The sequence below is a fragment of the Peromyscus leucopus genome, chromosome 5 (assembly GCF_004664715.2).
Source record: "Peromyscus leucopus breed LL Stock chromosome 5, UCI_PerLeu_2.1, whole genome shotgun sequence".
Taxonomy (NCBI): domain Eukaryota; kingdom Metazoa; phylum Chordata; class Mammalia; order Rodentia; family Cricetidae; genus Peromyscus; species Peromyscus leucopus.
The window spans coordinates 39,476,119-39,607,835 of NC_051067.1; the positions used below are offsets into that span (position 1 = coordinate 39,476,119).

At 43.4% G+C, this 131,717-nt stretch overlaps 8 protein-coding genes, 1 long non-coding RNA gene and 1 other non-coding gene across 22 annotated transcripts in view; 3 read left to right on the forward strand and 7 right to left on the reverse strand.

Moving 5' to 3' along the window:
* Window positions 1-12,274: 12,274 nt before the first annotated feature.
* Slc17a3 (solute carrier family 17 member 3) lies at window positions 12,275-40,797 on the reverse strand. 3 transcript variants are annotated; one of them, XM_037205888.1, is made up of 14 exons: window positions 40,732-40,797; window positions 35,922-36,016; window positions 30,279-30,389; window positions 25,693-25,904; window positions 24,681-24,914; window positions 24,453-24,540; window positions 17,771-17,857; window positions 14,969-15,087; window positions 14,687-14,848; window positions 14,279-14,408; window positions 14,037-14,184; window positions 13,660-13,750; window positions 12,515-12,651; window positions 12,275-12,431 (listed from the first exon to the last, which is right to left on the reverse strand). In XM_037205888.1, exons 3-13 carry the CDS (start codon window positions 30,364-30,366, stop codon window positions 12,517-12,519), a joined length of 1,494 nt encoding a protein of 497 aa, XP_037061783.1. In that variant the 5' UTR covers window positions 30,367-30,389; window positions 35,922-36,016; window positions 40,732-40,797; the 3' UTR covers window positions 12,275-12,431; window positions 12,515-12,516. The 3 variants fall into 3 exon arrangements, with proteins under 3 accessions (XP_037061783.1, XP_037061782.1, XP_037061784.1); XM_037205887.1 differs by lacking the exons at window positions 35,922-36,016; window positions 40,732-40,797 and adding an exon at window positions 34,431-34,468; XM_037205889.1 differs by lacking the exons at window positions 14,687-14,848; window positions 35,922-36,016; window positions 40,732-40,797 and adding an exon at window positions 34,431-34,468.
* LOC119088036 lies at window positions 35,709-60,821 on the forward strand. 3 transcript variants are annotated; one of them, XR_005091596.1, is made up of 4 exons: window positions 35,709-35,908; window positions 44,544-44,941; window positions 54,352-54,513; window positions 60,734-60,821. It is a non-coding gene; the product is annotated as an uncharacterized LOC119088036 (long non-coding RNA). The 3 variants fall into 3 exon arrangements; XR_005091595.1 differs by lacking the exon at window positions 35,709-35,908 and adding an exon at window positions 43,338-43,689; XR_005091594.1 differs by lacking the exon at window positions 35,709-35,908 and having other exon boundaries at window positions 43,718-44,941.
* On the reverse strand, window positions 58,925-75,024 carry Slc17a2 (solute carrier family 17 member 2). 6 transcript variants are annotated; one of them, XM_037205890.1, is made up of 13 exons: window positions 74,891-75,024; window positions 74,645-74,793; window positions 70,053-70,162; window positions 67,952-68,163; window positions 65,667-65,900; window positions 65,493-65,580; window positions 64,119-64,205; window positions 62,694-62,812; window positions 62,426-62,587; window positions 61,836-61,968; window positions 61,603-61,750; window positions 60,755-60,845; window positions 58,925-59,590 (listed from the first exon to the last, which is right to left on the reverse strand). In XM_037205890.1, exons 3-13 carry the CDS (start codon window positions 70,078-70,080, stop codon window positions 59,456-59,458), a joined length of 1,437 nt encoding a protein of 478 aa, XP_037061785.1. In that variant the 5' UTR covers window positions 70,081-70,162; window positions 74,645-74,793; window positions 74,891-75,024; the 3' UTR covers window positions 58,925-59,455. The 6 variants fall into 6 exon arrangements, with proteins under 6 accessions (XP_037061785.1, XP_037061786.1, XP_037061787.1 ...); XM_037205891.1 differs by lacking the exons at window positions 74,645-74,793; window positions 74,891-75,024 and adding exons at window positions 70,845-70,928; window positions 71,737-71,979; XM_037205892.1 differs by lacking the exon at window positions 74,645-74,793.
* Window positions 75,025-80,403: 5,379 nt separating this feature from the next.
* On the reverse strand, window positions 80,404-96,339 carry LOC114700751 (E3 ubiquitin-protein ligase TRIM38). Of its 4 annotated transcripts, XM_037205896.1 has the most exons (8): window positions 95,600-96,339; window positions 95,076-95,260; window positions 90,586-91,135; window positions 87,073-87,168; window positions 85,589-85,819; window positions 84,255-84,277; window positions 84,045-84,157; window positions 80,404-81,197 (listed from the first exon to the last, which is right to left on the reverse strand). In XM_037205896.1, exons 3-8 carry the CDS (start codon window positions 91,003-91,005, stop codon window positions 80,674-80,676), a joined length of 1,407 nt encoding a protein of 468 aa, XP_037061791.1. In that variant the 5' UTR covers window positions 91,006-91,135; window positions 95,076-95,260; window positions 95,600-96,339; the 3' UTR covers window positions 80,404-80,673. The 4 variants fall into 4 exon arrangements, with proteins under 4 accessions (XP_037061791.1, XP_037061790.1, XP_028736317.1 ...); XM_037205895.1 differs by having other exon boundaries at window positions 95,076-96,339; XM_028880484.2 differs by lacking the exons at window positions 95,076-95,260; window positions 95,600-96,339 and adding an exon at window positions 94,909-95,043.
* Window positions 94,802-99,476, forward strand: LOC119088110 (E3 ubiquitin-protein ligase TRIM38-like). The gene is made up of 2 exons (XM_037206451.1): window positions 94,802-94,958; window positions 98,355-99,476. Exons 1-2 carry the CDS (start codon window positions 94,802-94,804, stop codon window positions 98,858-98,860), a joined length of 663 nt encoding a protein of 220 aa, XP_037062346.1. The 3' UTR covers window positions 98,861-99,476.
* An 8,602-nt stretch (window positions 99,477-108,078) lies between these two features.
* On the reverse strand, window positions 108,079-116,143 carry H1-1 (H1.1 linker histone, cluster member). Its single transcript, XM_028881818.2, has 3 exons — window positions 114,905-116,143; window positions 109,825-109,886; window positions 108,079-108,325 (listed from the first exon to the last, which is right to left on the reverse strand). The coding sequence occupies exon 1, from the start codon at window positions 116,099-116,101 to the stop codon at window positions 115,460-115,462; it is 642 nt and encodes a 213-aa protein (XP_028737651.1). The 5' UTR covers window positions 116,102-116,143; the 3' UTR covers window positions 108,079-108,325; window positions 109,825-109,886; window positions 114,905-115,459.
* Window positions 116,144-118,747: 2,604 nt separating this feature from the next.
* LOC114700689 (histone H4) lies at window positions 118,748-119,127 on the forward strand. Its single transcript, XM_028880376.2, has one exon. The coding sequence runs from the start codon at window positions 118,769-118,771 to the stop codon at window positions 119,078-119,080; it is 312 nt and encodes a 103-aa protein (XP_028736209.1). The 5' UTR covers window positions 118,748-118,768; the 3' UTR covers window positions 119,081-119,127.
* Window positions 119,128-119,826: 699 nt separating this feature from the next.
* LOC114702273 lies at window positions 119,827-119,984 on the reverse strand. Its single transcript, XR_003735950.1, has one exon. It is a non-coding gene; the product is annotated as a U1 spliceosomal RNA (small nuclear RNA).
* A 3,975-nt stretch (window positions 119,985-123,959) lies between these two features.
* LOC114700745 (histone H3-like) lies at window positions 123,960-130,469 on the reverse strand. Its single transcript, XM_028880453.2, has 3 exons — window positions 130,107-130,469; window positions 125,244-125,253; window positions 123,960-124,320 (listed from the first exon to the last, which is right to left on the reverse strand). Exons 1-3 carry the CDS (start codon window positions 130,433-130,435, stop codon window positions 124,003-124,005), a joined length of 657 nt encoding a protein of 218 aa, XP_028736286.1. The 5' UTR covers window positions 130,436-130,469; the 3' UTR covers window positions 123,960-124,002.
* A 718-nt stretch (window positions 130,470-131,187) lies between these two features.
* Window positions 131,188-131,717, reverse strand: part of LOC114700545 (histone H2A type 1-B) — a 553-nt gene continuing 23 nt past the window's right edge. The window contains exon 1 of the mRNA XM_028880208.2: window positions 131,188-131,717. This exon is cut by the window's right edge and continues 23 nt beyond it. Coding sequence (XP_028736041.1) covers window positions 131,303-131,695 — 393 coding nt within the window. The 5' untranslated portion in view covers window positions 131,696-131,717 and the 3' untranslated portion in view covers window positions 131,188-131,302.

Consider the following 131,717-nt stretch of genomic DNA (forward strand, 5'->3'; position numbering starts at 1 on the left):
GGGGACCTTTAATGATTGAAAGGCCTGAGTTAGCAGTTGTTCAATGTCCACATGTGGAATAAACAGCACTCCCACATGGCATCAATGTCCCAAGGTCTAGGTACAGATTACCTAAGAAGGACTGTCTTTCTGTTGGCTGCCTCCACTTTCCATTGCACCATGAGGCTCTGAAGTTGCTTCATCCGGATTCCTTGTTTTGCTTATTAAATTTTTACTTTAGCGCTTTATCATGGAAAATTTCAAATACACAGAAGAAATAGAACAGTCCAATGAAACCATGGACCTATTAATTAGCTTCAACTATTATTAGCATTTGAATTTCTCTGTCCAATAGTTGTTTCTGTAGTGTTCTAAGGCAATTATCAGACATCATGTAATTTCTTCTACAAAAAAACACCAAAAAACAAAATAAAAACCTCAGTAAAAAAAACTTAATTCATCAGAAAAATTATACCATGAATTTATAACATAGCTCACCCTTAAACAATTCACTCCCAGTACCACATGTCTTCTGTCTGTAAGAAGTTCATATTAAGTCAGGAATGTTGTCACAGGCTTATAAATCTGAGCACTTGAGAAACTGAGGCAGGGGAATCATGAACTTGAGGCCAACTTAGGCTACATGTGGAGTTCCAGGCTAACTTGTCTTGAATATTGAGATCTTATCTGAATAAATAAATAATAAATAGATGAATCATGTAATAAAAATAGCTATATAGAATCCGGAGCGGTGGAACATGTTTGTATCCCAGCTCTCAGGAGACTGAGGCTCAAGGTCATGAGCTTGAGGTGGACTAGGACTACACAGAAAGTTCAAAGGCCCAAAGTTCAGCCCGAGATCCATATTAAGATCCAGTATTCTAAAAAATAGTTCTATTAAAGCTGAGGACATACCTGGTAATGAAATCATCTGGCACAGCTAGTCAAGGGAAAGAGATCATAGTCTACACAGGCCAGGGGTGTCCTACACTTTGGCTTTCCTAGGCTATATAGGATGAAAAATTTCCACACAGTAAATACGAGTAAACAAAAGTGTCTGTGTCTATCTGCCACTACAGTTAAGCAAAATCCTTACACAGTAGCCCCAATTATATAGTGCCCCACTAGGAGAGTCTTTCAAAGTTGATGAGAAGGCTCCAAGTTTGTGATCAATAATAAAGGAAGTAAATACATCTAACTAATAAAACTCCATTGACTTAAAAATTCATTATAAAAGTCAAAGAAAAAGCCAGGCGATGGTAGTGCATGCCTTTGATCCTAGCACTCGGAAGGCAGAGGCAGATGGATCTCTGTGAATTTGAGGACAGCCTGGTCTACAGAGTTAGTTCTAGGACAGCCAGGGCTACATAAAAAGACCCTGTCTCTATACCCCCCTCAAAAAAAAAAGTAAAAGAAAAGAGGGCAACGTGGAACTACTGGACCATTTGATGTTGTATTTGAGAAGCTCTTGCCTCAACATCTGGATTAATGGAAACAGCTGCTTTCTCACTGAGTTCTAACAGTGTTCATCAGATATTTTCCTTCTAATTCTGCTTGGACTGTGCTTCATTCTTGAAAACAGGTTCTCACAAATATAGGCCTGGGCAAGAAGTTATGACACAAATAAAAGGTGTGATTGAAAAGTGAAGGATATTCATCTTTGGGGAGAAGGCACCTATAGAAGTCTAATAAAAGAGGCATGTGGTGGTTTGGATGAGAATGGCCTCCATAGGCTCCTATATTTGAATGATTAGTCACCAGGGAGTAGAACCATTTAAGGATTAGAAGGATTAGGAGATGAGACCTGCTTGGAGGAAGTATGGCCTTGTTGGAGGAAGTATGTCACTGGGGGTAGGCACTGAAAATTCAAAAGCCCACACCAGGCCCAGTCTCTCTCTCTCTCTCTCTCTCTCTCTCTCTCTCTCTCTCTCTCTCTCTCTCTCTCTCTCTCTCTCTCTCTCTCTCTCTCTCTCCTGCTCTAGCACCTTGCCTGCCTGCTTGCTGCCACACTTCCTGCTGTGACGATGGTGGATTAACTCCCTGAACCTGTAAGGGAGCCCCCAATTAATGTTTTCTTTTACAACAGTTATCTTGGCCATGGTGTCTCTTCACAGCAAGAGAACAGCGACTAAGACAAGGAACAAAGATTTCTTTAAATGGAAGGTCAGGTTGCAGCTCAGATTGGAATAGACGATGTTCCATTTAAAAACTGCCAGGCAACATACTTGTGTCAACTAAAAATGGAGTTGCAAGTATACCAAAATACTGATTATTTTACCAAGAATTATGAAATCTGTTTTAGTTTAAATGAACCAATGAGGCTTCTAAAAATGCTAAATATATAAGCCTGTTTTCATGAGCAAATTTTGGTACAAACATCTGTTTTGATGCCATAAATGACTAGATAACATATAGCAAATGATAATCTCTCAACATCTGTCCTTGACTTACTCATCTTATATCCAAATGCAAATGATGCATTGTCATAGTCAGCACACCAACACTTTTAAGAAATTCTTGGGTTTGATGATTTGGCCCTTAGGAAAGTCAGTTTTGATGATCATTTGCCTGGTGTTATCCATTTCTAATGCCTTTGTGCATATAATATCTTGATAACATTTCATGAAGCATGAGCTTGGGGCACCAATTTCTTCTATTAATTTGAAAATCCCCCCTCTTTTACCTATCATTGCTAAAGCCTGGTACATGCCTTTAATCCCACACTCAGGATGCAGAGGTAAATGGATCTCTGTGAGTTCATGTCAGCCTGGTCTACAAAGGGACTTCTAGGCTATACAGGCTATTCCAGGGCTATACAGTGAGCTACTCAAAAAAAAAAAAAAATAAAATAAAATAGAAAAAAACTACACCAGATATATTGATAGGGAACAAAGAATATCAATTTTAACATATCCTGTGATTGCTTCATATAAATCCCTTGATTTATATGTGTGTTTCCTTGGTGACGTTATAGTTCTCATTGACACCTTTAATAAACATTGCTAGTTGAGCTGTTTTTGTGTCATTAGCACTGCCACCTATGGCCACAGTGTAAGATTTAAAATAAAAAGTTATATCTCTAAACTTCATTTAATAGATTTTCCAGTGTCTTTAATTCACCAGACGAGAAAACTGATCTGAGTAATCCTCCCTCCTTCTCAGCATGGTTTATGTCTGCCACACTATCCCCTACATTGTTTCATAACTTCACCATCAGTAACTGATTTTGGTATTTTTGCTATTAAATATTCTACCATATAATTAGCTGTCATAAGAGAATCTGTTTACATTGCAACTTTAAAAAAAAAAGCTTTTTATTGAGAAGACAGACTCTTGTTCCACTCCGCTCATTTTCCTTACAACACAGTCCTTGATATGAACCAGACTTGGCAGCATGTTTTTGTGCATAGTGCCTTTTCAAATTACCATCACTGAAAGCTTGCACATGAAGCAGAGCAGTTATTTGCTTCAACAGGTTAATTAGAGTGGTTATTTGCCTCAACAGAAATGCAGTCATCTGTTCACTTTCATTGAATAATCTTCCTTCATTTGACAATGCTTCTTTTGAGGAGGAGTACAGTTTTCTTTTGAGACTTTGGAGAAGCCATGTTGAGATCGAAGAATAATAGTACATATGTGCCTATATGTACTTTTATTATGGAAATTAATTGGCAGGAAATGAGAAAGCAAGGATTGGCCCCCTGGACACGCCTCAATTGCTGATGCAGTGTGAAGTAGAGGGTGGCTTGTGAAGGATGGCAGATAGTACATAAGGTACTGGATGAGGTCTGGACGTAGTCTCAGGAAGTGACTAGGAATCCTTACCAGTCTTCTAAACGATGCTGAGCTCCACCACATTCAGGTAGTGAGTATTATCTAGATGACTCAGTCCTTTGGGAAAGACACATAGACTCAAACGATAGAATTTGGAACGTGTCAAAGGTAAATTCATATGAAGACCAGAGAGACTGGCACCCTTGGTTATACCCATCCTCAGGGGAGAGGGGTATTTGAGAGGACTATCCTGTGAAACTTGGTTGGATTTTGATAGCTCACCTACCCATGTGATGTCTTCTCTCTATGGTTCTCAACTCCCATGGTGAACTAGAAGCTACTGTGTGTGCCAGAGAGACAGCTAGCTGGTGGGTCTTTGGCCTGTTATAGATCTTATGCTAATGAGGTAAACTTTCACTTATGGAGACCCAGCAGCATAAGACAACACATTGTTTAGTGCAGTCATGCAACTTCTTTGGAGTTTAATAAAAATATTAGCCAAGATTCATAGTATATTTATTTTGTGCTATGAAATTTTAGCCATGATTAATTTCTTGCCTCTAATGTAATACTTTGAGGAAGCCATTTAACCTCATGGTCATAAGGAAATTGAAATAATAAATGCCAGTCTGTGGAGTTGTCATAAAGATTTAATAAATGAACAGATGTAGTTTGTTGACTCCTAGCAAGTGTTCCTGATCCAAGTAGAACACATCTTCACGGGTGGTGTGAGGCAGAAACTTCAAGCACAGTTTTTTGGGTTAGACTGCTCAGGATTGAACCTCAGTCTTGCTGCTCATGGTTGGACCTTGGCCAAGATACTAAGTCATTCTTGGAGCATTAGTAATGTTCACTATTGTTATTACTCAAGAACAATCACTTCTGTCCATTTGAAAATAAGTATCTATGCCCAGAGAGGCTGATGCAAATCTGAAACATTACAGAGAGGAAAAAACATTCGCCTTACACACCTGAATTTACCATGAAGCAGGAAAGGGAAAAAATTGAGACAAATTCTACAGTGAACATAGTAAGTCATTGTCATTTTTGTGTGCTGTTGTATACACAGATTCATGAGTAAATTTGTTAACATACAAATTTCTCCCAATGGACTATCATATATGAGGCAACCCTGATTGAGTTGTCATCTAGACCTACAAACCATCTGGAAGTTTCCCTTTGGCTCTGCTCATCCCCACTGTCAGAACCACACTAACCCATGATGCTAGTCTAGTATTTTACACATATGGCACCCTGAGCAACTTACCATCTGGACAAGCTCACCAACATTTTCAAATTCAGAAAAGCAAACCAACGTCTCAAATACATTCAGCTTCTTACCACACTAATTTTTACCCCTTTCCTTCATTGACAGGCTCTGTAGTTACATCTCTATGTAGGAAAGACTTCTTTGGAGATTAATAGAAATACTAACCAAGATTCATAGTGTGTTTATTTTGTGCTATGAAATTTTAGCCATGATTAACTTCTTGCCTCTAATGTAATACTTTGAGGAAGCCATTTAACCTCGTGGTCGTAAGGAAATTGAAATAATAAATGCCAGTCTGTGGAGTTGTCATAAAGATTTAATAAATGAACAGATATAGTTTGTTGACTCCTAGAAAATGTTCCTGATCCAAGTAGAACACATCTTCACAGGTGGTGCTCATAAAGCTAAAGAAAACAAGGGGGGAACTATGATGTGTTTTGAATTCTGAAGGCAACCAAAATCACTTTTAAAGACATCATTGCGAGACAAGCATGGAGGTGCCCTCTTTTAATCCCAGCACTCTGGAGATGGAGTCTGGTGGATCAGAAATCCAGTTATCCAGTTATATAGCAAATTCAAGGTTATGCCGGTTTACATGAGACCCTACCTCAACAAAACAAAGCAAACTATATTATTTGCAACAGCGTTTCAGGTTTTCTGGTCTTGGTCCTTGTCTTGTGACCACAGAGAACAAGGGCCATGAAGCAGAAGCAATGTGAAGAAACTAAACAAACAAACAAAAAGTTCCCAGTAATTAAGAGGAGACCCCCAAATGTCTTGCCAAGAAGGAGACCTTGTCTGGGGTTTGTGTTTTGTTTTGTTTTGACAGTGTCTCTCTATGTAGTCCTGTAGAACTCATAATGTAGACCAGGCAGACCTCAAACTCACAGGGATCTGCCTGCCTTGGCTACCCAAGTCAGGGGTTAAAGATATATATGCCACCACACCTGGCTCTTTGTCTCAGGTTTTTAAATGTTGATGAATAAAGAAAGGGTTTTTGATTGATCACCAAAAAGCCTACCAGTCTGGACAGGGCACCCGAGAAGTACAAGTTCATTTCCTCCCCACAGTCCCATCTTTCAGACATCATGTCTAATGGGCAAAGTGAATAAGCTTGTTGCTTGAAATAATGTGTATTCCTGACTTTTCTTATCAGGGACATGGTTCTGGAGTCTTCACTGTAGAATGTTCCCTTAGATATTCCTTGCCATAGCCTGTGTTATCTTTTTTTTTCTTTCACAGTTGCCTTTTATTTGACACCCAATATGTTTAAGGCACAAGATATAGCTTTTAATGCTTAAAGGAACATATCAAGTATAAATATCCATACAAGAGTTGGGTCCTGAGTGTCCTTGTGTCATCTCGAGAGTACATTCCTATAGGACATAGAGAGGTCTTTGTGCTAACAGTTAAGTACTAGGGGAACCTGGAATGTTAAACACACAAGGTTGTTCCTTCAAAAGAAAAGATGTATAACCTGTTATCTTCTCAGAAGGCTGGGAGCAGACATGGTTAATAGCCTGGTGACCTTTTGCTATCTTTATGATGGAGACCACACCAGATATTCCCCCAGATCTTTATCATGAGCTTGTTTTTCTTACTCTGCACAATCCATCTTTATGGAAGTTGTCATATGTATTTACAAAAGTTTTGATGTGGCCATGTCTGATCTTTGTTAGGGTCCTGGAGAAGTCTCACAAAAGACAACCATTCATGTATGCAATCAACAAGAGCATTTATTATTCCGGCATTCTGGGGATGACCATTCTACACAAAGGCAAAATGGCAATGACCCTGAGAGGGATGTGTGGGCTCCTTTTAAGCACAGTTAAGGGGAGTTCCTAGGGCAGTTAGGTCATTTCTGATATGATTGACTTAAGCAAGTGGCAATCATATTAGTATGTTCTATTTGGCTAAGGCTAGTCAAGGGCTGGTTAAGGCTACAGTTTTTCCATTTTTGGACAGGCCTGGACAAGTCCCAGGCTCTGACCTTATTTGGTTATGATCTTGAGCTGTTGTTGGCTGGCTGGCCTAGCATGCACTGGTATGCACTATCTCCCTCTTCTCTGCTGTTAGGGGCATTGAAGATTGATTGTCCTTTGTTAGTGGCTTCCTCAGAAACTGCTTGCTCGGTCTCAGGAAACTGAAATTGAGGCCTGTGTAGCTAGAGTTTTCCTGCCTCGTCCACAATCAGGACAAATATTTGTCACCCGCCAGTCCCACAGCCACTCAGACCCAGCCAAGTAAACACAGAGACTTATATTGCTTACAAACTGTATGGCCATGGCAGGCTTCTTGCTAACTGTTCTTATAGCTTAAATTAACCCATTTCCATAAATCTATACCTTGCCATGTGGCTCAAGGCTTACCGGAGTCTTCACATGCTGCTTGTCATGGTGGAGGCTGGCAGTGACTCCCTCTGTCTTCCTGTTCCCTCCTTTCTCCTCTCTGTTAGTCCCGCCTATACTTCCTGCCTGACCACTGGCCAATCAGTGTTTTATTTATTGACCAATCGGAGCATTTGACATACAAACCATCCCACAGCAGGCCTGATCCCTGACAGAAGACCAAGCAGCTTATTATAGTGTCTGCTTGGTCCTCTCAATCTTTATTTAGCTTACCTTTGTGCTTGAACACATGGGATCGAGTTAATTATCACCAGGAAAGTTTTCACCAAATTGTAATGTGCTTAAGCAAGCCTAAAATAAACTTCTCAGGGTCAGACTCCTGAAGTTTGAGCCAACACTGGCTACTTAGTCATGTTGAACCAAAATACCTTCTGGTCTCCCATAGTAGTAGTCACAAGGCTCCCCTGCGCATTCCAATGATTAGTCAGGATTGCTAGTCCCTATCTGTCTTATTTAAGGGTCCGTCTGTCCGCTGTCTAAGCAGGGTAAAATTGTTGTCTTAAACTTCAAAGAGTTCATTGCATAATCCATTTCTTTTTTTTTTTAAAGCACCTAAGGTAGTGTCATTTTCATCAACTGGTTCAGTTTTAACCATTTTTTATTTCCACAGAGACACTTATTTAACAGTCACGACTTTATAATGGCAGCAAGTGTAACAGGCAATGATGCTGAAGGGAACATTCACAGGCTGCCCCTGTAAGTCAGCACTAGCCGTTGTGATCAAAGGGAACAAGGAGACTCGATCAAGAAAATGTGCGTCTACTTTTCAATACCCAATTTAGTTTAGCGATTGTTGTGAGAGGCCTTTTACAAAAAAGGAAAAAAAAAGACATCTTCTGTTTTTGAAAGTTTATATATTTGAAAAATTTTTATACTTATATGAAGGCAATCTCCTGCCTCAGAGCCTTTGCTGTGTCCTACTAGCCTTTGAATCATCTCTTCCATACATTCTACCACTGTTTCTTCCTTCAAAGTCTCTTTAAGGACTGTTTCCTTCTTTCTTAGGTCAGACCTTTACCCAACAACCCCTCTACTATATTTCCATATCCTTATTTTAATTAAACTTTGTAAAAATATTTCTATTGCTTGATCTAACTCCCTTTTTGTGGCGAGCCACAGGAATATGAACTAGAAGTCCAGTTGTATATTATAAGCTATACCTTGACAAGGCCAAGGGCCAGTCAAGTGGGAAGCCAATCAGCAAGGTCTATTGATGTTATGCAGCTTAATATACAGTTGTGCCTTGCTATGAATTCCTTGTGCTCATAATTCTCCTAAAATGTGTGTGTGTGTGTGTGTGTGTGTGTGTGTGTGTGTGTGTGTGTGTGTGAATCTCTGTTTCAGAGCACCCAGCGAGTCATATAGACAGAACCCTCTGCCTCTGAGCTCCAGGCCCCCTTCTTTAGCATTGGTTTTGGGTATCTGCCATTTGCAAATACCCTCCTTGAGCTACTTCCTAAGACAGAGTCAACCCCCAACAAAGCCTTAAAGACAAACAAGGAACAGATAGCTACCAGGCCATCTGTTAGATGCCTGAAAACCCCCCAGAACTAAGATAAAATGTCCTTTCTGAGACTACATGTCTCACAGGCCAAATGCCTGCCAACTAGACCAACAAGCTTTGTTTCTTGTACAAATCAAGGCCTCCCCCCCCCCTCACCCCAGAGAACCGCTTAGATCAAAAACGACTTTCCTCTTACCAAGCTATGATGCAGATTGACTAGCTATCAGTACTCTTCCCCTGCCCTGTCAGGAAACTGATGGCAGAGGAAAAAAGTGACAGTTTTAACTTTTAGTGACCTACACAGACTTTCCCTACCCTATCACCTGTAAGTTTATAGTTAACAGATTCGTAGTGCCTTCACTTAACCACAATAAGAATATATTTCCAGCACTTAAATTCCTTTTCTGATTTATTTCAACTGCTAACTGACTCCACTCTTATCTCTCCCCTTTTGGGTTGCAAATAAAATTGTCAGGAAGCCTCTAGAGAGGATCCCTGCAATCTTGTGCTGTATATAAAACATAAGGTGTTACTGTTTAGGATAGGGTGTAGACCAACCCCGGGAGAAGTGGGGAGGAATGGAGGGAACTAAGGATTGAGGGAACTAGGATTTAGGGAAACTAAGAGAACTGGAACTAAGGGAACTAAGAGAAGAGGGAAAAAGGAACCAAGGAAAGGAGAGATTGGAGAATTGAACTGGTGACTGAAGGATGAGGACTGAGGAATAGACAAATTGAACTAAAGAGCTCTGAGCAACTGGATTCATTCCCAAGCCAATGGTAGTGTCTCTCCTGGGCCCCTGGAATCATATAAATTTAAGTCTGGACCCTTAAATATTATACAAAACCTTTTAGTGTTCACTTTCTTGATACAAAAATCACAACACTAACCTCAAAGAGGATAAGAGACATTTTATTCTGGATCCAGATATGAGTGACCATGGCCTGGAAACATAGATTTAAGTTACTCCAAGTTCTATGTTCTAATGTGAAAGCAGTTTCATTAAGTCATTGCAGAAACAGAACAAAGGAAGTCATAGATCCAGATACTCCATATACATTGGTGGAAACAGTAGGTAGGCTGGTTAAAGAAAAGTAGGGATAGCTGAGTATGGTGGTATTTTATTTGTACTGAAATGTGATTTTCATTGTATGTTAATACATAAAGTTGCCCGGGGGTCAGAGCTATTAGAGCCATAGCAAGAGCGTGGTGGTGGTGGCGGCGGCAGCAGCGGCAGTGCATGCCTTTAATCCCAGCACTTGGTAGAAGAGCTAGGTAGATCTCTGTGTGTTCAGGAATACAGCCAGCATTGGAGACATACGCCTTTAATACCTGGAGGGCGTTACTTATAGGCAGTGACGAGGCAGTCATGTGTTTGTGTTTATAACCAATGAGAAGGCAGAACAGAAAGACTATTTAAAGACAGACACACAGAAAGTAGCTCTCTTTCGGGAAGCTAGGAGCACTGCAGGAGGTAAGATTTTAGCTCTGAGCTCTGACCTCTTGGCTTTCTCTTTTACATTGGTTCTGTGTTTTTTATTTTAATAAGACGGTTGGTTACATCTACAGCTGAGAGCCTCAAGTGTGTTTTTATCCAGCACAAAGGCCCAGGATCTTTGCAAATAATAATTAAAATGAGACTATTAGAGTGGAATGGGATCCCATAGGACCAGCACCCTCATGAAAACAGGAAATACAGACAGACACACACACAGAGGGAGCATGATGTGAAGTCTGGGAGTGAAGGAGAGGGCCAGTCACAGCCTGACTAACAGACTTTGCCTCTTTAATTATTTGTCTCCTTAGTCATTATCCTGGTTGGTTTGTTTTGTCAACATGATGCAAGCTAGAGGTATCTGGGAAGAGGGACTTCAAATGAAGAAATGCTTCCATAAGATCGGCCCATAGGCAAGTCTTGTATGGTATTTTCTTGATTAATAATTGATGTCAGAAGACCCAGACCACTGGGGGTGGTGCCACTCTTGGGCAGGTGGTCCTGAGTTGTACGAGAGAGCTGCATGAGCGAACCTACAGAGAGCAAGGCAGTAAAGGAGCAATCTTCCATGGCTTCTGCTTCAGTTTCTGCCTTGAGTTTCTGTGCTGGTACTATCCTCATTTAGGAGAGGTGATCTGTCCTACAAGGTGTAATTTGGGATTTTTGTCATAAAGACGTTTATCTTTAATGCTGTAATCCTGGAGTTCAAAGTAACTGCAGAAGAGAATGGAAGTCAATAGTTAGGTTACTAGTGCTATGCTAAAACGCCATGACCAAAAGCAACCTGGGGAGAAAAGGATTTATCTCATCTTGCAACTTCTCAGGTGACACTCCATCACCAAGAGTTGTAAGATGAGATAAATCCAGTTACTCAGGTGGTGAGGCTGCACCCTGGAACAGGTGTCATCATTCCATGGGACTCAAATTCTCCCCTCAAGCGGTAACAGCAGGGACAACTTCTCCAGAGGTGGAGACAAGGACCAGAACTGAGACAACAACCAATAGACCACTGGCACCTTGAAGACAGACTTAACGATACTGTTTCCCTGGTGCGGCCATGTCAAGTTAATCTCCTCTCTTTGTTGTTTACCTCCACTCTATAATTTCTTTGATTGGCATGTGGAAGAAAGGGTGGAGTCTAGTCCTCTGAGAGTCCTGGAAAGTAGAGCTTTTATCCTAAAACTCCTGTAACCTGAAAAGGCAATATCGAAGCCAAAGGATTCCTGAAGCTGCAAAGAAACTAAAATAAAAGCAGAGAACAGGTCCTCTTTCACAGTCCTCATAGAGAACCCACCTTGTCAACACTTTAATTTCTGAACTGAGGTAACAGTTGCTATTGTTTAAGTTGCCTGGCTGATGGCAGCTTGCCAAGGCAGGAAACAGGCACACATGGCTACTGGACCATCTCACCATCACTGCTGACTCAGCATCCCCCAGCCAGCTTGTTATCTCTCTTCCAAACAGAGCTCATCTTCCTGCACTCTCTGTGCAGTGCTCTATCTGGTCTCACTTTCCTCTGTCTTCTCTAGCAGCTACCTCACCCCCCCCCCACACACACACATTTTTCCACCTCTCTTCTCTCCATCTCGGCTTGCCCTGCCTTATTCTGGTCCCTAACACTGCCGTAAAGGGTGGTATACAGATGATGACTTGGCTAGAATTCTGAAATTTTAGGAGAATGTTCCATGTAGCAAGATCTGCCCATGTGACTCTTGCTATGAGCCCTACTTCCCTGCTTCTAAGATATACTCAAACTCTCTCCCATGACACATGAGCACTGCATTTCTCTTCTGTGAAACTACAATGTCCGTACACACATTCTCAATTAAAAGATGACAACCTGGTTCTTTGCTATATTTTACTTTATTTTTTATTCATCTTATATTTTCTCCACAAGAAATCTGAATGAAAGGGACCGGGGGACCTGATGTCATTTTTGATGGCAGTCTTCCCACATAGGAACCAGCATGTGTAATGATTTCTTTACTGGAGGCGGGACAGCTAAGGAAGAAAAATGACAGGAAATTAACAATTTGAAGTCCTGCCTCTGTGACTGCACTTCTACTGAAATCATTGTCTGTTACCTTCACAACCGAGTGAGCGTCCTCTCCTTAGCCCATTCTTGGACATCTGCTTTCCCAAACACGAGGTAGATGATTAAGCCAAATTGGTTAACAGCAAGTAATAAGAAAAATAAATTCCTCCACCCGAATTCAGAGTCCTGGGAACACAAGACCCAAAGTACATATTACTTCTTTCACCTCTTTTTCTATGAAACTGAATCACTAATTCAGACGACAGTCTCCAGGGGTTTTCCATGTTGAGAATCATTGCCTAGAAGTATCTTGATAGTTAGAGAAAGGAAATCCAAAATATACTCAAAATGTTCTACATTAGAGAGATTTGCAGACCCTCATGATTGCCCTATAGAGCTATGTTTGTCATCAACATTATCAAACATTATCGAAGTGTCACACACACATTCTCTGTTGCCCAACCTTCCCTACAGATGCTATGCTAAAACTGGTTCTAAGATTCTTCCATCAATGTCACAATGTGTTGAAAAGATACTGGGCGTCAGAGCTATTTCCTCGGATCAGAACGACTCATTTTACCAGATTTTCAGTTTAAGCATTAGGAGATGAAGGTGATGGTATTAATTTTCATACTGATATGAGAATGAAACGTTAAACAAGACTGTGATGTATAAAATGCTTGTCATAGTCAGGCAGTGGTGGTGCATGCCACACCTTTAATCTCAGCACTCAGGAGGCAGAGGCAGGTGGATCTCTGTGAGTTCAAAACGGTTTGCAAACGGTGGTTTATAAGACAAGTTCCAGAACAGCCAGGGAAACGCTGTCTGGGGAAAAAGATGCTTGTCATGATACCAGCATGCATCAGGCTCTCACCTGTGCTGCTTCTCCTCTCCCTTCCCTGTGTGTGATTATTTACACAAATGAAAATTCGGCTTGGCAGGCCAGCATGGAAACATTATCCTGAGTCACCTATGGGGTTGTTTGCTTCCCATTTCAAATGGAGATTATGAGTGGAGCTGTGGTTACTTCTTTGACTCTAGAATGACCTCAACTCTGGTTCATTCTGCTCTCTACTTCATGGTCACCCCTAATTCCACACTATTTCCCAACCTTTGAATATACTCTAGCTATCATCACTTTTATAAATGCATGTGGGAGAGTATTTTAAACGTCTGTCTTGGCATGGAAACTACCTGATTGAGGAAAAAGCCACCAACAATGGGTACCAGCACAGCAGATGAATGTGCTAATCCTCTAGATGTTCCCAGAAGAAGGCTGGCATACCTGTGGATAATAGAAATGTCCCAAGCTAAATCCAGACATCTTTCAGCCCCGTTTTATGTGTGAATCCACCATGTAATTACATCCAAAAGGATTTGGACAATGTATATTCAATGTGAGGTGATATGTCAAGTCAACACTCCTCCACCCAACACGCCCTAGGCCCATCTACGGTCCATGCTGTTTTACAAACTTTGAGACCCTAGAACATGATAGATCATTCCCACCCCCCAACCCCCACTCCCCACCCCGGAAAATGTGAAGCTAAGAGTAGACACAAGAGTCCTACCTTGGGGCAATATCTAAAGCATTGATATAGACTCCGGACTGACACAGAGGACTCAATCCACAGGAAAGCGTCAGAAATGCAATTGTTGTGATATAGCTGGACTGGACATAGGGCAGAGCCACAATGAGGGCTACTGGGGGTACATTTCCTAGGGAATGTGGAACAGACAAATCCAAGAGTGAGATGCATTCACCGACGGTTGAATACTTACAAGTCATTCAACTCTCATGCCCTGTTCTTACCTAAAATTGTGATGATTTTCCTCACAGTTACAAGCCTAAAATTCTTGCTCAGAAGAAAATCTGCGAGCTGGCCTCCCAGGATACCAACGACCCAGGCAACGATAAAAGGAAGAGAAGACAGGAACCCATTCTGGGGTAAAAAGACTGAGTGAATGACCATAATTAAGGCAGTGAAAAAGCCTGTTGGTAATTCCCTCATAATTATCCCGACACTTGGAAACCATTCTTTCTTGGGAATCTTGGCAAGCTTCTAAGTCATACCCCCAGCATAGTTACTGTTACAGGTTTGAAAGATGAGATTATCTTGGGAAATGAGAGTTAATGCCCTGCAGATAGAATGATTTGTGCCAGCTGAGGAACTGAGGAATCACGCAAACATGAGGGAGGAATGGAGTGAAATTTACTCACGTCTCTGATGTTAATTTTGAACACAGAACTGATGTAGGTTGGGGTGTATATTATAAAGGTGTTAACAAGCCACTGGTGGGTCATAGTGCAAAGACATATGGACCAGAGTGGCAGAGATCTGAGCATGGCTTTGATGGGAAGCGGCTGATCTTCTGAGCTGACCTGAAAACAAATGCATTGATCCAAGCAGTAAGATCAACACGAGGCTCAGAGTCTCGGCCACATTTAGGAACCCAGATGTGGATTCAAGGTTTCTGCAGAGGCTGGAGTTTTTATGAGTACCTGTTGGTGCAGGGAGGATATGATGTATTCCTTTTCTGGACCACTTATCCACCGGTGAGAGGCAGGGTCATCATAAACCAGAATGAACCAGAGAAGGCAGCAGATACAGCCGATACCTCCTGCAAGTGAGGGGAGTGTTCATCAGAGAGCTCATTTTTGTCTTTTTTTGAAAAGTGGACTTTAAATTATGGAACAATGATAGGCCTGTTTAAATGTTGCAAAGATAGCCTAGAGTTGCCACACACCTCTTGTCCTGCATCTTCAGTGTTGGCATCGTAGAACATCTGTCAACACTTTGACTCCTTACTCCTAAATCCTGAACTTTACATGGATTTTACATTTTTCTTTTTTAATTGGTGTAACAGTCATTGCACATAATGTTGGTTTTTGATAATTCCTTTTAAATGTATCACATGTTTGGAGCACGCCAGCTTCTTCCCATCCCCTCCCTAGTTACTCCTCTCCCTCTCTCCCTTCCAGTTACTAATCTCCTTCCTTAGCTGCCTGCCTGCTTTCATGTGTGTATATGTATGTTATGAGTCATCTATGTGTGTATGTATGTATGTGTATGCATGTTATGACCATATATGCATGTATGTATATGTACATTATGACCCATGTATGTATGTATGTATGTATGCATATAGATAGGTAGACAGATTGCTTTATAAAGAATTTTGGTTTCCACAAATGAGAGAAGAATACATGGATTGTTTTCTGCATCTAAATTTTGGTTTCCACAAATGAGAGAAAAATACGTGGATTGTTTTCTGCATCTAAATTTTGGTTTCCACAAATGAGAGAAAAATACGTGGATTGTTTTCTGCATCTAACTTATTTCTCTTACTATGATGATCTCTAGTTCCATCCATTTTCCAGAAAATGACATAATTTCATTCTTTGTTCCGGCTGAATCAAATTCCACTGTGGCTCTGTGCCACATTTCCTTTATCTGTTCCCTGTTGCTGGACATCTAGGCTGGTTCCGTGCCTGGGATGCTGTGAATAGTGCAGCAATAATTATGGATGTATAGATCTCGGTGCTGGGCTGCCTAGAGCCCTGTGGGTATATTGAAGGGCTTGTTCTTATGCTGGGACATTTTCTAGGAAAAGCTATTGCCAAAGCTCATTCTGAGTCCTTTCCAGTTCTCAAACAAGTGGTCTCATACATTTCTTTACATTTCTTGTTTATTTGTGTATGGGAAGAGGGTCACAGACTTAGGGAGAGCGTAACACTTAATAGCCATTTTAATAGGTTATATGGAGGTATAATTTTGATTTTCATGCCTCCATGACTAAAGGTCCTTGGTTAAGTGTCTGGTTGTAGATCTGTGATCTCTCTGTGTGGATTTGGTGAAATATTTCTGCTCATTTTTCAACTGAGGTTTTTGTATTCTCATTGAGTTTTGAAAATTATTTACAAATTTTAGAGAAACATATAATTGTTTTGTAGATATTTTCTCCTTGAACCAGTTTGTCCTTTTATTATTTTAGTAATGTTTTTTGAAGAGGATATATATTGTTTAACTCTGTTGATATCCAATTCATCAATTTCATCTATGGCTCATATTTTTGGTGTCATATTTAGGAATTCTTTAGTTAATTAAAGAACAAAGAATTTACCCCATTTTCTTCTAGAATAATTTTTCCAGATTTCATATGTAGGTCTGGTATTCATGTGTGTGTATGGGGGGGGGTTGTCTTCCTTGATTTTTTTGAGACAGGAATCTAACTGACTCTGGAGCTCATCTAGTCGCCTAGGCTGCCTAGCTAATATTTCTTTATGTTTTTTTGTTTTCTCAACCTACTGCTGCTCCACAGGACTCTATTTTGAGTAGCCCAGACTGGTCTCAAACTCTCCGTGTCATCAAGAATGACCTTGAACCTCTAGTCTTCCTGTCTCTGCTCTCTGAGAACTGGGATTAGAGGCATGTGGCACTGTGCCCAGTTTTCTGCGGTACTGGGGACCCATCCCATGGCTTCATCCTAGGCAAGAACTTTATCAACTAGCCTACATCCCAACCTTGTTCCATCAGTTTTTGCACGGTGCATTTGGGAGCTCTGCTGCTGGGTACATGTGCATTTCAGATTCTTGTGTGTTCTTGTTGAGTTGGTAATACTCCTTGTTGTGAAGATCTTATCTGGTATTAATATATCCACCCAATTATCTCTTAAGTAATGTTTTCATGTTTCTTGAGCTCTGCACCGTCTCAAGAACTGACAATAACCCACCTCTGGCCTCAAGACACTCACTGACTGGAAGAGGAGCAGGTGTGTAAACAAAACAAGCTAATGGGAAGTTTGAAAACAGAATGCAAAGCCACTCCAGGGGAAGCTGTAGGTGAAGCAGTACTTTCTTGGTTTCTAACTCAACCGCAGTCTGGGGGCCAATCGTGAAGTTACCATGAATTACTCTCAGTGTTTGATATGTTCTTTTCTTTGGGAAACTTGAGGCTTGCCCAGGACCCCGCTCCCTTGCTATGTTTAACCCCCGACAAACCCACAGCTACACTTACCTCCCAGGATTGCTTTCTGTCTCTGAGAAAGCACTGCTCTGCTGGCCTTCCCCTCCTGCCTGCAAGGCACAGTGGAACCATGATAGTTGAGCCTCATGGAGGAAGAGGAGTACTTTATATGAGGCCAGAGGATTTCCACATCTTGGCTAACAAAGGTTATCTCCTTATATTAAGATATTTTGCTTCCCTAACATTTTGATATGTTGACCCTCTTTCTTCAGAAAAGTACACACAGATGCACAACCTCAGAAGAACATCACCGAATCTCTCAGAAGCCAGCTGCTTACCGAAGATATAGAAGACAAAGGGCCAGCCAAGGGCTTCACTAATGACGCCACCCACAAGGAGGACAGCAAAGGTTCCCAACACCATTCCTGTAGAGAGACAGAAAGAAGGTGGTGGGACTCCTGCCTTCTGCCAGACAAATAATGTAGGCTGGCATGTGAACGTCAAGAACTGCCACCAAACTATAGAATAAGCATGTGCAAATGCAAAACCTTCAGCCTTCTCATTTAATTCATATACTTCCCGAGAGTCATTCTCCCCCAAAATTACCATTGCAGGTGACTGTCATGCCACCCTTCAGGTTGTCTTAATTTTCAGTTATATACACTTATTATTGAATAAAGCACATGAAGAGTCAATGTTGTTGTGCATCCTCCAATTCTATCCCCTCATCCTTCTGAAGGCAAATATCACATCAATTTATTGTACAAGAAACAGTCATTCACCGTATTTTCTGTGCACTTATATGCTATTTATAGAGATCCATATATTCATTCTCTTTATAAATGCATTTACAGGGAGCTCATTTCTCCATAAATATGCTAATGATGCTGTTTTAATTTCTATAACTTCATAGAGCATTCTAATATATGTTAGTCATATTCCTATTTCACTGTTTTTCAAATATTTGCAAGCTATCTCACTTTTTATGTTTAGTCAACTTGTCAAATTCCATGTGTGTGGAGTCGTTATTTTAAAAGAAGTGCTATCATAATGGCCCAAGGGTTTTAGTCATCTTTAAATTTTTTTTATTTTTTAATTATTGTCTGTGTGTGTGTGCAGTGCGTGTGTGTGTGTGTGTGTGTGTGTGTGTGTGTGTGTGTGTGTGTGTACATGAATGAAATGCTCATGGAAGATAGAAGAGGATGTCAGGTCCCCTAGAGCTGCAGTTACAGGTATGAGTGCTGGGAACAGAACTTAGGTCCTCTGCAAGAACAGTACATGCTCTTAACTGTGGAGCCATCTCTCCAGCCCCAACACTCATCTTCATTGAGCAATTGTTCTTACAAATATCTCCATTGCATTGTAGATTCTTATAGCATGAGTCCTAATTGGTCTTATTAATAAAAACCCGGCACCAAATATAGGGGGAAAATGATGAAAAATCAGAGAAGCAGAACAGCCAGCCACTAGTTCTTACCATTATGAAATCCTCAGATGAAAGGGACCTGAGTTCCTGTCTCCTCCTGCTTTATATTCCTCTCTCCACCCAGCCATATTTTTCCTGTCTCCACCTCCCTAGTACTGGGAATGAAGTCGTGAGATCCCAAGTGCTGGGATCAAAGGTGTGTGCCACCACGACCTGGCTCTGTTTATCTTTTAGACTGGATCAATCTGTGTATCCCAGAGTGGCCTTGAACTCACAGAGATCCATCTGCCTCTGCCTCCCAAGTTCTGGGATTAAAGGTGTGTGCCACCACTACCTGGCCTCTATGACTAACTAGTGGCTGGCTTTGTCCTTTGATATTCAGGCAAGCTTCATTTATTAGAACATATACAAATACCACAACAGATTCTAATTCTAAACAGGCATTATTACTCATTTCTGAATATAAACATAATTTTTTTCGTGAAGAGAATATCAGAGGTAAACTTACTAGATCAAAGGCTATGTATATTTTAAATTTTGGTAAATACTGCAAACATTCTTTGTGGAAAGCTGTAGCAACTTAAATTGCCAACATACTTCTTTCTCATCTCCTTGATAACATCTAATATCCTAAAAAAAATTTTTAAACTTTATTTTATGTGCATTGGTATAAAGGTGTCAGATCCCCTGGAACTGGAGTTAGAGACAGTTGTGAGCTGCCATGTGGGTGCTGGGAATTGAACCTGAGTCCTCTGGGAGAGCAGTCAGTGCTCTTAACCGCTGAGCCATCTCTCCAGCCCCTAAAAAATTTTAAGCACTTGTCTTCCATATAAATAATAAAAACAACCTCAGTTTAAATTTTGTTCTTTATAGTAAAGTTGAATCTTCCTGTTTACCAACTTTATTGTTTGTTGTGGAATATCAGTTCAAAATGTGTTACATTTGTTTTTGCTGTGGAATATTTGTTTGATGATGCAAAGATGTATTACATTCTTTTATATTGCATTCATTTAACTCTGTAAAGCTGTGTTACTTTGTCTGTCTGAAACACTTGATTGGTCTAATAAAGAGCTGGATGGCCAATAGCCAGGCAGGAGGGAGAGGACAGGTGGGACTGGCAGGCAGACAGAATAAATAGGAGAAGAGAGAAGAGAAAGGAGCAGAAAAAGGAGGCGAGGAGGATGCCAGGGGCCAGCCACCCAGCCAGCCACAGAGTAAGAAGTAAAGAAAGGTATATAGAATAGAGAAAGGTAAAAGCCCAGAGGATAAAAGGTAAGTGAGATAATTTAAGAAAAGCTGGCTAGAAATAAGCCAAGCTAAGGCCGGGTATTCACAAGTAAGAATAAGTCTCCATTTGATTATTTGGGAACAGGTGGCAGGTCCTCAAAGAGTAAGAGGAGAAAAATCAGCTACAATTGTGTACTGTCTTTTTTCTGTTTTTTTTTTTTTTTCCAGTTCTTTCTCTTTGTCTGAAGTTACAGACTCTTTGTGCATTGTGAACAATCCCTGTGTGGCATACTGGCAGCAGTTCTTCCATCTTTAACTTTGTTTATATCATTGTATTTCACAGTCAGCAGTTACAGACATCTGTGGAGTCACCCTCTAGATTTACTCTTTGGCCCAGACTTCTTTTTAACCTACACTGCAAGGTACAAATAATTGTTTACATATGCTTTTTCTTTTATTCATGTTTATTGTAGCATATTGTCTATGCTATCTCATTTAAATACTAGCAATCAAACTTGCCTGTGGTCAAGTACAGCCAGCTACAGTTAAATGAACTGCCCCAGGCTGGCCTTTTAATAACAGGAAAGGAGCATTTGAAAGAGAATATCAAGTTCCAGGGTGCATGTATAGAAAGCTGGAAGTGGGTACCTATTCTACCACCAGGTCCATCCAATCCGTGCCTTTCCCCTAAATGTCTGCCTCTACCTTGGTTATGATGGGGGGACAGACTCCTCTATCCATCCAAGGTCAAGTCCTTTCTGTTCTCTTGATTTCCCCTGTCTCAGTCTACTTCAAGCCTGGGCTTCTAAGTGTGTATCTTCTCACTTCTTCACCTTCACTTTCCTCTTCATTCCTGACTCTTTCCCAACCACATGCAATGCCAATAGCATAGGATCCATATTGGAAATAAAGGGCAAGTTCTGGTGTTCTGTTGCGTAGTAGCAGGCAGAGTGTAAATAATGATAGCATACTACATTTCAAAAAAATCTGAAAAGGAAAATTTTGAATAATTTCACTACAAAGAAATGATCAATGTTAGAGAGATAGATATGCCTGGATTTGAACATCAGTAAGTGTCCACATGTACTCAAATATCTCATGGCACTAGGCCATTAACATTTATGATTTTTAAGTCAATTAAAAACAGATTTAAAAGTTAAAATATTTTTCAATATTCTAAAAAAAATAAAGAGGAGTGCAAACAAAACAAATATTGGCCTCTTTGGAGTCCCCTCTGTACATTTTGGTGTTTCTTTGTCCATCTGCAAGGGAAAACTCCCAAAAGGCTGTAGCCCTGAACATTCAAGAGGCATATGAGCCACCAATCCCTAGAGTGCTGGGGTCTGCGACATTTGAATGTACCCATCTCTTCCTTGTTCCATATCTTAAGACTGATATCTCAGGAGTTTCTTTAGCATTTAGAGCTTGATAAATGCTTTACCTTGGTTTGCTCCCCACCCTTTAAAGGGACCACACACATATCAACACAGCACTACTGATTCAATACATACAAAGGCCTGGGACAGCCATCCATCCTATGGTGCTGCCCATTCTGCCCCAGTTATTCAAGAAACAAAACACAGCAATGATCAGGATCTTCAGTTGACCTCCTCTACTCTTTCCTGGGTCTCTTCCATAGAGCTAGTAGATGTCTTTGGTCCAGGATGTCTTTCCTCTGGGGACAGTTTTGCTTGAACTCTAACTTTGTTTTTCATAACCACCCCCTTGGTGAGAGGGCTGATGAAGTAGAAAGACAGAGAAGGGATATTTAGTCATCTGAGCACATATGGTCCTTCCATGTGTTTGCCTCCTATCTCTCATGAGATAACTATACCATTCCCTTGTCTCTCTCTCTCTCCTTCTCGCTCTTTCACTGTGTTTTAAATTAACTCAGAAAGTTGCGCAATGATGGCATCCAATTTGGTTTGAGAGCCTGTCTGTTTCCTGAGCTCTGGGCTAAGCTAATAAGACATTTTCTTCTTCCCATCTAGCCTTCAGAATGAGCTATGAGCCCTGTTTGACCTGTACTGTTCCAAAGTTCTGTGAGTGATTGCAAACTTCCCTACTTCCATGTATCTTTTGTAGCCCCTGAAAGCATGTCCAACCGATGATCCACAGACCACCTATACTCCAGGATAGCTAAGAATACAGCCCATCATTAAATCTTAAACTTACTTAAACGTTATGAACTATTCTATGATTGTTTTTTTTTCTCATTTTTATTAGCTCTTTGAGAATATCATGCAATCTATTTTGATCATATCTACCCCTCCCCAATTCTTTCTAAATGCATCCATCCTTTCCAACCCACCCAACTGTGCCCTATTATTTATAAACCATGAAGTCCAGTTTGTGCTGCCTGTACACTTTTGGATGAGAGGCCTTCACTAGAGGTGGTCAGCACACCGGGACCACATTCCTAAAGAAAACTCAACTCAGTTCTGAAGTTTGGGATGAGACTTCACAACGTTTTAATTTCTCGACTTTGTTCTCAAGTGTGAACTCTGTAGATGACAATGTCAAAGGTTTGAAACACCTACATGCTGTGGGACAGTCTGTATGTCAAATTGCTCTGATTCGTCAATAAATAAATAAAACACTGATTGGCCAGTGGCCAGGCAGGAAGTAGGTGGGACAAGGAGAGAGGAGAATTGTGGGAAGCAGAAGGCTGAGGCGGAAAGACACTGCAGCCGCCGCCATGACCAGCAGCATGTGGCAAGGTATAGATTTATGGAAATGGTTAATTTAAGATAAAAGAACAGTTAACAAGAAGCCTGCCACGGCCATACAGTTTGTGAGCAATATAAGTCTCTGTGTTTACTTGGTTGGGTCTGAGCGGCTGTGGGACTGATGGGTGACAAAGATTTGTCCTGACTGTGGGCAAGGCAGGAAAACTCCAGCTACTCCTACAAAAAATATGATGTACGTTCTGCACTGAAGGCCGGCAGTAGGCTCTTTGGGCCCTAGGCAGGTGCTTTTCTGGAGAGGGTGTTTTTCTCTAGCTTTCTGGGTAGAGCAATCCTGTCTTCTAACCCAGGCATCACTGTAAGTGATATCAGTCTTACCGAGGCAGGAATGTGAGCTCAACTGGCTTTGTTTGGATGGAATTTTTCCATCTGCTCTCTCTGTGCCACCCTCAGGAAGCCCGGGGGTTCCCTATGAGGAAGCCAGGAGGTTTCCTGTGTTTTCTGAAGTCAGAAAAAATTTCTTCCTGCAGTTCCTCCACACCAAAGACAAAGTAGCCTGTGCTGGGATTGCCTGCATTAGCTATCACATCCCTTTTCATTCATGCATTTTATGCCCTGTTGTCTGAGTGAATGTCTACAGCTTCAATGTTCACATTCTCATGCTCCTTTTTCCCTGGGTTCTCTGGTGTTCTGGGGTCATCTCACAATTGGGTAACTGAGGTGAATTTCGTTTGTCTAAATTGGATGCTCCCTTTCTGTCAGCTAACATAAACTCCCATGCCCCACACCGGATACCATTATCCTGGGTTTCTGAAGGAGTTTTAGAGGCTCCCTTTAAAATATGTGGCAATTTTGGACTTGAAGAGCTCTTGACTATCTTTGAACACATCCATTGCCTGCATCCTACCCTTTTCTTACCCAGGGCTGGCCTTGACAGTGACTGTTGTTCATTTGGACCAGCTATTCTCCCTATTTTATGTTAAATAGGCTTCTGCCTGTAGAGTGGGTGCATTTCACCGACAGGTCATTTTCAGAAGAGTCCTCAGGAACAGGTAAGATGGTTCAGCGAGTCAAGGTGATCGCTGAAGCTTGACTGTGACATGAGTTTGATTCCCAGAACCCACATGGTAAAAGGGGAAAAAATTGGCTCCTGGTAGCTGTTCTTTGACTTCCAATATGCGCTGTGGCATGCATGTATATTAAGTAAATAAATGTAATAAAAACTTTTTAAAATAAGATGTTCTCAGGACAATTTAGTGCAATTACAAAAACCATTAATTTGAATCTATATGTCACACTGAATGCAAATATAAAGCTTCATATGATGGCCAGGAATTAATATATAAAAATTAAGCTGTATAAATTTGTAAAAAAACATTGGTAATTACTTTTACAACCTCTCTGCCAGTGAGTTGAAATTAAATTCCACAAAATAAAAGTGGTCAATTTGAAGACATAAAAAATATATTTAAATGTCAGAAATCATATCATAAGCAAAGTTATGCCACAAATCACAACACGGGCAAAATAAGTCATGGCACGAACGAAGAGCTGGCTTTCTTAATTTGTATGAACACTTCATTAACATCAAGCAGAAGATAAAGAACTGTTCGACGGGGAAACTGTCCAGGAGCCGAGTGGGAAGTGCGGGGTTGCCAGCTCCCATCTGTACACGTTTACCTGACAGAGCGATGCTGCAGAGTCGGCTGCGTTCGTTCGGAGGAGCCCATCTCTGCCAGAGTGCAAACTGACCCCCGAATCCAGTGCCCTGAAATCAGAATGGCCAGAGATATGGATATGATGTCATCTGGAAAGTCATACCCAGCTCAGATGGTGGAGCTCTCTGGGTTTGAGGCCAGCCTGGTCTACATTAAAAAAAAAAAAGGAAATACTCAAAACACCAGGTACCTGGGTTAAGCCCTGGATTGCTCGCGTTGCCAGGAGAACGGCCAGTCCGAGATTGGCAGCCAATGGGATGAAGAGAGTGAGCAGTGAGGACCCGAGCAGAGCAACTCCGACCACTTTCTTAGTTCCTAATTTCCCAGCCAAGAATCCACCAGGGCCCTGCATCAGCATCATGCCGTACTGGACAGAGCTGAAGATGAATCCTTGGGTTTGAGGACTCCAGTTATACACGGGGGCCTTTGGAAAGCACAAAATGCTCTTGTGAGTCACATACCAGAAGGCACTTACCGAGTCAAAGAAGCCTCATTAGATTTGAATTTTCTCAATTAAGATTTTTGAACACAGGTGGACCTGGTTGCACAGGTCTGTAATACCAGCTACTTAAGAGGCTCAGGCAGGAGAGACACAAGTTCAAGGCTGGCCTGGACTACAAATGGAGCTCAAGGTCTGCCTGGGCAACTTAATGAGACCCTTTCTGAAAACAGAATCAATATAAGAGAAAAGGGAGAGGGGGTTGGCAAGTAGCTCAGCTGCAGAGCAATTGATCTAGGGTGTGCAAGGCTCTGGCTTCTCCTCCCAGAACTGCAAAACGGGGTTTCGAACACATAAACTCTAGAAAAATAAATATAAAATGAATAGAAAAATGTGAGCATAGGGGCTGGAGAGATGGCTCAGTTGGTATAATGCCTGCTGTACAAGGATGACAAGCTCATTTCAATGCCCAGAACCCACAGAAAAATCCCAGCATTGTGGCTCGGAACCTCATCACTGGGGAGGCGGCAACACGAAAATCCCTGGGACACTCTGGGCAGTCATCACGGCATGGAGGGCAAGTCTCGGGTCCCAGGGAGAGATCCTGCCTCCTGAGAAAAAGTGTCACACTTCTGAGGTATGACACCCAAATTTGACCTTTGGCTTTCACATACATGTGCACACGTGTGCAACACACACACACACACACACACACACACACACACACACACACGGGAGCACAAACAAATTCTGCATCACCTACCTTTACAGAAAGATCCTTCGAGGCTTCGTGTTGGTCACCATTTAAATTGGTGGGAAGCCCTTCTGTGGAGCTGTTGAGGTGAGGTTGGTTGTCTGTGCTGTTGACCATGGCTACCATAGTGATGCTTATGATGGAATTCTGTGCTATGAATGTGAAGTTGCTTAAGTGTGCGAGGAAGGCCATTCCGTAGCGCACGGAACACAAACTCGGGACTGGAAGGAGGACACGACATCATGGCTGGCTTTACTGAGCTAGCATTGATTTTTCACAAGGTATATAATGGAAAGCATGGCTTGGTGGTGTAAGCCTGTAATCCCAGCACTTGAGGGGTGGAGGCAGGAGGATTAGGAGTTTGGTCATCATTGGCTGCTGTTTGGGGCCAGCTGAATGTGGCCTTGTCTGAAAGTCACCACTGATCATCTGATGACTTAAATGACCATTTGAGTTTTGCTGGAGTCAGGAAAGGGAGATTCAAAAGCAGCTGATAGGTGAACTGAGTCAAGGAACATTTTATGCTACAGATTTGCAGAACCTGGCTGCCTTCCGGGCTTTCTGTCCTTGCTATAATTTTGTCTCTCCCATTCCTAAATAATTCAGTTTTAGAGCTGATGAAATGATTCACAGTAAGTAAATATAAAACTTATATTAAAAGTTAAATATATATAATCATACAATTTGTAATAAATTATATGTAAATTACATGCACATGTGCATGTATAGCATGTCTAACTAGTGACATACCATATATCATGTTTATCTTACATATCAAACATATAATATATATAATATATCATGCCTAATGTATACAAATAAAATTTAAAGTTTGAAGAAGCTGAGGATAAACTTTCACTTAAAATGTCACATAAAAAAAATGAATCAAGTTTAAGTCCTAGAGAGGTTTCCTCATTAGAGAAATTGACACCCTCAAATGCCGAAAACCTGTAGGGAAGCTATCCTGGAAAAAGACGTGAGCGCAGTGTTGATGCCACTCGTGTGTGCGGCTCCAAGGCACCCCTCCCCCTCTCCCTGAGCCTGGTTGCCTTGTCCAAAGTACTGAAAACACAGGTGCCGCGCATGCGCATGTGAGAATGCTTCAGACATGGGCCTCTGAGGGGTGTTGGCTAGAGAGTGGATTGCTTCCCAAGCTCTTAAGGCAGCTTTCCATTGCTTCTGAGACAGCCCTGCAGCCTGGCACTGTGTCGGTGCCCTGGCAGTGCACTTTAGACAGACCCGACATGATAAGATCACCGCAGGCATCTGTGTTCACTAGCCCACAGGCATCCTTTACAGCCGCACTTCAACGAAGGGCACTGCAGAGGGAGCACTCTCCACTTTCTTTCTTTCCCAGGAGAAGAAGAGCTCAGGTAACCACTGTGGTAAATCAGCTGAGCATGCAGAGCTCAGCATCTTCTCAGGGGGTGTCCTGCATGGGTACGTTAGCAGACGAGTTGTCTGTCTCTTGGGGAAGCCTATCTGCCCAGCTCATTCTGTGGCAGAACAAGCCAGTTGGTTCACTTCAGGGAGCTGGATAGGAGCTTGACAGAGACCCTCCTAAGCCATGCTCTGCAATCTAGCTTGTATCTTCAGTTCTTATGGAACACACGCCTATTGATCACATCCCAGAGATGAGAACAACACACACGGCCAGGCAGTCCGTCTGTCTTAGAGGATGTCAGTGCTGTGCAGAAAATAAAGCAGGACTCCAGCGGAGTCCCCGGAGAGCGCCTGAGAGTTGGCCATGCAGGCATCTGAGGGGAAGGCATACTCCATGCCCTGCAGTGAGTGTTCAAAGAGCCAGCACCAGGTGAGTGGGACAGAGGAGAGGGCCAGAGCAGAATCCAGTCTTAACGGTCTCACGGACTGTTGGAGGTGCTCTGACTTTTATTTTGAGCGGGGTGGGAAGCACTGGAGGGCCTTGTGAAGGAGTGACTCAGGGTGAGACCCAGAAAAGAAGTTAAGCCGAGCTGCCTAGAGCTCTGCCCCGCAACTCTTTGCATAGACTAGTGAGAGAGCAAATGCATGTTGTTTCTGGCTATTGACTTTAAGACAGTATGTCTGCAGGGACCACTGGGTGACATCAATATAGATTACTTGAGTGTACTATTTGACTACATAATATTTTTTTTCCAAAGGCTGTCCTTAGTTAGTTTTAACTGTCAACTTGATACAGCCTGGAGTCACCAGAGAAGGAAGGGAGTCTCAATTGAGAAATTGCCTAGAGCAGATTAGCTATTGGGCATGTCTTGATTATCAGTTGATGTAGGAGGGTCCAGCTCACTATGGGTGGCGCCATTCCCTGGGCAGGTGCTCCCGGACTGTGTAGGAAAGCATGAGCCAGAGTGAGTCAGCAAGCAACATTTTCCCATGGTTCCTGCTGTACTCCTTGACTGAGTTCCTTCACTAGAGCTAGTGCTGGGTAGAATAGCAGGCAGACTTGCCTTTGAGTTCCTGACTTGATGTCCTCAATGGTGGACGATAACCTGCAAGCTAAAATAAACCTTTCCCCCTCCCCTAAGTTGCTTTGGATTAGAGTATTTTGTTGTCAAAGCAGATATAAAACTACAACCAAGCAGGGTGGTAAGCATTAACTAACATTTGCATTTTAAAGCACTAAAATTCGACTGAGAACAATATAAAACAGCAGGAAAATCTATGGAATGATACCAGTACACCCCAAGAATGATGTGTGTGTGTGTGTGTGTGTGTGTGTGTGTGTGTGTGTGTGTGTAGGATATGGCAGGGAATGAAAGAGCACTAAATTACTATGTTGTAGAGAAAAATAATGTTGGAGTCATTGCACACTTAAATAAAAGAAAAAACCAGGGGACCAGTATGGCAACACTACATTTCTTGACACTGAAGCTCTATTTAAGCATTCTTCATTTTGTCTTGTTTGGTTTTGTTTATTGTGATGGGGTCTTGCTGGGTAGGCCAGGCAAATGGTCCTCCTGCCTCTGCCTCTACAGTGCTCAGATACCAGGTATTCACTGCCACATCTAGCACCATTTTTCTGGTTTTGTTTACTAAAAATCAATTGGTCAACTGATGAGCAAATCAAATTTAAGCTGATTAACAAATAAAAAGTAAATCCTTGAGCTCTGACAACCCCCAACATTTTCCAAAGGCTTTTTCAGCTTGATAGTAATTCCATTTTCCAAAATACTGTGGTTTTCTTGCTTTACTTAATATTATTTTGGAGGGTGATGCTGGTTCAAACCCAGGACCTTGCACATGCTGGACAATTGCCCTGCCATTGAGATATATACCCTATCTGTAGTTTTCTTTATTTTTTTAAATCCGCTTATCCAGTCTACCTGGAACAGACTGCTGTCTTTTCACTTAAGATACACAAGCCTCAGCCAATCATCCCTCGTCTCTCTTTTGGTTTGAGGCTGTTCTACACAGCTGTGTCCTATGTCTGGATGTTTGCCTTAGTCTCCATCTACAATGGCTCCCTGCTGCCATCTTAATTTGGTGGAGCCATTTGAGGGTTACCATCACGCCGCAAGACAAGTAATTTCGCTCACAATCCACCACATATTTTCATCTGTATTGAGACTGAAAACCAAAGCCTCTGTTTCACTGGAAGCAAAATAATCATAAATTTTGTCTCAAAATTATCATTTTCATTTCAAAAGCTAAGGAAATAATCCAAATGTGATTATCCAAGTGCTATGTGATTTTACCATAAGACATACAACTTAATAGTTCTTACGTATAGTCCAAATACATATAATAGCCAAGTCACATATACATTTCACATGTAGATTATAACAAAGTATCAAAACCAAAGGGCACAGTTAAATATCAGCCACAGGAGGGCTTCTCAGGTGAATAAATGTGAAGGTGAACCTGTTGGAATCATCAGGCATGCATTCTGCTGCCTTCCTTCCTCCAGACAGTGGTCCTTTCTGCTTTCACATCATCTGTACTCCATCTGAAGGAAGGAAGGGACAGAGCCAGAGGTGGACAGGGAACTCAGGGGAGGGTAGAGAAGAGGAAGAAGAACAAAATATAGTGTCACGTGGATGAAGATGCCATAATGAGACCCATTCCATGGTGTGCTACATTTAAAGAATTAAAAAAGTTAAAAAGAATAAGACTTTGTTATTCTCATAAAGCAATACTGAAAAATATGTTAGCAAGTTAAAATACAGAACGGAGTTAAATAAAAATCATATAGAACAAATGCAGTAAAAATTATATTGGGTGAATTAAGCTTGCAAAAATGTTACATTTCTTAATTTTGGATATTTATATAATTTGTTACTTTAATCAAGTAGAGTGATTATGTTTGCAGTATTCCGTGTAGATATTAAAGGAATGGGATGTGGAGCTGTGTGCTGACAGCTTTGTTAACAATTATGAAGAGTAAACTCATGGATAACGATGAGAAAGTAACTGTGAAAAACTATTTTAGAAGAGTGTGTTTCCTTCTTTTACATAACTGTGAGATGTGCATTAATGTTACTGTGTTTCAAAACGAATCAAAAACTTAAAAGTGATGAGTTTACTATTACACATGACTATGTTACCGAAGAGAATGCACCTTGAAGTCAGTGGACAAGCAGCTATCCACAGCTTACCTTTCTGGGGACGGGTCTTGTCCACTTGCATGCCTAGGACATACTCACTCTGTTCACTTACAGGTTTCAATTCTACCTCTGTGGCCATGGTGGTTTTTTCTTTCTGGATGACTAGTTTTTGTCAGAAAAAAAAAGGAAGAAAATAAAAGAAAGCAGGTTCATAGAAAAGAACTGATATGATGTTACCCTTCAGTTGAAATTTATGAAGAGAGGGAGAGCTTCATGGGCCACAATAATGGGACCCTGATATGAGAAACAGTGGGGGTGGGACTTGAAATGGGACTTTAGTTCCAAACAATAAAGGGGGTTTCTGACTTTTATAGGTTTTCAGGTTGGTGAGCAAGTTCCATGCCACAAGATCTAGTTTGTCTTAGCTTATGTACCAGAAGCCAGGAAGGCACTGATAAGATTAGTATAATTAAAGGTTATTAGTTTAGGGATGGGTTGGAGGGGTATGTGGGGAGAAGGGGTGGTGAGGAGTGAGGGGGGCGGGTTTCACAGCTTAATTAATATGAGACAGAGACTGAAAGTCACAGCAAATTTTATTATCAACTCTTAGAGAGCTACAGAGGTATGTGTGATGATTTCTGAGGGGAAGAGGGGAGAGAGGGAGAGAGAGCTAGAGGATCTGTGGCCTAACAGTGTCCAGGCAATATGTAACCCATAGATGTGAGTTAAAAGGAGATGCCTTTGGGACATTTGAAGATGGGGACCAAGCAGTCAAAACCGGGCCCATTCCATCTAACTGGGGCACGGTGTTCGGTGGAGCTGGTCACCATCTCCTACTTCAACACACTAAGCATCCTGCAACTAAGGCCCAGAACTGCTTATCATAGGATTTAGCAGACTCACTGTAGAATGCCTGAAGAACTCTGGCTTGGGAACCAGGCTCACCTCAGTTCAAATACAGGTTCACAGTCTACCCACTTTACCAGCATGACATAGGAACAAATCTGAATGCCCATTTCTCTGTCTGCTACTAACGACTAAGTCCTGAGAGAAGTTGTTGCTTTGACACACAAAGCTTGTCCCAAGCAGAGTACTAGGAAGAGCGTGTGTTAGAATATGTAATCAGAGCAAACACAGAGCTGGTCACCTCAGGGCTGTGCTCCCCTGGCATCTTCTACCTGTATCAGATACACTGGTTTCTTCTATTTTACTGCCCTGGAGGATTCCCATGCTGATACGCCATATGACCCACCAAGAGTGTCAAGGATAACTAAGGAGCAAGTCTACATCAACAGGTGATATAATTCAAATCCTATATTGGTACTGTCCATGAGTTGATGCTATGTCTGTAGAGTTTATTGAATAACCAACAGACCTCATCTTTTTCACAGGAGAAAGGTCATTGCTGTGGTATAATATTAGGGTCTCTATGCCAAAGGATATTGCTATGTCGTATGTGGTATAGAACTGCAAAGTGTGTTCAGTGCTCAATTTTACTTAAGGATTAGGTCGAGAAAGACATTTCATTCATGCCACTAGTAAACTGATTTATTGGTATATTGTTCCAAAATCTTCTTGTAGCATCACTGAGCAGCCCTGCTATTGTCCTGCTCTCCCTCTCCTGCTCTTGGTGACCTGCTTTTGATGACAAGTAGTAACTGATACCCTCTAGACATGCGATGGAAACAACAATGCAGGACACCCTTCCTTCTTCTTTCACTAGGCATAATTATTTTGAAGTTTATGCGTATTGTATATATTGATGGCTTGGCTCTTTGTTGTCACTGAAGAGTTTTATTAAAATATATTTAATCCCTCACCTTCAATGAACAACTGTACTGTTTATAGATTTTGAGAATTACAATGGGCCCCTATGGACACCTGTGTCCAGGTCTCTGTGTAGCCATGTCCCTTTACTTCTTTTAGATAAATACCTAGGACTTGAAGTCTGTTTTATGTAACAAGTACATATCTATCTTCATAGAAAGATAGCAAACTGCTTTTCAGTACAATTGTGCTATTATCGCCAACAGTATTTGAGGCATCCATAAAATCAGTTTGTATGGTCAGCCTTTGAAATCTGAAGCGTTCTAGAAGGCAGGTAATTTGCTTTATCTTGGTTTTAGTTACCCTTCTCTAGAGAAGCTGGGCATCTTTTCATGGCATTATTTGCTATCAACGTATTTTCCGTAAGTTTCCCAACACTGGACATCCTAATTCCATAGTGTACCATGCAATTTTAAAATTCAGCTTTTTTTTTCTTTTCTGAGACAGAGTTTCTCTGTGTAGTTTTGGAGCCTGTCCTGGAACTCGCTCTATAGACCAGACTGGCCTCAAACTCATAGAGATCTGCCTGCCTCTGCCTCTCGAGTGCTGGGACTACTAAAGGCGTGCCCCTCGCCACCACCACCTGGTACCACCACCTGGCAAAATTCAGCTTTTGGTGGGCTGACAAGACAGTTCAGTAGGCATAGGTGTTTGCCACCAAGACTGAAGACCTGAGTTTGATCGCCAGGACCCACAGGAGATAATGAGAAAGATGACTCCCCCAACTAGTAACATGAACTCCACATACATTCTGGGCACAAGCATACCCCACAATGCGCGCGCACACACACACACACACACACACAATTAATGTGGTAAAATGTTTAAAAACTAGCCTTTGGCTTCTAGAGAAAGTGCATTGTTTCTCCACTCAAAAACACCACTTAATTTTAGTAAGGTGTATCACCGCACCTAGTGGTGATACAGCGTCATTGTCTCGGGCCAAACAAGGTCTATCTACCCTGTTTTCATGAGCGAGCAGTGTTCTCCACTGAGTAATAGCTACACCTAGTGCTGTGATCTTTTGTGATGTCAGTCTCCGTGAATGCAGCTTGGAGACTTGCTTTCAGTTTTAGGACTCTGTGATTGCCTCTTCCCGCTGCCCTCAGGCCGCTAACCATCTTCTCACGCCCCTGCCCACCCTGACAGCTCCCTCTTCATTGCTTCCTCTATCCTAAGCCATTTTGTTCATTTTCTTTTTGCTGATGTTGTGGGTCAAGCCCAGGGCCTCATGTATGTTGTGGAAGCTTCTACCTCATCACTGTACCCCAGATGTTTTTTTTTTTTAGTGTATGTGCATGTAGCTGTGCATATTTACAGGAGGATGGATATGTGCAGTCATGCATGTGAAGGCAATGTCTTCCTCGGTCATGCTCTACCTTATTTTTTGTGACCAGATCTCTCATTGAGCCTGGAGTTCCAGGATGCAGGTAGACTGTCTGGGCAGGGAGCTCCAGCGATCCATATGCCTCCCTAGAGCTGAGATTACAGACACATGCCACAGCACCCAGCTTTTTTTTTTTTTTTTGGTTTTTTTTTGAGACAGGGTTTCCCTGTGTAGCTTTGCGCCTTTTCCTGGAACTCACTTGGTAGCCCAGGCTGGCCTCGAACTCACAGAGATCCACCTGGCTCTGCCTCCCGAGTGCTGGGATTAAAGGCGTGCGCCACCACCGCCCGGCACAGCACCCAGCTTTTTACATGGTGCTGGGGAAAATCTAAGGTCTTCATCCTTACACAGCAAGCACTGTTTACCGAACCCCCCTCTGCGGTCCCCTCTCAGACATTCGCTTGTTTAAAGCTCATACCATCTCAGTGGTTTCCTTAATCCAGTATTCTTGCACAAGACCAACCCTACTCCTGCTTGTGCTATACCTGTGCCCCCTAATTAATCTGGATGGGAATCTAAGACAATGAACTTGACTGTCAGAGGCTGCTCCCCTTCAGAACACATAGTTGTCTGCAAAAAAAGACCAATGTAATCTGGGGAGCAGGGTATACATCTTCATGTTGTCAATGAGAATTCCTGGAAGGAACCCGCATCTACAAAGACTGACTGACTGATTAGAACTGCAATGATAATTGGGTTAGGAACCAATCTGGCCACAGGAGATGGCCAGCTCAGGTTATATATAGGCTATTGTTAGGAGTCTTGGCTGTGGTCATCCTTGTGGATTCCCTTGTGCCAGGTTTTTACCTGACCCCAAAATGACCCCTCTTTTCAGTAGTCTCTTTCAGTGTTCTTTCCCTATGACCCTCCCCAACCTGATCGATCACTCATGTTCCCATCCCATCTACCCTCAGTCCACTCACAAAATCTCTTCTATTTCCCTTCCCAGGGAGATCCATACATTCCCTCCCACAAACCCTCCTTGTTACCCAGTCTCTCTGAGTCTGTGGATTGTAGCATAGTTATCCTTTACAGATCAGAGGTGCATCATCCAGCAACTGATGGAAACAGATGCAGACCCACAGCCAAACATTAGGCAGAGTTCAGGGAATCCTGCAGAAGAGGGGAGAAAGGATTGTAGGAGCCAGAGGGGTCAAGGATCTAGAGGCTGATTATTTTAACTTGGGATAGATTTAGCCACTTCAACAGCCATTCCTTGCCCACCTCTGTTATAACTAACCTTCCATGGCCAATAAATAAAAACCTTTTGAAATCTATTGACTTAATAGACTACTTACTAGCTTCCACCAACTCAAAGTCTCTGAATATTATCAGGTAGCATCTGAGGCCTACAGAAAAACTCCCTCCATCTCTCTATACCTGCCTCTCTAGTGTACCCTCCAGTGTATTTTAAATTTGCCTTGATTTATGACTTTCTTTGTTCTGTAAAACTACAGAATTCATGAAATGGCTTCCATGTTGAGACATTAATTTTGGGGGCAATCTAAATTTGTGTTCCTAGACTGTGGTCACTCAAATATGGCTCTAGCATAATCTTGTATTCCTTATAAGGTAAGAGCTGTATGCTTTTTCATTGATAATGTAACAGGCTAGTGCTGTTTTATCTAGAATGGTTTTCATAAATGCTAGAACCCTCTTCCATGTCTCCAGCAGCTGCCAGGCTAGCAAAAGTAATTATAGTCAGCTGCTGCTGTGAACTCAGGACCCTGACAGGGTGAGTGACCTCTAAGAACTCACTGACTCTCTTCTAGTTCACCCAGTTTATGAACAGAAGAATTGATGTTTGTTCATGAGCCATTTTGTCTACCTCCTACCATTCTTTCTCTCTCTCTCTCTAATTCTTTTTTAAATTAAAAGAGTTCTGGTGGGCATGGTGGACCTACCATATTTCTGTAGACAATTCACTTCTGCACACATACATGATTTTATGTGACTATAGAAAAGTTTTGAAATCACTCTTCATAGTGTCTGTTTGTTGGATTCGCCCTCCACAGCTGCCATTGTCTCCACCAGCTAGCATCAAAGTTTCCAGTTTCCGGTGATCTGGCACAAAATCTTAGCTTCCAAGCGTCTTCTCTCCCTCTCTTTCTCCTCCTCCCTCTCCATTCCCTTCTGTCTCTCTATGCTCCTCCCTTCCCTCTTGGACACTCTCCCTCCCTCCTCCCATCTCCTCCCCCCCTTCTCCTCTTCATCCCACCCCTCTTCCTTCCCCTTCCCCTTCTCTCCCTCCCCCTTTCTATTTCCCTAACCCTCCCCTTCTCCCTTTCCATCTCTTTCCCCCTCTCCCCATTTTCCATCTTCCTCACCCCCCCTCCGTTATCTTTGTGGATGGAGATTTTTACCTTCTGTCACACACTTTTTATTTTGTCAACAGGAGAACATTGAGGTACAGAAACTGTCAGCTGTCATCAGGAAGGACCGGGAGCCCTTTGGCTGCACAGTGAAGGTAAGTGACTTACCGGCTTAGTGCCCGAGGTACAGCTTCCTGCCTTTCCCCTGAGCAGGCGTCTCTTACCTCGTGCCAGGGCTCCGGGGTTTTCTGCCACTCCAGGGCCTGAATTGTTAAACATTAATGAGAGGCATCAAACCGGAAGCTCAAGAAGGGTTCCTTTCCAAATGGCTTGAAAAATGTAAAGACACTGGTGTCTTTGGACTGTAGACTTCTCCCCGCCTCTGCAGCCCCTCCCGCCCTAGGCAGCTGCAGGCTCCTTCCTTTCAGGCATCGCCCCAGCACCCGGAGACATGCTGTCTCTGACACCCGCCTATGCTGGGCTGCTTTGCTTTACGGTGGTGTTTCTAACCACTTTTGCTCTGTTTTGAAAAGGTTAAAAGGTTAAAAAAAAGAGATAAATGACAATCAAATTCATCTGCACTTCCCCTCTTTCTTGTTTTTGCGCTTTTTTAGTTTTCTTCTGCTTTGAACTATGTGAGCCTAATTTCACAGATGAACTTGAACTTCTATCACGCTGTTGCTTCACCTTTTTTTTGGTCTCTGTAGTTCTTTATTAACCAAATTAAACAGACAAAAAAACCACAAGCCTTTCTCATAAATTCGGTATGAATTTCCATGTTTTTTCCCCATTTTAACTGCTTCTATATTGACAAACTACATAAAAATAATATTTTGATTTATTTCTCAATTTGCATGCATGCTATCATGTACAATGGGAGATTCTCTAACTCACTTAATTGCTTTAAAAATTCATACATGCACATAATGCATTTTGATCAAATCGCCCTCATTTTCTCCTTCTAGTTCCCTCTCTATCTACCACTATCACCAGCCATCTACTAGAGCATGGATAGCATTTCAGAGTCCGAATCCCTGACGAAAACTGACCTTTCCATATGCCAGCAGCCATCAATTGCCAATAGCTCATAGGCCATGATGGGACTTTATGAGCTCCTTCCCTGACCATGGTGGGACTTCATGAGCTCCTTCCCTGACCATGGTGGGACTTCATGAGCTCCTTCCCTGACCATGGTGGGACTTCATGAGCTCCTTCCCTGACCATGGTGGGACTTCATGAGCACCTTCCCTGACCATGGTGGGACTTCATGAGCACCTTCCCTGACCATGGTGGGACTTCATGAGCTCCTTCCCTGACCATGGTGGGACTTCACAAGCACCTGCCCTGACCACGGTGGGGTTTTGACTGGCTTGGTCTTGGTCAGGTCTGTGTTTGCAGTCACAGATGCTGTAAGCTCATGTGTACAATGGCACTGTGTGTCTGACAAATACAGTTTCGGGGCAGATGTCTGCTATTTCCGGCTCTTGCAGTCTTTCTGTCCCTTCTACAATGCTCCCTGAGCCTCATGATCAAGGGAGTGAGATGCCTTTTAAGGCTGATCATACCAGTCTCTTATTCCCTACATGTCACCCAGTTGGGGGTCTCTGTATTAATCACCTTATATTGTAAAAAGGAGCTTTTCTGATGAGGGTTGAGAAATGCACGAATCTGCTAATTTCACAGTTGTATTTTTCTTTATGGTTGGAAAACTGGCATAGACCTTTGCTGCTTGACCAAGTTCCAGCATTTCAACTTTTTCAAGTTTTCGGATCACAATTCTCCAGCACCTTTTTTCTTTCATTTTTAATGATTCTCAGCATATGTTATGAGAGTTCTCTTATGCCTTTTCCTTTGGGAAATTTTGTGCAGACTTTGAAGGCTGAAAATATATAAAACGACAGCCTCTTTAAACAAAATAATTCTTAGGAAAAAATCTCTACCACCATTGAACCATATAGCATGATAAGTCTGCACACAAGAATCCCATTGTGCCCCTTGATTTCACCAAGAACTGGAAGTAAGAGATTTACTAACTGGCACACTTGACTCCAAGGATGAAAAGTGTACAATCTAGATCCAGAGCCTGAGGCCATTAGGGACAAGAGTTCAGTTAATAAGTATAGAGTAATCAGAATGGTACCGTATAGTGGGAAAGAGTAAGACATCAGGACCTTCTCTTGGGGAGTGCAGGAGGGCAACAGGCCCATACAGAAGACACAAAGGAACACAGTTAGGGAACAGCTCAGCGCTATGCTGTATCGTGCCCCTGGAGGAATGAAAATTGCTCTTAGATTGTAGTGGACAGTCTGGTCCCCAGAAGTCCTTTTCCCAAGGTCAGGCATTTGGATAAGGGCCTCCATTCCCTCAGGGCCTTGAGGAAAGTTCCTGCTTGCTAAAAGCAGCCATTCTCCTTATCTCTGGCAGGAGGAACTGTGGACCTTCCATTGATGTAAGAGGGCTCCTGGTAGTTACTGAACCTTTGAGAGCAATAGGCATTTAGATACTTGCTGATCTTATCAATGTTGTCTCAGGAAAAATAGTATAATGAAGTTAATGGCCACTTTCTGTCCCTGAATCATTGAATCTGCTTTCAACCTAGCCTGTGGCTAACCTGTTGAGTATGTAAAGGTATAGCCTTTTTTCAACAAACTCCTGGGCAACCATCCTGATTCACCCTCAGATTCTGTATGTCATCCCCTCTCCCCAAACCCCAGCCCTCAGACTTCACACATCCTCACTGGGACCTGAGCCTCGCTGGAGTGGGTCTTTAGCAAATAATATTCTATTGGGTCGATGCGTCATATCGTTATTATACTTTCATTAGTTGATGGACATCTAGGCTGTTTTCATTTCTTGGCTGTTGTGAACAGAGGAGCAATGAACACGGATGAGCAAGTAAATCTATAGTAGGATATAGAGTCCCTTGAGAGTATTCTCAGAAAGTGTTCAAGCTGGATCATATGGCAGATCCATGTCTAGCTTTTTGAGGGGTCTCAACACTGACTTCTAACCCAGGATGAGTTTGGAACAGCCACAGCAGCCCATCAGAAGCCAAGCTTGCTCATTTCTCTGATTGACTTCTGCCAATACCGTGGAAGTATAAAACATCCTCACTGTCTTCCAAGCTGGTGAAGCATGAGTTTGTCCTTGTCTCATGAGTGAGCTAATGCTTCAAACCCACTTTACTCTGTAGGTAGATAATGTTCAGCTTTCCAGAGGGCCCTAGGTTTATGACTCAGATTGAATGCTGATATCAGGCTCATCCACACAAAATAATAATAATAGTAGTAATAATAGTAATAATCTGCAGGCATTAAGCTGCCCTGGCAGTTCATCTTCATTGTGACTTTAAGTCCTGTCCTACTTTATGATCTAGAAAGATCTCCTCTGATTTTGTGTTTGATTATAAGTATCGTAAGAGGACAAACCACTTCTCAATAGTGGGAAGCACTGACTGAGAACTTGGAGGTACTGGATCTGTCACTGAGATAAATAATTCAAGAGGTCTATATCTTGGGGGATAAGAGTTTTCCTGAGAGTTTGTTTTCTTTATAAGAGAAAGAAGTACAGACACATTCTATGTACATGTCTAAAATTTAAGTATAGAAAAATATTGAAGAGCCCAGGAATATGAAAAAAAAGTATGCCTATAGCCTGATAATGGCCTTAAAACAAGCTACCTGACCCTTTGTTCTACATTCTCCCACATAGGAGAAAGCAGTTAGAACACACCCAGGCTATATAAGCATCTTGTACTAATACCCTGTAATCAGAGGCCATAAAAACCCTAGACGCCAAGACACCAAGATGCCCAAAATGCAGTAAATCCCAATATATCCTCTCTGCCCTGCATATAACCTTTCACTCTAAAAAGACACTGTAGTCCCTTCTCAGGGTCACAGAGCCAGATAACTCTCTGTGGCCCCTAACTAGTTGGAAGTTGTTTTTTTTTTTTGTTTTTGGTCCCCCTCCTCCCACAGTGCTTTTAATAAAGTTGCTTCTGGTTTACAGACTTTGGTGGTCTGTTCCCTGTTATCTGCGCAGTTCCAGGACCCAACAGTCTAAGTTCATTGTGGAATCTTACAAGTTTTACCTCCTGTGTAAAATATTTTTCCCAAGTCATTTTTAAAGAACTCTGTACTGTGGGGTAATCAACAACTTTAGAATGTAAGTATTTCTAACTCTAAATTAGCCAAGTTGGAATATGTGACTTAGTTTCACAATTTAATATTTAACTTTACTTTAAAATGTTCATGTATTTTAACCCCATGAACTTAACATTCTACTTGGTTTGACTTCACAAATAGACCCAAGACATTTCCTCACTACAATTAGTTTTTAGATACTTGAATACATATTGAGATATTTTCTTGATTTAGATTGTTATACTCACCTTTTAAAAATTACATATTTTCCTCTTGGGTGAGCTTGAAATTGCTTTGTGGTGGTACGGGCACTCTCAGAGCAAGTAGAGTGCATATTCCCCCTCCACCTTTAGTTTGAATATCCGAGGAGTGCTTTGTGAACAATTTGTGAACATTTGTCCTTACTAATTATCCATATGACAACTCATCAGGATGCTGGTTCTGATTCTGGCCAATGTTTCAGAGGACGTTAGTGCACAGTTAAGGCAACCACAAAAGCCAGTTGTCTCCAGCCTAGAGGGCTAGGCCAAGCCCTGACAGAGGAAGGACAGTTCCTGAGTACTCACAAAGTTCAGCCATGCGCAGATGACTCATCCATACCGAGAAAGCTGACACTTGACACAGAGGCTTGGCTCAATGGCAGTGGACATCCCCTGGAACTTTAGAATCTAAGCCACAAATCCAAATGCTGTGTCATCTCTACTCAGCACCCAAGTCCTCATTAGGATTTCTGGCAGATGCTTTGGCCTCCATGATCAAGTTAAACTGTGATTTTGCCCCTTGTCCACCATGACGAACTGGGTCACGGACACGGGTCACAGATCGAATATTACCTGGTCATTCACTGGTTGCCACACTGCTCGTAGCGGGAGGCCATCTCTGCTGCTTTGCTTCGCTGTTTGCCTTTTCTGTCCTGCACACGTGGTCACGCTTGGGCTGGCTTCCGGGCTGCAAACACTCCTCCCCGCGCCTCCGTAAACTTGCTCTCTTCTGGTGCACCTCACAGTGTCTGTGTGCAGTGTGCTGGCCATCGAGGAACACTCAGCTTGAGCTGGCAAACTTCCAGTGTGGGAGAAGAGAAAAACAGCTGGGACAAACCCACTCTTCGGAGAAGATGCAGACAAAATTGAGGATGCACTTACAGCTGGAGGGGCTCAGTGTTTCCACATAGAATAGTAAACACAACCAAGTTGGTATGTGGAATGTAGAAAGATTTCATGACTGTCAAATAAGACTTCCTTTCTCTTCCTTTCCTCCACCCCTCCTTGGAGAACTTCATTCACATATACAGTGTACCACAATCATAGTCATCAACCATTTCCCACTTCCGGCTCCCCCGAACCCTCCTTCTCAACATGTCCCCCCCTCTCCCAATATCATGTCTTTTTTTTTCTTTCTTTATATCCTCATGAATCCAATTAGTGTTGCCTATATACATGTATGTAGGGAACCTACTTGTTTTATTTATTTATTTACTTATTTTTATTTATTTATTTTTTTGGTTTTTCGAGACAGGGTTTCTTTGTGTAGTTTTGGTGCCTTTCCCGGAACTCACTCTGTAGCCCAGGCTGGCCTCGAACTCACAGAGATCTGCCTGTCTCTGCCTCCTGAGTGCTGGAATTAAAGGCGTGCGCCACCACCGCCTGGCTGAGAACCTACTTGTTTTAAACATATCAATAAATATTTTTGATGGAATTCATAGGTTTAATTATTTATTTATTTTGAGATAGGGTCTCACTATGTGGCACCAGCTATCCTGGAGTTTACTATGTAGACCAGGCTGACCTCAAACTCACAGAGGTCTGCCTGCCTCTGCTACCCAAGTGCTGGATTAAAGGTGTGTATCACCTCTCTCAGCAGGATCCATAAATTTAAGTATTTATATTATTGCTCTTCCATTTGAGGGCATACCTTTTCTGTTGATTTTGGCAGTCTATTCTTGAGGCTATTGAGTTGGCCTTGTTAATTGATTTGGGAAGCCTGAGTTGCTAAATAGATGCATATATTCCATAACTGAAATGTCAGTTATTACTTAGGTGTGAATTAGTGACTTTCTTTGCACTTAAGGCATGCTTTGAGAGAAGAGGGAGGGTAAAGGTGGGCTGTGCTGCTGGATGAAGTGAAAAAGATGTTAGCATGTTGAATCTGGGTACTCTGCTCTTCTTTCGAACACATGCATGCGTGTGTGTGTGTGTGTGTGTGTGTGTGTGTGTGTGTGTGTGTGTAGGCCAGAGGTCATTCTATTCCTCAAGCATTGTGTCTTAGTTAGGGTTTCTATTGCTATGATAAAATACCATTACCAAAAGTAACCTGGAGAGGAAAGGGTTAATTTTGCTATACTTCTAAGTAACAGTCTATCTCTGAGGGAAGTCGGGGCAGGAACTCAGGCCTGGCAGGAACCTGGAGGCAGGAACTGAAGCAGAGGCCTTGGAGGAACACGGTTTACTGTGTTGTTCCCCATGGTGCTTGCCCAGCTTGCTTTCTTATAGTGTCCTGAAACTACCTGCCTAAGGGTGGCACTGCCCAAGGGTGGCACTGCCCATTCAGTGAGGTGGGTCCTCCTGAATCAATCAGTAATTTAAAAAATGCACTACAGACTTACAGCCAAATCTTAGGGAGGCACCTTTTCTTCCTTTGAAAATTGATTTATTTATCTTTATTTGATGTAACTGATTGCCTGCATGTGTGTCTATGCAGCATGTGGAGCATGTGCAGTGCCTGCAGAGTCCAGATCCCCTGGAATGGAATGACAGGCAGTTACTGTGCTGGGAATTGAACCAGGGTCCTCTGGAAGAACAACCAGTGCTCTTAACCACTAAGCCATCTCTCCAGCCTAGAGGTACTTTTTCAACTGGGAGTCTTTCTTCCTAAGTGACTCTAGCTTGTGTCAAGTTGACACAAAACTATCCAGGATACACCGTCTACCTTATTTTTGAGACAAAGTCTCTCTTTGTTCTGGAATTTGCTCAATGGGCTAAGTTGGTTGACAGCAAGCTTCAGGGATTCATTCATCTCATCCTTTCCAGTGTGGGAATTATAAGCACAGAACACTTGTTGTGCCTTATTGTAGCGGTAACACCCGCATTACCAATACCCGTTCACCATGTCCGAGCGAAGGGCTGCGGATTTAAAAATAGAGACAAGAGACAGCGAGTCATTCGCCATGGCTGAATGCCGAATGCCGTTTATTGAAAGAGGGAAGAAACCTTAAATACAGGCTTACAGCACAAATGGAGGAACCCCCGGAGGGCAGAAGTTCGCTACCAATGGTCTACATTCCAGACCCAATGTTCTACATTCTTGCATCTAAGTTGTTAACGCCCAATATGCAGGATACACAAACAAGGAACTTCCCTTAAGCATTCAGAAGGGTGGATACCGGTAGGGAATCTGAATAGGGAGGACATCTGATCAAGGTCAGCAAGCAAGGTCACAGTCACTCACAGTCGGGGGCCAGGGCCCATGGTGCCCACACCTTATATTTTCACATAAGTTTTAGGAATGAAACTCAGGTTCTTATGCTTGCACAGCAGGATTGTACCTATTGAGCCATCTCCTCAGACCACAAAACAATTTTATTATTCCCAGTGTTAATCCCGTAAAATATAGGTCGATTTTAGTTCAGGACTTAAGAAATATGCAAAGGATAACTCATCTCTTCCACCTCCAGCCCACTCCCTTCTCCTCTAAATTTTTTGGGGAGACAGGACAGAAAGACTCTTCGCAGTTGAGGCTGGCCTCGAACCCACACAGATCTGACTGCCTCTTCTTCCCTAGCACTGAGATTAAAGGTATGTAACACCACATACTCCTTCCTCCTCCACTTTTTCCTCCCTCTCTACCCCTCCCCATCATCCTCCTTTCCCTCTCCCCTCCCTCTCCTACTTTCTGTCTTCACTTTGGCTCTGTGCTATTTTTATGAAGATGAGAAGTTTGCCTCAGGATTGATTTTCTTCTTTCAAGTTCCAGTATTTATATTAAAGCTCTCGATTTGGATCAGTATGTGTTGATACTTGTCTTGCCTTACCTATCCAGATTGTTTTTTTTTTTCCCCCTTCCTTATTGCTAAATTAGGACAATGGGTATCACTGACCTCTTTTGTGGCCAGCCAGTAAAAAGGATTAGGATTTACAGGCCTCTACACAACAAGGTTAAGTTTTTATTGTGCTTATTGGGTGTGGCTTCTTTTCAGAATGTGTTTATAAATGATCAGAGTCCAGATGAAATGTTTGGGGAAGTGAGTATACTCATATATGAATGAGCATTCATGACATGAGCTTGGCCATGTCAAGGACCCCATTGTCTCAGACACATGTGAATGGCAAGGCCTTATCTATCCGGGGAATGGTAAGCCCTTCTCTATTTCAGGTCCTGATGTTGATAACCAGCAGATCTTTAGCTCTAAAACAATGTATGTAGAAAGTAACCACCACAGCTTCCCCCTCACTGATGACTGCAGCCCGGGATAGCTCCCCAGAGACCCTCCCAAGATTAGCTCCCACTTCCTCCCCAGCCGTTTGTGATAAACATGTCGAGTTTCATTGCTGCTGGTGTATCTCCATCAGAGACCCCAGCCTCTCGGTATGTGTGCCTGTCATTTCTTGGTTTCTCCTTGCCCTAACAGATCAACCCTAATGTCATACAGGTCGGGGCAAACATCTTTGGAAGAGAAAAGGTGAAGATGGGGGTGTGTGAAAGGGCACAGAAGGACAGACAACACAGACAAACATGGCCCTGGAAGCCAAGAGATGAGAACTAAATCTCCTTTTGCAGCGCAGTATCAAGCCGCCGGACTCAGATTTTTACCATCTGCTTTTACTTCCCTTCATCCTTAAGAGAGCATGAACAGATCTGCTGCCACTACTGAAACCTCATGTTTCACCGAGGGGGAGCAGCTGTGCTCCAGTTCTAAGTCTGAGAAATCCCAGGACAGGCTCCTATTGGCTCGGCTCAGCAGTTCTTCACATCTTGAATCAATGGCTGGGCTATGGGGCAGTCAAGTCTTCTGACCGACCGGCTACTCTCCTCCTCACAGTACATTCTGTAAGTTACCACTCTCATAAAGAATGTTATAAATAAATTAACAGGCCAGGCATGGTGTCCCATGCATTTAATCTAGCACTTAAGAGGGAGGCAGAGGCAGGCAGGGATTCATTTATCTCATCCTTTCCAGTGCGGGGGAATTATAAGCACAGAACTCAGGTTCTCATGTCATTTTTGAGACCAGTGAACTACATTGTGAGTTCCAGGCCAGAGTTATATGTTGAGATGTTATCAAAGAAAAAAAGGGAATAAATAATTAAGTAAATAAATCACAAATGGTTTAAGCTAAAGTAGAACGGAATAGATTACTATTGTTCATCCCACACAATAAGAATTGTTTTGCAAACTTTTTTTTTTTTTTAATTCTAGAAAGCATACCTTTTTATTCACCTGGGCAAAGCCTTGGCAGGAACTGACAGCTAATTGGTACACAGCACCAACTTACATGAAAGTATTTAAATGCCAAGTAATGTCTCAACACATTGAATACAAAATATTAGACACATCTTTTAGAATTGGAGAAAGAAATATATTAACATTTTTTAAAAAATTCTTTGTAACTTGACTTCCAATAAAGAGTCTAAGCCTTAAAGTGCTTTATAGGAAACCACACCAAACTGTCTTGCACAAAACCCCAGCATGCATGAAAATACAATGCTAAAATTTTAGGAAACTACCTGTAGGTAACGCTGCAGAAAACAGACCAAAGAGGCTGTCATGGTAACTACTGAAAGGAATGGAGAGAGGTTGTGGGGTGTGAAGTCCTGAGACACAGTGTTTGTGAACCCCTGCTTGGCTCCCAGCTGGGTCTTGGGAACCTTTCTTTCTAAAAAGTATGTCCACAGTGGGGCTTTACTATCTGGCGGTGGCGCTCGGTCTCCTTGGGCATCAGCACCGCCTGGATGTTGGGCAGGACGCTGTACTGCCGCATGGCCGCTGTCAATTACACTGGGGCACAGCCGCCCACAGTAGTTGCCCTTGAAGAGGAGCGGGCGCAAGCAGTTTACCAGGAATTGCAGACTTGGAGCAGATCAAGGTCTTGGTCTTGTCAGCATAGCATTCTCTAAAGTAAACTTGGTGAGTCTGTCTGCATAGCACCCTCTAATGTTGAAGCTGAAACTTGCAATTAGTTGTTTTTTTTTTAAATTGGCTGCATCCCAGCAAAACACACACACACACACACACACACACACACACACACACACAACCCCAAACCAACCAAATGAACAAAACCCTGCCTGACACCTAGCTTTTTCTGTATGTTCAAGTAGGATGTTAGCATTATTTTTGAGACTCCATTTGAATACAAGGATCTACAGTAAGTACCCTCCTTGCTAACTATGCCCTCATGTAGACATTCTCGGCCAGAGCTTTCCTTTCTTCAGGATTCAAATACACACCAAGATGTTTTTTTCTTTTTCTTTTCTTTTCTTTTTTCTTTTTTTTTTTTTTCTAGAGACATCTTCTTGGATGTAGTGCAGGCTGACCTTGAACTCAAGATCTTTCTGCTCTCTACCATCAGAGGTTACAAGCTTGGGCCACAATGTCTGGCTCCCACCTTAGCTTTTAAAAGTAGAGTCCTAATCAATGTGCCTTTCTGCTTGCACTTTATTGGTGGCAAATCTTCCAATTAATTCTTTTCTTTGTTGTCTCAGGGCCTCATGTTTTTCAACCCTTCATGTAGCTGGGGTGACTTTGGAGTCCTGATCCTCCTGCCTCTCCCTCCCACATGCTGGGACTGCAGGCATGCAGTACCTACCTGGTTTATGCAGTGCTGAGACTCAAACCTGGAGGAACTGAAGCATGCTAGACAAGCAATCTAGCACATCCCGGACCACTCATGACTTTTGATAAGCCCAAGATTCGTATTCTCATAGGCTCTGCACTCATGGCTTAAATGTCTCCCAAAGGTCAGGTTCCTGTTACTATCGTTTTGGGGACTGGGATTATAGCATTGATGTTTTGGGGGAACCAGAACCATGGCATGAATATTTGGGGGTTAGGAATGTTACAGGGATGTTTTCTGGGTTAGGAATGTACCATGGATGTTTTAGGGATTTGGACTTTAGCATGGCTGTTTAGGGGGTTAGGATTATGGCATGAATATTTGGGGGATTAAAACTGGCACAGATGTTTTGAGTTTAGGACTGTACTATGTATTTGGGTGATTAGAACTGTAGACAGATGTTTTGGGTTCCCAGATTGTAGCATGGATGTGTAAGGAGAACACAAACATTCAGCTCATAGAATATTCCACTGCTTTTTATAGAAAATAAATCAAATCAAGATCAGTTTAATGTTGCATCCCGTTTGGTTTGTTTCATAGGAGGAACTGAGATTTCCTATGATAAAGGACATGATGTAGGTAGGTTCACGAGTCACTGAGAAGCCAAATCTAAACCAGAGTGAAGCAAGAGAGTCATCTCTTTCCCTGAAGCCATAGGCAGTGGGGACACACTTCCTGTCAGAGCCTTCCACAGTACAGATCCTTTTGTCTGCATGTCAGACTGATGGTGCATGTTCTTGGAAAGTTCCTCACAAGCCTGCCCCTTCTGCTCCAGGGAAGACTACAGGGCATCCTACTGTTGGGGAGCACAAAGTAGGTGTGGTTTGTTCATGTGCAGAGCTGGGCAGTTGCTTGGGTGCTGTGACAGAGCCAATCTGCTACATAAAACATATGAGTATTTCTCTGTGCTCTTTTCCTTAGTTAAGTCATATCAACATGCATTAATAGTCAAGCTATTTAAAAAAGGAACCCATAATGATTACTGTAGGTTTTATTTTACCATGTATAATAGCTCTATTTTGTATACATTGCTCCCATGTTACCAACAGGCTCTAATTACAAATAAATACTTTTTATTTATTTGTAATTAATTATTACCACACATGCATTTAGAAACTGCTAAGATGCATGTGGTTATTTCTCTTTCAATGTGTACCATGAATTACCTTTGTGATTCTCACCTTCAGCAACAAAAGAAGCCAGAACCATATAATAATATCTCAAACATGAGAATGCGAAACACTTTGCAATCTAGAATTCTCTGCACAATTAAGTGACTTCAAGGGTAAGGGTGAAATAAACACATAAATACATGATTAAAGAGAGACTCAGAAAATCTGCCACTCAGAAGTATATTTAATTTAATGTATAGTAAGAGAAAATAGCAAGCTCATTTTCACCGTCATGATTTCAGACATTTCAAAGCTTTGTAGCAATGCTATGAATGTCCACAACAGGGCTGGCTGATGGCTCAGCAGTTCAGCTTGCTGCTCTTGCAGAGGACTGTAGTTTGGTTCCCAGTGCCCAATGCTGATGACCTATAGATACCTGTAACTCCAACTCCAGGGAATAGAATACCCTCTTCTGGCTTCTGTGGGCACCTTGATGTACACGAGTTCATGCTCACATGTACACATGTGCGTGCGTGCGTGCGTGCGTGCGTGTGTGCACACACTGACAACTACAAACAACAACAAAAAATAAAATCTTTTAAAAAGAATGTAGGCAAATAAGCAGTGAAACAAAAGCATTATTGATGTATATGCAAGTTTTTTTTTATCATTCTTAGTGGACAGCAGTTTGGCAGAAGTTCAAACCTTTAATTTTTCACTTGAAGTATCACGTGTACAAATGTATGCTGAAATACGTGCAAGGATGCTTACAATGCATTTTAACAGCAAAGAGAGAAATCAATGTAACATTGCATCAAAACAGTGAACATCCAATTCATGGTACTGTCCATATATAGGTTCACTCATCCATTATGTCTTCTAACGTCTCCGTCTGATGTGACAGACGAAAAAACTGAGGAACAGAGGTGACTTTCAGGCAGCATTCTTAAGGTGTTATTGATTGTAGAATAGCTTTCGATGGTTCTTGTCATGAAAATGAATTTTAGCTTTTTTAAAAGAAGTCCTTTCTAAATAGAGAAGCATTACCTTTCAAACATGTAAGTATAAAGATCCCCAAGTTGGCCGTTATTCACTGGTTTCTCGTAGTCTTGTCGTCATCGTCGAGGCCTAACCAGTAGCATCGAAAGCACCCTGTCAGGGCTGGTGGCACGCCTTAGGACCAGAGCACTTGCTTAGCATGGAGAGGCCTTGGCTTTGAACTTTGGTACCACACAAACAAAGGGAGCTCAAAATAGACTGAGGAATTAAATGTCAAATACAAAGCTAAATTTGAAATTGGGCGTGGCAACACATGCCTGCAAGTTCCTTATTCTGAAGGCAGACACATTAGGATAATAGGTTAAAGGTCAGCCTGGGATACAAAGCAAGACCTTCAAAAAAAAAAAAAAAAAAAAAAGCAAGAAAGAGGCTCAGCCCAACATATTAATCCCAACCACTTCATCAAAATGAAGACACTCATAAGAACGAGTATAAAATATATACAAATGAAAATGTCATACGGAACTCGTTATTTTGTATGCTTAAAAGAAAAGATTCTCATAAGGTTTATTTCCTCTTTCCAAGGTGCTCTGCACACTGACTGACCCTGAATATGACTCATCTAAGTTTGTACACTCACGTTTGTCCTAGGGTAGGACTTCTCATAGTATTCATGCAGATTATACAACAATGAGAAAAACAACCTACAGAAATGAGGGCCTCACAAGTATCCATTTCATGGACTATGACCAAGGGTCAGCGGCTGCTTCCTTTCCACCTTATCTTTGTGCTGGACGCTGGGTAATGCGGCACTTCCTGTCTAGAAGGCATCAAGCCTTACGAAAGTGGGAGAAGAGAACACACGGGAAGCTTCTGACTGAAAACATCGCCCCATGTCATCTTTTACTGTGACAGTGAATGTGTGATGTGCCCCCGCCAACCTCCCGAGTTTGAGCACTCCGTCCCCAGATGGTGGTGATGTTTTGGGAGGCTATGGGACTTTCAGAAGGTGGGGTTCAGTGCAAGAAGTGAAGAATGGAGGGACTGACTGCCCTTGAGGTTTACAGCTCGGCTCTGCTTCCTACCTGACTCATGTATTAAGACTTTTGCAATTTTTATTTATTAGTAGTGTGCAATATGGGGTGTGGTGTGTACCTGCCACAGCATGCACGTGTAGGTCTGAGGGTAACTCTGTGCAGTCGATATTCTTCTCCCCCCTTCGCATGGGTCCTGGGGGTAGAACTCAGGCCATCAAGCTTTACCCACAGAGCCATTTCTCTGGCCTGTGGTGTGCTTGCTAACAGCCGCTCCAGTTAGCTAGCTTCTATTCACTCCTTATGCGATGCTGCTGGGTCTGTTGCTGGTTTTACTTCGATTGGTATGCTCATGTCAGCTATTTCCTTATTCTACTACTTTCAGAGCGATTATACACAGGTAGAACAAAGAAAGGTCCAGGGCTTTAAGATAAAAAGTGAAAATAGGATAGTGGGTGAGTGATTCTGCCTGGGAACATTGCAAAGGATTTTCAACGGGACCAAAGGTTTTCTTCACGGTTTTCCAGGTAGAAAAACGAGTATGACAGAAAGTATATATACTAGAGTGTTGACTTGGTGATGGGATTATACACTCTGACTAGAGGGAAAGGTCCTCTGGTTCGATGCCTACAAAGCATTTGAGTTTGCAGATTCTTCTGGACATATGGGAAAGCACAAGTAGTCCACATATAGGAGTTAGAGGGACATCTACAGGACATGACGAGAGAAAGCCACAATGACTGAGAGGAAGAATATCGATATCCAAGTCTAAAGGAGGAGGGAGGACAGCAGGCATGATGACATCCTACCCATGAGGCAACAGGGCAATGACCCTGGATTGCTGAGTTAGCAGTCATGTCAGAATCAGTGCCGGGTCCCAAAGAGAAAACAAACCAGGTGGTAGTGGAGAAAGTCCAGTGTGGAGCATTCAACAGTAAAGAAGCCAGTCAGATCCGCAGGGCTTTCTAAAGGTGTGAGGCTCCCTCCCAGGCAGCCGTAACCTGGAAACCAAAAGAACCGTGCTTAGTGGATGGAGGTACAGAGTGTAATTAAGAACAGCTCTTTCCAAATGCCCTTACTGTGTTTACAGAAATCTTGTGACAGTTCTGCTGGCGTTTTCTTAATTCTAGGAAAGAAATGGGGCTACCAGAAAGAGAAGCAGAGGTTGACCTCATGCTGGCTCTTCTGCTCAGCACGCATGTGCACTAGGACATGGTGGGCCTGTGCACCATGCACGCACACTGAGGCAGGGCAGTTCTGATCAAAGGGAAGTCAGTGCAAAACTTGGTAACAACTTCAGAAAAATATGTTCATAATGATCACATCTGCTCAAGAGGAAAATGTTCCTCGATTTCATTGTACCAGAGTTATAAGTAGTATTCTGCACCAGCATCCTGAGCCTCTTGGATGTGTTTTAATTCATTTCTCTGAATGTGAGGCCAACGAACTCACTGACATGCAAAATCCATGTGCCAAGCTCTGTGTATGCCACTGTCTACATTGTCTAAACAGTTATTCGCAAATAACAATTTTCACACGCCAGAGTTCTAGGTGATGATGTCGTTCATTGATTTTTGTGGCGTTTGGCCTCTTTACTCCTCTGTGTCTTTCTCCCTACATTTATGGCATGTTGGTTTTGTTTTTTTTTGTTTGTTTGTTTATTTGTTTTTTCTGATAGTCCCCAAGGTGATATAGGGTTACATGTGGGTGCATAAAGCTGGACCATTGGAGGTGATTCACTGTTAAGACTAGAGGTGCTGGCCGGGCGTTGGTGGCGCACGCCTTTAATCCCAGCACTCGGGAGGCAGAGGCAGGCGGATCTCTGTGAGTTCGAGGCCAGCTTGGGCTACCAAGTGAGCTCCAGGAAAGGCACAAAGCTGCACAGAGAAACCCTGTCTCGAAAAACCAAAAAAAAAAAAAAAAAAAAAAAAAAAGAAAAAAGACTAGAGGTGCTTTCTGGAGCTGGAGTCACATATCAAAAGAGGCAGGGAAGCCAGGCGGTGGTGGCACATGCCTTTAATCCCAGCACTCGGGAGGCAGAGCCAGGCGGATCTCTGTGAGTTCGAGGCCAGCCTGGGCTACAGAGTGAGTTCCAGGAAAGTCACAAAGCTATACAGAGAAACCCTGTCTCGAAAAACAAAAAACAAAACAAAAAACAAACAAACAAACAAAGAGGCGGGGCTGCTGGAGAGATAGTAAAGTACTTGCTAGACAAGCATTGGAACTTAGATTCCCTAGAAGCCACGTAAAAATTGCTAAATGCTGAGCATGATGGCATGTGCTTGTAACCCCAGTGCTGGGGAGGAAGAAGCTTGCAAATCTCTGGAACTCATTGGCTAACCAGGCTGTTCTACTTTGTGACTGCTAGAACAGTGAGAGATTCTGTCTCAAACAAAAACAAAAGCGGTGGATCGTTCCCGAGGAGCAACAGCTGAGTTGTACTCCGACCTCCACTTTCCCTGGTTTCCAGAAAGCAACTGAGCAGCCAGGCCTGAGAGCACACATGGCCATCTTGGCACTCAGGAGAGTGAGGAGTCAGGACCAGGTGTTGGATAGCTTGGGCTACAGAGGGAGACTTTGTGTCTTAACCTCCCCTTCCCCACAAAAAACAACAAGATATGGCCATTATAAAAGTGTTTTCAACACAGACTGAAGAAAGCCACTCCACATTCCCCCACTGATGGATATGATCTCTCTCCTCACACTTGAGGCACTTAAAAGAATTATTCAGCTGTACCACCTGACATCACATGGTGTCAGATGCCAGATCCTGAGAACTGTAGTAGCGCTCAGAAAAACAAGGTGTGCAAAAAGAAAACACCCTTACTTCATTTACTTAAACACCTGACCTAGGAAGAACTAGTTGTAGTCCTCATGAAAAAGGAAAAGAAATAGTTTTTATATAAACTCTCTTACCCTTCGTGGCCAGCACTGCATCTTCATTTTGGGAAATGCCTTCTTGTTTACTCTATGTGATGTACTGTAACAACCACGAGGAACTTGCTTCTCTCTAGAAGCTCAGATTCCATCCATCCTCCCTCTTTAAGCCCAGCAGTGAACATTTGGACTAATTTTCATCATTTGAATTCTCTCCTGAGTCTATTGAGCTCAGGAAGAAGAACATTGAGACTACATATTCAACACAATTATATAAGCAATGGAGCAAACTGCTGTAACTAAGACCTTGTAAGGTTTCTCCTTAACCCCGGGAGTAGCCACGTCTGTTTCTTTCCATAAATTCAATTAAATAACTTTGTTTGTTTGTTTTTTGTTTTTTTTTCGAGACAGGGTTTCTCTGTAGTTTTGGTGCCTGTCCTGGATCTCATTCTGTAGTCCAGGCTGGCCTCGAACTCACAGAGATCCGCCTGGCTCTGCCTCCCAAGTGCTGGGATTAAAGGAGTGCACCACCACTGCCCAGCCTAAATAACTTCTTAGACTTTCTAAAACTTTATTGGGACACACACACATACACATACACACACACACACACACACACACACACACACACACACAAAATAATGGACTGAAAGAAAAAAGGAATTGGAAGTATTTTCAAAATATATTTTACTGGAAAATAATATAATTGCAAAATTTTAAAAAAAAGTAAATGTCAGAATAGTTACTGTTTAAAAATAAATAATGTATACAGGAATTGAAAGGACCAGAGTTGGCAGAGGACACTCCAAGACCAAGTTCTCAGCACAAAGGAGATTTATTTGCCCCAGAGGGACAGAGGGCAGAGATAAGAGGCAAAGACAGGAGATAGAGGATGAGGAAGAAGGGGAAGGAAACAAGGGGGCAGGGGAAGGCCTGGAGGGACAATGGACTGCCTCTGAATGGAGATGAGACAGACATGGCCCGCAGGCAAACATTTTATAAAGGGAAATGGGGGGAACCCTGTGTTAGGATGAGCTGGTTAATTTTGATCAGACAGACTTGGTCAGTATAGCATTTTGATGGCTGGATCTTGGTGGCCAGCCTCAGGAAGAGAAAGTGGTCAAACAAGGGAAGGGACCTTAGTGACTAGCTAGCTAATGGTTCAGCGAGGAAGAGGGAAGAGGGGAGGCAAGAGCTGCCCAAGCCATGTTTGCCATTCTCAGGCCCGCCAGAGCCCTTCAGGAATAACCATCATTCCTTTGACTGTACACATAATTTTGAAAACTTTAGGTACCCCTTGAATAGTCTGAATTGACCAATGACTAAAGCTTTTCGTTAAAATACTAGTGAGTTATTTTGTGAGTAAAAGACACAACTGGATGAGAAGTTACTACAATTAGAATAAATATTTCATGATATGGTTTAATGTAAGTTTTACCACCTGGTTATGTAATGCCTATCGATTCTAGAAACAGTCACAGAAGTTTTTGAATCTGATGGTTTTTATCTCATTTATGTGGAAGCGTGGTGCTCTGGGAACAGATTCCGTCTCCATGCACCAGGAACAGTCCCTGAACTACTTTACTTATTCTAACTTCGCAGCATTCACACCGTGGACAAGGAAAGGCTGTAAGCTTAGAACCCGGGAAGTGAGGAGCTGCTTTCCAACTGCCCTCAAGTCAACACCCCGGAACAGCCCCTTTGCTGACAAAAGCTGTGAGGTACTTCAGACGCCGCGTGGAAATAAGGCGTGATGTCTTTAAAGTAAGTAAATGACTAAGTAGCCAGGGGAAGCAGAAACAAACACCCTTACAATGCGTTAGAATTAAAAAGGGAGCTAAATCTTCTGATATAGATACAGTGAATATAAAAAGATAACTTAATGAAACATTTGAATATCGTGACAATGAATTTTGCATGAGGTAGAGTGAATAACTGTCCAAGGTAACACAATTTGTCAAAAGTGATTGGAGAAAACCCCCTTAATAAATCAATAGCATTGTGGGAAATGGAGAAAAGTATCAAAGAAGTCTCCTGAAATCCTTCCAGCCTATTGGTTTTATGAATCAATGCTTCAAGACTTCGGATAGCAACACCAATCACCCACACTTCACTCTAACTTGTCAGAGTGCTGGAAACAAGGGGGGTGCTCTCCTGTTTGTCTCATATCTAGACACGCTAAAGACACAAAAGCACAGACAGTGTGCAGCAAGCTTCATCCTTCACATCAGCACGCTGATCCAAGTCCAGAGCAAACTGTTAGCAAACCCAGCCGAGAAATAAACTGTTCTCTATATTCTAGGAGTCCGTCTGGGACAGCTTCTGTCCCGGCAGGGTCCCCACCTCTGCCCAAGGGAGTCACTCAGTTGATTTTTTTTTTTTTTTTTTTTTTTTTTTTTTTTTTTTTGGTTTTTCGAGACAGGATTTTTAACAGGTTGTTAGTTCTGTCTGCTGTAAGGACCTCTCTGTAACCCTTCACTATAATGTAGTTCTGGGCTTTTTTTTTTTTTCTCCCATTCAGCATTGTATTTCTGAGTTCCACCATGGTGCTGTGTGCTGGGGTGTGTCAGTTTTCACTGCTGTAGCAACAGATCATGACTTACTACTTACCCTTTGTTGAATGGGAAGTCAAATTGCTTCCTGCTTGTTATAACTACACTCCTACAAATGTACATGTTTTCACATATATGTACTTTTCTGAGTGAAATTTTGGAGTCTCAAGGTTTAATTTAAATTCACATTGATACCATGCCAAAGTTCATCTGCTCTACACCTTATCAACGCTTGATGTTTTCTTATTCTTTCATACTACTCATTATGCTAAGTCTAGTGATAGCTCTTTGTTGTTTGACTTTTAGTTTTTAGTGACTAATGAAGTTGAACTTAGTTTTTTTCCTCTCTCTTTTTTAATTGAAAATAGATTTTTTTCCATACAATATATTTGGATCATGGTTCCCCTACCCCAACCCCTTCCAGATCCTCTCCACCTTCCCACTCACCAAAATCTACACCCTTTCTTTCTCTCATTTAGAAAACAAACAAAACAAAAAGCCAAACCAAAAAAAAAAACCCCAAAACAAACAAATCAGAATAGGACAAAACAAACATACAAACAGATAAGGAAAAAAAAGGGCCAAAGAAAAAGCACAGAAAATACACAGGGATGCAGAGACACACATCCACCCACACTGAACTCCTATAAAACACACAGAGATGCAGAGACCACACTCACACACACTGAACTCCTATAAAACACACAGGGATGCAGAGACCACATCCACACACACTGAACTCCTATAAAACACACAGGGATGCAGAGACCACATCCATACACACTGAACTCCTATAAAACACACAGAGATGCAGAGACCACATCCACACACACTGAACTCCTATAAAACACACAGGGATGCAGAGAGCACATCCACACACACTGAACTCCTATAAAACACACAGAGATGTAGAGAACACATCCACACACACTGAATTCCTATAAAACACACAGGGATGCAGAGACCACATCCATACACACTGAACTCCTATAAAACACACAGAGATGCAGAGAACACACCCACACACACTGAACTCCTATAAAACACACAGAGATGCAGAGAACACACCCACACACTGAACTCCTATAAAACACACAGGGATGTAGAGACCACATCCACACACACTGAACTCCTATAAAAATGGAAACCATAATGTACAAGCAAAAAGACCTGTAATGTTTAAAATAAAAAAGCACAGACAAACCATTGTGAGAAAAAGAACCTTCAAGAATACCATTGGGTTGGCCATCTACTGCTGGGCATGAGGCCTGCCCGTCAGTGTGGTTTGTATACCCAGTGAGATCTCATTAGAGAAAACAAATTTTTCCTTTGTGAAGGGCTATTTACTGGAGAGAGCTTCTGGGTTAGAGATGGAGGCTGTGTCCACTTCCCTTCATGGCCCTTGTACCCCATCTGACTTAGAAGGGTACAGTGTGTGTGTTCAGGCCCTGAGTATGCTTCCACAATCTCTGTGAGTTCATGTATGCATCACCCCTGTTGTGTCTAGAAGGCCTTATCTTCTTGGTATCTCCCACCCACACTGGCTCTTACAATCTTTCTACCTCCTTTTCAAGTTCCCTGAGCCCTGAGAGGGGGACTTGATTGAGATATCCCATTTAGACTGCGTGTTCCAAGGTCTCTCACTCTCCGCACATTGTCCTGTTGTGGGTCTCGTATTGGTTCCCATCTACTGCAGGAGGGAGCTTCTCTGGTGAGGGCTGAACAAGACTGACCTATGAGTACAGCCGAATGTCATTAGGAGTCATTTTACTGCCACGTTCCTTTTGCAAAACAACAGTGTTTGGCTTTCTCCTAGGCTCAGGTTCTCGGCCACCTGAGCATTCTCAGGCATGGGTTCCATCTTGCGGAGTGGACCAGTCAGATAGCTGGTCACTCCCACAACTTTTGGGCCACTGTTCGCCAGCATATCATTCAGGCAGATCACTATTGTGGATCAAAGGCTTTTAGCTGGGTTGATGTTCACCTTTCTCCTCGGGTAGCATCAAGGGTGCCTTCTTGTACCACGAACCAGTCAGTAAGGATGGAGGCTCTAGTTAGGCACCAGCGTGACCTTTTTGTGTTCAGTGAACCATGCGGATGTTGTCTTGAGAAATACGGCCTAACCTTCAATTTGTAGAAAGCAACCAATAGCCATGGCAAAAGCCTGGGTGTTTCCCATGGGGCCTCTCTGCCAACAACTCAGGTAGAGTGCTATTCCTGGCACTGGAGAGTCTCTTTGGTGGTGAAAGATGTCTGGTTAGAGCTTGCTCTGCCCTGTTACTTGGTCATTCCATTGAGATTTCTTTCATCCACATGTGCACATATTTTAAGGAGCTTCTACTATAGCAGTTTTCCATGACATATGACCCCTCAAATAGCCCTTAGTTTAGTTGTTCCTCCCCATGTCTCCTCTCTTACCCACCTCATCCTCCCCCTTCTCCATTTAATTCTCAGACTACATATATATGTATAACACACACACACACACACACACACACACACACACACACACACACACACACACACACATACACACACACACACCCATAACCACAGAAGTCAGATATTGAGTTCAGGATTCGGAGGAGGGAAGGGCTTTTCTGAGGAAGAAGAAATAGAAAATATAGTCATAGACGGACTGTGTTGTAGGATGGAAGCTGGAATAGGAAGATTTTTTTTTTTCTTTTTTAGTTTTCAGTAGGATACTTAGGACAGAATTTCTCTTCTTTGAATCCCTGTCATGTGTCATTTTTCTATTGGACTCTCTCTAACTCTCTCCTCCCTTCCTCTCTCCTTTCCCTGTCTTCCTTCCTTCATTTGTTCACTCATATGTTCACCCCTGAGCCCTCTCTCCCCTCATATGTAAGTGCCAGGTCATTCGATTTCCTCTCTTTCCATGCTTCTTCTAGTTTTCTACACACTCTTTCTCTGTGTAGGATAAAGATTCAGAAAGCAGAACCAATGTGTCATCATCTCAGCATTGCCCTCAGGACCTGACACCAGCTGTTATCCTTACAACATCTGCTTAAGGGTACCTCTTGGTTCTGACCTGGACCTGATTAGAAGATTCTCTTCCCCTGATGAATTCATCTAAGGTTCAGGTCCTGTGTTGTTTTGGAATTCTGAATGGTTTAAACAATACTGCTTTTCTAGGGAAATTGAGGAAAAACAGAAGGAGGCATCTGTATGGAGTACATTTCACACAGTAAGATACAACATCAACTACTACTGTAGTTGACGATGATTATTTGGGAGAATATAAAGGTCAAATGGACTCTCTCTACCCTCAGGATGAACTGCTCTTGTGAAATTTCTTCCCATGCCTCTCTCCAGCTCACTTTCCCTTTGGTAATTTCTTCCTCGGTGGAAGTTATCTATTAACTTAAAGGTGTTTCTGTTTCCTCCTTCTATTTTTACCATGTGACTAAACTTTCTCAGTGTTTTGGGGTGTCCATCTGTTCTTCTCATGTGATAAGCATTGCAATTTTGTTATCTCTCTTCTTGTATTCTTTTTTAACTTCATTCATTGAATCTTTTTCTCATCATTTTCTGGTAATAACCTCTAAGAAATTAGCTAGGATTCATAAATATTGTTCCATTTATAGAATGAATCCTATTCTAGATAGTTTTAACGTACTCTGTTTATTCTTAGCATATTTATTTTAACAGCATTTAACCACATAAGCACCCATGAACAAAGTCAGTTCTGTGGTTATAGGTTTAAATTCTGTCCTTTGCTGAGTTTTATAACTCATAGAAACAATTCCTACAAGATCATCTCTGTGTCCATAACAGTCCCCATGAAAGTATTTATCAGATTATTTCAGATAGATTTTTATTCATCTAGTACTCTCCAAAGAGGAAAATTCAAAGGCGACTAGAATTGACTTCAAATTCCTCTACCAATTAACCATAGTTGTCTGTTGGGGGAAAAAAAATCCTGGGGAATTTAAAATGTAGTGGCACCTGGGTTCCACCCCAGAATAATTCACTCTGAAAAGTAGCCTGGGCATACGTTTTTGAAGCTCTTTGGAAAAGGAAGCACCTAGCCAGAGGAGAGAAGTGCTGTGTCTATGGTTATGAGAAAGAGGGGCGATAAGCAATGGTAAGAAGTTGAGGGCCAGTACTTCATTTGGGTCTCCATCCCTCCATCCTCAGAGGCGGGTGAGAGTCTTTTCTCGGGCCCAGTTCTGAATCTCTGCTTGTCCAAACATAAGGTAAAAGATCAGACCAAACATGTTGACAGCAGCAGACAGGAAAAACACATTCCTCCATCCTGATTCAGAATCCTGGACACAGAAATATACAGTAATTATTAATATTATAAATTCCTTCACCACCAGTTATACAAATCCTCCACTTTGCATATTGCAATGCTAATCACAAATATTTAGGGGGCAAATGTAGAATGCACTTAGCATCTTGTCAGCCAAGAGGGACCACAAAACTGTCGGGGAGCAGATGACTCTAAAAAGCACATTGGGTCCTATTTTATGGAAGCTATTTCTTTAAACAAAACCAAATGAAACGATATTGATTTTCTAGAAATCTGGATTTCCACAATTATGAAAGCAAAGCTTTACAGTTGTGACTAAAATCCATCATTAAGATCTTCCCCTCTTGCTTTGTTGAGTTTTTTGGCTGTTGAGTTCCATCAGCTCAGCTCCTTCTGAGGACCTTTCAATGCAGTCTGAGCTACACTTGACCTGTTGGAGAGACCCTCCTGTCAGGCCAATCACAGTTCATTGCTGGCATTGTCACCATAGGGAATTCTTGCAAATTTACTCAGAAAGTAGCCTGGAATCTAGGTCACCTAGCTGTACTAAAACCAAAACAAAAATTTGCTTCTCAGGTTGACACTCTTCCTCCTATTTGGATTCTTCCATTCCTGCCTTCCTCTCGCTCACTAGTCTACACTTGTAGGCTTGGAGCAAACCTCCCACTCCATGATCCCTGGACTCTCTCTGCCATTCTCTTCCTTAAACTGACCCTGGGGTACTTGGTTTTCCCTTTATGAGGTGAACAACTGTCTATAATTGATCTGATTGGACTCTTCATGATCTCCCCTTTCCTTCCTTCTGTTGTCATCATTTACTAACTCTTGACATGGTCTCCATCATTCTAATCATAATGAAGACCTCTCTTGTCTATTTGATTGTAAGCCTAATCTTTAATGGCTGAGCTACCACTCACTCTTTTTACCTCCTGGAAGTCATAGAAAGACTGTCATTTGCACCCAAACAGCCCATGAATACCTATCCCTTTCGAAAAGTTCAGTTTTCATTTTTCTTTCCCTGGGAAGCATGGCATGCCAGGGTCTGATCTAGAGTTCTTCATGACCAAGTCCATGCTTGCTGCCCCTGGCCAACCATACCATCTTTGAGAGCACAGTGTATATTTTCAATGCCTAAAACAATACCTGCCACTTGCAGATGTTCAATAACATGCCCAACCTGACTGATGAGGAATCCGGTGGTAGTGGAAGAGATGATTCCTGCAGTAAGCCCAAATCCCCTGGAGATGCCCATGAGGAAACTTGCATATCTGTGGAGGAGATGACTTTATGTAGAAACCATCGATGACACCTGCAGCACTTGAACTTTCATGAAACACATTTTTAATGGCAAGGTTACTTGGTCTACTGTAGTTTTTATTACTAAAGATATCCAAAGAGATGCCTATTCACCAACTTTGAAATTATCTGTCCACCGAATCAAGAGCTGAATAACCAGAGAACTAGTCTCCGTAGGAACTGAGATTTTTCATCACACTGCTCAGTGCAGAAGGCAGTTTGCATAGCAGACAGGATATTGGCTCCGAAGCTACACTCTGCCTTTAGATCCTGGCTCTGCCCTTGTGTTATCATAGACACATATTGTATACCCTTGTACACAACTTGTCTCCTCTCCCGGAATTAGAGGGTCATAAATGGGATCGACCTAATGTATTTGTGATGGTGGCACATATTGATTTATGAGAGTATGTTAGCATAGGTCTGGTTCATGGTGAGCAGTTCATGTGTGGTGGCTGATGTAACAAACACCCTGGAAATTTCCAAAACAGATATCTGTGACCTTGTTCCAAAACACACAGTCTAATCTCTTATCAGGAAACTTGAAAAACTTTCATCTAGCCCGGAATGAGACACATGGCCATGGCTGTGAACCAACATTTCTAGCTATCTGTCGCTCCGCCTTGATTTAGTACATGTCAACAACAGACAGGCTTTGCACATTGACATTGACAGCTGAGATCTACCAGTGCTTTGGTGGTTTGATGAAGGCAATAGACTAACCCTTACCTGGGGGCAACATCTAGGGTGTTGATGATGAACCCTGAGTCGCACAAATTGCTGGTCCCAGGAATGAGTATCAGCAAAACAATGGTTGCTATGTAACTGGAAGTCACAAAAGGCAGGGCCACAGCACAGAGGGATGGAAGAAGGAGCCCTGGAGAATATGCACATAGTCAAGAGGCTTCTCAAACCCCATGCAAGAAGGGGGTGGTTACCTGAATCCACACCCCTGTCCTTACCCAGGGATGAGAAGAGTTTTCGGACTGTGATTAGGCTGAGACGGTTCCTGGACAGAAGGAAATCTGCCATCTGTCCTCCTAAAATGGTGCAGCTGGCGCCAGCGATGAACGGCAGGGAGGACAGGACCCCGCTCTGAAAGAGGGAACCGGATACAGAATGTCACAGAGCAGTGCAAGTGCCAGCATTTATTACACAGACCCATCTTAGCCCAACCGCCACCATTCCAAGCCATTTGAGGGAAACTAGCACCTTGGCCACACCGGAACAGCACTGTCTTAGGGAAGAGAACCAACTCCTGAGAAAAGCTATGTCAGTTTCTGGGCAAAACTTCTGGACCATTACGAGTGGCAGAAGACCCTGGTGATTAAGAACCCTGATGCACAGCAGCTTCGCCGTGCAGCAGTCACATAAGCCAAGGCAAATTATCTCACCTCTGAGTGTCCCAATTCCACTGCTGTGGAATAGGAATCATGGCACTGCCTCCGTCACCATCATTGTGAAGGTTAAATGATTCTATACACTGGAATATAATGGACAGCACAGGACGACAGTCATTATTGTCACAGTAGTAGTAGAGGAGTGTACTCACATCTCTGATGTTAACATGGAGCACCGTACTGATGTACGTCGGTAGGTAGGTTATAATTATGGTGCATAGCCAGAAATGACTGAAAAAACCCATGAAAATGGCCCACAGTGGCAGGCATCTGACCATAGCCTTTATGGGGATGGATCTTCTGGGAGAACTAGACTGAAAAAAACATCAATCAACATCGGCGTTAGGATGGGTCTCCCTAGAAACAGTGCTTTGCAGACCTCTGCCTGGCCCATGGGTGGAAGGAGAGGGTGCAGTGTACCTGCTGAGCCAGTGAGGATGTGATATGTTCCTTTTCCCTCACACTTATGCACGGGTGATGCATGGGGTCATCGTAAATCACTGTGAACCACAGGACACAACAGACACAGCCAATGCTACCTGGGAAGTAGGGATGACGTTAATTTTCAGGTAGATTCATATTTTGGAAGAATAGGATTTTTTTTCTGAAATATCACAGCCTATCACACATATCAACTTGGGATTATTCCACCATAAAAACCTAAATTTTTTGTATCTTCTTTTCCACTCTGCAAAACTCTTCTACTGAACCTTTTTAGATGCCAGAATCCTGGAGATAATGTGAGCACGGATAAATCACGGCACAGCGGAGGCTTAGGGATCCAGTGTTTATCCTCATATGTGGTCTTAACAGTAATTTCTTAGCACACATACCATCGTCTTCTTTTGGTTTGCATGGTCAGAACTGATGGGAAAAGTGATTATGTGTGCATGAAACTACTGGTCATAAAGTCAATCATTGTGGCACAAAAGTGTTTCTAATATGTTTGCAGGAGATTGAAATTTGTATTCAAACTATAGATCCCTTGTGGAGTCCCAGGAGGAGAAGCTCTTCCATGCCTGGTTAACATATGTGAAACATAGTGATGGGGGTTCACATCGTTGGGGAGAATGCACCTCATGCCGGGAGCATGTTTAACAATACCATTGGGCTAAAACAAAAGAACAGACTGAAGAAAGTTGTCTACTTATTGGGATCTTTGTCATCTCAAAAATATTCTATGTTAAAAGATTTTGGGGACTAGTGTTCTTTAAATCCCTCCCATCTTATTGGATTAATCCATTATTTTATTAGGAACTAAATTTCAGATGCTATGATCATCAAAGTAGTCTAGGAAACATGATGTAATGGACTATTCGATTTAAGCATTTCACAGTTCAGTGAGGAGATGAGAAACACAGTAGAACCTGAAGGGGAAGTACCAATAAGAACCAGAGAGGGGAGGATGGCTGAACCTGATGGGTAAGCCACAGAAGGGAAGGAACATCTGAATTAAGCTTTGCACGACTCACTTGGTAGAGGATGAAGGTAATAACTATTACACAATGTGGAGACACACTAAAGGTGCACTCAACCAGCTTTGATGTCTTAACCGTACAGAGTCACAAGGCCAGGGACTTCATATGTGGTGGTAGAGATGCTGGGGAGGTAAAGAGTAATCTTGTCTGCCCTGTGCATGTGGATTGTCCAAACCACCGGGAAGGTATGAGACCAAGATAGGTGAACTATATATTAAGAAAGCTACCAATCTTCAACATTCTTCATCATTTTCCATTTAACAAAGGGCATGGGGAGATTGCAAGTGATGTATGTCTTAAAATCAATGACTGAAAAATGGAAATATGATTTAAATTTAAGTTTAGGATTTAAGAGACAGTGACTCACCAAAGATATAGAAGATGAAAGGCCAGCCCAATGCCTGTGAGATTAATCCCCCCACACAGAGGATGATGAAGGACCCAAATGCTGCCCCTAAAGAGAAGACAGAGAAAAAGCACTCATGGAAATAGCAATGGTAGATTGTGGACATTGTCCCTAGAGTGAGGTAGCTGATTTGAAGTTGCTGGGTAATGAGAGGGTTCGTTCCTGTTCACTAGACTCTCCCAACATCACATGAAATGATGAGCATTGTAATGAGCAATCCTTAACAGCAATGCCACCAACTCTAACTGCTCAGTTCATCATAGAATCTCTCTGCAAGTACAACTTACTAAAATTAAAGAGGCACAGTCCCTGCCTTCAAGGAGATTTTGGCCTGAATTGGTGAGAAAACAATGAGCAAAATTCACTCTCACAAATGTATTAAACTAGATTACAATTGGACCTTGGGGTCTACACTGACCACAGCAACAGCCAGGCCTGGTGGCACATACCTGCCACCCCAGCAATCAGGACTCTCAGGAAAAAAAAGGAGTGACACGAATTTGAGCCCACTCTGGGCCACATCGAGAGTACCAGGCCAGCTGTGGCTATCTACTAAAACCGTGTCTCAAATAAACAACAACCAAATCAACAAAACCGAACAGCAATTACAGCTATGTATTTACAGACCATGCTTTTCACAATAGGAAATGCATTTTATATAGAAATACTACACATACCTAGTATACATAAACACTTGCACATACAAACACAAATACAAACCCCAGAAAGGTTTCATGAGCTCATAGTCACCTGTCCAATCTGAAAGCAATCCAGTGTATTCCATTCTATTCCATTCCATTCTCTCCTCCCCTCTCTTATCCTCTCTGTTCATTTGCATGTTTTAAATCCCAGATTTTGCTGCCACTAAATTGATATCATGACACAGTTACATGTCTTCAATTTGAAAAGTGATGTAGAATGTGAATGTGATAATAGAATTATAATGTGCAATGGGAACAGATACAATTGCCTCAGCAGTACAAAGCTAAGCTAGCGGTGATGGAAGGAGAAGAAATCAGCCAGAGAAGAATTTCGCAGTAGAGGAAGTCGCGAGGACAGTGCTGATGGAGAAGCAAACAGGAGGGTCTCTGTGTGGGGACAGACAGCATGCTGTGACCTGTGCTGGACACAGGAAGGAGGTGTTGATAGGAGCTTAGTTCTGTTCTTCACATATGTGTTCTCAGGTCTACAAGCCGCTCTGCAGTCATCCCAATGACATTTTAATGCAGTCACTGGTCTTAATAAATAGTAGTGATGCATCTCCATGATTCTTCAACGACTCCTCAGTCCCAAAGGGACCGAATCTGAACACCTTAGTTTGTTTCGCATCCTCACCTGAGCCAGCAATGCTGGTGAGCTTGCTCCGTTCGAGCGGAGGGGCCCACTTTGCCCAAATTGTAAACTGACCGGTCCACGCCATTCCCTGCAACAAAAGTCATTAAGATCTTTGTCCTCTTTGCAGATATTGGGAATCTCTATCCCCCTCAGTCTGAGAAAGCGTCTGGCTACCTGGGCCATCCCCTGGACTGTGCGAATGGCGATGACCAAAATCACCCCAAAGTCAGCAGCCAGTGGAGTTACCAGCGTGAGCAGGGATGAGATGAGCAAACCAGCACCAAGAATCTGCTTTGCTCCAAATATTCCCGCTAAATAGCCACTTGGAATTAGAGTCAGTATGATTCCATAGCTGATGGAGCTAAAGATGATGCCCTGCGTCTCTGTGCTCCACTGATAAACAGCGGCCTGGAAAGGAAGAAAAGGGGTGAGTAGGTGAATCCTCCTTGCTGAGTCCTGACTTGAAAATCTACATTATACTCACAGTTGTTTGGCATTCAAGAGATTCCATTATACAAATATTTATTTTGGTGTAGGTTTTTTTTTTTCTCTCAAATTTTTACCTAACATTATTTTTATTTGTTTGTTTTACAAATAACCAACTCTATCCCTAATTTGTTTCCCTTAAAGCATTTTAAACATAAGAAATAAAGAAAAGAGATAGAGATATCTAATTGTGGGGCTGGAGAGATTCTTAGCTGTCAAGAGTAGGTGTTGCTCTTACAGAGGACACTGATTCAGTCCCCAGAACCCATGTGGTGGCTCACAACTGTAACATAAGCTCCTGTGGATCTGACATTCTTTTGGCTTCTGTGGACACCAGGCACATATGTGGAGGACACACAAACACACTGACAAATGCCCACACACAGAATATAAAGATAAATCTTTAAGAAAAAGATGAACAATCTCTTAGATGAGAGGATGAAAACCGTAACTAACCACAGCAGGATGGCTCATTTGCTAAAGAGCTTCTAAAACCTGAGTGGTGGTGCTCACTGAATAAAGTGAACACAACTTTGCTGATTTCTTATCAGAATTAACCCGACTGAAAAACAAAATCACATTTACTTGTCATGTATGGTCTTCCTGGAAGAGCCAAGTTACTAAGATATACATTGTGAATGAGTAAATTCTTCTGGCATAACTCAATACATAATTTTGATAGTCTCTAGATATCTAGATCTGGAATCATTATAAATTAGATCACCAAAGAATATAAAACAAGAAATATTTATTCACATAAGATAACTCTTATCAGCCAGGTGTTGGTGGAACACGCCTTTAATCTCAGCACTAGGGAGGCAGAGGCGGCAGATTTCTATGAGTTAGAGGCCAGCCTGGTCTATATAACCAGTACTAGGACAATCAGGGGTACATAGAGGGGGCCCTGTCTCAAAAAAAAAAAAAAGCAAAGAAAATAAAGATTATTATAACTCAGAGTATATGATTCATATTAGAATAAACATGTGAGGGTGGACATAAACAGAACAGAATATTTGAGGATGGGAAGACAGTTTGGGAGGGCACAAGAGAGAATAATTTCAAGCTATCTTTTGAAGAGTGCCTGCGATTTGTGTAGAGAACAAGAAAAACGCATTCCTACTGGATAAAAAGAAAATTAGGCCTGCAACATGTGGGATATGAACTGCTCCCACACTGCCAGTGACAGTGGCTGGCTGAGAGCAGAGTCATTTGGGGGCCATTTACGGATGGGAATGTGCTGAGGAGGAAGACCAGGCTCTGGTGGAGCACAGCGGGTCCTGACACACGTCAGTTAACTGGAAGGTGTCCTGAGTTCCCGAGCACACGAGTGTGATGAGTAGGTGAAATATAGCACAGTCATAAACCATGAATTATAGGATGCCATTAGGAGTGTGTAGTAAATAGAGGATAAAGGACGATTGCCAAAATAGGGTGTCTTTATGATTCTTAAACAAATGTGATGAACATGTGGTAAAGGTATTTTTTAACTCATTGGTTAATGAGGGAATTGGTAAAAATATGGCAGCCTGTGAAAAGAACCACACATATCTAAGCTGGACACAAAGCAGGAATGGAATTTAAATCAATGGCAAACTGCCTTATTCAGCCACAGTGCAGGAGCTGCTGACTGGGGAAGAGTAGAGACCGAGTCTCCACAGGACTAGAATCATAAGCATTTCTATTCATCATATAGAATTTGAAGAGCTAGTTTTTCTCTGAAGATATCCAAGTCGTTTATTTGTCCTATTTTTAAATTGCTAACATTTTCTTACAATTTGTCTATAATATTACTTCAATGAACGATAATTACTATTGCACACTCAAGCAATGCCTCAAAAGTCATCTCAGTTCCTTTCCGTTTAGAGTTGAATTCTATGCTCAGCAGAGTGAAGACTGCAGCCTCCCTTTCCTGTTCTGCCTCCCTATCAGTGACGTTTTCTCTCGGCATAGAGCCTGCTCCTCACCACACTCACCCGAGTACTAAAGTCTTTGATGCTTCTGCTCCAGTTACCGAGGGGGTCTGTCAAAGGCCCCTCAGAGGACGTGCTAGCTGGCTCCTGATGCTGTGTGCTGTTCACCATGGCGATGATGGCAATGCTCAGACTCACACGCTGCGTTATCATGGTGAAGTTGGAGAAGTGCATAATGAGAGCCAGCCCATAGCGTAGTGAGCAGAGACCTGTACCTAGGCAGTACAAGAGTTACACAGTGAGCGCCCCAGAGGACACTGCTCTTTCCCATTTCTTCCACAGTCAAATCTGAAAGAACTCCAGATCACATGACTCAACGCAACTGTCTTGCTTGTTGTTGTTTTTCATCCTTTCTCTTTCTTTCTTCCTTCCTTCCTTCCTTCCTTCCTTCCTTCCTTTCTTCCTTTCTCTATCTATCTATCTATCTATCTATCTATCTATCTATCTATCTATCTATCTATCTTTTTCTTTTTTTTTTCAGATCCTGCCTTTGCATATGCTTATCAGGCAAGCAGTCTACGTCTGAGCTTTGCTTTACTCTCAGCCCTTTTTAGAGTGCACTTGAGACTGGTCTCATTAAGTTGCCCAGATTGACTTTGAATTGACTTTGTAGCCCAGGAAGGCCTTGAACTTTCAGTCTCTCATGCCTTAGCCTTCCACAATGCCAGAACTACAGACCAGATGTCACCAGGCCCAGCTAATTCCAGTGACCTCTTTTCACAAAAATAATATTTCTTCCAAACTCCATTGCCATATTATTTTGCTAGCTTTATTACAGTGGGTATGATGAGTTTGGGATCTTGCAAATATAGCCTTCTTTAGAGATGTGGAGACAGATGATGAGCAAGAGGAAAGCTTTAATGCAAGGGTCTCATGTCACATTGCTCCAAAATAGAAGATTAGGGGAAAGAAGGCAGAGCCAACCATGAATGCCAGCTCTCTCCATTGCAAGTAAGTGGTCCATCTCATTTAGCACATTCATTTCTCAGAGAGCTTTGTGAGATTATGCACTGACAGCTGCCTTTCAGGGACACTACTTCCCTGTCTGAGGATTCTCCTTTGAGCTGTCAGAGAAATAATATTTCTCTCCTTTCCTGTTCTGAACTCTCTCCCTCACTATCCCCGTTGTCTTTTTTCCACTGAGACAAGATCTGAGTTTGTTGTCCAAGGCTAGTCTGGTACTCCTAGGCTCAAGTGACACCCCCAGCTCAGCCTCTGGAACATCTGGAACTACAGCTGTTCACCATTGTGCCCAGCTGAGAGCTGATATTCCACAACGTCTGATCACTTTAGTAACTCTTCTTTCCTGTGTGTTACTAGATCCTGCCTTTATGGCACTTCAGCTTTTCAAACAAATATGTAGAAATAATTTTACTAAACTTATAGGTAAAATGGTAGAATAGTATTCATTGGATGTGTAACACACATGTATATATTTATACATTCAATATACTTCCAATATATATGTATGTGTAATGTGTGTACTGGTATTCTGTATCTATTCCCAATAAAATAAAGCAATGGGCCAATATTAGAAGGATTTCCAGGTCACTGATGGGTTAGGCTTTTTTTCCCTTTCATATTTGAAAAACTGAGTTGTGGGACACAAACAGGATCTGTAAAGAAATAGAAAAATAAATGGAAGAAATCTCTAAGTAGCCCAACGGGTAGAACTAGTCGCCTGAAAATGAATTATTTCAGTATCTGTTTGAGTTTCCAAGCTCAGAGGAAGTGGCCAGCCGTTTCGCAACTGTGTTCTGCAGGAATCTGTGCCTAAGCTGGCAGTTTGCATTAACATCACTTGTTCAAAATTCATTGTATTCCTTAGATACAGGATTTATTGATCATTTGGTGCAATTCTGCCAGATTAATCCATGGTGTCTCCTGACAATGAAGCAGCAGGTGACAGTTTGGGATTGAGGCTTGGTCTGTTTCAATTAATCCCAGCCCTCAGGAGGCTTAAATAGGATCAGAAGTTCACTAAGAGAATCCAGAGGAGCAATATAATAAAAAAGCAGGAAGAAGACAGCAGGCAAGTGTGAAAAAGCTGGAGCTGGGCACCGAGTCTTCTAGAATGACCTGCAAATGAGGACAGTGGCCTTACCTTTCCTGGTGGTAGGCTTCTCATCCATTTTGCTTCTCTGGGGAATGGTGTGCACTCTGCAGTGGAGTTCCCCTCTGCCCCGAATCACGGTCACCACGACAGGCTTTGACCTAAGGGAAGGATATCATGCAAGAAATGACACACAGCCTCCTCCCGCCATCACTGCCTTCTCTGGGGATCAGGAAGAGGTGCACATTGGTTGTTTGTTTTTCTTTATGACTTTCACATCCTGACCCTCATAGACTGTGACTATGCTTTCAAGTGGACTATGTTATTATGAGGAAATAACTGTAAAGCCTTAGGGCAAATTGTTTAAATTCTCTAACCATCCATTTTTGCATCTGCTTAATAAGTTTTCTTTCTGAGTGATACTATAAAACTGAGAAAAGGAAGCTGCAAAGACTTAATCAAACCACAGAGAACCATGCAATGCTAGGAAGCATCATTACTTATAAAATAGGACAGTTGAGCTCAAGAGCTGAAGATCAAGGTTCCAGAGCAGCCTTTACTCTCATCCTGACCATTTTTCTCTTCCCTCTGGACAAGCACAGTATTCTGTGGCATCTTCTTTGAAGATGCTACATGATGTTCACACGCTGTAATGGTCAGTGTTAACTGCCAACTTGTAGAATCTAGAGTCACCCGGGAAGATGGACCTATGGGTAGCCTTGTGTGAGATTATCTTGATTATGTTAACTGAGAGGAGAAGTTTTATCCAGTGTGGGTGGCACCATTCCCTAGGCAGGGGACCCTGGACCGCGTAAGAGTGGAAAAAGAAAGCTGAGCACTAACGTGCATGCATTACTCCCTTCTTCTGACTGAGGACAGATGTAAACTGAGCAGCTGCTTCAAGCTTCTGAGGCCTTGACTTCCCTTCTAGGATTAAAGTATTGTTTACTGCACATGAAATGAACATTTTATTGAGCTGATAATATCTTTAAAACATTTATAAAATTATACTGAGTGGGGAATTTCTGCTGTAATCATAAATGAATTTAGCTACTTTGAAAAGCAAATAAAAATACTGGCCCCCAATATGGTCATGTTTAATTCAGTATCTGTATATCTTTGGGAAGGGTATATTCATTTGCTTCTCTTAGGAATTCTAAGAATCTTGTAAATTAGCCATTTTTAGACTGTGTCTTTAATGACTGTTAAAACTACCTGCATCATATTTATGTTTCATAATTCAGGATTTTATACTTTCTGAACCCAAATTTAAAGAGATATTCCCACATTCTTAAAGATTCTCATAATCTATAACAGAGAACCATGATGGAAGACACAGATGAAGAATTTTATCCCAAACATCCATTGTAATATTTTTTTATAACAGCAAAATATTGGAGACACGGTGATCAAACTGTAGGGGTATGGAGGGTCAGTTTTGAGGGCTTCTTGTCAAGGACTCTGTTAAAACAATGCTTTTAAATCTACTGAGATAATATCAGAGGAATGCTTTGTACTCAGAGAGTGTACGTAGGATAATGTGGAAGCCACATACGGAGAAAAAAATTACACAAGCGGAGCCATGGATGTTCCCAAGGGGCAGACTCTGGGAGTTATTTTATTATTCATTATTTCTCATATGTGTGATGTTTTATGTGCCAGTGTGTGTATTTATTTATGTTCAGGTTGTGTGCATGTATGTGAAGGTGCACCTGGAGACCAAAGTCAGACTCACGTGTCATTCTTCAAAAGCTGTCCATCTTGTCTTTTGAGTTAGGGTGTGTCACCAGGACCTGGGTTCACAGACTGGGCTAGGCTGGCTGGTCAGGAAGCATCAGGGTCCTCCTGTCTCTACCTCCCTACCTAGGAGGAGCCAAGTTCACTTACAAATAACTATTAGACTTTGCAATTTCGAGATATTCTTGTTAATGTTTTCTTTCCTTTTCTTTTTTCCTATCCTTCCTTCCTTCCTTTCTTCCTTCCTTTCTTTCTTTTCCTGAGTCTACTATGTAGACCAGGCTGACCTTGAACTTCTGCTACTCCTATTTTTCGGCCTCCTGAGAGCTGGGAGTAATTGAAACTTTGTTTTATTACAATGGACCCATATCTAGGCTCAACTGCCACAAAGAACAGATGAGCAACAGGGTAGATGTTGGCTGGCTGCTCTGGCCTGAAAGGCCTCTGAGTCTCACTAACATCTGGATGATGCCAGGATTCATCCCACTGCTCTACACACAGCTCTAGAGGAAGAGACATAGGTCTTCCGCTAACAGCACGCATCTCACCAGTGAGAGACTGTGTGCAGGAGATTGAGAAGATCTTTGCAGTTCACAGAGTCAGCACCCAGTCTCTGAAAGGCCAGACCCACTTGTGTTTCTATCAGTACAGTCTCCTTTTATTTTCTTAACATTTTAAATTTAAGTTTAAAAAGCAATAACTAGCTCCATTTTGAAGTATTCCAAGTTTTAATCATTTATTCCCAAAGGACTTTTGATGATAAAAAGTTTAAGTTGAACTTGGATTTGAATATTAAAGAAAAATATCCAATTGTCTCTTGCCTTTTCTATTAGTGGAACTGTATTATCAACCTGTTCTAGGGGAGCTGGAGAGATGGCTCAGCAATTACAAGCTCTGGCTGCTCTTCCAGAGGTTTCGGGTTCAATTCCCAGCATCCACATGACAGCTCACAGCTGTCTGTAACTCCAATTCCAGGGGACGCAGAACCCTTACACAGATGTACATGCAGGCAAAACATCAAGACATATAAAATAAAATTAAATAAATTATTTTAAAAGTAAATAAAAACAAACCTGTTCTGACCATAGTTTCAGTCTAAGCCTAAAAGGGAAAGGAATGAACGGTCTTAACAGCCTTTTGTTTCCCCCAAGGATTGCCTCTAGGACCTCATGGGTACCTGTCAAGCACTGCGCCTCTGAGCTACATTCCACCACCCCAGGTGGGATCACACAGCTTCTACTGCCTTCCAGTGTTACTTGGATTGTCTTAATAGTTTTCTATTGTTTTGTTGGTGCTGGTGTTGCCTTTTCATAAGAAAAATATGAAAATTGGCCATTCCAAACTGTAGTCTTTCAGTGACATAATGAAAACCATGCTTCTAAAACAGTCACCAGGTTTCACAAAGTCACACGTCATTAGTGTGATGGATAAAGACAGTCCAACCATTCTAAGTCTAACTGTAAATGATTGAGACCATGGAAACTTTCAAAGACCTTTCCATTCAGGAAATGATAGGGAATCCTAGTGTCCAAGTTGGAAGTAGACCTATAAATGCTGAAGTGAAATTAAGTTAAAGTAAAATTTATGTTTAAAAAGGTTTATGACAATGTAGGTTGTATTTGGGGTATAATATACAGTCATTAGGGTTCTGCGTATAGGGTTTTATTTGAGGGGGAATGGGACTAGAGACATTATGGTTGCATAAGGGTCTTCATCCTGCGCTTCTTTGTCTAGAACCCATTTTTTTTGTTGCAATGGTGTTTCTAATGCTCTTTGATTTTCCCTAACAACCTGCTTGCCTTGCATAATTTTGTTAGTCCAGTCTCCTGGTTTACTCAGAGCAAATGTTGCACATTGTTCAAATATCAGGAGCCAGCAGTTCAGAGCCTGAGCTCCCAGGCTGTGCAAATCATAGCAAGCTTCATAACCTCTTAAAGCCTTAAATACTTTCAGAGGGAAAGAGGAGACACTATTACTTCATGAGACTGTTTGTATGAAAACAAAATATGAGGTGTGCCTGGGTCACTGCAAGGAGTTCTACATTGTCAAACGTCACCAGTATCAACATTGGCAACAGCTACTATGTCCCCATTCCAACCACGTTAGACCATCTCAGATCCAGGAACAAATACAGGCATGTAGCAAATTTAAAACATTCTGATAAAATAGTTGGTTTTAAACTTTTTTAAAAGTGTGTTCTTCTGCCTTGGAATCTACAATGTGGATGAAGAGGGTGCTCATCTTGCCACAAACCTCAAAGAACATGAGAATAATAATCTCCGGAGTGTTAGGCAAGATGAGGTCCTCATCTGCGCTCTACTTTTCTGAGGGACTGAAATAAAATAGGCTATTCCACGTGCTATCACTCAAACAACACATTTATAAGTTAAATCACAGCAAAAGAAAAAAGGTCCTAGGACCAGAAGTGGAAAATTCTAGAAGTGAGGGTTATGCCAAAAAGCCAAGCACACTTCAACTGGAGCACTGTCCACAGGGGCTCACAGCTCAGGAGTAGCCTTACTTGGTTCCTCTTCCCAGTCCGGAGCTGTGCTTTCGAGTCAGGATTCCCTCTGGGTAGGTGGGTAGGATGAGAGAGGTGTCTGTCCTCACTGAATCCTTTCTGCTATGGCTCCCATTCACAAACAACAGGCACCTACCACAGTCTCTTGGGGGAACCTCTTAACTGTACAAAGCCAGCAAGCCTTCTAAAAACATTCAACTTGTCTTGATTTCTATCTTATTCAGACTTCTGCCGGTCTCATTTTCTCGAGAGCCATGATCAAGTGTATTGAAACCAGCAAAGACTGACCGTGGTCCCAAAGCTAAGCCTTCTCAGTTCATTTTTCATAGTTTCATCTATAGTCAAAGCCAACTGGACTCATCTACATACCACAGTCAATACTCACACGTTCCTCTGGCTAGTGACCACTGACCACCGTGGCCCTCAGCACCAGGGGCCTCTCAAGCCTTAGGGTCTTGATTGGATGGTTACTTTGTAAGAAAGCCTCTTCTTCACTTTGGAACCAGACACCATTTCCAAACGGAGATCCTCAGGCTGCAGTTGGTATGTTTTTGAGTGCTCGTAAAATTAGTGAATGCATCTCTGATAGTTTAGTAATTAGCATCCTATTTAAAAGAAGATAACCACTTACCTTCACCATTAATCTAGTATTTGAAGCCCTAGACTAGAAAGCTAGTTTGGGAAAAGAGGGCATTCCTTCTCTCCTTCCCTTCACAGGAAACATAAGGAGTCACGTGGGAATGGGGCAGAGCCAGGTTTGACCCCATGCCCTCAGGACAGGGAGTCTGCATTTGGCTGGGCCGCTTAATTTTTAACTTCACTTTCAAGTTGTCACTGACCTAGTGAATAGCTCAAAGGTGTCACTATGTTTTTCTGCTTTGAACTGTGTGCGCAGCCATTCAGTCAACAAAACATTTAGCCGAGTGGAGTGGGAGGGAAGCAGGAGTGGGTTCTGTGTCCACAGACAAAGCACTCCACCTTTAGGACGGGTTTCTGCATTAAGAAACCAGGCTTGACATGTTCACAATGATCATTGTTCTTGGACAGATGAGACGAAATCTATCTGCTAACAGGTAGACGGCCTTAGTGAGATGTTCCTGCCAAGGGATCCAGTCAGTCAGCTAGACTGTCCTTCTGCCTCTGGTGCCCATGGTGAATCAATGTGAACTGCGGCTCTGAGAATTTCCCTGGTCCCAACCTTCTTTTTGTCTGGGTCCTGCTGATGTGCTTTTGTTCCTGAATCCTGGGTTTGTTTTGTGACTTTTAGGTTTGGGAATGTGGATGGTAGTAGATCTTGCTAGTTTGCCTCTTGGCCCTCCTAAAACAAGCTGAGGACCTGCCCTCTCTACTTTTAATCACCCTAGCTGAGCTTCTGAGCCCAGTCCTGTCATCAGAGTCCCCCAAAGAGCCTATACTTGACAGCCACTTAGCCAGTCTGAGTTGTCTCTTTTAATTCTCATATTATTTAAAAAATTTAAACTATATTAATTTTCTAAGTTTTTTATGTATGTGTGCTTGTGTGAATGTTTGGTGTGTATGTGAGTATGTAAGGAGGCCTAAAAAGCCCTGGAGCTGAAGTTACAGGTAGCTGTGACTCCCCCCTCTCGTGAGGGTTCTGGAAACCAAGCTCAGGCCCTCCAAAGAGCAGTGCTTTTAACCGCTGAGCCATTGTTGTGTGACACCTCTTCCTGGGGGAGACGAGAACAAAGACCTGCTCACTCACACAGGAACAAACAACAGGCCAAAGTAAAGAGACCACCCAAGTCCAACTTGGCAAGCGAGCTTTATTGGGGTTACTTCCAGGAGTGTAGGTGAGCGGGCTGCTTATAAGAGCTGCACCACCACCAGCCAACCCCAGCATGGCTGATCGCTCCCAGAAACTAGAAACCTGGAGTTCACTGCACAGGTGTCTCAGCTGGACTGAGCTGCTTCTAGGCTGCTTAGCTTATCCAAATATATACATACATACATACATACATACATACATACATACATACATACCACACACATATGTGCTTGGAAAGAGTGGGACCTAATATATCTGGTAAGTTTCAGGGACTTCCTGAGCCTTTGAGTTGTTTACTTCCTGGGTTTAAGGAGGCCCCCTGTACTACAGAATGTTTCTCTTCTCTGTGATCTTAAAAGGAGCTTCCCTCAAGATGGATGTTCATCTGGCAGGACATTGCCACACAACACTATCTCTCCAGCCTCCATAATTTTCTATATACACTGTATGAGATCACTTACAAACTTGGGGTGTTTAAAGCAGTTTATGCTTATCTCCTCAGTTGTAAAAGTCACTAGTCCAGTGTGTTTTACTAGGCCAAAATCAGTGTCTGCAGGGCAGGGCCCCCTCCAGAGGCACACTACAACAGCCTGAACAGAATAAAACAGTGTGTGCTCAGTAAACAGCAGTTTACAGACTGAATGACTTCTTCTTGAGTTACACTCACAATGAAAAAAAAAAAAAAAAACAAAAACAAAAACAAAAAAAAACAAAACAAGGTTTTTGGAGCTGTCTCAAACTCGTTACCCACACTGTGATTTTCACATGATAAATTCAGTATGGTTTAGACAATTAGAAAAACATTTGACAATTTAGATTTTGGGAGGCTGAGGCAGGAGGATTATGAGCTCAAGGCTTGACTGAGCTTGAGCTACATAGTGAAATCTAGGGATATAGCTCAGTAGCAGAGTGCTCACCTAGCTCGCAGGCTGCCCCCAGTTTAGTCCCCATACTAGAAAAAAGGTTGACTGTATTACATCTGTAACATTCATAAACACCAAGAGTGATAGATCAGAATTGGTAAAGTCTTAAAAATGTAGGTTTCTCTGGATCTCTCTTGACAACTGTCCCCAGGTAAAGCAGTTTAACTGCAATGCTTCTCGATTCTTTTTAAAGTTGGTATGTTCCAGACATGATGCTTACCTTCTGAGAATATCAAGTTGTTTAATGCCTGGCCCACGATCTACAGAGCCCAAAGTCCACTGAGTGGGGCTGGACGCAGACAGACATCTAGGATGAAGGGTAATGAACGCAAGCCACACAATCTTGCATAAGGTAGTAGGAAAGAGCAAACAAGGACCCCTGCCAACACAGAAGTGTCAGAGGAAGGCTTCTCGGAGGAGGTGTGGCTCTGCTGGTTTCATAAGCTGCATGATAAATATCATGAGGGAAGTACCAACCGGAATGGTCAAAGCCATGGAAGGTTGGTATGGTTCCTCCTGACTGAGGATTAAAGGGCAGAACCATCAAGGGAATTTGGTAAACTGACTTGAAACATGATCATTCTTTTCAGGAAATTGATCACATGTTCCCAAAAGTAGAAACAGATTTTCCAGAATAAAAGTAGAAAAATCTTGTTTCTTGAAACAAAAACTGTAAAAATTTCAAGGATTGCTTCAACAAGAACAGTATGACTCAACAACAGTAAATTATTAAAAGACATAAGGCAAGCTCTGTCTAAATAGAACTGTGGTGGTTTGAATGATAGATGTCCACCATAGAATCAGAGATTGGAATGCTTGGTCCCCGGTTGGTGGTACTGTTGGAGGAGGCTTAGGAAGTGTGACCTTATTGGAGAAAGTATGTCACTGGGGGCCAGGTGTGAGTATCAGATCCTTATGTCATTCCCAGGGGTGTCTCTGTTTTGTGCTTGAGTTTGAGACTGGAGCTCTCGGCTTCCAACTCTGGCAACCCTATCTGCTGCCTGCTGCCATGTTGTCCCATCACTATAGACCCGAACTCTCTGGGACCCATAAGCCAAATAAACCATTTCTTCTATAATTGCCTTGGTCGTGTGGTTTATTAGAGCATAGGAAAGTTACTAAGACAGGAACCAAATACTGTGTTCTTAGATGGAAAACCTTAGTATTACAACATATTAACTCTCCCTAAATGAATAAACCACTGAATAAACAACGTGGTGGCTACTGGATTAAAAGAAAGGCATGAGAGAGATAGGCTAAGGTCCCCACAGGTGACACAATGAGTGAGTGACACATGTAAGAGAGAACCGGAGGGCCTCACCCCAGCAAGGGAGGGATGAGTCATATCTATCATGTGGATTGGATGCTTTTACATACATAAATATAGTGGGTTCTTTTTTAGACTTGTTTGTTATGTACCTAGCCAGTTTTCAAAGTGGTGATATATATAAATATATATTAGGAATATACATACTGAATTGGTGAAATGCCTGCTTAGAATGTATGAAGCCCCCTATTTGACCACCAGATTCACATAAATTGGATGTGGTAGTGCCTGCTTTATTTCTAGCACTCAAGAGGTAGATGCAAAAGAATCAAAAGTTCAAGGTCATTATCTGCTACATCGTGAGTTTGAGGGCAGACACGAGATCCTGTCTCTAAAAACTAAAATTAATCAACCAGTCAATAAAATCATAGTTTTGCATGGCAGTTCATACCTAGAATCTCAGTGCTCAGTACTTGGGAGGCTGAGGCAGGAGGACTTCCATCAGTTTGCAGCGAGCCTGGGCTACATAGTGAACTCCAGGACAGCCTGGGATAAAGTCAGACCTTATCTAAAAGAAAGAAAAAAAAATTATTGTTGATTTGAATAAAAACTAATATTATTGCCAGGTGTGTTGTGCATGCCTTTACTCCCAGAACCCAAGAGGTAGAGTCAGACCAATGGATCTCTGTGAGTTCAAGGCCAGCCTGGTCTACAAAGCTAGTTCCAGCTAGAGTTACACAGTGAGACCCTGTCTTGAACAAAAATGAAAAAATAAAAAAACACCAAAAGCATTATTGACTTAAATTGTTTAAAATAATTTGTAAGAACAAGATGAATTGTACATTTATTTGATCTTGGTCCAAGTATTTATGTTTTATTAAAGGCAAAGCTGTATGACCAGCGCCACCAAAAATACAAGAGTGCCATCTACTGGTCAACATATTAGCTAACAGTATGGCGAAGCGGCTCAAAGCATACTTTAGATTGTCTGTCTCTGGTGTAGATGATGTAAACTATGAAAGAAGGATGGAATAAAAAATGAGAAACATGGCTATAGAATTTTCTAGGAAACTGAAAAATATAGTCTCAAAAGTTCATGCAAAGTATAAATTATTTTTTTCAGTCCCCATGCCTCTTTTCCAGAGTAGGAATGAAACATGGATATCAACAACCACTATATATATGATTTATTAGCGTGGCTTACAGGATATGGTTCAGCAAGTTCAACAACAGCTGTCTACCAATGGAAAGTCCAAAATTCTAGCAGTTGTTCAATCCATGAAGCTGTTCTACAGTATATGCTGGAATCCCAAAGAAGTAGGCTCCAATGCCAGTGAATGAGTAGACATGCCAGAGAGAACTGAGGCAAGGAGGCAGAGAGAGAGAGAGAGAGAGAGAGAGAGAGAGAGAGAGAGAGAGAGAGAGAGAGAGAGAGAGAGAGAGAGAGAACGTCCTTCTTCCATATCCTTATGTAGGCTGCCACCAGAGGTGTGGCCCAGATTAAAGGTAGCTCTTCCCACCTCAAATGATCCAGATTAAAGTTGTATTTTCCCACTTCAAATAATTTAATTTAGAAAAAAATTCCTCCCAAGTGTACCCAGTTTGAACAGAATACAATAATTACCTTAAGATTTTTTTTTTCTCTGTGTGGTATGTTTAGAATCATTCAATATTTCAACACATCTTGAAAGAGTTATTTTAATATGTTGAAATCTACTTCTTTGAAATGTGGTAGTCTAGTTGGGGTATACCAAATGGTCTTACACACAACTTTGACTCGAGTGTCCTATTGGAAAAAAATTAACAATAGCAACAGCAAGAACAATAGTTAAGTTGATGTTATTTTCAGTTCTTGTTCCTTTATTCAGTTAAAAGACACTGCCATTAGTTCATTTCTCATACTGGAGTTTGAAACACATCAAAAAAAAATGTAAAGACTCAAAAACTTGACCTTGGAGTCATTTTATCACAACTATAAAGAGTACTGAATTCAAAGTCCTGAACCCACAAAATGCAGTGGTTCTCAAAATGTGGGTCACTACCCCTTTGGTAAGCCTCTATCTCCAAAAATATTTATATTATGATTCATAAGGGTAGCAAAATCACAGTTATGACGTAGCAACAAAATAATTTTATAGTTGGGGTCACCACAACATGAGGAACTGTATTAAAGGGTCCCAGTTTTGGGAAGGTTGAGAATCACTACACAAGAGAGAAGGAGAAAAAAAAAAGACAATTACCACTATTATTTTGTTTTCCTTTCCCTGAAGCTGACCATGTATGATATTTTTAGCCTTTCCAACAATCAAATCAATGCACATTTACTGAATGTTCATCAAAAGCATTGGGACAGCGGTGAAGAAAACATTCAAGTTTCTGCCTTATGGGATTTATGTATTTTCTGTGATGCTTTCACCGTGAGGACTTTACCCCTTCCCTTAATCATTTCTGGCAGGCAGGAACAAAGGAGAATGTTCATAAACCTGGAAAAAGGGCCTCAGAGTATCCCGGAAGGAAGCCTTGGGGAAGGTGAAGATGTGGGAGCCAGAGGTCACATTGTAGAAGGATACAAGTCCAGCCTCATAGTCTAGAAAGACTCCCAGCAGCTGGGGCTTCTCACTCAGATGAAGGGAAGTAGGGGTAGAAGTGAGAGCTCCAAAGCCATCCTTTTTACACATCCTGATGGTCCAGAATCCAAATTCAGGCTCCTTCTTCCTGTCAAAGCCCCTTGGCACATCCTTTACACAGACTCCCACATCCCAAGTGGTTGCATTCTCAACAGACACTTCGAAGTAGTATCTTCCTGAAGCAAAGTCCTCACAGCCCAGGACACAGGGTAAAACATCAAATCTCTCAGCAGAAGCCTCAAGATTCTCGTGGCATCGTTTGTAAGTCACTTGTCTTCGATCTTCAGACAGAGTTAGGTCACCATGGGCTGTGCTTGGGTCCAGAGTCACACTGACTGTAAAACAAGCACAACCAGTCTTTTGGGAGCTGGAAACATGATAATTTAAAAAACAAGCAAGCAAGCAAACAAACAAACAACAATACAAACCCTCTGTGTTCAAATCTGGGCATGATTTGACATTGAACCCCCAGTGATGCGAACTATGTGTGAAGCGCCTAGGAAGGGGAAATCATCGAGCCTAATGCAGACACCAGTGAGGAGAGTTAAGTGAGCTCATGTGTGCCTGGGACATGGCACAGGCCTAGTCAGCAGTGGCAACAATAAGTCAACCCCCTCATCTGTGTCGCCGGCATCTTGAGTTACTCGGAGATGTCAAGGATCAGAACTCTTTGGAGTTACTCTGGTTCTGCTCTGCCCCAAACCCTCCTGAGTTCAGAACTTTTAGGATTGGTGACATTGACCATGGAGCATAAAGGAGCCCTTCCCAACTCTGTTCACATCTTATGCAAACACTATCTCAAAAAACAAAAACAACACCAAAACACAAATAAAAAGACAGCACAAGCAAAATAATCACCAACTGAAAAGAGAAACAAAGAACTTCCCCAAACTTTCATTGACTAGAAGCTTTTGAATTTTGTAATCATGGCCAGGAAGCTGTAGATTGTGGCAGGCACCGGGTAACAGAACAGAGCAGGAAGCTTATTCATTGGGATCAGCGGCATTTCATTTTTGTATCTAACATGTTCATTCATATCTGAGAAGAGTCCCTGTCTTAGTTAAGGTTTCTATTTCTGTGAAGAGACACCATAATCACGGCAACTCCTATCAAGGAAAACATTTCATTGGGGTGGCTCGCATACAGCTTCAGAGGTTCAGTCCATTATCATCATGGTGGGGAGCATGGCAGCATAAAGACAACTAGAAGTTGGCTGAGACACTGGGCGGTATCCTGAGCATAGGGAACCTCAAGCCCCCCCCCCCCACAGTGACGCACTTCTTCCCAGAGGCCATAACCACACCTCCTAATAGTGCCACTCCCTTTGAGGGCCATTGACTTTCAAACCACCACAGTCCCTAAAATCGTTTCCAGCATTCTACATACTGCTCAACTACTGTGGAGTTTTGAGTGAGAATGGCCCCCATAGATTCATATATTGGAATGCTTTCCAGTTGGTGGAAATCTTTGGTAAGGATTAATCAGGGTGGCCTAGTTGGAGGAGCTGTGCCACTGGGGATGAGCCTTGAGGTTCCCAAAGGTTCTAGGCATCCCCAGTCACCCTCTTTCTGCTGACTTCTTGAAGATCAAGAAGAAGCACACTCTCCGCTACGCCTGCCACCATGCCTGTGCTCTGCCATGGTGGACTCTGACCCCGAGGAAGCATAAGCCCCAAGTTAAATGCCTTCTTTCATTTACTGTTCCCTTATTGTGATCAAATGCCTGACAAAAAACAATGGGGTGGGGTGGGGTAGGGGTTGTGTTCTTCTGCAGTTCAGAGGAATGCAGTCCATCACAGAGGGAAGGCATGCATGTCTGCAGGGATGGTTTGGTCCCTTGCACTGACCAGGAAATAGATAGAGATGAAAGGAAGGCCTGTACTAGGCTTGCTTTCTCCTTTTTGTCTTTTCTTTGTTCCCAAGACTCCAGCTCATGGCATGATGTTGCCCACATTCCAAGTGGGCTTTCCTTTCCTCATTTTATTTGATATGGAGAAGCTGAGAGACTGGGTGTTGCCTTCAGAGACATGGTTAATAATGGAAAAGCAGGACCGAGACAAGTCCATACAGAGAGCTGTGCATACATAGTGTGCAAAGCATGCTAAATACTAAAAAGCAAGAGTGTGACAGCTCCACAAAACTAAGTGAGCAACCAGATCTTCATATGGGAGTGCATCTCCTGGAGTGACTCTAGAAACCAGGAAAGTAAAAATGGACCATTCCTGGCATGGGGGAGGTGGGTGGGAAGCAATGGAGAGGGGAATAGCAGTACATAAGTGATGGGATTGGGGAAAAGGGAAAGGGGGTTCTTTGGAGAGGGGGAGGGAGGTAAACACAGAAAAAGGAGGGAGGATGGTAAAATAAAAGTAAAGAGGTCTTACAAAAGTCAAAAGGAGTAGTACTATTATCTATGTTTAATTAAAAAACCTTATAATACGAGTAAGTCTGTGTATAAGTATACATACATAGTTTGAGTGAACTTTCCTCATCTGGGTTGACAATGGTTCCTTCAAAAACCAAAGATGGTCTAGCAGAAACTCCAATACCAGACATGAGAAGCCCTCTTTGAGTTGTTGCTCAGCGTAGGCCAAGAGATTTCCAAAACATACAGCCTATTGCTATTGCCCTCTCTTGTCCCCCAGAGGTGAAAGATAAGTTCCTGCTGCTAAAGACACCACGCACTTCAGACACCGAGGTCGGAGGCCTCCAGTCTGGCACTAACATGACTGCCTCCTCCCTAAGGACTGGCGCTCATGGAACCAGAAGCTGTCACACAAGCCTCCAAAGGAAGACGGCAATCAAGACGGCAATCCTAACCAGATATGATGTCCATGAACCAAAACAATGACCAACATGACACAACCATAAGGGTGTAGTAGTGGCACACATAACCTGATAGTAACCAACAGCTCTAATTGGACTTAAGACCGACTCAACAACAGGAAACCATGCCTGGTACTGGAAACCTGGCCAACTCCTCAGTGCTGGTGAGGTCATGGATCTTGGAGGAGAACCCACCACCACGTGGCCCTTACTAAACCAACATAATCCCTAACTACAATCTAAATATTTGTCCTTATACCCACAGATAAGTGTTAAAAAGTAATAAGTGAGTATGTGTTGCAGCAGGAGGTGACACTGGCCCCTGCTTAAGATCCTCCAAGTCGTATTTCACACACCTACCTTGGTGGCATCTTAACTTTGTCTTCACATCAAAGTAAAGCTCAGAAACATTACATGTAGTCTGAACCTCCGGGAGTTCGGCCTTCAATGGTTCTGGCTCCACAGTCTCAAACCTAGGAGAAGCAAAAGATGGGGCTTTCCTCAGTATTAAGTTCCAGGCAGCTCTAAATGCCCTGACCCCCTTCTTTTGGGTGTTCATGCAAGACTCACCTGCTCAAAGTGTTTTTCACATCCTATGAAAAAACAAAAGCAAAAGGTGATTGTTTTTACATCAGTATCTCATGGAGTTTTCCATGTGAAGTTGTTCTCTGAATCAACTCCTCTCACAGAAAGCATAAGATCATCTATCCACCCAAATGATGGATACTGAGGAGTGCTGTACACATCCAGTGCTGTGGGATGTTTTTCTGTATGCTGTGAATATGTGGATAATAAATAAAGCTGCTTTGGCCTATGCAAGAAAGCTTACAGCCCAGTGGGAAATCAAGTAGAGATACAGAGAAAAGAAGGGTGGAGTCAAGAGAGATGCCAGCCGGCCACCCAAGGAACAACAAGATGCCAGCAGAGTACTAACAGCCACGTGGCAACATATTGATTAATAGAAATGGGTTAATTTAAGATAAAAGAGCTAGTTAGCAAGAAGCTGAAGCCATAGGCCATACAGTTTATAATTATTATAAGTCTCTGAGTGATTATTTTAAAAGCAGCTGCAGGCCTCAGGACTGGGTGGGACACAGGAAAACTCCCATCGAAAATCCAGTCTCTAGCCAATAAAGTGGAAGCCTGCTTCTTCTCCATTGGAAGCCTGCTTCTCCATTGGGAGCCCGTGTAAAGCCTACAATGTGGGCTGCTTAGAATGTGAACCAAGAGCTTTTCTCACCCTTCCTCTGACAAGACTACTTTCGGTGACTAATCTCCTTCACAGAGAATTCTTGTTGGAGATAATTTGTAACACGAGTCCCTAGTGGTAAATCTGCACACAGCTCCTAAGACTGGGCCTTTGAAGTGAAAAGGCAGGTACCACTGGGAAGTGGAGCATATATGCCACATTCGAAGCCTCCCACTGTAACCAGCAGCCCCAGCAGAGGAAGGAGGACTCGGAGCTCCAGCTGTTTATCTTGATGGGAGGGATACATCAGTTATGCAGCTATGAGTAAGTTCTGGATCAGGGACCCTATAGTAAGTCATGGAGTAGGTATTATTCTCTTATATGTCTACACTGTCACCATCTGTCACTTGAAGGAGTATTTTAAGAATGAGTTTGACAGATACCTCAGTGGCTAAGATAATGTGGCAGAAATTATCCCATTTTGTCATTCCATGTTCACCCTGAGGAAGTGAAGTTTTCTAGTTAACCTAAAGGATCCTGTAGACTAGTGGAAGTCCCCCTGAGGCTACTCAAACACGACCCTGAATTTCCCACTCCAATATTCTTGTCATTCTGAGTGTAGGCAAGCCTCTCCAATCTCCATGCTTCCTTACAAGTATCTTCCTGCCATGGGAATCACCTGCCTTCTTTCCTGCCTCCCAGCGCACAGCCTCACCTGTAGTATATCCTGGGCTGGGCCCGCACACTTTGCCTTCAGTTTCAGAATTTGGCTTTCAGTTTCCTTATACTTCTTCTGTAGATTGGCCTCAGCATCCTTCAGACTCCTCAGCACCTGCTCTTCTTCATTCTCCAACCTCCAAAGGTAAGACTTCTCTTCTTCATGTAGAAAACGCTGGAGATTCTTAAAGTTGGAGTGGATTCTTTGCCTCTGAACCTCTATGGCAGCCTAGAGTCAATGAAAACTGATCAAACATGGGAACACACCCATCTTTGAATTGACCAGGAAATGGATAATAAATATACTTCCAGGAAGAATGTACTTCTGACACGTAGGCAGCCTCTACAGTCAGCCATGGAAATGGTTGAAGTCCTTGGTGTGCTGTGGTATGCAGCCACGGTCTGCAGCGAGATCCCTGTGTCTTAGAAATCACATAGGTTCCTTTTTCTGTCCTCATGATATTCAGGCTGGGGTGACCCTCTTGCTGAATTCTCTCAAAGATTAGTTTCTGACCCGGTGAGGTCAAGAGCTGGATTCTGACGATCACAGCAAGGTCAGAAAGTTGCTGCCCAAGTGCTAGAACACTGTCCACGGAAGAAGCTGTGCTGAACCCTCAGAAATCGTCTGAGGCTTTAAATAAAGTTGGCTACTGCATGCGTCTTTAGTCCGCCTCACTTTTCAGCTCTTTTCTTCCAGATTCTACCTCCTCTACAGCAGGGACCCCAGACTCATGTATTGAAAATGTGAAACAAAGTGTGCCGCGAAGTAAATCCGTATTTTTGAGGATTAAAGATGAAAGTCTTGCAGCTAGGAAGATGGCTCAACAGTTAAGAGGGCGGCAGCAGTGCTCGTACCGAGGACCTGAGTTCGGTTCCCGGGACGGACCCAGGTGGTTCACAGCCACCTGTCACATGAGCTCCAGGAGATCTAATGCCCTCTTCTGGCCTCCTTTGGGCACCTGAACTCAAGCGCACAGCCCCCACGCCTCCACCCCACATAGTTAGTTTTTTTTTTTAAAATAAAATATTTTCTTCTAAAGAATTAAAGTCTGGGCCAGGGAGTAAAGCTGGAGGTTGAGGACATCCTACTAAGTCAAATATGCACGAGACAAGGGGTAGATGTCGGTACCTTACACCTGTGTGCGGTGGCAGCAACAGGTTCATTTTATAGAGAGGAGGCTATGTGCAAGGAAGCCGAGAAGCCAGTTTAGCTTCTGGCTAGATTATTAGAAATCCCAGCCAGTTTCCATTGGACGATGGGGGGACTTGGTGATAAAAATCTCACAGACGTAAACAACTAGGACATGAAAACAGCAGTGTTCTTTGGGCTTCCTCTATGTTGGTGATAACCAGCCACCACATGTGTCTCCCAGTCTTCCTCTATGTTGGTGATAATCAGCCACCCCGAGTGTCTCCCAACCCTCCTCTATGCCTAGACTCACAGCAGAAAGTCGCTGGACACCAATGAGCTCAGGCTCTTACCTTCCAGTCCTTTATTTGTTTTGTCATGAGACATAGCTGAGCTCCGTTGTTTTCTTGGAGTTCACTCAATTTTTTCACAGTTTCCTGGAGCTTTTCCTGAAGGAAAGATTTGAGTGAGTAAAATCAAACCATTTTGAAACAGGGTCTGATGTGGCCCAAGTGATCTGGATCTCACCGAGTAGCCAAAGATGGCTTTGAACTTCCTGCCTTCACTGAGTGCCATGGGACATAGGTTGCACCAGCAAGTCCTGTTTTATGCGTTATTGGGGAACACTAAACTTGGGGCTTCGTGCATGTTAAGCAAGCACACTACCAACTGAGCTACACCTCAATTTGATTCTCCACTGGGCCCTTAATAGGAATCTCAGTACCCTAGGTAAAATCACAATGAATAGCTGTTGAGCTTTTAATAAGTCCCTCAGAGTGCATGCTGAGGATTGTGTATATGGTAACTTACTGATTGCCTTAACAATCTTCACAGTTGGTAGAATGCTTAACATTGTTGCTGTGCCCTGGAAAATGAGGCAAAGGAACAAGCAACTCATCTCAGGGGCCATACCTGGGATCCTCAGCAGTACAACTAGGACTCGCCTCATTGGCTGAACCACCTCCACCACCACATTAGAGAATGTTGTCATAGACTACCATAACCATTTGCGGGGGAGTTTATAAAATAATGTGCTGAACCAAACTTAGCCGGTACTGAGATATTTGACACATCTGGAACTCTGTATGTACCATGGATGAATTAGAAAGGAAAGGTCTTGACACTAATTGAATTTAGTAGAGTTTTGAGAGAAGAGGGGTCTGGAGGATGGCATCAAGAAATCAGTTGAGCCGGGCGGTGGTGGCGCACGCCTTTAATCCCAGCACTCGGGAGGCAGAGGCAGGCGGATCTCTGTGAGTTCGAGGCCAGCCTGGACTACAAAGCAAGTTCCAGGAAAGGTGCAAAGCTACACAGAGAAACCCTGTCTCGAAAAACCAAAAAAAAAAGAAAGAAAGAAAGAAAGAAAGAAAGAAGGAAAGAAAGAAAGAAAGAAAGAAAGAAAGAAAGAAAAAGAAACAACTTAAAGGAATTAGTGTCCTTGTCCCCCAACCCCCAAGGTAATTTCCAATGTGGTTTCTCATATTTTCACTGGGAGCAATTTGAGGCTCCCAGAAATTGCCCATTGGGATCAAAGATAAAATACTGATTCCAGTCCACTGTAAGCTCCACAGATATGTATGCATTCATTTCCCAGGAATCTCACAAAAAGTCTGTGACTCTGCTATATGTCACTTACTGTTCTAAACTTTACATAGTGTAATATCCGTAAACAAATACAGCTCCCAGCATATGTGCTGAGGACCCTGAGGCTATCATCTCTGTTTACAGATAGGGATAACAAGATGGGAAAACTTTAGGCAAATTAGCACAGTTATCCATCTGCTCAGTGCCAGCACTAACACTCCACCCTGGCAGTCTGTCTCTGTGGCTGGTCACTGTCACCTTGCCTTGCTCCTTCTCTTACTCTTCAGTGGAAAAATCATCCAAATAGCAATTTCTGCATTGCAGCTGTTCGAGGGAGGCTGAGGCAGAGCCCAGTGTGGGGTCACCTTGCCCAGCTTTAATACATGGGAGGTGCTTAGTCTTACTGCGACTTGATATGCCATGTTCTGTTGATACTCATGGGGCACCTGCTCCTACCTAAACAGAAATGTAGGAGGAGTGGATTGGGGGTGGGAACAGAGGGTGGTGGTGGGGAGGGACTGGGAGGAGAAGAGGGAGGGGAAACTGTGACAGGGCTGTAAAATTAATTAATTAATTAAAAAAAGGAGTCCGGCGTGCCGAGTGGCAGTTGGCACTGATTCATCCTTAGGAAAGACTGGAGGCCTTTATATGAGACTACGTCTGCTTCATGGGAGCCAACACGAGGAGGCCACACTTAGTATGTCTTCCTGGAAGTCACAAGAACAGACAAGCATCAGGACAGCAGCCAGGCGTGATGGTGTACACCTTGGATCACACCACTGGGAGGCAGAAGCAGGCAGAGTTCTATACAGTTCTATACAGTGAGTTCTAGGAGAGCCGAGGGCTGTGTAGAGAGACCCTGTCTCGGAAAAACAAAGCATCCACAAAATCGAAAGCCAGCAGGGCTGAGCCCGTCCCTCCGTGTGTCAGAGCGGAAGGTCCTGTGCTCTCCAGAGAGGACCTAGGAGCCAAGGCTCTCCTCCTGCCACGCAGCTCAGCACCAGCATTTATTTTCAGATCCTTGATTCTTCAGGAGTCTTATGTGAGCCTGACCTCTCACACTCTTTCTTCTGAAGACAATTTGAAATTTCCCCTTGATGTTTTTATTTTACAGCACCAAATCTTCTCAGTGCCTCTGGCCCTTCGCTTCCCCAATGAACATTCCTCCATGGTAAGTAGCACTTAACCTAGGGTTTAGAACTAGCAGTGGTGGGAGGTCTGGGCTCTGGCTTCTTCCTGTGTCAACACCTCCCTTTCCTTCACAGGGCTGCTTGGCTTGACCATGATGATCAGGACGTTCCTATGGTGTGACTTTGCATGTGTAGAGTCTCTCCTACTATCTTGGTAGGTGATGACTGTAGGGTAAAAGCGTAAGCCAATGAAACCCACCCTGAACTTGGAACCAGAGCCAAATCTACCCCGACCAACTGAGCATAAAACCAACCAATCCCTGAGCAGGAAAAGCAACCAATCCCTAGGCACAAAACCAACCAGTCTCTGAGCACAAAATCCAGCCAATCTGAGCTTGTTCAAGCTCAAGGGGATCAAAATCTGACCAATTCTTACCCAGAAAATCTTCTTCCTGGAAACAATCCACCCCTAAGAAGTCCTTTCTAAGCCCAGTGCCTGTTCAGTTAGCAGCTGCCCTTCTCTACCTCACAGAAGTGGCTATTCTACTGGATTCCTCCTTCCCAATAAATCTCTAGAAAGAGCTTTGGATGAAGGCCTTTTTCTACTGGAGCAGAGCAGAGTCTCTGCTGGGAAACTCTTTGCAGAGTGGAGCAGAGAAGCAATGGACACCTCTGCTGGGAAACTCCCTTAGAGGAGCAGAGCGGAGCAGAGCCAAGCTCAGCTGTCTGATCCAGCTGTGCCGGCTCTCTCAGAGTGGAGCAGGATTGCCACATCCTGTGGGGTGACCATCCCCCACTGGAACTCAGCTTCAGGTATAGCCTGACTTCCCAACAGTCAGGATATCTTTCTCCTCACAGCTGTAGGTATCCAGGATGCCTCCCCTTAACAGCTGTACGTATAGTATAGCCTGGTAGGTGTGAAGGAGAGATGTAGTTGTATGCATATACAGGCATGGGAGTACTCATGCTTGTGTATACACACAGAGGCCAGAAGACAGTGGTTGGCCTGTTCTGTCTCTCAGCATTATTAAGATAAAACATATCCTTGCTAAGTTCCTATGTGGGTGCTGGGGTCTGAACTTGGGTCTTTGTTACACAGCAATTCTTACAAGAGAATAGACACTTTTAGAAACCCCCAACCATTATACTCACCTTGTAGCCCTTGAACACATCTTCCACAAGAGCCACGGAATGACCTTTGTGCCTATCCTCCCAGTTACAGCGCCAGCAGAGGAGCTGACCCTCATCTTCACAAAAGAGATCAAGCTTCTCTAAATGTTCCTTACATTGCATCTCATTGGCCTCCTCTTCCATCTCCTTGATGACATCAATTATGTTTTCCAGATCCTTGTTGGGCCGGAGGTTCTCTAAACTGAATGGACTCCCACACAAAGGACAGCTCGGTTTTATCTTCAATCCTGTCTCTGAGCTGACTTTGTTGCAGTCCCTCTCTATGCAGGATTTGCAATAGCTGTGTCCACAGTTGATGCTCACTGGGTGAGACATCATTTTATTGCAGATGGAGCAAGAAGAGATCTTTATCATCTTTATTATGCTAATGCTTAAGCCCATGGCTTTTCCTGGGTAGTTTCCAAATGAAGCAAACAGAAGTAGAGAAATATTTTCCACAGTGGTAGATGTACGCCTCACCTAAGCATAAGTGCAATCACTGGCTGCTACTGGTTTTAGAAGTTTGAAGTCTCTAGAAAAGAAAAGCAGATTGGAATTGAGAAGATGCATAAACAGTTTCATGGTATTTACATAACAGCCACTATCCCATTCGGCCATTTACATTCAACCTGATAAAAGTTTAATCATTTTTAAGTTCTGTTTCTCAGTCTTATTGGGCACATTCCATTTTCAATTGTCACCTGAAGCTGGTGACTCCATGATAGCCCAGATATAGAGCAGTTCATGTTTGTCCAGTGTTCTCTTACGCCATGTGCTGGGAAAGGCAGATCAAGACTAATTCCTCTCGGAAGTTGAACACAGAGAATGTGAAAACTTCTCCCATTCTATGGGATCATGAATAGTGCTGATGCTGTCATTATTTATAGTTGTTGGGACATTTAGCGCTCTACCCAACCAGATCTTGCACATCCTTTGCCTGGGTCTAGCTGGGTTAGTCTGTCTGATTCTCTCCTCCATGAACCCTCACTGGCCTCCCAGATCTGGCCTCAGGTCCCATACCCAGTGGCCTAGCCTAGTGCGGCCACCTGGACCTGTGTCACCGTCCAGCTCTAAGCTTCCTCCCGGGAAGGCCCTGTCTGCACCTGACCCATAGGCCCCTCCCACACCACATTCAGCTTCTCCACTCAGACAAGATCCTGCACATTCTTTTCCATGGTCTAGCCTGGTAGGTTTGCCTGAGCTATCCCTTCACACACACACTCCTCAACACCCAAACTCCAGGCTTGGACTAGTCCACACATCCTGCATACCAGTCCAGCTCCATGTCTCCGTTTGACTTCATTTCACCAACCTCTAGGCCTAACCCAACCCACATATTCTTTCATCTGCTCCAACCTCCTCTGTCTATATCAGACACAGGACAAAAGAGGTCCACATACCCAAATTCCATTGTAAAAGTACAAATAATATGGAAGATCAAGGCTGTATCTCCTCACCCCCCCCAAATTCACTATTCCTAGAGAAATGTTTGCCAGTGAAATTTTCCTAACTGAACCTCAGGACACAGGATTTAAAATAACATTCATAAACCTTATCAAAGAATTCAAGGAGTTTAAAGAAAATTCAAGGAGTATGAAGAAACAGCTCAATGAACTTAAAGAGAAAGACTAAAAATAAAAGCCTGAGTGATGCTCAAGAAAACACAAACATAAGGCTGATGGAAATGATGAAGACAATCCAGGGTTTGAAAACAGTAAAGAGACAGGAACGTTTAAGAAGACTCAGGGTGAAGTGAAAATAGAACTGAAACCTCCAGTAACCACACCAGAAAACCCAGACAAAAGCCTCACAAGCACGATGAGTCAACCAGAAGACAGCACAGCAGGACTCAAAGATAAAGCAAAGGATCTGGACAACATGAGCAAAGAATTAAAAAAAAAAACAAAAAAACTGAAACTCAGGAAAGGAACATACAGGAAATGTGGGACACCAAAAAAAGACCAAACCTTCCAATTATAGGAATAAATGAGGGAGAAGTGTTGGGCCCTGGCCCCCGCTCCTTGGGTAGCTGCTGACTTGCTTGCTGACCTTTACCAGATGTCCTCCCTATGCTGATTTCCTGCCGGCTTCCTTCCTGGAAAACAGCTAACTGCAGGTTCCTTGTTCCGGGTACCCATCTCAGTTGAGTAAACAAGTTAGGGTGTGGGATAGTGAACCTTTGCCCTCATGGGTTTCCACTGTGCTGTGAGCCTGTATTTAAGGCCTCTCCCTTCCTTCAATAAATGGCATTCTTCTGAGACGAGTGACCCACTGTCTTGTCTTTATTTAGTCCTCAGCCCCTGGCTCGGACATGGTGAACAAGTTGTAGCATGGGTGCTACAGAGAAGAATCCCAGGCCAATGGCATAGATCCTATATATCTTCAACAAGATCATAGAAGAACACTTCCCCAAACTAAGGAAAGACATATTCATATGAAACACACAGAATACCAAAGAGACAAGACCAGAAAAAGAAACTCCCCAGAGTGTGCTATAGTTAAAACAAAGAAACTGTATTGAAAGCTACAAGAGAAAAAAAGACACAAGTCACGTATAAAGGAAAAACAATAAAAATAACAGCTCATTTCTCAGTACAAACTTTGAAAGCTAGAAGAACCTTGAGCAGTGCATTCCAAGTCCTTAGAAAAAGGCCACAATGGCCAACCTAGACAAATATATCCAGCACAACTATCTGCCATAGTCAAAGGAGAAAGAAAAAAAATTTCCACGATATAAACAACCTAAAATATTTATATCCAACAAACCAAACCTAAAGAAACTATAGGAGAGGCATGAGCACAGTCCAGAGACTGTACAAACAAATACAAAGCCATAATTACTAAAACACAAAGTATCACTAAGAACACAAGACCAAAGTCAGCACAATGACTGCAATCAATAAACACATTTCAGTAGTAACTTTAAATATTAATGGCCTCAATTCTCTAATCAAAAGATACAAGCTGGCTGAACAGATCAAGAAACAAATTCCGAGCCGGGCGGTGGTGGCGCACACCTTTAATCCCAGCACTCGGGAGGCAGAGCCAGGCGGATCTCCGTGAGTTCGAGGCCAGCCTGGGCTACCAAGTGAGTCCCAGGAAAGGCGCAAAGCTACACAAGAGAAACCCTGTCTCAAAAAACCAAAAAACCAAAAAACCAAAAAAAAAAAAAAAAAAAAGAAACAAATTCCATTTGTCTTTTATCTACAAGAAAAGATGGCTTTCAAGATAGGCACTGCCGTAGAGCATTCCAAATGGACCAGGAAGCAAGCACGTGTCTCTGTCTTAATATCTAACAAAACAGACTTCAGACTTATAACTATGGGGAACACTCTGAGGGTCAATGGAAGATTCCAGTCGGACTATCACATTTGAATCTTCCTAAACCCCTAACCCTAAAGATCACAAGACATCTCCATAGCGAAATCTCAGTGGAGTCACAAACAGGAGGATGGTAAATATAACTGAGGTAACCAGAACTGATTTATTGGTGGGACTCTTTGTCTGTTTCAGACATGGCCTAGCTACATAGCCCTGACTGGAAAAAAACGAAAACAAAGAAACAAAAAACCAAAACTCCATATCTATCAGTCTGATTTGGGACGTGGTTAATCTGTCTTTGCCTCCAAGTGCTGGCATTACAGGCATGTACCACCGTGCTTGACCAAAGATTGGTTTATTCTTGTGCCAAGAAAACTGGGAAAGGGGCTGAGGAGGGGAAAGTGGGACAGGGAGAAGCATTCCTTAAGAACTAGGGGATTTATGTCTCTTCTCTGGGCCAGAACCTGTTCCCAGAAGTTTAGGTGATGAGAACCGAGGGTGTGTCATGTCAGAGCCCAGGATATAAAGTGGAAAGGAGGCCAGAGCTCAGGGAGAACCAGAGTTCTGATGTGCCCCATGAGGACATGATGACCAGAGGGAGTGGAAGTGTCTAATAGCAACACTTCTGTTTCCTGTCCTGTGGCAGCTGCTTCTGAGACCCATCCCAGTTCTACACACACACACACACACACACACACACACACACACACACACACACACACACACACGGGAGAGACAGAGAGAGAGAGAACTAAAACAGGAATCAGGAATTAAATTAAACTGAAAAAACCAGCTACATTCCTTTTAAAACCAAGCCACAGAGCCACACAGGGTTTTTCTTCAGAAGCCTTCTGGTCACAGGTAGGATACTGACCCCATGGACACAGTTGGGCCTTCTCTGCAAGGAGGCACCACATTCATGACCAATGGGCTTCCCCACCACTTCAAAGGCCCCAGCAGCCTGGCCCAAGCTTCCCCCCTCACCTGTGTTCTCGGTTTCCTGAGATCGTGTCATTTAAGAAGCAGAAGCAGAGGTGAGAGCTGCCTATGCTCCGAGCCTTTTCAGAGCTGTGGGGCGAGGCCTCTGTTATCTGGAGACGGCACTCTCCACTCAGCTCCGCCCTGCATGCACATTAGTCACCTGTAATCACCTTCCCTCCAGAGTACCCAGGCTGGCATCTCAGGAAGACAGCCAGGGGTCCAGGACTGCTCTGCTGGACAGTTGCCACTTCTGGAAACTCTAGGAATCACTGCTGAGTCGCTTCACAATCCAGAGCTCTGTGGGGGGCCGATCGCCAGGCAATGGAGGCGCTCCTATCCTTTGACCCCTCTTCTCCTTAAAGGACAGAGGGGACAAAAAGAACATGATGTAAAGTATTGAACGCAAGGAACAAATCAGTGACAAAGTTCAAAACTCTTGTGATCCAGCAGGAAGAGAGCAGAAGGTCAGCGCATGCTCTGATGTGAGATCTACCTGCTTCTACTTCCAACTTTGGACTCCAGAGGCTTCCAAAGCTGCCATTCCATTGGCATTTTGGTTCATAACTGCTTCCTGGTTCATAACTGCTCTGGTGGCAGTGGTACAAAGCCGGGGTTGTCACAGCGCTTCCCTGACATCACAAAATTCCCCCAAGCCAGCCAGCTCTGTGTCTGCCCTGATGGGATGTCACCTTACCTCCTCACCACTCTGCAGGATACAGAGACATTGCCATGAGCAGACTCAGAACTGCAGAACAGGGAACAAGACAGCACTGTGGAGGCAGCCGGGACGCTCATCATTGATACCTACATGCCTGTGTGCCCGGTGCTTTCTGGACAAAAGGCGGGAGGTGACAGGGTGTCACACACAGAGTGAGTCAGCCTCAGCCTCTCGATTCCAAAATCCAAGCAAGGGTGACTTCAGGAAGACAGAATTATTATAGAAAGGAGGGAAATGGATCATCATGTTCAGACAAGGCCTGACCACATTTGTAACTGCAGGTTAATGGGGTAAGTGTGCAAATACCCTTTCTGCTTGCTTAAGTAATAACACACACAATGGTAAGGGGGCTGAGGGCACAGGAGGAAGTATGAGTTAAACTTGAGTTCTGGAGTTTCTTGGGGAATAATCCTGATAGTTATTCGTGTCCAGTGCTGGATCCTCAGACTGCAAAGAGTGCATGGAGTTCATTCCAGCCACTAGTCAACTCAGGCTAGACACAAACGTTAGACAGGTTCCTGCCTTCCCACCGCAAACAGGAGAATCTTCAGCACTGGGAAGGTCCTGGCGCCACATCAGTGCTACACACCGTGTGATGAGATGGAAGGAACCCATGCTTCTGCACTTACTCCAGGAGATGCACTCCCATATGGAGATCTGGTTGCTCACTTCTCACTTAGCTTTGTGGAGCTGTCATCTCTTGTTTTTGTTTTTGTTTTTTTTTTTTTTTTTTTTTTTTTTTTTTTTTTTCCGAGACAGGGTTTCTCTGCGTAGCTTTGCGCCTTTCCTGGAGCTCACTTGGTAGCCCAGGCTGGCCTCAAACTCACAGAGATCTGCCTGGCTCTGCCTCCCAAGTGCTGGGATTAAAGGCGTGCACCACCACCGCCCGGCTCATCTCTTGTTTTTTAATATTTAGCATGCTTTGCACACTAAGCACATAGTTCTTTGCACAGTCCCTTCTACGTTTGCGTTTCCATTATTAGCCATCTCTCTGTAGACAACACCAGTCTCTCAGTGTCTCCATATGAAAAATAAAAAGATAAGTATATGCAAAGTCCCCCCTCCATTGAATTGTCATGAAAATTAACCACATCAACAGTGTGGACCCATAGCATAGCAGCTCATACATGCTCAGGGAACATTGTGGTCTTAGAGATGATTACAGAATATGATAGTTAGTTAATTTGGTCAACTTGATTAGATTAATAAATTCCTGTGGCGTTAATGAAGCACACCTTTGCTCACGTTGTAAAGATGTTTCTAGAAAGGTTTAGCTGAGGAAGGGGGGCCCACTCTGAATGTGGGCAGCATTATGCCATGGGCTGGAGTCTTGGGAACAAGAAAAAGACAAAGAGGAGAATCCAAGCCTAGCACAGGCCTTCCTTTATCTGTTTCTGTTTCCTGGTCAGTGTGAGGGACCAGACCACCCCTGCAGACACACCTTCCCTCCATGATGAACTGCATTCTTCGGAACTGTGGATGAGGACATTAACCCCCACCCAAGTTGCTTTTTGTCACAGTAAGAAAACAGTAACTGACACCCAGTGTTTCTTGTGAATTGTTCTGACTCTTGGAGCAATGTTAGCAAGGCAGATGTCTTAGCCACTTTATCTATTGCCTTAATAAGACACCATGGCCAGGACAAACAAATAAAAGAAGGCAATTAATTTGGGGCTTATGCTTCCAGGGGGTTAGAGCCCACGATGGCAGAGCTCAGGCATGGTGGCAGGCACAGCGGAGAGTGTGCTTCTTGAGCTGCAAGCAGGCGGTAGAGAGGGATACCGGGGATTTCTAGTCTTTTGAAACTTCAATGCTGTCACCAGTGTCAGAGCTCCACCAATAAGGCCACCCGGCCTAATCTTCCCAAAGATTTCCACCAACTGAGGACAAACATTCCAATATATGAATCTATGGAGACCATTCTCATTAAAACACTACTGTAGTTGAGCCGTATGTAGTATGATGGAAATCATTTTAGGGACTCCTCTCAGATAATGAATGAACATGTTAGATACAAAAATGCTACTAATCCCAACGAATAAGCTTCCTGCTCTGTTCTGTTACACAGTGCTTGCTACATCCTATAGCTTCTTGTCCATGATTACAAAATTCAAAAGCTTCTAGTCAATAAAAGTTTGGGGAAGTTGTTTCTCTTTTTTGGTTGGTGATTTGTGTATGTGTGTGTGTGTGTGTGTGTGTGTGTGTGTGTGTGTGTGTGTGTGTGTGTGAAATTTCTGTTTATTTGTGTTTTGGTGTTGTTTTTGTTTTTTGAGATAGTGTTTGCATAAGATATGAACAGAGTTGGGAAGGGCTCCTTTATGCTCCATGGTCAATGTCACCAATCCTAAAAGTTCTGAACTCAGGAGGGTTTGGGGCAGAGCAGAACCAGAGTAACTCCAAAGAGTTCTGATCCTTGACATCTCTGAGTAACTCAAGATGCCGGTGATACAGATGAGGGGGTTGACTTATTGTTGCCACTGCTGACTAGGCCTGTGCCATGTCCCAGGCACACATGAACTCACTTAACTCTCCTCACTGGTGTCTGCACTAGGCTCGATGATTTCCCCTTCCTAGGCGCTTCACACATAGTTCGCATCGCTGGGGGTTCAATGTCAAATCATGCCCAGATTTGAACACAGAGGGTTTGTATTGTTGTTTGTTTGCTTGCTTGCTTGTTTTTTAAATTATCATGTTTCCAGCTCCCAAAAGACTGGTTGTGGTTGTTTTACAGTCAGTGTGACTCTGGACCCAAGCACAGCCCATCGTGACCTAACTCTGTCTAAAGATCGAAGACAAGTGACTTACAAACGATGCCACGAGAATCTTGAGGCTTCTGCTGAGAGATTTGATGTTTTACCCTGTGTCCTGGGCTGTGAGGACTTTACTTCAGGAAGATACTACTTCGAAGTGTCTGTTGAGAATGCAACCACTTGGGATGTGGGAGTCTGTGTAAAGGATGTGCCAAGGGGCTTTGACAGGAAGAAGGAGCCTGAATTTGGATTCTGGACCATCAGGATGTGTAAAAAGGATGGCCTTGGAGCTCTCACTTCTACCCCTACTTCCCTTCATCTGAGTGAGAAGCCCCAGCTGGTGGGAGTTTTTCTAGACTATGAGGCTGGGCTTGTATTCTTCTACAATGTGACCTTTGGCTCCCACATCTTCACCTTCCCCAAGGCTTCCTTCCAGGATACGCTGATGTTGAAGAAAAAAGAAGTGCTAGATGAAAGAGAGGTATAATGCCACGTAACAGAATATAGATTAGTATAAATGGGACAATTTAAGTTATAAGAGTTAGTTGAGACAAACCTAAGCTATAAGTCCAGCTTTCATAGTTAATAAGAAGTCTCTATTTGGGAGCTGACTGGCAAGTCAAAGAAAGACTCATTACACTTGAGGCCCTTTTTCCAGGTTTATAAAGATTCTCCTTTGTTCCTGCATGCCAGAAATGACCAAGGGAAGAGATAACGTCCTCATGGTTTAAGTAGCATAGAAAATACATAAATTCCATAAGGCAGAAACTTCAATGTTTTTCTTCACTGCTGTCCTGATGTTTTTGATGAACCTTCAATAAATGTGCATTGATTTGATTGATAGAAAGGCTAAAAATACCATATATGGTCAGCTTCAGGGAAAGGGAGACAACACAATAGCGACAATTATATCTTTTTTCTCCTTCTCTTTTGTGGGTTTTGATTTCATTACTCTTTAGGGTGATGATAAAGTGACCCCAAGGTCAAAGTTTTTGTTTCTCAACTGTATTTGACGTCTATCAACCTCCTGTGTGAAGGATGAATGAATGACAATGTCTGTTAACTGAATAAAAGAATAAGAACTCAAAGCAGCATTAACTCAACCATTGTTCTTGCTGTTGTCCTGGTTTATTTTTTTTCCTTCTGGACACCAAGAGTCAAAGTTGTGTGTAAGACCATTTGGTATACTTCAACTAGACTACCACATTTCAGAGAAGTAGATTTCAACATAGTAAAATAAGTCTTTCAAGATGCATTGGAATATTGAATATTGAATAATTCTGAACATACTACACAGCCTCTGTGTTCAGAGGAAGAATCTCAAGATAACTCTTGTTTTCTGTTCATACTGACAGGATTAGAAATGTTTTGTCTACCTCAAGGTGGGCGGGGCATGAACTTGACTAACACAACTTTGTATGAATTCTGAGTAGAATTCAGGAAATACTTACCAGAAGGCTGTGGCAAGAGCTCTTTCCCACTCCATTCCACCTAAGCTTCCCATATAGCCAGTCTGGTAACCTGTCATCAGCATGCAGAATTAGTGGATATTGTTCAGGACACATTTAGCTAAACAGAAAAGGAGAATCTTCCCTTTGAACCCCTGTCCTTTGTTAACTGTTTTAGCAGGTCAGGCATGGGTGGGGCGTGGAGAAGACCAGCTGTAGAGACTGCGCACAGCAGGAATGTTAGACAGGGGGCCGCTGGAGAAACATAAACAAGATACTACACAGAAGGTCTGTTATCAGGTCAGCCTGCCCTCCCCGGCACAGTTCCGGTCCCACAGACTTTAGTCTTAAATTCTAGTAACATCAACGGTAGGAACTTCCTGTAAATATTTGAAATAATTACGTTCTTTAATCAAGTTACGGTGTTCATCCTATTTGATTTGATTCCCTAGTTGATAGCTGTTAGCCACTTTCCAGGTGCCCCTGCCTGTAATATCCACTCCTGGGTACTTCCTTTAGTGTACTGCACATTCCAGGTCCATTATAAGTAGTAAGTGAAAGCTAAACATACCCCTCACACCTTTCCATGGGATCCCTCTGGTCTCTGCTGGAGCTGTGATCCTGGGTTCTAGTTAAGAAGTGCAGGAACAAAGTGCTGGATATTTTAATAAAATTAATGAACTTCACCATCAAATGATTGAATTATTGAAAAACATATATCCTCTTCCCCTCTCTCTTAACCACTTCCCCAAGCTAAGTAGCTGAGCGTGACCTTGAATATCTGGTCCTTCTGCTCCACCTCCCCAGTGCTGGGATTACAAGTGCACACCACCATGGCTAGCTAAAATAAAGCCACTCCCAAACAACAAGGAAAAGATTTGAACCCCCAGCCTTCCCATCATAAGTCAGAGTCACTACCGTCTCGCTTCTGATTTTGTTCCGAAGCAGCCAAAGCTCTATGGTCAGCCTCCTGTCGGGAGGTTGATGGGGTGGTGCCACAGTTGGTAGAGGGAGAGGCCCAGGGCCTGTGGGCACCCTGAATCTGTGTCTCCCCATCAGCTGTAGCAGCAGGGGGGCCAAGTCTAATTATTCAGAGAACCCTCAACTCAGGACCTGACCAATGAGCTACAAGTAAATTAAAGATGTTTTTGCTGTCAATTCACAATTTAAAACAATAAGTTCTGCAAGGACATGATCATGAGTTTATTTCTCGTGAAGATGTTTGGAGCCAGAAATCATGCTAAGCCAAAGAAAACGGACACAGAGAAGAACAGTGCATGTTTTCTCATATACGAAAACTAGATTTAAATTTGTGTGTGGTGGTGGGATGGTCAGGAAACTAGACACTGGATTTGGTAATGAAAGGAGATGTCTTCAGAGTAGAGAGGAAGGAAAGAGAGGGGCAGTGATCGCTGTGCCCAGAAGGCAGAAGGAAAAGAACCCACAAGGGGCAACCAGGAAAGATGTGAGAAGGAGATGGATTAGGATGAAGTGTAATGTCTGGAAGCGCTATAAAGAAATCCATCGCTTTGTTAACAAGTATTGTGTAAATAACTAAAAAAGGGAGTTTGCCATGTTTTGTTCTGCTAAAAATAAATTGTTCTCGTGATATTTCACAACAGAATTTCGGCTGTTTATGAGATGTAATCCTGAGCAGCCAGGCCCCCCTGGGGAGCATGCGTTCAGGCTCAGCTAGGCCGGAGACTTGGGGTGGCAGGCTTAGCCCTGGGACTCCATTGACACAGCGCGGCCAGCAAGATTTGATTTTTGATGCTTCTGATCGGCCCCGCTCTCATCAGACCCAGCGTCCTATCAGCCTAGGTCACTGTGAACCAAGCGCCTGAGGCTAGATCGCTGCATCCCTGATTCTCTAGGTTGAGAGGCCCATGATGGGAGCTGCTGGCTGTGGGTGATGATGGCAATAGAGTGAGACAAGAAAGACCCGAGTGGGCGGTGGGGGATGGGGATGGGTGGAGCCTAAATGTGATCCGCCCTTTCTGGCTTGGTAGACTGTATCTGCACTTAACTGACCTTCCTTGTGAAAGACTCAGTGGGATTCCAATTCTATTCCCCCAAATAATGGAACTTTGCAGACTGAACCCTCCTACTTTTAAATACACACGACTGTATTTGCTTCAAGGTGTTCATAAAGAAATAAAAGGTGGGGGTTGGGGATTTAGCTCAGTGGTAGAGTGCTTGCCTAGCAAGCACAAGGCCCTGGGTTGGGTCCTCAGCTCTGGAATAAAAAAAAAAAAAAAGACAAAAAAAAATTAAAAAAGAAATAAAAGGTGAAGTGAAATAAAAGGAAGAACTCACCCATATCCCTCAAACAGCCACACTTTAAAGACAGGCTGTATTCTCTTGTGCCCGTTTGTATTAAAAAGATGTTTAAAAGTTGGGCTTGGAGGCACAGGCCTTCTTGTTGCTAGAGAGGCTGAGGCAGCAGGGTCATAGTTCAAGTCTTGTGTGGTTGATATATTGTGCGCCCCAATAAACATATCTGGAGGTCAGAGAACAGAACAGCTAGTATATTAAACATAGAGGGTAGGCAGTGGTAGCACACACCTTTAATCCTAGCACTTCGGAGACAGTTCCATCCGGATCTTGAGTGGATCTCTGTGAGTTCAAAGCCACACTGAAAACAGCCAGGCATGGTGACACATGCCTTTAATCCCAGGAAGTGATGGCAGGAAGCAGAAAGGTATACAAGGCGTGAGGACCAGGAACTAGAGGCCTGGTTAAGCTTTTAGGCTTTTAGCAGCAGTTCAGCTGGGAGGCTTCCAGTCTGAGGAAACAGGATCATCTGAGGAACTGGCAAGGTGATGTGGCTGTGGCTTGTTCTGCTTCTCTGATCTTTCAACATTCACCCCAATACCTGGCTCTGGGTTTGTTTTTATTAAGACTTTTAAAGACTCATGCTACAGTCTTGCCTAAGCAGTTTAGGGGATCCTGTCTCAAAATACAGACACAGATACAAATTTTCTGTTACCACTGCTGCCTTTGGAGTGTACTAATACATACAAAAATAATAATAAAAATAAAAACTGGGACTATAGCTCAACAGTGAATGCTGAGCACAAGGCTCTGGGTTCAATGCCCAGTATTGTACAGAAAGTACTATATATTAAAGTTGTCCACATGTCAGTTTCCGTACCACACTATTTAAGTGACTTTAAAAAGGGAAGGCAAATTACTGTGTATTAACTGCTCTCTTCCACCGACCTTCCTGTCTTACCTTTAGTCACTCGCTCTTCCACTGCGTGGACATTGATTGCACTTCAGCTGTGGAGATAATATACATTTGAGTCCAAAGACTAGGTCATACTCTGTTATGTTGTTCCTCCATTGGTGGACACGTCTGTGTATCTCACCACCATGTGGATCTGGGAGTGTCTCAGTCTCCGCTACTGTGATGTTGGGCTGTTTCATATTCCCGTGATTCAGAATGCTCTTTAGATATGGAGGCAGGGTAGCTACTGAGGAGACAGAGTGGTGTGAGAAGTAAAGGGGGTCCCTGTTGTGATTCCCACCCTCTCTGGCTGACATCCAGGAATTTCAGCTTACCTGACCAGACCACCTGCAGAAAATTGTACTCCCTTGTCTGAGAAACAGCTCAAAAGAGATTGTTAAAGAGTAACCAGTGCTTCTTCCTATTCTAGCCCCCCCTCCCCCGGCCATTTTTACCTGCAAGCTGCACAATATACCTAAGGAGTCTCCAGCACAGGATTCTTTGGCTAAACGGAAGCATACCAGCACGCACAGTCTTTCTACTGCCCAAACTTAGTCACAGATTAGATAGCTTCAATCCCACCCCACCTCTCAGCCGCCAGCGCATTCATTGCTACTGCCAGGGCACTGGGAAGGGGCTCCTCACCCAATGTCCGCACCTCACTCTTCAAGCGTGTCTTGTCTTTCTGTTTAATCAAGAAACTCAACAACTTTCGTCTCACTTTGCTGTGTACTGAAATGTGTTCTTTCTGTGGATGTCAAGGGTCTGGGTGCACCTGAGCACCCTGAGAGGAATTCCCCAGGCTGCACTGCTCAGGGCAAAAACGGACTCACTTCCAAGGACTAGGCCCTTCCCTGGTGCATGTGGAGTTTATCTCGGTTCCAGATGCTCACTTCAGACTGAGCATCTCTACAGTACACAGCCGCTGCCCTCCATCATCACCCCTTCAACGAAGGCCTTGATTCAAACAGGTACTGAGGACTGGCAGGTGTTCTTGAATCAGACCTGAGAGTATTCTGAATTTCTGTCGGCCCCCTTCCAGTCATCCATGACACTTTCTAACATGTTGCGTCATACCGCTCTGGTAGGTATGTGTTAACAGTGTAAATCTTAACAGAGCGTTAACTTTACTGTAGTCAAAATTATTGAAACTCACCTCATAACTTCTGCTTAGATTTGAGAAATTCTTCCCTTCCCCTTGTTTCCAGAAGGGCCATTTGCTTTCTGTTAACAAAACTTAGAATCCGTTTTGTTCTCCTTCAGCACTTAGCACACTGGATTGCCGCTTGGGTAACTGAGTGGTGGAGTTTCCTGGCACCGTCTGCAGTCCGGCCTTTCCTGTTACAGGTGCTGCCCCGTGGAGTCTGGCCCTGAGCTCAGTCATTGTCCACATTCTCCTTGTTCTCTCATTTCCATGCTATTGACCTCTGGGAGCTAAATCATCTTTGGCTCCTTTTTAATCTGTATACATTTCAAAAAGTGTTGATTAAACCAAACAAACAAACAAATAAAAAAAACCACAAAGTCAACCAGGTGTGGTGGCACACGCTTCTCATCCCAGCACTTGGGAGGTAGAGGCAAGAGGATCAGGAGCTCAGGTCATCCTTGGGCACATAGCAAGTTTAATGCCACCCTGGGCTACGTGAAACTTTGTCTTCAACCAAACCAAGCCACACACTTCCACTGAAACTTTGTTCCAGGTAAGCAACAAATGTATTTTTGTCTCAGTGTTTACATTTCATCCTCCTCTTCTATTTCTCTTGGTTTCTTATGGGCCAGGGAGGCAGATTCCTTCCTACCCAGGCTGACCTAGAATTTGTGTTCCAGCTGTTTCCAGAGTTCTTAGGGCAAGATCTGGGTTCCCCAAACCTCAATAATCTAGGCTCAGCCACCTGTGCCCATTATACCAATTAATGAAATAGGGGAAAGGAGACTTATTCACTGCTACCACAGTGGGGAGAGGAATAAAGGGTCCAGTAGCCTTCAAGCCTGTCTTCATGGGCACTGACATAAGACTTAGGTTTAAATAGAGGGCAAGAGGCTAATTAGTATGTATAGTTAAACGATCCAGGTGTAGGTATGGTCCTGCCATGGTCTAAGCTCTGCTCTCTCTCTGTGGTCTGGTAAGTTCTCAGAACTGTTTGAAGTCTCCTTCTGGAAGGTAGAGTCCTCCTCTGGCTGGCACTGGGGACTTAGCTTTTCCCTTCCCCGAGCTTGGAACTTCTGGGGGTGTTTTTATACTCTGGGATCCATCGTTTCAGCAGTCTGATAGGCTAAGGAGGAGATGCGCATCTCTCTTTAGAATCTCTCTCCCGCCTGGCACCTTAACCTCTGCAGTGCTAGGATTACAGGGATTTGCTACCACATCGGGCTTAATTTTTTGACAAAGATCTATCTTGCTGACTTCAAAAGAAGAGGCTTCTATATTCCTTCAACTCTTGCAGATACATGACTTGTATCGTTACTGGTTTGTACTTAAACATGATCCTCCCTCCTCCTCCTGCTGCTGCATTCTGAATCATCTTAAACTGAATCATTAGCCTCTTAACCCTTCTGTCTCAGTTACTTTTCTATCACCATAAAGAGACCACGACCAAGGTAACTTGTACCAGAAAGAGTTTACTGGAGACTTAGAGCTTCAAAGGGTTAGAGTCCTTGATCATCAGGACAGGGAGCATGGCAGCAGCAGGCAGGCAGGTAGGCAGGCAGGCCTGAGAACAATTGGCACAAGTTTGTAAGAGAAACATGTAGGGGTGTGGAGATCGGTGCCTCTACCCTCGAAAGGTTCTGTAACCCAGTCTATGAAATAAACTGATATCAGGCACGTTACAGGGGAACAGTTACTTAAAATTTGTTCATGTGCAAAGAATAGTACATGAAAGAGAAGAGACTATCCTAAAACTCAGTGAGATTGACACACTTATACCATCTTCAGAAGGAGGGAAGAGACAGGGAGATACAGGTAACTTCAGGAAGAGAAGCGGAAATGATTACAAGTATGGCCACAGACCTTTTTGTGCCTAGGTGTTAAGAAGTGAACTTGGAGCCGGGCGGTGGTGGCGCACGCCTTTAATCCCAGCACTTGGGAGGCAGAGGCAGGCGGACCTTTGTGAGTTCGAGGCCAGCCTGGTCTACAGAGAGAGATCCAGGAAAAGTGCAAAGCTCCACAGAGAAACCCTGTCTCGAAAAACCAAAAAAAAGAAGTGAACTTGGGCCCTCACCTTTTCAAGTCAAGCATTTTACCAACTGAGCCATCTCCCCAGGTCCCTTACACATCATCATTGGCATGATTATCTCAATATGCCAAGGCTCCAGTCTAGGGATAAATGCTAGACCTCGTATCATGGCTGGAAAGGACAACAGCGCTTGCCGGGCAAAGTGATAGCGACATATTTGTTCTGATGTCATTATATGTTTGGCACAGCTCCTTTCTTTTTCCTTCTTGTTTTAGGGGTTCTCTTGCTGCAACGAAACACCATGACTAAAAAGCAAGTTGGGAAGAAAGGGTTTATCTGGCTTACCCTTCCACATATTTGTTCACCATTGAAGGAGGTCAGGACAGGAACTGAAACAGGGCAGGAACCTGGAGGCAGGAGCTGATGCAGAAGCCATGGAGGGGAGCTGTCTATTGGCTTGCTACCCCTGGCTTGCTCAGTCTGCTTTCTTATAGAACCCAGGACCACCAGCCCAGGGGTGACACCACTCACAATGAGCTGCGCCCTCCCACATCAATCACCGATTAGAAAAATGCCTTACAGCCGGATCTTACAGAGAGGCATTTTCTCTGTTAAGGTTTCCTTCTTTCAGATAACTCTAGTTTGGGTGTCAAACTGACATAAAACTAACCCGCATACTTCTGAACTCAAAGCTGATTCCTCTTGAGCCCCACTTGCTTTACATAGCCATCTGACTGAGTTAGGAGCAGCGAGGTGGGAGCAGCTGTAAGGTCATCCAGAGTTCGTACAAGCTAGCGATAGCAAAGATTCTCATCGGACTCCTTGTTAATAATCCTGGCTGAGGCTGTACCTTCAGGAGCCAGGGCCTTCTTTGTATGGCTGTCCCAAGGTATCTGTGGGACATCTGAATTAGCTGGTGTTGGCACAAATGCAGTCTTGGCTCTATGTTTGGCTGACATTCTTTTTCCTCAAGGCAGCCAGTGCAAGAAGAAAGAGTCCAGCAGCTGCCAATCAGGGAGGCAGATGGCTCCATCATTCCCAGCACCTTCCATTAGTGATCAACAGTGAACACCCAGAGGAGTGTTGACAGCAGAGACTTCAGAATTCATCATCAGCGCTAGTCGAGATTCCAAATGCTTCCTTTTGCACTTGAGGGCTCTGCCTTACGAAGCACTCGCTATGAGTTAGGCTGAAGTGTAGGCACTGAGAGTGAGCAGTGAAGAGCAGAATCTCTGTCTTCTTTGGGCCTCTGTTCTATACATGCTGGCTAGTGTTACGTCAACTTGACGGAAGCTGTAGTCATCTTAGACGAGGGAGTCTCCATTGAGAAAATGCCTCCAGAAGATCAGGGTGTAAGCAAGCAGCCCTGTAGGGCATTTTCTTAATTAGTGAGTGATGGGGGAGGGCCCAGTGCATGGTGGGTAGTGCCATCCCTGGGCTGGTGGTTCTAGTTCTGTAAGAAAGCAGGCTGAGCAAGCCATGAGGAGCAAGCCAGTAAGCAGCACTCCTCCATGGCTCTGCCTCAGCTCCCGCCTCCAGGTTCTTGCCCTGTTTGAGTTTCTGCCTTGGCTGATTTCTGATGATGATGGCAATGTAAGTGAAATAAACTCTTTCCTTTTCTCCAATTGCTTTCGGTCCTTATGTTTCATCACAGCAGTAGTGACCCTAACTAAGACACTATATGCCAACTATTTAATACATGCTCCCCTCGAAAGCTTTGAGTTTCTCCCAGCGTCACATAGTTCCCACTTTTATCTGCCACCCCGCTCCCTTTACAGGAACAATAAAAACCATTTTAGTAGGATGCCAACACCACAACTGGTACGGATTTGGTATCCTTTACTCTTTTTGTGCCGGGAAATGAAAGGATACTGTATTAGGATTCCCACGCGAAGGATTTAGATCAAAAGACTATATACAACAGCTGTAATGAAGGGACCACTTACCAAGGTGTGCCAGCTGCGCCAGTGAGAATGAAGCCGTGTGAAATCAGGACGTGATGACCTAAGCCACCCGTGTGCGACTCGGGAGGACCTCGCCCCAGCTCCAGATCTGCCTGCCTCACAACCTCCCTCAGGCCTCACAGCCTCCCTCAGGTCCTACATGGGAGTACCACGGGGAAGACAAAGGCCGAAAGGATAAGAAGAATCTCATTTACTTCCCGTTTACTTCCCAGTTTGTTGAGACCATCCTAGGAGGAGTTCCTCCTAGTACTGACAGTTGGACCCAATCACAGAAGTCAGCATCTTCTAGGCCCCTAAAAATCAGCCTCTACAGAAAAACCCAACTCTTAGAAAAATGATCTCCCCAAAATACATGCTCAAAAAAAAAAAAAAAAAAAAAAAGCCCTCCTTGTAATGCTGCCCATTTTTATGGTTGAACTATTCCCACCAGATAGTGAATAACAATGTGACTGAAGAAATGCACAGTATCAGATCATGTAATGTATTTACCACTCAAAGTACGAGAGGTGTGGATGCTTATCATATAGTTGGAAGAGCTTGGTACCTGACTTTAAAAATATGGTATTTAATTGTAACTCATATGCTTTTAGTAACTGCTGGGCTGAACAATGGACTCACAAAATGCCTGAAAAATGCCAGTTTCCAGCTGGCTCTTTCAAGCCACCAAATGCTGGGATGTGGCCTTTAACACAGATTAATATACTCTTGCTTGAAGTAAGATATGCTGTTATTATAGCCCAGTTAAGAACACTAAGTCTCTGGAGGAGTTAGCAGATGGTCAGAGCTCAGTGCTTAGGAAGACAGAAAGCAGGTATAACTTTCATCTTCCTACCTTCAAAGCTTGGGGAAGTTCTGAACCCTCACTCACATCCTGGTAGCTGGGCAGTGGATTCTCTTGGGCATTGGTTCCTATCACTAAGTAGGCATCCTCCGGGTGTTTGATTTCCCAAATTGGCCTTCCTCCTAGAGGAGGTGGTCCAGAACAGCTAGGGTGGAGATGGGTCAGTACGGTGGTTTGATTTAAAATATATATATTATATTATATTATATTATATTATATTATATTATATTATATTATATTATATTATATTATGTATAAATTACATAAAAATAAAGAAGATGGTGTCCTAGTTAGGGTTTCTATTGCGATGATGAAACACCATGACCAAAGCACCTTGTGGAAGAAAGAGCTCACATTTCCACATCTCCATTCATCATTGAAGGAAGTCGGGGTAGGAACTTAAACAGGGCGGGAATCTGGGGTTAGGAGCTGATGAAGAGGCCATGGAGGGCTTGCTACCCGTCTTGCTCAGCCTGCTTTCTTGTAGAATGCAGGACCACCAGCCCAAGGATGGCTCCACCCACAGTGAGCTGTGCTCTCCCCATCAACCAGCAATTAAGAAAGTGCTCTACACTTTCTTGCCTGCAGCCTGTAGACATTTTCTCAATTGAGTTTGTCTCCTCTCAGATGACTATAGCTGGGTCAAGTGACATAAAACTAGCCAGCACAGGTGGTACAGCAAAATTCATCACAAACAATGCTAAGGACAGGTGACTATCTTGAAAAAGGAAGTGCAGTTTGCATTGTTTTGTATTGCAAAGGTAGGACTAATTTCTTACATACACACACTCACCTGTAGATAGATACGAGCCAGAATAAAGTCTTGTTCCATCACACGATGTATGCCACCTATCACTGAGAACAAAAGAACTGTGTCCCTTTACAGACTCAGCCCAGGGACAGATAGTACAGACATGTATTATCCTATGAAAGGGTGAGGGAGAAAGCACAAAACATTTGTACATACTTTTTGTTTGGATTTGCATAAACTATGGCCATGACAGAAGAAGGAAGCTCAATGTGCATCTTTCCACATAGTTTTGATTTTTGAAATAATATATTACTTACTAAAAATAAAATTTACAAGGCTGTGTCAATGGTAGTTGAGGTCTGTCAGCATTTTGTCCTTCATTATTTGTATTTCAAAAAATTATATAACAATTTCATGAAAAACTAATTTATTGTATTACTTTTTGCTACTTTGCACAGAAATCCTCCCTCTGGGAATCTGCTCTAAGACACACTTGACAATGACGGTGTAACTTTTGTTAACATTGAAAAATGTTTGCAATGGTAGCCAGTTAAAGCAATGGAACACACACACACACACACACACACACGGGAAGGAATGCTGTAGTGAATTGCTAGGCTATGTCTTTATTAAACATCTAGTTTGCTGATAATATTTCTGGCTTAATTTAGCTTTGCTTTCTAAAATTTATAAATTCCATTTATTTATTGTGTGTGGGGCGTGGGGGGTGTATGTGTGTGGGTGTGAGCATGCTATGACACACACATTGAGTCAGAGGACTTGTGAGCACTGAATTCTGTAGTGCAGGTCACAAGGATCACACTCAGATCTTCAGGCTTGCAGCAGCAAATCTCTTTAGTTTGGATGCATCTCACCATCTCTCTGGCCATGTTTTATTTACATTGCATTGTACATTGTCAACAAGCTGAAAAGATAAAGAAAACAATAAATTCTCCCCCTTTCCCTCAACATTTTCCTTTTGTAATTTGGCTACATAAGACACAATAAAACCTGCATGAGAGATTCTCCCCCGACTCCCTGGCCCACCTTTCTCCCGTCTGTGCTGTGATTGTTGTTTGAACTGGAAAAACCCACTATTTGTAGTGTATGCGCCACTTTATTGAGGTCCTACAGGTCTTTGGTTATTTCTGGTGATTTTTCTCAGCCTTTCCCTTTTCCTTTTAAAAAGCTCCAAAGGCAGAGACAAAGCAAGCGGTAAAGGATAGAATCTGGATCCGTAAGAAGATTGGCTCAGCCAGAAAAGGTGCCTAACCTGCTTCAGTTCCCGGGACTCATGAGTTAGGAGAGGACCGATTCCCACGAGTTCTTCTCTAACCTACACAGGAGACTGTGTCATGTGCTGTCCCTCTCTCCTCCCTCTTTTCCTCCCTCCCTCCCTCTCCCCCACCTCTCTCTCACTTACAAAATAAATAAACGGAATAATTAAAAAGAGAGAATATGCATGTGCCTGCTGTCACCTTGTAGTCAGGAAGCCCTGTCTTCAAGTCTCTGCTGCTTATATGTGTAGGTAGATCTGCCAACTCTACAGTCAGGACATCAGCTTAAACATGGACTCTTCAGACTGGATGACCATGGTCACATCTCAAGCACTGGCTTTCAGAATATTTCACAATGACCAGCGATATAAAATATTACTGAAAATGATGCAGAAAATGCATGCACACAGCTTAACAACATAAATGTCTAAAATATATACTATATTCCAGGAAGATACTTTCCGCTCTGTGATGTGACATGCTATAATATGTTCTCTTTTATTCCATTCCTACCAGGCTATAGTCGGAAAACACTGCTTTAGCCAGCCATGGCAGGCTGTGTCTTTGTAATCATAGCATTTTGGAGATGGAGGCAGGAGTATCAGGCATTGAAGATCATCCTCAGCTGCATACTGAGTCATGAGATCCCATTGCAAACCACTAAAAGCAATTCAGAGGAAATTACTTTAGACCTTTACTTTGAAGTCAACAAATGGAAGCCCCAAAATACAGACTTAGAGATTCAGAATTATGTGTGATAAATGTTCAAGGCCAGACCTCCCTCACCTTTGACACTGGAAGAACAGGAATCAGATCTCTCTCTCTCCCTCCCTCCTTCCCTCCCTCTCTCTCTCTCTCTCTCTCTCTCTCTCTCTCCCTATCTATCTATTTTTCTCTCTCTCTCTCTCTCTCTCTCTCTCTCTCTCTCTCTCTCTCTCATACTATCTCAGTCACTACTTTGGTAGCCTGACCCAATCTCCAAGCTTTAAACACACACACATATATTAAAGATTCGAATTTATAACTTCACCCTCCCACAAGCTGTTATCAAGGCCATGAAATGATTCCGCACAGCAGAACTGAGGAGCTGACTCACGTTGGTCTATCAGCAGCATTTGAGTCAGCTGGTGAGTCTGCATTCTACTTGCTAATTTCCCAGGCTGCAGACTCACAGTATTGTGATTTGCCCTCTCTCAACTCCATCACTTCACTCTGCTTCTCTCAGAAACATCCATCTTAGAAAAACAAGTTTCCTTCTTCTACTCCTGAGTCTTCCAGTCCTACCGTATTTGTGGGCCTCACATTTAAGGAAGTACTAAGCAAATTAAAATCATATCACTATGTAAAGAAGATCTATCAGCTATCCAAACAATTTAAATCAAAAGAGAATGAACAGGAACTACTTAAAATACATATACTAAAAAATTAGTAAGAAATATGCTAACAAACATCCAATACAATACAAATTCAAACCAGGAGTTAAAATGCCTGCTAAAATCAATTCCCTGGAGTTCTGTAGCAAAAGCAGCACAAAAATGCATGTGATTCATGTTGAGGAATTAAAAAAAGGTGGATTTATTTATTTTGTTGTCAACTATGAAAAACTCCACACAGTATTTTTAAAAGAGTAAAATAAAGTAGAATTTCACAAATTGGCAAATTAGCTGGATACAAGAATTCAATACGCTTTTACCTGTTACCGGTAAGAGGCAACAACAGGCCATGAGAAATGTTCTAGTCACCGTGGAAATGAGCCTGAGAATTAAAGCCAGGGTCTCACACATGCTAGGCAAATGTTCTACCACTGGGCTACATGCTAAGCCTATTTTTTTCAGCCCTCCCTCCTTCCAGCTTTCCATTCTGAGGTAGGGTCTTGCTAATTTGCACATGATGGTATCAAAAAAACCTCACTCTGTAGCCCAGGCAGTACATGAATTTGGTGTCATCTTGCCTCAACCTCCCAAGTAGACGTGTACACTAGACTGACCCGGCTGAGAATAAAAATGTTTTAAAAAACAACATTTTTTTTTTTTTTTTTTTTTTTTTTTTCCGAGACAGGGTTTCTCTGTGTAGCTTTGGAGCCTGTCCTGGAACTTGCTTTGGAGACCAGGCTGGCCTCAAACTCACAGAGATCCACCTGCCCCTGCCTCCCGAAAGCTGGGATTAAAGTTGTGGGCCACCACCGCCCAGCAAAAAGCAACATTCTTAAAATCTAAGATACTACACAAATAATTCAGTCACTGGGGTGTAAATTCTTAATCAAAACTTAAAACTCAGAAGCCATTAAAGACATACGCATATTTAACACATTAAAACATTCACATGTAGTATTCAAAACATTAAATTTAATATGCGTCACACATAAAAATAAAAAAAGCATGCCACACAAAAAATAAAGAGAAGAAAAGATCAAAGTTAGAATACTGCAATGCTGATGATGGTAAAAACAAAAAAACAAAACCTAAAGTTTCTTTTTCTACTATATTAAAAATATAATAGAGGCAAGGGGAGAGATGGCTCAGTGGTTAAGAACACTTGTTCTTGTTGAGAACAAACCCCTTGGTGATTTGTTCCCCACACCCACATGGTGACTCACAATCATCTGCAACTCCACTTCCAGGGCATGTACAGTGTACATAGGTGTGGGGAAAACACTAATACATAAAAATAAACATACAAACCCATAGTGGAATAAGAAGACAGACCACTCTGAAAAAATGAGCAAGAAATACAAGCAAGCAATTCCCAGAAGCAATATTAAGGTAGCCAATAAACAAAGTAGATGCTAGTGGTCAAGATAATTTGAGTTGAAATTGAAATTACTTTGCATCCTTTCGACTCTGCAGAAATTAGCCCCCACAGAGGAGGGGAGCCGAAAAGGGGATGCTTCTGGAAGTTGAGCTATTCTTAAAATAAGTCATTTACTAAAACTGTAAAATATACTTTATAATTAACAGTATGGAGTCCTATTTGTTGTATCATGTTCAGTTTAGTGCTTACCAACAGATTAACAAATGGATAGACCAGAGTACTTCATGGGAAATACTTTTTTGGTTAAAAACAAAACAAACAAAACTCAATCAAATCCTCCCTGAATTTAAGACAGCCTCTGGTTGTGTAGCCTCAGCTGGCCTGAATTCAGGATCCTAGCTTCAGCTTCTCATGTGCTTGAGATAAAAGGCCTGTGCCTTGACTATTTTGTTTTCTAAAGTTTTGTTGGAAAAGATGTCTAAATGTGCATATATCACATTTCAGTAAAATAACCCTAAGTGAAAGACAAAGCAATCGTTACTGTTTATGGACAAATGTATTTGAGAGAGAGAGAGGGAGGGAGAGAGAGAGAGAGAGAGAGAGAGAGAGAGAGAGAGAGAGAGAGAGAGAGAGAGAGAGAGAGAGAGAGAGAGAGAGAGAGAGAGAGAGAGAAGGAAAGAGAAAGAGGGAGAAAGAGAAAGGAAGGAAGGAAGGAAGAGAAAGAAAAAGAGAAAGAAAGAAAGAAAAGGAAGAGAAAGAAAGAAAACAAAAACAAGCCAAAAAAAAAAAAAAAAGTTTAGAGCCGGAAAGATGACCGGGAGAGTAAAGGGCACTTGCCACCAAGCCTGATAATTAGAGCTAATCCCCTGAACCCAAGCTGTGGAAGAGAACCAATTTCAAGTTGTTCCCCAACCTCCAGACACAAGTGTACACCCACACCAATAATTCTTTAAAAGACTGAATTCAAAGGATTGAGTAGGGGAGCCCAGCAGGACTGGTGGGTAGGGGTTGGTAGTAACCCTGGTACTTGGGAGGCAGGAGAATCAGTTCAAGAGCACAAGTGGGTAGCAAACCAAAGGCTAAAAACGAGCTACCTGTGACATTATTTCCAGTATGTGGGAGATGGACCAACTGGGTCGTGAGAAGTACCAGGAACTCCCTCACAAAACCGAACTTCCAAGCATCCAGCATTCTGATAAGGAGCCCAACTTTTTATGCTTGGAAACAAAAAACCCACACTGCTTTTAAACTTTGTCCTGACCATGCCACATGTGCTGTGCCACAGAGCATATCATGTACTTTGAGCATTGCGTAAGGACCTCATTCTCAGTCTCATGTTGGCAGCACAGGTCACTTACCCAGGTGCCCTCTAGGCAGGGTAACCGATCGACCACACCTGGGGAGTGCGTGGTTCCTCCCTGGGTTACTATCTCAGCTGGGTAATGTTAGCTTTGCAGTCACGGACACCAATCATAATAGGCTGTCACTCAAGCCTCCAGCTGCCTAAAGGTAACCAAGTTTACTGTGTTAACCTGGAACAAGTTAACTTGTACCAGGTACCAGTGAAACCCGTGCTAAGCTCTCCTGAGTTATGTAGGTGGCTCTGAAAAGAGCCGTTGGGTTACTGAAGAAGCCTCCAACCGAACTGTTTACTTTTTCTTGGGCGCCGCCTTCTTGGGCTTAGCCGCGGTCTTGGGCTTTGTCACCTTAGCCTTGGCAGCCTTGGGCTTCACCGCCTTTGCTTTGGCGGGGCTCTTGGCCACCTTCTTGGCCTTCACCACCTTCGGCTTCTTAGGGCTCTTGGAAGGCTTCTTCGAGACGGCAGGCTTCTTGGGCTTCTTCGGGGTCTTCACAGTCTTCTTGGCTGCGGCCCCGGCAGTCTTCTTGGGTTTCTTAGACGCCCCGGATGCCTTCGCCTTCACTGACACCTTGGCGGTAGTGGCCTTGGCCTCCGCCTTCTTGTTGAGCTTGAAGGAGCCAGCAGCGCCGGTGCCCTTGGTCTGCACCAGGGTGCCCTTGTTCACCAGGCTCTTGAGCCCCAGCTTGATGCGGCTGTTGTTCTTCTCCACATCGTAGCCGGCGGCCGCCAGCGCCTTCTTGAGCGCGGCCAGGGACACGCCACTGCGCTCCTTGGAGGTGGAGACCGCCTGCACGATGAGCTCGGACACGGAGGGCCCTGCGGGCTTCTTCCTCGGCGCCGCAGCCTTCGCGGGCTTCTTAGTCTTCTTTGCAGCCGCGGGCTTCTCAGGCGCAGCAGCAGCAGTCTGAGCGACGGGCGGTGTCTCCGACATCGTAGCTGCAGAGGATAGGACAGCTATGGCCAAGACGAAGAAAAGTAGAAAGACAAGGCCCCCGCGCGGCGTATTTATAGAGCAGGGCCGCGCTGTGATTGGTGCACGCTAACTCCCGCCCCTTGAACCCTAGAAGCCCCGCCCCCTCGGGTCCCGGAGCGCCTGCTAGATCTCTGGGCTTAACTAGTCTGGTGGCGCCCCCAAACCTTTCTGGCTGGGTGCTTGAGGTGGGAGTTTCACGTCCATCAGAAAGTAGCTCAGATGCTGAAGGGTGTCTGTAAATTGGCCAGTCAAAAATTCAAGCAGTTTGTTGAGGTGTCAGAGACCGCTCCTACAGCTCAGGGAATAATTCCATGGTAGGCTATCAGAAAACCATGCTGTAGACCTTATTTACGAGCTTTGTACTGAAGAGCTATGTGGTTACTTTTTATATGTTACGTAAGGAATTGTTCTAGAGCTTTAAGAAGCATCAGGTTGCTATAGTGATCTCACATTTCGAACCAATAGTGTTACTAAGATGTGGTTGAACTGTTTTCTACAATTCTGACCAACTATTGCTCGAGAGCAAAAGCCATGGCATGACATCTCATCCTGGCACATGCAAGTCCAAAATAGCTTTGAAAAAAACCACTTCAGTTTTTTTTAAACAAAATAGAAAGTAATATAACCTTAATCTGCTATGGCCATTTTTATTATCGTTTTATTAAAAAATTAGTTTCCAACTGCATTGAGTGATTTCTGGCCAAGAATGCTTGAAAATATTTAGGTTTGAATGCAAGGACTCAAAGGATCTAGACAAATCCAGCTATTTAATGAATACACAGAAAAACCTGAGTCTGAATTCTCATCTTACTCCCATGCTAATCTCTGTTTATATGATAGCTTTTGACTAAATGGAGAAACCCCACGCAAATGAAGGATTCAAGATCTGCTTTCTTAGTGGCTATTAAAGAAAATGCAGTAAACCAATCAAATGGTAGACTCTGGCCTTCCCTCACACAATGCAGAAAATTCTCATTAAACATTTGAGTACTCGGGATATCAAGTTTATTCTTCGGCTCTTCAATCGCGACAAGGCCAAGCTGCCATGTGTTGGCGGACAGAGGTGCTGGAGAAGTTGACAGTCACCGCAATTTTCTTTCATTTTTCTTAAAAAACACATACAAGGAAAGGGCAGCCACAGACTACCTTAGGGAAACTGTGCAATTGCAGTTCTTCAATATAAACCAATCAGAGTCTTAAACGTCACAGCTGCGCAGTATCTTCGTCCAATCACTATGCTTTGTATACTATAAATAGTACTTGTGAGGGTAGCGTTGCCACGTTCCAGACTCCCAGTCTCTCCCGATCACTTGTTGCTATGGCTCGCACCAAGCAGACGGCCCGCAAGTCCACCGGCGGCAAGGCCCCGCGCAAGCAGCTGGCCACCAAGGCCGCCCGCAAGAGCGCCCCGGCCACCGGCGGCGTGAAGAAGCCGCACCGCTACCGGCCCGGCACCGTGGCGCTGCGCGAGATCCGGCGCTACCAGAAGTCGACCGAGCTGCTGATCCGCAAGCTGCCGTTCCAGCGCCTGGTGCGCGAGATCGCGCAGGACTTCAAGACCGACCTGCGCTTCCAGAGCTCGGCCGTGATGGCGCTGCAGGAGGCCTGCGAGGCCTACCTGGTGGGTCTGTTCGAGGACACCAACCTGTGCGCCATCCACGCCAAGCGGGTCACCATCATGCCCAAGGACATCCAGCTGGCGCGCCGCATCCGCGGGGAGAGGGCGTAAATTGCCTACGTTTTAGAACAACCAAAGGCTCTTTTCAGAGCCACCCACAATTTCAAGTAAAATGGCTGTGAATAGACTTGGTCCAATTTCCCAAACGAGAAACCTGGGTATGCATGAGTCTTGAGCTGCCGAATACGGCCTTCCCAAACAAACCTTTCCTCCATTCTCATAGGCCACAGTATTGGAGAGTTGGAGTAATTCTTTATCACTGTGCCAACCAGCGCTTTGAGTTCTGATAGTTTGTAATGCAAAGATTCCCTTGGGATAAAATTTAAAAGAGGTTTTACATTGAGATTCTGAAACCACTCAGCAGAGGAAACGCTCAAGGGCGGGGTCTGTGACGTCACATTCCCGCCGGCGGGATGTCCGCTCTGTTGGACAAGCCTTAAAGGCGTGGTCTGTGACGTCACTTTCCCGCCGGCGGGCTGTCAGCTCTGTTGGACTATCCTTAAAGGCGTGGCTTGTGACGTCACTTTCCCGCCGGCGGGCTGTCAGCTCTGTTGGACAAGCCTTAAAGGCGGGGTATGTGATGTCACATTCCCGCTGGCGGGCTGTCGGCTCTTGGGCGACCCTTAAAGGCGTGGTCTGTGACGACACTTTCCCGCCGGCGGGCTTTCGGCTCTTGTGCGACCCCTTAAAGGCGGGGTCTGTGACGTTACTTTCCCGCCGGCGGGCTGTGGGCTCTGTTGGACAAGCCTTAAAGGCGTGGTCTGTGACGACACTTTCCCGCCGGCGGACGGGGCTTAGAGGCGTGGCCTGTGACGTCACTTTCCCGCCGGCGGGCTTTCGGCTCTCGCTTTCTGTTGGGGTGGGGGGGAGTAAGACGGAGCCGCTATATAAGGACCCGTTCTCGGGCCTCACTCATTCTCCTTTTGGCTTTGGTAGCTTCGCTAGTCATGTCTGGTCGCGGCAAAGGCGGGAAGGGCCTGGGCAAGGGCGGCGCCAAGCGCCACCGCAAAGTCCTGCGCGACAACATCCAGGGCATCACCAAGCCCGCCATCCGCCGCCTGGCCCGGCGCGGCGGCGTCAAGCGCATCTCCGGCCTCATCTACGAGGAGACCCGCGGGGTGCTGAAGGTCTTCCTGGAGAACGTGATCCGCGACGCCGTCACCTACACGGAGCACGCCAAGCGCAAGACCGTCACGGCCATGGACGTGGTCTACGCGCTCAAGCGCCAGGGACGCACGCTCTACGGCTTCGGCGGCTAAGGCTTTCATCCTTCGTCTCCCCATAACCAAAGGCCCTTCTCAGGGCCGCCCATCTGCTCAGAAAAAGGCGTTGTAATACTGTGCCGTGCAGTTTGCTTTGTACTGCATCCCGGAGAACAAAGGCTGAGAGAAATGAGGAATAGATCACAATCTCAGCTTAATGGCACTTTCCCTTATTTCTCCTGTGGATTCAGTGAATTGAATAGTTGATCTCTAAGTTTTAGTTTCCACCACTTTCTTGGACAGCCTAGTAACTTATCACTTGCTTCGTTGCTTTTAATTGAACTGGGAAAACTCGGGTGAGTCCGGGCGTGGGAAAACTGTATTTATTGTTGTATAGTTATCATGGGTCCCATTTCAGGGCTCCCTTTACACCTAAACTTGTAGGTGAAGTTGGTAAAGTCAGGTGTATTCTTTGAAGGGCTTCCTGTACTGTGGATTTTTGTGCATTAATGTAGGCAGCTTGGGGGAGCATTTGCCACAATTTCGGATTCAAGCTGTGTTAAGTTTGAGGACCCAGCTGAAGGGGATACGAACTCAGTTGATGACTGCTTATCTGTTTTCCTCTTCCTTGCCTTGCCTAGACAACTTGATCCTTCAGCTCCCAAGTGCTAGAATTGCTGTTCATCACCATACCCAGCTTGGCCCCACTTCGTGGTTTTGCTGTTTATAGATTTTTCTTTCTTTTGGTTATTTGTATTTTGCGCATCACCTTTTTTTTTTTTTTTTTTTTTTTTTTTTTTTCCCAGGGGAGAGCGCGAACGCAGTCCCCCACTACCACAAATTATGCAGTTTCCCGCATTTGGGGAAATCGCCGGGTCAGCACATCTGGAGCGCAATGGATAAGGCTCACCCTGGGAAAACCACCTTCATGATCATGGTATCTCCCCTGCCAGGTAAGTATTACGCATCACTTTTATAAGGGACAGATTTGAACCTCAGCCTCAGTTAGCTATGTCTGAATGTGTCTCCTTCATTTGGTATTCCTGTTATCCAACCGCAGGTTTCTTATGGAGAATGAAGTGTTCAGCATAGCTTCATGTTAAGCTAATGAGAATTCATAGGTGCATCCTGGAAGAATTCAGCAATAGACCAGAGGAACAAAAATGTGTCTTGAGGGTGATTGTCCACTTTATTCAGAATTTGAATTCCTTCAGTACTATTTGATTGATATTCTATAATGTGCCTACAGAGAGCACTTCGAGCTCTCCTTAGGAGCAGTAAGTTTAGAGTCTAGATGCAGATTGGAGAAATCAGTAACCACAATGGCCTTGAAGGAGGTCTTCTGGTGGAAGCTCTAAGTCAGTCCCCCGCTCTCCCATCTCTCGCTCTCTCCAAACCTCGCTCTCTCCAAACCCCGCCCTGCCTCAGAAAAGCCGCCAAACTGCGGCTCCTCCCCCAAAGACCTTTCTGTGGGCCGAAAAATCACCCGGGAGCGTTTTACTCATTAAACCTGGATTAATTCTTAATTATTAATTCTTGATTCGGTTTTATTTGGATTAATGCGTCCGTGGAGATGTTTAATATCGGGTACAGAATCCTTTCAGTAGGCCCGACTGACCTTTTTTCAAAGCATTCCATAGGCCTATATTCTCCCTGGTGGTATCCACCTCTACTGTGATAGAAACCTCTCTCTTATCCAGTCAGTCCATCATATCCTAGATTTGCAAGTCTGCATTAACTCTCAAGACAGACAGGAAAGTCATGCTTATTGAGGAATCAATTGTGGCAGTACCATAGTGGGGCTCAGTGGAGGCCTGGGGACTTGGCAAGGGTTCATGATGTGTTCACCTTAAAGATATACATACAGACCACGAATTTAAGATGAGACTGAGCTACAGGTTCCAGGCTAGCCTGGTCTTTATATCAAGAGAAAAGAATCCAGTGATATGATTCCTTGGGTAAGGCTGCTGCCAAGCCTGAAGACCTGAATTCAAACTCCTGGACCCACACGGTAGACCCAATTCTCCTAAGAAGTTATTCTCTGACATCCACAGGTCGCACGCACGCACGCGCACACACACACACATACATACATACATACACGAATATAAAATAAAATATTTTAAATGTAATTTTTAAAAGACAAAAGGGGACAGGAGAGATGAATCACTGGTTAAGAGCACTGGCTGCTCTTGCAGGGAACCTACATTCAAATGCCAACACCCACATGGTGTCTCCCAATCCCCTGTAACTGCAGTCCCAAGAATTCCAGATCTGATTCCCTCTCCTGGTCTCTGGGCACCTGGCATGATAGTGGTGCACAGACAAAAATGCATGCAAAAAATCCATACAAGAAAATAAGAATGACATTAAATTAAAGACAAAAGAAAACATAAATAACACTCTATAAACAACCTATGCGATACCAGGGTTGTTCTAGATGCTAGAGTCATGAGGACACAATGACATTCTCACTTTCAAGGTATTATATCCTGGTGAAGGGGGAAATACATACACATAATAAAAATACTGTTACAGATGAAACATCATTTAAGAGTGACCAAATGGGGATTTTATTTACAGAGTGACCATAGAGGTCTCTTTCACAAGGTAGGTATTTGAATTAAGGACGCCGTGAATGACAACTCCTGGAAAGAAGCTGGGTCTTCAAGGCTAACTAAGTGATTGGACCTTCAGTGATGTGGAGAAAGTGGAAGGTTTTGTATCCAGAACCCAATTACAGTTTCTTTGGGGCAATCATTAACCCCCTAAATAGTTACTGCTTGCTGACCTCTGTGTCAGACCTAGTCCTGTGGCTAACAAGTTAAAAACTTCTGGAAATGTATTAACAAAGTCTCGTTTCTACCAACTAAAAGGGTGAGTTAGCAGACGGCACCTGAGACCAATAGCTGAGATTTCTCCCCTTGGTTGTGACTGCCTATTTAATGTTTCCACTAATACATTTGAAAGATGCCTTAATTAACGCTTTTATTACTATAAAAATTTTATGAAACGGCTTCCACATTGGAATGTAGATTTGGGGGTAACCTGAGTCTATGTTCCTGGGCCATGGTCACTCATATCTGGCTCCCAAGTAAACGATCATACTCTATTTGAAATAAGAACTGTGTTTTTAAGGCAGTGCTATTTATTGTGACTAGTTTGGTAATTCAGCAGAATATTCTGAGCAGAGGGTAGATTTAATATCTTTAAAAATTATAATCCTGCTGGAATGTTGAGAAATGGCTAGAAGCTGCCACTATTATAAATTTTGGCACTGCTACAAGATAAACCTGGCTTCCCAGCCAGGACATAGAATTCTATTGAACATAAAGTATTTTACAGAACACGTTAGTTGACAAGATGTAGTTTCAGGAATGAAGAAAAGTTCTAAGAACTGAGAGGGAGTATACAATACATACAATACAATCTCTCTTGTTTCTGAATCTCTCCATGTACCACAGAGCACAGACTGGCCTCAAATCTGAGATCCTTCTCCATCCATTTCTGGAGTGCTGGGATGACAGGTGTTGCTCAGTGTGTCGTAAACTTCCCAAGGGGTAGAGATCACAGGTGGTTTCTTGTGCCAAAACTGCCCTGTCTCCACCTGTTCACTTTACAGGTAATGTTGCACTGCATTGTTTTATGTTATTAATCTCATTTAGTTTTGCTAATTAGCCAACTGTCAAAACTCATGGGGGGGGGGTGTTCAAACACTATATGAAGATGTTGAAGCCCTGTACATGGCATATACAAACAACCTATATACATACACCATTGTATTTTCTATTATCTCTGCATTACCCATAGTAATTAATACAACATAGATTTTCTGTCAATATTTGTTTTAATGCACTGCTTGGGAGGGGTGGTCAAGAAAAACATCACGTACATGTCAGTACTATTCGTACCAAAATTTTCTTTCCATCTTCTGGTGGTCCAATCCACTGATTTTTCTGCAACTCACAAAAAACACAATACAAAACACAAGACTGTTCTCTGCAGCTCAGTTCAACACAAACTTCTTATTCATTTCTGCTCAACACCTCCAGGATCAGATGAACCTGTTCTCTTTTCTTTTTTGATTTTATTTCGAGACAGGGTTTCTCTGTGTAGCCCTGGCTGTCCTGGAGCTTGCTCTGTAGAACACGGGTCTGTTTCTTAAGTGGTTTTCCCACCAGTTGAATCTCCTTAGTATGAAGGATTCTCATCTGGATTATTTTTCAGTTTGGGCACCTCCATAAGGTTCAATTTTCCAGCGGTGCTAATGGGTGATTGAAACTAGGCCCTAGTAGTGCCTGAGAGGCAAAGGCTTTAACACCTATCTATCCCCAATATTCCGGGCTTTTAAAGATGGTCCAACCTGGCCCTGAACCCACGCTGACCACGAAAAAGGCCTTGCAGAGTATGCCAACCCTGGTTGACTTTCCTTAACTGAACCTCCACTCTCTCGAAATCTCTTTAATAAAAAGGATATCGCTGTTGCTGTTTAGGAGACGAAGGTAAGTGCTCCCCTGCTAAGGTTCCCTTAGAGCTGCTTCAAGGTTAGGCCTCCCCAAGATCTTGGGACTCAGAAAAAAGGCTTAAAACATCCAATTTCCAGCCTGGGTGGAATTCTGAATGTGGAAGCAGACTGCCTAACTGTCCCCAGCCTGACAAAAGAGTAAGAGTCAAGTCCGGGGACTATCACTTGGTATTTTAACATGGAGGAACGAGCCTACCCATGTAACTTGGGGGTGACTTTCCCCATATAGGTCAGCTCCGGAAAACGGTTGTGCTCAACGCCCATACTTCGCCTTAATGTCCACGCCATCGACCACAACTAGAAATAACAAGTGCAGACAGAGGACACCAGATGGCCCAGTTTCGGTTCAGAACGACAGCGAGACATAGAGAGCAGCAAGGTACAGCCTTTTGAGGAACACGTGGGTGGCCCTGAAAAGGGCCTTTTACGACACTGGAGGAAAACGCAGCCATGCTTAGCCGCCGAAGCCGTAGAGCGTGCGTCCCTGGCGCTTGAGCGCGTAGACCACGTCCATGGCCGTGACGGTCTTGCGCTTGGCGTGCTCCGTGTAGGTGACGGCGTCGCGGATCACGTTCTCCAGGAAGACCTTCAGCACCCCGCGGGTCTCCTCGTAGATGAGGCCGGAGATGCGCTTGACGCCGCCGCGCCGGGCCAGGCGGCGGATGGCGGGCTTGGTGATGCCCTGGATGTTGTCGCGCAGGACTTTGCGGTGGCGCTTGGCGCCGCCCTTGCCCAGGCCCTTCCCGCCTTTGCCGCGACCAGACATGGCTAACTTGACGAGTAGCTGCAAAACAAGCCGAAAAGACAAAAGGCTGGTGGCTTATTATAGGATCCTCTCGGACCGGGTTGAAAACCTCATGTGGGCGGGGACTAAAAGGCTGCCAATGCATCTTTTGCTCCGCCCGCGGTAGGGCGGAGACCAAGGAGCTGAACACAGAAATACTGCCTTTCTGCAGTCCCCAGGTTTCCCACCGCTTGGATTGCATTGCTCAGTTATATTTTTGTATATTATCCTAACAAATAATTACATCTCTATGGTCCAATAGTTTTGAAGGAGTTAAAAGACAAGCCTCTCTAAATCATGTACGTTTAAAACATTAAAAGAAAACCCAAAAAGTTGGTACCAAAAGAACATTATTTTTTCCTAGTAATACTGATGTGAAAGATACTGAAAGACCAAACCGCAACAGTTTTATTACTAGGAAGAACTGAGGCAGAGAGAATCGGTTCAAGAAAAACTTGTTAAAATACAATGTCCACATAGCTCAACCCCCCTTGCTTTGTCAAATCATGGCACTGGCTATTCTTTGCCCAATTCTGTATGTAATCAGTTCACTGCTGCTTTGGGTTACGTTTTTTTTGGGGGGGGGGGGGTTCGAGACAGGGTTTCTCTGTGTAGCTTTGCGCCTTTCCTTGGACTCACTTTGTAGACCAGGCTGGCCTCGAACTCACAGAGAACCGTCTGGCTCTGCCTCCTGAGTGTTGGGATTAAAGGCTTGTGCCACCACTGCCCGGTGGATTACGTTTTTTTTTTTTTTTTTTTTTTTTTTTTTTTTTTTTTTTTTTTTTTTTTTTTTTTTGTAGAAAGAGTTTCTCTGTGTAACCCCGATTGTCCTGGAACTTGCTTTTAGACCACGCTGGCTTCGATCTGCCTTCCTCTGCCTCCCAAGTGCTGGGAATAAAGGCGTGTGCCACCACTATCTGGCTACTTTTTTTTTTTTTTTTTTTAATTAGAGCAGTAAATCTGTTTGGTACTTCTTTTAATTTAATTTGCAGTTCTAAATAGTGCTCCAAGAGGATGGAGGTGGGATTTTGTCACACCTATATAGTGTATGTTCTCATTCAAAGGGATTAATTAATAGATATGTAAACTGGTAGTTTTCCCATTCTCCCTTTTCACCTATAAAACTCATCTGATAATGCTACCAGTAGTTTGTGAGAATTGGATTGGAATTTACATTAAGTTGAGATTGTTGCAAAGAAGTACTACATAAATATATTTATTTACTTGTTAATATTTGTGCTGGCTAGTTTTGTGACAACTTGACACAAGCTAGAGTCATCATAGAGGAGGAAGCCCCAGTTGAGAAAATGCCTCCATAAGGTCGAGCTGTGCCGGGCAGTGGTGGCACACGCCTTTAATCCCAGCACTAGGGAGGCAGAGGCAGGCGGATCTCTGTGAGTTCAAGCCCCACCTGGGCTAGAGAGTGAGTTCCAGGAAAGGTGCACAGCTACACAGAGAAACCCTGTCTCAAAAAACCAAAAAAAAAAAAAAAAGAAAGAGAGAGAGAGAGAGAGAGAGAGAGAAGAGAAGAGAGAGAGAGAGAGAGAGAGAGAGAGAGAGAGAGAGAGAGAGAGAAAGGAAGGAAGGAAGGAAGGAAGAAAGAAAGAAAGAAAGAAAGAAAGAAAGAAAGAAAGAAAGAAAGAAAGAAAGAAAGAAAGAAAGAAAGAAAGAAAGGAAAAGAAAAAGATCCGGCTGTAGGCAAGCCTGTAGGGCATTTTCTCAATTAGTCATTTGGCGGGAGAGAGCCCCAGTTCATTGTGAGTGGTATTACCCCTGGACTGCTGGTCCTGGGTTCTATAAGAAAGCAGGCTGAGTAAGCCATGGGAAGCAGGAAGCAGCCCCTGTCTCCAGGTTCCTGCACTGAGTGAGTTCCTGTCCTGACTTTCAGTGATGACCAGTGATGTGACAGTGTAAACTGAATAAACGCTTTCTTCTCCAAGTTGCTTTTGGTAATGGTGTTTTATCACAGCAATAGTAATCCTAACTAAAACACTATTTTAATACTCTGTTAGAAGTATTTTCATATCAGGCTATCACTGGCAGCACTCATGTGTACTAGGATTTTTTTTAATCACTGCATGTGAATTCTAAGATGACAGATCCTGTTTTGTATTTCATGGATGAAGTTTTAAAAATTATTGTTTGGAAAATTATTTTTGTCATTTCCCTCAAGGTGTATTGGCAACCATACCCCAGCTTTTCCCAGCCAAGATGCAATGTGGTTTAAGTTTATGAATTTCCATTTACTTTTTTCTACATACTAATTTTGCTGAGACACTTCTTTAACTCAGGAAGTTGCTTCTCATCAAGACTGGAAGGCCTTCTGTTAGAGTCATCATAGAGGAGGAAGCCTCAGTTCAAGAAAATGCTTCCATAAGATCAGGCTGTAGGCAAGCCTGTAGGACATTTTCTTAGTTATTGATTGATTGGGGGAGGGCCCAGCTTCTGCCTTTCTAGTCTCTCTTTCCATTTTCTATTTCTTCCTCCTCCCCTTCCTCCTCCTTGTTTCCAGAGTCTCACCATGTAACCGTGGATGGAATTTACAATCCTCTGGTCTCAGCCTCCCAGAGCTGGGTTACAGGCTTGTGCCACTGTATGGCTTTACTGTTAAACTATTAAACCTAAAGAGTGGGCCCTGAACTTGAATTCTTCCTGTTCTTTAAGAGCCTTCAACTCTCCTTCAAACAACCCAAGAGCACTAGCTGTCAATTTCATCCTGTGCCTGACATCACCGTGGTACCTGGAGGACAGTTGGGTACTGAAGATCATGGAAAACCCAGAGTCTAATGCATCTAATGCATGCTATCTGTTCAATTATATGCAGAGAAAGGCAAGACTTTACTGTAGGACCTCCATCTGGGCCTGGGAATGAATTTGGCAAAACATATTTTTTCTATACCTTAGGGGACACGGCGACAAGCCACCATTCACAAATGAAGACCAAAAGAAACAATAAAAACTGAAGTGTTTTTATTCCAAGTGGAGTATAGAGAGGCAATCGTGGGAGAGTAAGTTATATGTGAATGTTAAAGAAAGCTAAACATTGTTTTACCAAAATCAAAATGCACTTAGCCTGATAGTTTGGTACACAATGATCTCAACTGTAGCCTTCCGCCGAAGGATACATCTTTTCTCCTGTTTTAGAGAGAGATTCCGGACATATGAGGCAATACTTCCCCTTGCTTGTAACACGGATTGCTAAATGGTCTTATTAATAAAAAAAACTCGGAGCCAGATATTGGGGTGAATACTGAAAGATCAGAGAAGCAGTACAAGCCACAGCTAACCTCAACTCACCAATTCCTCAGCCTCAGGAACGTGAGTTCCTGTTTCCTCACACTGAAAGCCTCTGAGTCCTCACCCCTGCGGGCCTCAGCTGAACTGCTTAAAAGCCTCGAGTTCCTGGTCCTCACACCTTATATACCTTTCTGCTTCCTGTCATCTCTTCCCGGGATTAAAGGCCTGTGTCCTTCCCAAGCAAAGACCTGAGATCTCAAGTGTTGGGATTAAAGGCATGTGCTACCACCACGCCTGGTTCTGTTCCCAGTATGGCCTTGAACTCACAAGAGATCCAGACAGATTTCTGCTTCCCAAGTGATAGGATTAAGGGTGTGTGCCACCACTGTCTGGCCTCTCTGTCTACTCTAGTGGCTGGCTCTCTGCTCTGATCCCTAGATAAGTTCTATTTGTTAGAGCACAAAGAAAATATCACATTGCTAAAACAAACAAAACAAACCTAAAAGACCTTGAATTTTTTTCCATTGCTGATTTCTAAGTCCATGGTAACATTTTATTTTTAAACTTCGAAGACTCTGCAATTAAGTGATGACAAGTAAAAAGTTAATTTAAGAAGCTAGTTTGGGCTATTTAAAAACTTAAACTAGAATTTAGAAAAATTAAAAGCAGGCATTCAAATATACCCCAGTCACAATCGTGGAAGATAGATGGTGTGGATCCCATTTTCGGGTGCAGAAAGTGATTCTGTCCAGAGGACACAGAAGGCACCCGGGGCAGACTGAGCCTCAGCAAGCGTCCCGCAGAGATGACTACTTCATGCTGCTAGATCTCTGGTGTGGGCTCTTTAAAGGAACTTTTTATTTATTTATTTATTTGACATTGTGATATTCTATTAGAGCCTCAAGGAAATGAAGACTGAATCCAGAATCCATTTTTCACCCTTGGCTTTGGTAGGGACTGTGGAGCTGGCGAGAAGAGCCAGGCTAATTGAAGACTGTCCATCTTATTACAGAAAAATGGAAAGTACTGCCTGTTAGCTCAGCGCTGCACTGAAAATGCTAGTTTCTTACAGATGCAGAAAATATATAAAAAACAAAGCCAAGCAGAGGACATCAAAGCCAGCACAGCTAAAACCCAAATATTGAAATGCTAGGCCTTCAAGAGACCCCATCACCTCGAGATACCTGTGGATGCCATGCAGTCGCCAGGGAGAGCAGTCTTTAGCAGTCTCTAGAAAATCAAATACCTGGAAATGCACTTTACTTTCCCTCTTCCTTCTTTCTTTGCTTTTACTGGGGCTTGAATCTGGGGCTTTACTGGCTAAGCCGGTGCTGTCTCCTTAGACCTCCACCCCAGCCCCTTCTAATTTTGAGACAGCGTTTTACCAAATTCCAAGGCTATCTTTGAACTCCTCCTGTAACCCGAGCAAACTTTAGTTTGAAGATCCTGCCACCTCAGCCTATGGAGTATCAGGGAGGACGTGCCTGAGCCCCTCGGCCCCGGCAATGCTAATTTTCATGATTTTAGATAAAATATTATTGTGTAAAGCAATGGGGATTTATTTATTTTTGGTTTTTCGAGACAGGGTTTCTCTGTGTAGCTTTGAGCCTTTCCTGGATCTCGATCTGTAGACCAGGCTGGTCTTGAAATCACAAAGACCGGACTGGCTCCGCCTCCAGAGTGCTGGGATTAAAGGCGTGCGCCACCACTGCCGGAGGGATTTTATTTAAACCCTGGAAAATGTATCCAAGCAAATCACCCATTCCAGTTAGATCTTGGCAACTTTCCTTGTCATTCACATACCAGACATGGGCAGAATATTAGGTATAAGAAAATGGTGGGAAAGGAACAGGAACCAAGGTCCAGAGTAAGAACAGTTTCTGTAGTTCAACGGTTTCAGAAATATAGTGCAAAACCTAGAGAAAACAAATTCCAACCATTACTTTAATGGTATAGCCAGCAATCTGTACACAAAAGCACTTGGTAAGGGCAAGTTTGAAATTTTATAAATTTCCCAACATATTCATAGGCTGCCTAGATTTAGATGTAATTATTATTATATATCTATCCACCATATGTCTTAATCTGGTTAGATATGAGGTTTCTAGCCTGTTTATGACTGACTCAGCACATTTTTAGAACAGGGACAGCTTCGCAGCACACAACATCAAGCTTTTGACATATATTCAATCTCATACTACGAGCAGAAAGTGAACGTCTCCTTGACTATATACTAACAGGGCAGACCTCACTAGGCCTTAGGATTCCAGGACACATGAGATCCAGAACTAAATGCAAGAATTGGAGAGAAGCTGAGTACCAATACTGACTTAAGTAGTATACAAACACAATCATCATCGAACGACAGGGACAAGGTTACAGCACCATTACATGAAATTTTGGGTGGCTCTTAAAAGAGCCTTTTTTTTCTTTTGAAAAGCGAGGCTGGTCCAGATTACGCCCTCTCCCCGCGGATGCGGCGGGCCAGCTGGATGTCCTTGGGCATGATGGTGACCCGCTTGGCGTGGATGGCGCACAGGTTGGTGTCCTCGAACAGACCCACCAGGTAGGCCTCGCTGGCCTCCTGCAGCGCCATCACGGCCGAGCTCTGGAAGCGCAGGTCGGTCTTGAAGTCCTGCGCGATCTCGCGCACCAGGCGCTGGAACGGCAGCTTGCGGATCAGCAGCTCGGTCGACTTCTGGTAGCGCCGGATCTCGCGCAGCGCCACGGTGCCGGGCCGGTAGCGGTGCGGCTTCTTCACGCCGCCGGTGGCCGGGGCGCTCTTGCGGGCGGCCTTGGTGGCCAGCTGCTTGCGCGGGGCCTTGCCGCCGGTGGACTTGCGGGCCGTCTGCTTGGTACGAGCCATAAGTGCAGCAAAGGGAAAACAGTAGACACTACGATGCCTTGGAAGGCGCTGTCCATCTTTTATACAATCAGACTACCCGTTATTGGACCCGGGAACATTCAAATCGGCCCGCGCTTTTCTGGGATTGGTCAGTCTCTGCTCCTAAATCCTGATTGCAATGTGCTTTCAGGTTGAATGAACGTCACCCCTCGTGCCTCCGCCCCTCGGTGCCTCCGCCCCTCGGTGCCTCCGCCCCTCCACCACCCTTTCTTCTACTTTTACACTTTCATTGCGGTAACTGCGGAGGACAGAAATTGTGCACAGGAATCTACACCCCATAGGCTTAGGCTAAAAATATTCAACTCAGGTAATCATACAGTTGAGCAGAGAAACTTAAACTTCGTGGGATTGACAAGAGGTAATGTTACATGGGGCAAATAGTGCTTATCACTTCCAAAGACAATGTTGGATGCACGATAGGGGTCTCTCAGAGGCCACTCCTGGGAAAACCAAGCGGAACACTGCGAACTGTGAAGCGTGCTTTAACCATTAGGACGGCTGTGCTTTTACACCCTAGACCTAGACAGTTTTAATACTCAGGTACTGACTATTTTAGTTCACATATAGCAAAGGTTCTCATCTTGGGACAATGACTCATTTGGAAAAACCTAATTCTACAAATTTTGCGTTTCAGAACATGACGAACTGCATCCAAGGGCAACAGCACTAGTTAGGCTGAGATACCTTTCACCCTACAGGCAGGTCGGCATTCTACAGTAGCAAATAAGGTGGCAGCTCGTTTTACGGGAAAAGGTGGGTGGCTCTGAAAAGAGCCTTTGTTTTGTGTGTTTAGGCAGGGCAATCCAAAGACCAAGACCGGGAACCCATTTACTTTCCCTTGGCCTTGTGGTGGCTCTCGGTCTTCTTGGGCAGCAGCACCGCCTGGATGTTGGGCAGGACGCCGCCCTGCGCGATGGTGACGCGGCCCAGCAGCTTGTTGAGCTCCTCGTCGTTGCGGATGGCCAGCTGCAGGTGGCGCGGGATGATGCGCGTCTTCTTGTTGTCGCGGGCCGCGTTGCCAGCCAGCTCCAGGATCTCGGCCGTCAGGTACTCCAGCACGGCCGCCAGGTAGACCGGGGCGCCGGCGCCCACCCGCTCCGAGTAGTTGCCCTTGCGGAGCAGCCGGTGCACGCGGCCCACGGGGAACTGCAGGCCGGCCCGGGACGAGCGGGTCTTGGCCTTGGCGCGAGCCTTGCCGCCCTGCTTGCCGCGTCCAGACATGTTTGAATTTGAGAAGTAACAA

Bases quoted from the DNA above. Each gene is read 5' to 3' on its own strand.
- Slc17a3 (XM_037205887.1), bottom strand. From the start codon at position 34,461: ATGCTACAATCCACAGACTCAGAGAGACTGG. The intron at 30,390-34,430 runs GTAACAAGGAGG...GACAAAAACTAG, and splicing joins CACAGACTCAGAGAGACTGG to TCATCCAGAAAGAAAAAACC. The intron at 24,915-25,692 runs GTAGGTGATGCA...TGCTTTCCAAAG, and splicing joins CGAAGGATCTTTCTGTAAAG to GCCCCCGTGTATAACTGGAG.
- Slc17a2 (XM_037205892.1), bottom strand. From the start codon at position 70,080: ATGGATGAGAAGCCTACCACCAGGAAAG. The intron at 65,581-65,666 runs GTAGCCAGACGC...CTTTTGTTGCAG, and splicing joins CAGTCCAGGGGATGGCCCAG to GGAATGGCGTGGACCGGTCA. The intron at 62,588-62,693 runs GTACACTGCACC...TGTTTTTTTCAG, and splicing joins CATCCTCACTGGCTCAGCAG to TCTAGTTCTCCCAGAAGATC.
- LOC114700751 (XM_037205896.1), bottom strand. From the start codon at position 91,005: ATGGGCTTAAGCATTAGCATAATAAAGATGATAAAGATCTCTTCTTGC. The intron at 85,820-87,072 runs GTAAGAGCCTGA...CATTGACTCTAG, and splicing joins AACAAATAAAGGACTGGAAG to GCTGCCATAGAGGTTCAGAG. The intron at 84,278-85,588 runs GTGAGGCTGTGC...GTTTTTTCATAG, and splicing joins CAGCCCAGGATATACTACAG to GATGTGAAAAACACTTTGAG.
- LOC119088110 (XM_037206451.1), top strand. From the start codon at position 94,802: ATGGACACAGTTGGGCCTTCTCTGCAAGGAGGCACCACATTCATGACC. The intron at 94,959-98,354 runs GTGAGAGCTGCC...GTTGTTTTACAG, and splicing joins TTTAAGAAGCAGAAGCAGAG to TCAGTGTGACTCTGGACCCA.
- H1-1 (XM_028881818.2), bottom strand. From the start codon at position 116,101: ATGTCGGAGACACCGCCCGTCGCTCAGACTGCTGCTGCTGCGCCTGAG.
- LOC114700689 (XM_028880376.2), top strand. From the start codon at position 118,769: ATGTCTGGTCGCGGCAAAGGCGGGAAGGGCCTGGGCAAGGGCGGCGCC.
- LOC114700745 (XM_028880453.2), bottom strand. From the start codon at position 130,435: ATGGCTCGTACCAAGCAGACGGCCCGCAAGTCCACCGGCGGCAAGGCC.